General features: G+C 45.7%; 2 protein-coding genes across 2 annotated transcripts; both read left to right on the plus strand.

Annotated features, from left to right (window-relative positions):
* Nucleotides 1-5,265: 5,265 nt before the first annotated feature.
* PEDS1 (plasmanylethanolamine desaturase 1) lies at nucleotides 5,266-30,631 on the plus strand. The gene is made up of 6 exons (XM_006267422.4): nucleotides 5,266-5,418; nucleotides 11,984-12,103; nucleotides 25,852-25,943; nucleotides 27,181-27,325; nucleotides 28,403-28,615; nucleotides 29,378-30,631. Exons 1-6 carry the CDS (start codon nucleotides 5,295-5,297, stop codon nucleotides 29,497-29,499), a joined length of 816 nt encoding a protein of 271 aa, XP_006267484.1. The 5' UTR covers nucleotides 5,266-5,294; the 3' UTR covers nucleotides 29,500-30,631.
* A 10,158-nt stretch (nucleotides 30,632-40,789) lies between these two features.
* UBE2V1 (ubiquitin conjugating enzyme E2 V1) lies at nucleotides 40,790-62,542 on the plus strand. Its single transcript, XM_014609654.3, has 4 exons — nucleotides 40,790-40,893; nucleotides 55,135-55,283; nucleotides 59,987-60,112; nucleotides 60,732-62,542. Exons 1-4 carry the CDS (start codon nucleotides 40,872-40,874, stop codon nucleotides 60,876-60,878), a joined length of 444 nt encoding a protein of 147 aa, XP_014465140.1. The 5' UTR covers nucleotides 40,790-40,871; the 3' UTR covers nucleotides 60,879-62,542.
* Nucleotides 62,543-143,660: the final 81,118 nt, after the last annotated feature.

Genomic DNA, 143,660 nt, shown 5'->3' on the forward strand with positions numbered 1-143,660 from the left:
GGGGCAAGAGTGCTCAAAAGCCCCTTCGGCTCACCAAAGGCATTCAGGAATGTCTGAAAGCCAAAAAGCAGGCATACATCCAGTGGAAGAGGGGGGGTATCATCAAAGAGGAGTATACCTCCATAGCAAGAGTATGTAGGGAGGCTGTTAGGAAGTCTGAGGCAAAGACGAAACTAGGGCTAGTAATAAGGATCAAGGACAACAAAAAGTCCTTTTTTAAATACATAGGGAGCAAAAAGGCAATGTGGGGCCCATGCAGGATACTCTCAGCAATCTGGTAGTTGCACCAGAAATAAAAGCAGACCTTTTTAACAAATTCTTTGCCTCCATTTTTCTGAGCAGGGACCAGGACTTCTCCCCCACCGGGATACAGGACGGATTCAGGAATGACTCCACCAGGCCTAGGGTCAGGGAGAACTTCTGGAGGGGTTGGACGTGTTCAAACCAGCAGGTCCAGACGCTCTCCACTCCAGGGTGCTGAGGGAATTGGCAGGGGTCATCACGGGGCCCCTGCCACGGCTTTACGAGCACTGACAGTGCTCTGGTCAGGTGCCAGATAACTGGAGGAAGGCCAATGTGGTCCCCATTTTCAAAAAAGGGAGGAGGGAGGACCCAGGCAACTATAGATCCGTTAGTCTTACTTCGGTCCTGGGGAACCTCTTTGAGAAAATTATCCAGGAGCACATCTGGGAGGGACCAGCAGGGGGGAGGATGCTCAAGGGCAATCAGCATGAGTTCATTAAGGGCAGGTCCTGTCAGACCAACCTGACTGCCTTCTATGATCAGGTCACAAAATCATTGGACGCAGGTGTTGCAGTGGATGTAGTCTTTCTGGACTTCAGGAAAGCCTTCAACACTGTCTCCCACCCCATTCTCATTAAAAAGCTAGGCAACTGTGGCATTGATGCCTACAGTCAGATGGGTTGCAAATTGTCTAGGAGGCCATACCCAGAGAGTGGTGGTAGATGGGTCACATTCAACCTGGAGGGAGATGGGCAGTGGAGTCCCCCAGGGCTTGGTTCTTAGGTCTGTACTGTTCGATTTTTTTATCAGCGACTTAGACAAGGGAGTGAAAAGCACCCTGTCCAAATTTACTGACAACACCAAGATTTGGGGCGAGGTGGGCACGCTAGAAGGGAGGGACAGGTTACAACTGGACCTGGACAGGTTACAGGGGTGGGTGAATGAGAATAGGATGGGATTCAATACTGACAAATGCAGGGTACTGCACTTGGGAAGAGCCAGCAATATCCCTATAGGCTGGGGAACTCCCTTCTTGAAAGCACAGTGGCAGAAAGAGATCTTGGAGTCATTATTAATTCGAAGATGAACATGGGCCACCAGTGTAAGGACGCGGTCAGCAAGGCTAACTGCACCTTGTCATGCATCCACAGATGCATCACGAGCAGGTCCAAGGAGGTGATCCTCCCCCGCTATGTGACACTGGTTAGGCCAGTTGGAGTACTGCATCCAGTTCTGGGTGCTGCACTTCAGGAGGGATGTGGCCAGCATCGAGGGTGTCTAGAGGAGGGCCACTTGCATGATCAGTGGGCAGCAACGCAGGCCCTGTGAGGAGAGGCTATAGGACCTGAACCTCTTCAGACTTCACAAGAGAAGGCTGAGAGGGGATCTAGTGGCCGTCTATAAACTTACCAGGGGGAGACCAGAGGGGATTGGGTGAGACCCTGTTCCCCCGAGAACCTCCTGGAGTAACAAGGAACAACGGCCATAAGTTGATTGAGAATAAGTTCAGGATAGACATCAGGAGGCACTACTTCACAGTCGGGGTGGCCAGGGTCTGGAACCAGCTTCCAAGGGAAGTGGTGCTGGCTCCTACCTTAGGGGTCTTTAAAAGAAGGCTTGATAACTACCTAGATAGGGTCATATGAGCTTGAACTTAGTAGGGGTCATAGCCCTGTATTCATTCCTGCCCTGGGCAGGGGGTCAGACTAGATGATCTGCTCAGGTCCCCTCCGACCCTACTTCTATGAAACTATGAAACAGTTATGTGCCTCACAGGAGGTGTAGATATACAAAAAACTAGAACTCTTGGTTTGAAAATAATACATTTTATTAGACCAACTGGAAAATTGCAAAAAAACTGTCCTTTTCTGCAGGAGGTATAGTTCATTGAGATATAGTGATCATTATGGATCACCTAGCCTACCCCTGCTCACATTTGTCAGAGTCCTCTGCAACACAAGCTTTGCATTGCAAGGGAAGTGAGGGAGGCTTCTCAATGGCTTGTCTATTGTGCCTTCATAGGGACACATGAGGCAGCAGAGGGTGCATGCATGGCCACAACATATATGACTATACAAAAGAATCCACTATCGTGATCGCTCCTACAGGGGCATTTGCACTGACTTCTGTATCTCAAAGAAACAGGATTACTGTGAGGTTAGTAACTGATCTTTATGTGCATCCCATCCAGGAACAGAAACAGTATCAGTTGACTAGGTTGTCCAATCAGTTTTCACCAAAGCAGCTTGAAATGCCAATGTAGAAAACTGGCCACAGCTGCTGACAAAGAGCAGCAGACTAAGAACTGCTCAGATTTGAGGAAATTCTACTCTTCTCACAGGACATTTTTAAACACTAAGGGCATTTGTACATGACACAGGGGTTTAATTCTCCCTAAATTGAAATGGTGTTTTTTTTAAAAACACCGCTTCAGTTTAGGGCAAAGTAAACCCTCATGTTGTGTACACCTGTGTCAGAGCCCAATCCTTACCTGCCTCTCCAGTGGCGGAGAGGGGAGAGCGAGCTGCTGGTGGGCAGAGCGATGCCTGAGTTGCAGGGGGCTGGTGCTTCCCTCCATGGCAGCAGTGTCCCCCCTCCCCCCAGGCGGCACCTGCCTGGAGGCACCCAGCTCGAGCAGTCCCGGAGGGCACTGCAGCTGCAGAGGGAAGCACCGGGCCCCCACACAACTCAGGCAGGAAGGCAGGCTCCAGGGGAAAAAAAAAGATCAGGCTCACTGCTCCCCCCCCCCTTTCAGTGGAGCCTGCCTTCCCAGGCTGCTGCCATGATGCCTGCACGGTCTGCCTGCATAGACCCTGAGCCGCACGAATCCCACCAGTTATCGCGGTCTCTTCACACGAACAGAAGATCCTCACATTGTCCCGTCATCTGAGGTACATATATCCCCTTCGCTTTGGCTGCTGGGCTGTCTCCCAGTCCTTCTACCAGTTAATTCAGTTAATCTGTCCTGCCTCCACGGGGCTTACATGAGCTTCTGCTCTTCAGTGTCCCCTCTCTGGAGTGACTAAACCTCTGGCTCAACTTGGGTTTTAACTTCCAGATTTCCTCCTGGAACCAATAAGAACCAGTACCGCTCCCACGTTTCCCCGCCACCACCGGTACAGGAGGCAATCAGTGACAGACACCTGGAATCTGGGCAGCGTGTGCAGCCCTGTTCTTTTAATTTGCCTTTCACATACAGGTTTTTCTCCTTCCGACAGGTGTCAAGTGAAGCTCTCCTAATCGGAACAGGCACTGAGGTGTACGTTACAATACGCAACCAAGTGTACGTTTACATAGGCAAATCCAATGCTCCATTGAGATACCCAACCAAGCTCTGACTGAGCAAGTTAGCAGTACAGTCACATTAGCATGGTTTCCAACACATGCTATTATAGCCTGCTTCTCCACAGATTCAAGAGAAGCACCATCCTAATGCAGCTGTACTGCTTCTTGTTCCCGAGCTAGCTATCAGTGAGCGCTATACAGCATTGCACTGGCGGATGTCAACAAAGCCTGAGTCTAGTTGGATTTGTTGGACCTGAGAATGACATGGTTTAATAAATAAACTAAAAAATATGTTCTTGGTGTTGTAGATTAAACATAGGGACTTTTAGAATTATAATGCTGAGTGTCCCAAGGGGATGAAGGAAAAGGGGTGGGAGACCCCTCCCATGGCGTGGGTTGAGGCAGGGACAGCCCGCCATAACAAGAAGAAAAGCCCCGAGAACAGGGCAAACTTACCTTTCATAGATGCAGCCGGGCCGGACGAGCCGCAGGGGCGGAACGCGTGAGTGGGGTGGGCTGAGGCCCCTCCCTGGAATTTCAGTTAATTGTTTTACTTTTGATTCGTTCTAAGCCCCAGAGTGAGGGAAAAGGCCACAAGCAACGCTCAGAAGGCAGAGTGAGCCAGGACTGGTTCGGGGACCCCAGCACTCAAAGGGACCCAACACACCACCAAGATGCACCCAAACATAGTAGAAAACTGGGTCCGGAGCAACAGAGAGGGGATGGGAAGCAATGCAAGAGGGTGACCGAGCTGACCATCAATTGGCTGTCCCAAGAAGCTGGCACATGGCTGCTGTGTAGGGGAAGTGGAGCCCCAGGAGCATCTGCTAGTGACAATACCTGGCACGTGCACCGCTACAAGAGGGAGCCCCACTACTGAATGAAAGATCCAAGATGTGGCAGGCGAGTATCGGGGTATCTCTTGGTGAGAGCACGACCCAGCATCGCGGCAGCAGGAGCAGCCTCTGCGGCAGACCCTGGGTGCCCGCTCCAGGGCCGTCAGAGAGAGACTCTGCGAAGCCAGGCGGGTACACTGAGATTCAAGATAACCATTACCATAGACTCTGTAAATGAAATTCATTTTGCTGCAACTTTGTTCATCTCCCAGCAGCTGAACACATCACAGAAACCAGCCGCACGCTTGTGCAGCACTGAGCAAAGAGGCCTCAGGCCCAGTGTTGAAATGATCGTGGAGCCTGAACTTGGCTTGCAGCAAGAGGCTTTCTTCTCTTGCATCAGGTGTATTGTAGGAGCAGCGGATGGGAGAGGTGACAGTTACACGGCTGGTAGACCTGTTGTGTGGGTAAGTGCAGGAGTTTAATTATACAGGCCGCCAATCCTTTTTGTCACTAGGGGAGTTCCTTTCGCTAAAGCAAGTCAAAAAACCTAATCGGAAAGGCCCGAGTCTGCACGGATGCTGGACACGGAGCGCCCCCTGCAGAACCGAGCCCGCGGGACCTGCGCGGGAGGCGGGGCAGGTCGCCCCGCCCGGGTCACGGCGGCCGCGGGCCCTAGCGGCGCCCCAGATGTGTGCCCCCCAGCAGAGCCGGCGCTCCAGATGTGACACCCCTCCCCATTGGCCAAGGGGAGGGGGCCGCTGATTGGCCCGGGGGGGGGGGGGGGCGCCGGGGCGTGGCCTCCCCCGCCCCCTCGCGGGGCATAGGCTGCAGCCGGCCCAAGCACTCGCGCGTCATCGCCGGCGCCCAGTCGATCCTATCTGGAGCGTGAGGCGCCGCCGCAGCGGGCGGGCGGGAGGCAGGCGGGGCATGGCGCGCTGCGGAGCCGAGGCTGAGGCCGAGGTCGCCGCGCAGGAGGAGCCCGAGGGCGGCGGGCGGCGCTGGGGCGCGCAGCACGCCGGGGCGCGGGAGCTGGCCGAGCTCTACTCCCCCGGTGAGCGGGGGGACGGGGACGGGCCAGGCGGGGGGATGACGCCGGCGGCTCCTGCGCCTTCTGCCCCTGCCCGGGGCCGGGCTGGGCCTTCCCCCAGCAGGGCGCGGCCCTGCTCCTTCCGCGCCAGGCCCCGCGGCGCTGAGAGCCGGGCCCGGGGGCGGGGCGGGGCGGTGGCAGGAGCTCGGTCGGGCCCGGGGGTCCTCAGCTGGGGAGGCTGGGAGCCGCGGAAGTGTTTCTGTCCCTGCAGGGGCGGCGAATCCCGGTGGTTTTCAGACTTCTTTCTCCCCTCCAGCAAAACCAAGCCTTGCCAGCCCCAGCACCAAGTCCAGGCGGGCAGGGGGTGCCTGGCGCCTGCTCCCTCCAGGCCTGGCGCGCGGACGCGGTTGTAGAGACTCTGACAGGATGGTCTCGTCACTCCTGTGGGGTTTAGGGCTCATCCTGAAGGGACAGGCTGCGGGTCCCTTGGTGCCCGTGGCGGGAGGAAGGGTGCCCTGCAGGCAGCGTGGTCCAAAGCGGTGCTTCAGTGGCAAACAGTTAATGAAGAGCTGCTGTTAATAATATTAATGTCAAAGAGCTGAAGCTGAGTAGCCGTGCTTGGTCCTTGCAGAGGTTTTGGTGCTTAAAGGCGTATATATTTTCTAGATGGAGGTGATGGAAGAAGGGGTTGGGTGAGTTGTCAGTAATGAAGCCAGTGCCCGAGTCAGCGCTTCACCCAATAGAGCGGGAAGAGAAGAGGCTGCCCTAACTGTTATACCCTCTCTTATTTCTAATTCCCAACGCTTTCCATTCAGGTGCTGTTGCTAGACAAGACAGTGCCAGCAAAAATATATACGTGGCCTATTCTAGTGTGATGTACTGCTTTGTGACAGCAGCCTTCTGGAAGGGGAAGGTTTACATTAATTTTATACATGTTTCCCCAATTTTGCCACTTTTCACAAATGGAAGTGTGTATGTATAGCTTTTATTTTCTTCCAGAATGAAAGGTAAAGAAGTAATCTTTATTGCTGGCAGGTCCAGCCGATGCTCCCTTAGTAGACAACTTAAACCTTTGGAAGAGAAATGTGTATGGTATCACTTGTGCTGCGTTTTCCATTGCAGTTTCCAGCACAAAGGCCACAAATGGCAGTTCAGCTAAAACAGTTTAGCTGACAGGCCCAAGGGGGGAAGAGTGAGAGCATGAAGACAATTTTAAATACATTTATTACTTCTTTAGTTCCTTGGACCAAGGGTTGGCAACATGTGACCCACGGAGCCAAAGATCCAGCCTGTAGCACTGGGGGACCTTCAGCTGCATGTTAGGGTCAAGCAGTGGGGAGCTGTTTCCACCCCCCAGTCTGGAGGGTTGGGAGGAGTGTGGTGGCAGCACTAGGCTGGAACACCAAGTTGCCTCTGACCTGAGCTGGGCTCCTGCTTGTGGCTCTGGAAGTTTGCCAGCTGCTGTCCGAGACTATTCAGTGCAAGTCACGTGCTTGTTTCAGTTCCCACCTCTGTTGTTGTTGTTGGGTTTGTTTTTTTTAATTTGCTGGGGGGGGGGGGGTGTTTATTGTTTATTTACCAGAGCTGAAAAATCAAGTACCTGATGTTCTGATTGCGACCCAAATCTGAGTGAAGATGAAGAACCTGGGTGAATCTTGGTGTTTCTAGGTTGCTTGTACAAAGGAACTTAATTAAGTTTCTGTGATTTCAAAGAGGCATCCCATTTTCTAGTTTGTAGCTTTGGATTATTTCCATAGTCCATACTTCTAAAACCTCTCCCTGTGTTTTTGTTCTTTACATCATCTTGTTCTTTACTTTCTTCTTGACATCCCTGTTTGGCACTTTTAAAGGTCCGGGATTGCATAAATGCAGGCCATTAGTGCTAATTTCCACATCCTTAGTGATAGTTTTTCTGATCCAACTGGACAGGATTAGAGCCATGTTTTTGGCCTTGGAGGTCTAGATGAAGGTTTTACTGCACATTCTTGATATGCAAAGTCCTGGAGCTGTCTGTGTTCGCACACACAGGTCTCTTGGGATGTGCCAGCAAGTACCTTGGTGTTTCCCGCAGACAGCTGCTAATTGTTCCTTGTGGACCTATCCATTTAGCTCTTCTAATCAGGGTGCTCTGTTTCCTAAAATGAATGTGGGGTTAATTAACTCTTGATACGGATGCCTTGGAGGCCCTTTTAGAGCAGCTCCCACATTGTGACCTTATGCTTCTTTGAAACCCTGTTCTGATGGTACTTTTAATCTGTTGTGCTCTATTTGCATGGTCCTATCTCTCATGGGAAGTATCTGTGAAGCTCAGATGCATCTGCCCTTAACTATGCCCTGTGTCGGATTGGGACATTTTTACCTCTTAAGAACCATTTCTTTAAAACTCTAACTTGTGAAAGGAGTACGTCCTCGGTGTGCTGTGTTGCCCTCTGTGCTGGAGGATAATAAAATGCCTTGGTTGTCTTGGAGACCCTGGAGCACCCTGTTTCTTTCCTGCTGCAGCTCTGTATACAGTTCAGAAAGGCTTTCCCTGATACTTCAGGAATCCAACTGGGCAATCAGTTGCAGAAATTGTCACTAATTGCCTTTGTCTTCAGTTCTACAAAGAGTGTCCTTTACTGATGCCGAATGTCTGCCACAGATGCACTCGACTTGGCACTGAATGCCCTTTTAATAGGATAGGTAGCCAAGGTGAGGTGCCAGCTGAACAGGAGTGGTATATGTTTGGAGCTTTTTGGGTCCCTAAATCCCCTTGTGGATCTGGTCCACAATAGCTTTGTCTTGAATTCAGCATCTCTCAGGTAACTTGCTGTGGGTGAGTTCTAGTCAGGTGATGATCTGAATCTCCTTGGGGTATAATTCTATCCTGAGAGATGTGCTTCTTCTCTGTACATGTCCTGAGTGAGCTTTTGTTTTAGTGTGAAATTCTGTAGTCAGTTGTAGTTGTGAAACACACAATCTTGGCACTCGCTCTTTGCCTGCAGTTGCAGCATAATTCCTAGAGAGCTTTCATAGGATGAAATGCTCTTCATGGGTCTGGGAACCAAGACTCCTGGATATGACTGTTACACACTTTTTGGACAGAAGTAAACCATCCTGTTCACCTATAAGGTGAGGATTATAATGCCTCATGAGTTCACTGGGGCAGGGTAGAGAGCGGGAGACTAACTCAAATGAAAATCCTAGTGAAATCTACAAAGGTCCTAGCATTAACACAAGCTAGCAAATTGACTTGAAGACTGCCATGCTCCGTAATTGTTTAGCAGGTTGAATTGATTAAATGATGGGTGAGGAGGAGCAGGTTTTTTTTGTTTTTGTTTTTGTTTTTTTTTTTTAAGTTCAATTTGTGTGAGAACCGCAAGCTGCCGTGTTGTGGCTAACTTGTGCCCCCCTAACAATACACCTATTTCTCTTTCTTGTGGAAGGAAAAATCTCAAAGGTGTGAGGACTGATTGATTTTATTCTTAAAGAGATCTGAGTTGCCTCTGAAAGCAGCTCTGATGTGGACACAGGAATACCAGGGGACTTGCTTTGATGCACACTTCTATTTTTTTTTGACATGTTGAATGGAACCTGCATATAATAAATCTAATGTAACATGATGCTACAGAGTGTTTCTAGGAAAAATTTTGGGTGATGGAAGTCATTTGATCTTTGTTTTTTTGTGTACCTGCATTTGGCATTTAATGAACCAGTAATGCATAGTTCATAGATGTTAAGGTTGGAAGGGACCTCAATAGATCATCAAGTCCGACCCCCTGCATAGGCAGGAAAGAGTGCTGGGTCTAGATGACCCCAGCTAGATGCATATCCAACCTCCTCTTGAAGACCCCCAGGGTAGGGGAGAGCACCACCTCCCTTGGGAGCCCGTTCCAGACCTTGGCCACTCGAACTGTGAAGAAGTTCTTCCTAATGTCCAATCTAAATCTGCTCTCTGCTAGCTTGTGGCCATTGTTTCTTGTAACCCCCGGGGGCGCCTTGGTGAATAAAACCTCACCAATTCCCTTCTGTGCCCCCATGATGAACTTATAGGCAGCCACAAGGTCACGCCTCCTCCTTCTCTTGCGGAGGCTGAAAAGGTCCAGGTTCTCTAGTCTCTCCTCATAGGGCTTGGTCTGCAGGCCCTTAACCATACGAGTGGCCCTTCTCTGGACCCTCTCCAGGTTATCCACATCCCTCTTGAAGTGCGGCGCCCAGAATTGCACGCACTACTCCAACTGCGGTCTGACTAGCGCCCAATAGAGGGGAAGTATCACCTCCTTGGATCTATTCATTGTGCATCTGCTGATGCACAATGAAGTGCCATTGGCTTTTCTGATGGCTTCGTCACACTGCCGACTCATGTTCATCTTGGAATCCACTAGGACTCCGATATCCCTTTCCGCTTCCGTGCCCCCCAGCAGGTCACTTCCTAGGCTGTAGGTGTGCTGGACATTTTTCCTCCCTAGGTGCAGCACTTTGCATTTCTCCTTGTTGAACTGCATTCTGTTGTTTTCTGCCCACTTGTCCAACCTGTCCAGGTCTGCCTGCAGCTGTTCCCTGCCCTCCGGCATGTCCACTTCTCCCCATAGCTTTGTGTCATCTGCAGACTTGGACAGAGTACTCCCTCGTCCAAGTCGCTGATGAAGACATTAAAGAGTATCGGTCCAAGGACCAAGTCCTGCGGGACCCCGCTGCCCACACCCTTCCAGGTCGAGACCGACCCATCCACCACGACTCTCTGGGTGCGACTCTCCAGCCAATTCGCCACCCACCGGACTGTGTAGTCATCCACGTCACAGCCTCTTAACTTGTTCACCAGTATGGGGTGGGATACCGTATCGAAGGCCTTCCTGAAATCTAAGTATATGACATCCACCCCTCCTCCTGTGTCTAGGCGTTTCATAACCTGGTCATAGAAAGAGACTAGCTTGGTCAGGCATGATCTGCCTGCTACGAACCCGTACTGGTTTCCCCTCAGCATAATTTGTCCTGCCGGGCTCTCGCAAATTTGAGCCTTGATAATTTTTTCAAAGATTTTGCCAAGGATGGAGGTGAGACTGACTGGCCTATAGTTGCCCGGGTCCTCCTTCCTCCCCTTCTTGAAAATGGAGACCACATTGGCCCTTTTCCAGTCCTCTGGGACTTGGCCTGTGCACCACGAGTGTTCAAATATTCCCGCCAGTGGCTGTGCAATGACGTCAGCCAGTGCCTTCAGTACCCTCGGATGGAGCTCATCCGGGCCTGCCGACTTAAAGGCATCCAGTTCTTCCAAGTGACTCTGCACCATCTCAGAGTCTACGCATGGTAGTCCGGTGCCTTGCTGCTGCCTCTCTACAACCCCAGTGAGAGACTTGTCGTGCCCCTTGCTTAGGAACACTGAGGCAAAGAACTCATTGAGGAGTTCAGCTTTGTCCCCCCTGTCCATCACCAGTTGTTTCTGCCCATTTAGCAGGGGTCCTATTCCTCCCTGGGCCTTCCTTTTACTCCCTATATATCTAAAACAATTTCTAGTTGTCCTTTACTTGGGATGCCATTCTCAGCTCCATGGTAGCTTTGGCCTGTCTAACTGTCTCCCTTCAAGCGCGAGCAGAGAAGGTATATTCGTCTTTGGTGATCTCTCCCTGTTTCCACTTTTTATGTGCTCCCCTTTTGGCCCGTAGGCTGCCCTGGATTTCTCTGGTCAGCCAAGGAAGCCTCCTGGCCCCTTTCCCCCTTTTTCCTCGCATCGGGATCGTCTCGCTTTGTGCCCGAAGGATCACTTCCTTAAGGCACAGCCACCCTTCTTGGGTTCCCATCACTTCAAAACTCCTACTCTGCAGTGCTACTTTGCCATCTGTGTCTCCCAGCAGATGTCTGGGTAGTTTAGGTCCCCCATGACTACTGCCTCTTTAGCTTTTATGGTCTCCGAGAGCTGCCTCAGGAGCCCCGAATCTATTTCTTCCCCTTGGTGTGGGGGTCTGTAGCAGACCTCTACCACCAGATCCCTCTCTCCTTGCTCCCCATGTAGCCTAAAGTACATTTAGTAGTAGTTGGCTACTAAATGGGCAGCTTGAGTAGAAAGACATTTAACTTACAAGATCTAATGTTATAGACAGATTCATGATCATTCTTAAAGTTGTATGTGAGGGAGAAAAGGGTCTTTGATCCCTTTCAGTTAAAGGAATCTTGGAATGATTCATCTGTTGAAGGCGCAAGTTTGAAGTTCTGACAATGGTGGAAATGTGCACTAGACATCAGTGTGGAGGCTGCTGCTTTTGCCCATGGGGAGAAGGTGTGGTAACTGTAAAAGAGTGGTCAGGTTTGCTTAAACAAACAAGCTAGGACACTTGTTAATGAAACTGCAGTAAACGCTGTAACTTGCCTTACAGTAAGTTGTTTGTGTAGTCATAATATTAATTCCAGTAATGGTGTAGAGAAGTAGAATGTCACAGTTATTTCACAGCATATTCATTCCTTGCCATTCCACTAAATAAGGTCCTGCAACATAATTTCTGAAGAAGCGGTAAAGGAAACTGAATTATTCAGGGAATAGAAAACCAACCGTACTGTATCTTCTTGGGTTGTAATAAATGTTACAGTGATTTACAACATTTCCTCTTGTCGACAGGTAAAAGACTGCAGGAATGGATCTGCGTCATTTTATGCTTCTCTCTTATTTCTTTCAACTTCTACAATCTCCTCTTCTACTTGAGACTGGAGCATATGACCTCTGTTATTGTTGGGATATGTAAGTAGAAACTCTTCATGTTAAGTAATTGAACATAGTAGCAAATGCATTTTGGTGAACCAGGGGAAGCATTATGGAGCTGGAGTCAAATATGATTACAAGTGTTTGTCTCCTAGTCTTGAAAATATGTTTGACCATCTGCAAATAAATATTCAGCATAGGGTATAGCTTGATACTTAAAATCATCATAGCCCTGTGACTTTCATTTCTAGCTCCTTCCCCAAGTTAAGTGGTTTGGGGCTGTATACAAGAATAACTATTTTTATTGTCCCGCCCCAGTGTCTTATTTACTATAATTGCAGATATTAGAATGTATTCAAAAGATAAATAGCTGGATTACAGAACTGCCAGTTACTTTATTTTCTTGAATGCCTAGTGGGTAAAGTGTATGGGATAGAGTTCTAAAGAAGGCTACAAAAATGTATCTTAGGGGGTTTTTTTTCTTTTAAATTTTATTGGATGGCTGTGTAACTTGGAATTTTGGTCATATATAACTGTAGAGCGTGAAGGCAGGTCTTTTGTTGAAAAAACTGCATGTTACAGTTGTAGAAATAAGGAAATTTCTAAAGTATTAAAATGTGAAACCTGCCCTTCAACCTCAAAATGTTGGCTGCATTTTTATCATGTACCCAAGATAGCAGGAAAGATTTGATTTACAACAAAGGAATTGCAAATAAAGGAATATGACTTCTGATCTCTTATTAGACTGTGGCTGGAAACAGCACCTAGATTTGGAAACTGAGAAAGCAAATTTGAATCTAAGTCAACAAGCCAGACTCTCTTGCAGTCTGGTTCTTTTGTGCCACTCCGGGGGTGCAAATGGGCCTGAAGCTGGCTAGATCTTTCTTGTTGAGATGAGGAGCCCTGCTTGGGCAAGTCCCTGATGCAACCTTGCTATTCCTCCTATTATGGGGAAGGGAAAAGAGAATTAAGGTGTGGGGAGAAGGATTGTTAATAGACTGTTTCTGTACTCTGATTCCTGGCTGGTCAGCTGCCCTTCCATTATAGTTCAAAGAACTTGAACTACTGAAGAGCCAACCTGAGAACTGAGGACCCATAATGGGCTGCTTCAGTGCTTAGCTGCTCCCATGAATTCCTATGCTGCTTTATACACCTTTTTAAATGCACTGAGCTCTATTGGTGCAGTATGAAGTTGGCTTAGCAGACCCTGCTTCACAGAATGGAAGTGAAACCATGGTAGAGAACTTCCTTGGCCCCTTGCCCCAAGAGATTCTTCAGCTGTTGTTCCTTTTAACATGCTTGGGTCCTTGGATAACACAGACCTGAGGGGAGGTGTGTGTTCTGCCTTAGCCTATTAAAACCTTGTGTAAAGAGGATGGGAATCCCAGTAACTATTTAATATGGTCAAGGTTGGTCATTTTAGATATCCAATTTGCTGGCTTTGTGCTATCACTTCCTATGGCTTGCTCCTAACCTGAGCAGTGAGACTGGCTAGGCCTTGGTGGCTTGTAAGCAAGCATGCATACGTTTTTTGGCTGGGGTGTGTGGATTGTTCTCGCTGTCTCTTATGAACTTTTCCACTCAAGTTCCTTGACTGTTAGAACATTCTTTTCTTCTCTTCTCCACTCCTCACTTGAGAGAGAGAGAGTGTCAGTTGAAGGATTTTTCATATAAGAATTGCCTCATGATGATAAAGAACAGATGTGGGGGAGGGACTTATTGATGACATTTAGCCCATGTTATCTGTTTGCAGCTGGCTTTCCTAGTAGTTAACAGTTATGTAAGCCTGAGCCCTGTTTTCCTGGTTACCAGCTTAACTGATAAGGTAGCCAATTCACTGATAAAGCTATTTAAATAGCAGTGGATGATTAAAGTAGCAGAACTTGGATTCTGTGCAAACAAAGTAGTGTGGAAAATTGGCTGACCACTTATTGCAGCTGGTCTTTTGAATAAAAATGTCATATACCACCTTTTGTTTGCTGTTTCATCACATTGTTCCTCTGTATATTGGGGAAATGATGGCAACACTTTATCCAGATGTCTGATTTTTTCCAGATGAACTTTGGAAAGATGGAGAGCTTGTGACCACCTTTTTTTCTCAAGCCTGTTCTCACAGAGCCCACCTAATACTGGATGGGAAGCTGATCTTTTGGATGCTGGTTATAAGATGAATTTGATTAAAAGATGGATGGCTAATTTTTATAATGTGCTTCTTTCTTGGGATAAAGCAAGTTTCAGTTAATTACCTCTGAAGTGTTTGCTCTGAAGTGTAATCTTCTATGTGATTGTGTAGAATAGCAGTAATGTTGCAGGGCAAAAGATCTGCTGGTCCTAGAGTCGAACTGCATGTTTCCTGATACTTTGTCTGGCCTTTGAAGTATTCCACCTCCCCTTACCTGTAGCATGCACAGTGCTGTGTACACTGTTGCCAGTACAGCAAGTCTTTCATTTGGCCCAAGCCTCATTCCCTTTGTAAGCGGCCTAATTTCTGAGTCTCTCGTGTTCTCCAGCCTCATCTGCCTTCCATTCAGCCTCCACTGTGCATCTGTTTGCCAGAGGTGCTGAATGGCCAGTTGCTATCCTTTCCTTTCAGAGCTTTAAAGGACAGGCAAAATCCATCTATTTTTTTTTTACCCTTGAACTCGTTTAAAATGTATATCAGTGCTCACTTATTCGAGAGACAAAGTTCCCTGGGTGAATTTGATATATCTTTTGTTAGACCAACCCAAATAGTTGGAGAATAGTTATTAAGCAAGCTTTCGGGTTCAAAAACCCTTCATCAGGCTCTTATTCGAGATGCACTTCAGACTCTAGGAGTCTGGATCTTGTATGTTCTGGCTATGATGCAGGCAGTTGCTTCTTATCTGATGTAGGCCTACTCTTTGCTTCAGAAGCCACCTCACATGGCACACTGTAATGCTGGATTACCTCTTCCTGCATGTGTTAAGATCTAGAGCTGTGCCTTTCTTTCCTGTTTCTAATGTAGTGATTCACCATGAGTTGAGAGAGAATCATTGCTGAGGGGGACTGAGCACAATGGGCACCATGTATTATTCAGATGTGCTGCACTAACCTAACCTTGTGGTAGATTTCCATCAGCAATTGCTCAATGTGGGCAAGGTGTTTCAGTGTTGGCCTCATTCAGTCAACTTCATAGTTGGTTTCCATTATTGAACCATTATTCAGATGCTGCTTCTGGGAGTAGTTTAATGATAGGCAGTGTGTTTTAATGAGGCTTTATTGTATTTGAATGCAAGATGAGGTGCTTCCCTATGTTGATTGGGGGGTGGGGGAAAACACTGTGTCTTATTTGTCTATTTGCTGTAGTGGCCCACACTTACAGCTCTGAATATAAGTTGTGTGGGCACAGCCCACACAACACTTCCTGTGTAGCCATTTAACAGGATGTCATGTGGGTTGCAGCAGTGTGCTGATTGGCCTGCATGCAGCTGGTGGGTTGAGAACCATTAAAATACACTGGTATAAACTTAGTTTTTGAAATTTAAGTACTACTTAATTCATAAGCTTATGGAGGGGAGTTTTTTGAGTCCAGAGATTTGATTTTTTTTTTTTTTTTTTTTTTTTTTTTTTTGAGAACTGCTGCTGTAATATGCAAAAACCTGACTTCTATTTAAATATCCAGTGTTCTCCTTCAGTGTGTTCTTAGAGGTTTGTGGACTAGCCCCCTTCCCCCTGCACACACACATGCAGAGGAATAATGTTTTTTAAATGGGCATTTGTCTTGGCTTGGGAGAAAATTCCCTGGTCCAAGCTGATGTGCTGCTCTGCAGTCCTAACTACTAGTCACCTGCATTATGGAGGGTGGGTGGGTATGTCTGAGCATGTTGCAGTTCTGGTGAAAGGCATTCTGTATAGAAGTGACTTTAAAATCGAAAGTCCTGTGCACACCAAAGCTGGCACTGGTTTTAATTCTGTCCTCATTGTCACACCCTCAGACCACACCCTCCTTGTGTATCTACAAAGACTTGACTAAGACTGTTCTCTAAACCACAGACTTTGCTGTACCTGACCATGTACCTCCAAGACCCTGCCCTGCTTCATGCATGCTCCCTCTTCCTTCTCTCCCACTAGAAACATTGTAGCCCTGCCACCAAGTTCAGAGGACCAGCTAGTTAGCACTTGGTCCCTGCCCCTTGTACCATGAGGCATGCTGGAGCATGCACAGTGTTGTGTACACTCCTTCCACATGCTGTATACTTTGTACAGTACATATATCAAACCTCAGATGAACACCATGCCAGTGTTGTGCACATGCAGCTAAGTTTCATTTCATCCCTTTTGTCTGAAAAGGCTGTGACATACATTCGCTTGCCTCAATACCTAAGACAACCCATCTGAGTAAGTCATGCTCCCCTTAGCCCTAAATCTTATTGCCTGACTCTGACTGTTCTGCAAAATTAAAGTCATAATTCCAGTTGCAACCCCTGTATCGCAACCTATGGTCTCTATTACACCCTGAAGGTGTTCAGTTAAACCTTGTTAACAGTTAAGCTCTAACAGGCAACAGATGGCTGTTAACCCATTTAATATAGTCTAAGAGAATCTAGGTCTTGAAGTCAGTCATGTGGTCTGCTTCATATTAGAATGACTACCCTGATTGCTAGTCCCTTGTTTGAACTGATAGAAAAGAGGGTAAGCTTTTTTTTTTTTTTTTTTCTTCCCATGAGGCTGCTGTTGGATCCATTCTCTTTTTTCCTCCAAGTGGCCAGAGGGTTATGCTGTCATGTGAGAGCTGTCTCCTTCCCTGCCTCTGGCTCCTAGTGTCAGGACAGACCAGAGAGCTATGCAGTGAATATATTAAAAATGTTGACTGCCAGAATACACACCTTGAATATGATGTCCCTGAGGCTCACCTGAGCCAGTATTTCTCCTTCCATTAGGTATAACAACTAGACTAATCTCTTGAATATTCCTGCTGGAGAACATGAGCTGAGTCTTATGGGGGGAGGGATAGAGTTTAGGGAGCTGGGGGCTGGAGGAGATGTCTGGCTAAAAGAAGCAAACTCTCAAGGAACATTGTGGCTCTTAGGCCCTGAAAGGTGCAGGCTCTGGCCCAGGCTCTTTAGATGTGGAGCAATTCTTCACTCTGGTGCTTAGCTCTCTTCTGTTGGCACTAGATAATTGAGCTTAATTTTGCTCATGAACTGGAAGTGCACCCCCAATGCTGTTCTTGCATCTAGTTGTTTGTGCACAGAAGGAACTTGCTGTGACTGTGAAGGCAGGGATAACAAAGAGAGGTCTGTTTGATTGTAATGTCATTTAGTAGCCTTCTTAAAGGGACAGCATGAATTCCTGGGGGAAATCTGGTGTCCCCATTTAGTAAGAAGCATACATATTAATATTCTATTTCTAACGTCTGCACATGCAGCACCACTGAAGTACTGCTGCCCTTGGGCAGAGGGTGATACTTAAGGCTGCAGGAGGGAAGGAGTGCTGGACAAATACTGACCATGTGCAGAAAGCCATGAGCTCTTGAGGATTTTATGCGTGTGCAAAAGATTTGCTTGGTAAACTGTTAGGACCTGAAAGAACAAAGCTAACACTGCTTGATTTAGAACCAGAGATCCCATGGAATCTAAAACTTGGAGGTGGGAGGATTAGCTCACCAAGCCACACTCAGTGAAGTGCTTAGACTTTAACAAAGGAAGGCATCTCCTGTATTTCTCTTGCAATGGCTCTGGTTTATTATACTCTGCTCTAGGGTCCCTCTGCTGTGAACACTCCACTACCATCAAGCACTATCGGACATAATTTCACATGCAGTGGCATGTCTGATGTATTATAGTAGAAGAGTGCTCATAGCAGCACCCTCCATATGGCAGCTAGTTCCTAGTTCTACACACAACTTCTATCTTGCTGTGCACATTAGCACGATGGGAACATGTCTCAAATGCTTCTGGCCCACCTGCTTCTCCAGCTGATGGGCTTATTCAAAGCAAGTCACATTTCAGTGGCTTTTTGGGTGGTTTTGACTTCGTGTGTTTTGTTTTGTCCTTGCTGCTTCCCTATCCTTCCCCTCCCCTCCCCCTGAAGGTTGATGGGATAGTGGCTGTTCAGACCTTTTCTCTAACAGTTGAAGACTTCAGAGCCAACTCCTGTGGCTTCTTTTTGGAATCTGTCTGGCTTCCCTGCTAACCTTCCTAAGCTACAGGATCTTCCCCCAGCCCTTTCTGAGTAGTCCTTCCCTTCTTTGGTTCTTTTTTTAGTCTACAGTCTTATTTTGACAGACAAGCTTGTGTCTCTAGATGTCGTGGTGGCTCCTTTTTGAAAGGAAGCAGCATCCCCAAAGGTGGTTCCACTTCTTGCTTTGTGAGTCTTTGTACTGAAATGAATGAAACTCCCCCATGCAAGGCTGCTTAGCATGGGCTTCCAAGAACTCGGAGGCCTGCTGAGTCATCCCTTTCCTTAGGCCCCCAGTACTAAAAGCTGGTCAGGTTCCCTGTTGTTTGCATCTGATCTTCCTCCCCCACACTTTTGGAGGCGGGGAGAGTGTTCTCTCTCAAATATCCCCTTGCAGGTGTAAACTACAGAAGGTGCATTCTCTGGCTTTTTTTCTAGCAGGCCCTGTGGTTTTGTCTCTTTGTAGGCTTTGTGTTTAGTCCAAGTGGAACAATGATTGATTGTATAGAATAGGGGAGAGGAGGGGGGCTAGGTCCTAGCCAAGCATGTCTGGGAAGGAGTATCAACTAGGTAGTGCATTTAATTCTGGGAAACCAGGAGATCTGAGTTCTAACTCTGCTGGAGTGACTTGTTGCATGTCCTTGGGTGGGGGCTAACTACTCACTTCCCTCTGTGTAACTCTTGTCTTTTAAAGAATGTTGATCCTTGGATGGAAGGTGCTATAGAATGGAGGAGGAAATCGTAGAAATTGGAAGTACTGTTGACGGGTTTTTCATTCAGTGCCTTTATTCAAAGGCTGTGGCAAACATCTGTTTAAGTTTTCAAGCAGGGCTGGATGGGCATAGATATTTATTTATTTATTTATTTATTTATTTATTTATTATTATTATTATTATTATTATTATTCATTGCTGAATAAACTTTGTGTGCAGTTACGATGAGGCAATGCAGCTATTGCTTCTATTCAGCAGGTTATAGCTTTATATTTATTTGATGTGGAAACAGGCTGTTCTGCCCCAGGACCTGTCAAACTTTTTTTAAGACTTTTTAAAACTTTTTTGTGAACTTGCCTGTGGCTTAGTTCAGTGTTTTGTCAGTCTGCAAGTCCCAGCCCTGGGGCACAAGCAGGGTAAGCATAGCACATCCCTAGCCAGAGGATGTTTTGATTCAACTGGCTCCTGGCCTGAGGGGTGCCTCCTGCTCCAGTCATGACTGAGCTTGAGATGCTTACGCTGCGTACCCTGACATGGCCAGCAAGGATGACTGTTGAGCTTCCTTGGAAGATTCCTCCCCCCTTTCCTCATCTCTCCATCCTTTCCTCAAAACTTTAGTGAAAAATACGGTGCTCTTAACTAATCAATCTCCTTAACTCTGCTGTCTCTTGTACAAGAGGTCTGTAAACTGGATTAAAACATTGCAGCATTGAATGCCACCAATACAGTAGTAGGCTATGTGCAGATTTTAACCACCTAAAAAGAGGCTTGTGCATTGCAGGAGCCAGGAGCAACCTGGCTTGCTGCAAATTGTGATTTTCTTGTTTGAGGTGGCCAGCTCTCACTTAGGCTCCCTCCCATGGGCTTGGAAGCTTGTATAATCAGGCTCTGGGACATGTTTCTGTGATGGTATCACAGGTTTGTGTGCAATCTCTCGCTTGACATATTAATGACACCACCCACAGACATTGGGAGGTGCCTTTTCTTGGGCTCCTGCTTTCTAGCAACAACCTAGCTTGTATGGATGGATTATTAAAGCACTGGGAGCTTTTATACTTGTTGTGAACCTTGGTCGGTCATATTCGTGGCTAGATCTCATTTGGGCACCTAAGGTCTTGCTGCTAGGGGGTACATTGGCATCCATCTGCAGCAATACTCCTATTGGGACTGTGACCACCAGTTCAAAATTTTGCTCTCCTAGCCATAAATCTTTCTCCTGTCTGCTGGCCTCCTGTGCCTGAGAAAAGGACCTGCATGCATCAGCAAGCTAGGTCTAGCCAATGTCCTGGCAGAAAGCAGTCCCATGGCATCCAAAGCCGTTCGAAAGTAGCTTTTAGTTCAGTAAATCTTTCCTACATGCTAGCAATAGGATTCTCCTCCTGTTCATGCTTCAGCTGTTGAGCGAGCTGTAGGAGGCTTCAACCTAAACTGCCTGATTAATAGGGGTGTAGGAAACGGCCCATATTCAATTCAGATTCAGCTTGAATCGGGGACCGTGATTCAATTCAGATCACGGTCCCCAATTCTAATTTGGCCAAATCCAAATCTGAAGACTAGATGCTGATTCACAGATCAGCAATTTGGCCATAGACACAGCTTTTAAATGTTTTTTTTCTACATACCTCAAGGTACCAGGTGCAGTTCATGAATGCTGCGATGTTGGGGCAGATAGAGCATCCCACACGGGGGGGGGTGGCCCGCGTGCTCAGCAGCGAACCCAGAAATGGACCAGAAGTAATTCCAGTCTGCTTTCAGGTCTGCTGCTGAGTGTGCAGGGGGCTCCCCTGCGTGCCACCACGCCCCTTCCACCCCCCCCCCCCCCCCCAAACGCAGGAAGCAGCAGTTGCTGAGCTGGGGAGAGGGGCCTCCCACACGCTCCCTGACGGACCCAGAAGTACTTCTGGGTCTGCTGCTGAGCATGTTGGGGAGCCCCTCGCACTCCTTTGGGACACTCCATCCACCCCAGCATCGCAGTATTCATGAGCCACCTGGTACCTTGAGGTATATAGAAAAAAACACTTAAAGCTGTGTCTATATATCCAATCGCCGATTAAAGCGTCTCCTGATTGGATTTGGAGATTCGGCCACCGAATTGGGCCAATCAAATTGAATCTGGGACCAAAACTTTGCACAGCCCTACTGATTAATTGACTAAATTTTGCCAGTAAACTTTCACTTTCTGTTGGAGTTATTGGGTGTGGTGTATTTATGCTCATTCATGGCTGACAGGCTACAGGCCTGACACAAGAACTTCAGCTAGTGGGTTCCACACCTCTACTGATGCTTCCTTTTTCCATCTGAAACTGCTATGCTTCTGTGCTCCTTCCCCACATGCTTGCTAACTTGCCAGATCTGAACATCAGCAAGACTTCCTGCCCTGCAGTCATGCAGGTTTGGAGGCAGCCTGTTTTGAATAAGAATAGGTTCAGCAAACATGGTTCCTTTTGCTGTAGTTCTTCAGTGGCCTTGCCCTTCCTCCACAAGTGAGTCAAAGTATGTGTTTGAATTGCCAGCTACAGGCTTATCTCCTAACCTTACTAGCCCTTGCACCTGATTTCTGAAATATTTCTGTCTGTTTTGCACCACCCTACAGAGACTTACTATTGTTTTTAAGCTAACTAGAATAACAAACTCTCAAGCTCACAGGGAAGATTTCCAGGCAAGATCTGGTGAGCATTGGTCACCTGACAGTTGTAGCTTCAATCTTGGGAGCATTACAGACGTTTTTGTGGGGGGGTTTAAAGAAAGAGAGAGAGGAACAACAACTCCTGCTTTATGGTTCTGTCTTCAAGTGAAAGCTGTGTCCTTGGCATAGATTCCAAGGACTACTAGTGTACAAACAGGTCCTGGATGGGACAACCTGTAGTGCACATCTCTTTTTAGAATCAGGCAAGTATAGAACCACCTTGATTTAAAATACATGACTTGTATTGCCAAGAGAGCTGACCAACATCAGAGCCTTGTTGCTGTGTTTGGTGTTCTTTCCTTAAAGAGCTTTCAGTTTAAATAGATAAGACATGCAGTAGGGGGGGGGGGGGGGAGAGAGAGAGAGATCACAGTAAAAGCAAAGTGACTGTATGGCAGTAAAATCTATGCTTGTTCCGATCTCTTGGGGAAAGGGAGAGCTGGAGGATTTTCTAAGTCAGTGGTTCTCTCAACCCCTTTAGACTTGAAGCACCCTTTAGAAAATGCCAGATCTTAGTTTTCACTCTTTGCCTACAGAAAAATAATGAAGAAGTTTGTTGGCTAGAACTCAAGGATTACACCTATGGGTTTCTGTTTAAAAAAAGACCAAAAAAAAAAAACCTCCAAGCTTAGCTTGTGAATCATGCTTATAAACCTAAAAAGTGCTAACTTTGTGCAGCACCCTTGAAAAGATCTCAAGGCACCTCAGGGTGCCATGGAACCTTGGGGAAAACTGCTGCTCGAAATGGCAAGAAAGCACGAGGGATGAAACGAGGAAGAGTTCCCTGAAATACTGTGCATAAGAGCCTGGCTGTACTGTACTCATTTAAAGTAATTACAGCTGCACAAATGGGCTGGAGAGTTCATGTGGTATTAGGAAAAGAATAGATTGTTTTGATGTCTTAAAAAAAAAAAAATCTGCTTTTAAGGAAATCCTGCTGGTGCTGAACACAATCCTATTAACAAGGCTGCCAAGAGGGTCGATGTAAGCATTGCGATTGGAGCAGGGAGCTAGCCACTTAAACCCTAGAGTCATGAGATTGCATGTCAGTGTCAGTTTGTGACCAAGGTAAACTCGACCTCTGATTTCTGGACTAGGAGGCACAATTGCTGTTACAGATCAAATGGATGCATCCCAGAGGGGGCCACGTCAGGATTCTGATTGCTCATGGCACTTGAGCACCTCGCTTGCTCCCCTGCGTCCCTTGATATCCTGCCTTGGATCACTGGTGAGATGGTCTGTTTGTCTGCCTCCACCTCTTGAAGGTAGGTGGCAGGCACCAGAAAAGAGCTACCTCTTGGTTAGAAGTGGGATGCTGTGGTGGAAGGAAGTCTTCAGATGTTTGATAGGGCAGTTGCTTGCTACTCCCTGCTAAGTAGGAAGTCAGAAACCTTTGCTTTGCTTCAAAGGGGGTGACCTGGGTCTTGGAGTCAGTTGGAAATTGGGAGAAAGGGAATCTGTCCAGCAAGCCTGTTTTGTAAAAGGGCAGAGTCGTGTCTCTTGTAAGCAGGTGTTATATACAACATGCCAACTGTGAACCTAAAAACATGCAGCTAGAACTGGACCATCGCAGCTACATCTGAGCTCAAGCTGCCTGCCTCTCGCTCAGTGTGAGCCCAAAAGCTTGTCAGTCTTCTCTCCTAACAAAAGATAGTGCCCAAAAATGAAGAAACTCTTTTGCCTTGTTTAAAGTTGCAGCAGCTCCGACCTTGGCTACGTGACTGTTCGCCTGTTTAATTGCCTGTTAGAAGCCATGTCATGTGCCCCACACACCTTTGGTACACAACTCTGTGTGAAGTGCTTACACCAAGGGTTAGGCCTGAGAAACATGCTGCTAGCTAACTCCGCCTGTTCAGAAGCATGTGGCATGCCCACACCTCACTTACTTCCTTTGCTCCGACCTACGGATGTCCTTTTGACAATAGATTGCAAGATTAGTCACAGGGCTTAGTCTGACAGGAGATGTGTGTAAAGCCATGCGACTCCCCAGGATAAAACTTCAGCAGCTTCCAGGTGTATCTTATTTGCATGTTACACTACAGGCAGCATGGAATTCAGATTCTGCTGAATGGTTTTAAGCAGAGCTGTAGAAGGAGTTGGGACATGTATTGCTTGACAGCTTAAACTCAGCTCTGCCTTGAGAAACAAGTGCACTTCTTTATCCAATACTGCTCTCTCCTCTATGTATTTAAACTTACTTGCTGAATTTGGCAACATAATTTTCTACTCTACTTGCAAGGCTGACATAACACCCCCTCCTGCAGTTGTATTCTGTTCATTCATCAGCAAAATTGTAACCTAATCCTGCTGCGGCTAACACCTGTGAGAGCTCACTCAGAGCAATATGGGCAAAAGTTGATCTGCAGAATGCATAGCTAATGATTACTGTACCTCTGTGGGAAGGAGCTGGCATTTAAAGTGTGGTTCAACCTTTTTAAAGCTCTAATTGCCTTTGGACATATCTATTTAAGACGCTCTGTCCTTGTGTCGTACTGCCACTGCTGGGATTAGCAGAGGCCCTTAAATTTGATCCCCTTCATTATAGGGAGAGGTGATTCCTGGCAGAGCTGTCAAAAGGTAAAAGGTCTTTGCTGGGCTGAACTTCTGGACACTTGCGCAGCCCTTTAGAAGTATAATGAGGTGCAGGGCTCCATGGCTGGAACCCAGCTGGAGAGGGTTAAGGGGATAATAGCCTCCCTGATTTAAGAATTGGCCCAGCTGACAAAAGGTTCGGCTCAGAGGAAGTTTAAAAGGGGGGACTGCATTGCTCCTCCAGGTTTGAAGGAAGTTTGAGTTGTGGTTTGTTTTTGCTGGGGTGGTTTTTTTTTTTTTGGTTTTTTTTTGGTTTTTTTGTACCTGTGCTTGTTGGGCTGCTGTGTGGAGGAGACCTACTCATTTGCTGGAATGGAAAGACTTGTGGTGTTTCTCTAGTAATCTGGATGTATAATCAAGGGAATGGTTTTTATAAAGAAACCGGCTCCAGAGTCTGCCTAAGGGAGTGTCAACCCACAACACAAAGTAACTGCTCAATCTTGCAAGCAGTTGGGGATAGGATTGCTTCCAAGTGACAATGTGATTAGGTGTCACTAACACAACTTAAGGCTGCAGGAGCGAGTAAGACTTCTGGCCGAGGGCAAGCAAAACCCGGGGGCATCTGAACCCCAGGCCTCTGGGCTTGGGCCTGCAAGTGGGATGTTCACCAAAGGCTTTGGAAACATCTGAAGCCCCAGATGGGGGTGGAGGATGTTTGCCAGTAGTAGGGCTCTTATGGTTCTGGACTGACTCTCAGATTTGGAATTTGTTTTGGTTAATTGAGCTTGGAATATGGAAAACTTTAAAAAAACAAAACAAACAAACAAAAAACCTTACACTGGATTTAAAGCGGGGGGGGGGGGGGGGGGGGTCAGCAGCACACCTTGCTGTAGCTCCTGCATTATTTATTGCCCAAAGCTTGGATAGCTGCTTCTGGTGCATAGCTTGTAGACCAAAATACAAATCTGTATGCAAGAAGGGATGAGCTCTACTTAACTGCAGGTTGCTGGTGAAGCTTGCATGGCCGACAGCTAAACAAGTAAAAATCTTTTGTAAACAGTTTTCCATAAAGTTAGACATGCATGTGCCTCAAAACTGCACATCAGTGAGGAACACAGCCTGCAGAGAAATCTCAGAATGGGTTCTGGGGTTTCTTAGCCTTGCTTTCTGGAAATGCCCTTCTCTTCTCCCCTGCCCCCGGCCTCCCCCAGATATTAGTTTGTACCTGTAGTTGATAGTACTTAATTGAATCAGTAAACTCTCTAAACTTACATGCTTGTGGAACTGGTGGGGGAGGGTGATAGAAGGACCTGATGGTAGGGGGGTTTTTTTTGGTTTGTTTTTTTTTTTTGGATTATTTTTGTACCCAGCCAAAAGTAAAGCATAGTAACTACAGGTAGTATGTAAGCCTGTTGCACACAGCTTTGAAAGAGTGGTGGGAGAGAAGGGGCAGAAAACACTGAATAGTTCAGTAATTTAATCTTGGGGAATTAATAACCTGTTGGTATAGAAATTATTCCATGTCCTGATGCAAGATCGTGGTATCAGGTGATGGAAAATTTTAATAGCTCGTCTTAGTCATTTTCATACAAGGCTTTTGTGAATTTGGAATGTCAGGGCCTGCCATGTCTCCCTGGAGAATAATTAAGGTCTCTCTCAAGTGGGGAGAAAAGGGCATGCCTAACATTGTATGTGTTGTTTTTTTTTCTTTCAAGTTGCAGGTGTTATTACTGCTGACTTTCTATCAGGCTTGGTGCACTGGGGAGCAGATACCTGGGGATCTGTGGAGCTGCCTATAGTTGGAAAGGTTTGAGACTATATTTTTCCTTTAAATTAGAAACTTTAAAATGCATTTAAGAAAAACAAAATCAAAACCTGGAAGTTAATGTTTAGATCAGGCTAGCATCCCAAATTCCCATCTTTTGTAAAACACTTGGAGTTCTAGGGAGGACAAATGCAAAATACGTGTTTTATAATGGCAGTCTGTTGATTTGTAATAATGCTAAAGTTTGGCGACGGTGAAGGGATAAGTGGACAGAACATTTGGAATGCTGCTACTGAGAGCTTGCCCCTAATTCTTAAGTAGACAGTATCATAGAAAATTAGGGTTGGAAGGAACAGTCATCTAGTCCAACCCCCTTGCTCAAAGCAGGACTATCCCCAACTAGATCATTCTAGCCAGGGCTTTGGGCCAGGCTGTAAAAAAACCTCCCAAGGGTTGGGGATTCCACCACCTCTCTAGGTAGCCTGTTCCAGTACTTCATCACCCTCTTAGTGAGGTTTGCTAATACCCAACCTAAATGGCCCTTGCTGCAACTGGAGACCATTGCTCTTTGTCACTTGCCACCACTGAAAACAGTCCAGCTCCATCTTCTTTGAAACTCCCCTTCAGGTAGTTTAAAGGCTGCTATCAAATCCGCTTTCAGTCTTCCTTTCTGCAGACTAAATAAACCCGGTTCCCTCAGCCTCGCCTCATTAATCATGTGCCCCAACCCCCGAACCATTTTCATTGTCCTCCAGCGGACTCTCTCTCTCCCCCCAATTTGTCCGCATCCTTTTTGTAGTGGGGGGCCCAAAACTAGACGCAGTACTCCAGATGTGGCTTCACCAGTGCTGAATAGAGGGGAATGATCACTTTCCCTTGATCTGCTGGCAGCATTCCTACCAGTACAGCCCAGTATGCTGTTAGCCTTCTTGGCAACAAGGGCACACTGACTTATATTCAGCTTGTCCACTGTAACCCCCAGGCCCTTTCTGCAGAGCTTCTGCTTAGCCAGCTGGTCCCCTGCCTGTAGCAGTGGATGGGAGTCTTTCATTCTAAGTGCAGAACTTTGCATATGTCCTTGTTGAACCTCATGAGATTTCTTTTGGCCCAATCCTCCAATCCGTCTAGGTCACTTTGAATCCTAGCCCAATCCTCCAGCATATCCTATTGCTTTCTGTATGTACGTATGTAAGTTAGGTAGTATGTAAGGTCCTGTAATATAGATATTATTTTGCTTCATTCTTTTTTGTGGGTGATGACATTTGCTTTGTTCTTTCAGGCTTTCATCAGACCCTTTAGAGAACATCACATTGACCCCACAGCAATTACCAGGCATGATTTCATAGAGACTAATGGAGACAACTGCATGATGACACTAGTCCCCTTGGCGAACATGGCCTACAAATTTGTTTCTCTTCCCCCAGGTAAGTCTTTTTTTTTGCTGGTGCAAGTCTCTAACTGGCTTAGAATTTTTACTAGCTAATAAAGTTTGTCCTTGAGAGAAGCATTTAACATGCAATAAAGCTGATAAAAAGTAAAAACTAAAAAAAAAAAAAAAACTTTTGAGAGAAGAAGGGAAAGTCTTCATGGTCTGAAGTAGGCAAATACCGTTTTTCCCCTTGCCCAGAGGACTCTGTTAGATCATTCCAGTAAAGCTTATTAAAGAAACTCCAGAATGCAAATTCTACAGCAAAGCTGGCATAAGTTGCCTGCATCTCATGCTTTGCCAAAAGAATAGAGATGGGTATTTGACCCGTCAAAATATGGTTAATTGACTAGTCACATGTCAGTCAAAAATTGTACAAAGAATTGTCAACAGGTCCAAATAATGGAAAAAAATTACACTGTGTATTAAGAAATGTGTGTGTAAAAAAAAAAAAAAAAAAAAAAAAAAAAAACTACAGAAAAAGTAGGGTCTCTTTTTACCAAAAAAAAAAAAAAATTGCTATAATCTGCAACCAGTCAAAAAAAATAAGCAGCCATTTGACTAGTCAGCTGACAATATTTGACTGGTCAGCTGGCTGGTTTGCCAACCCTACAAAAGAATGTTTAAATCTAGGGCAATTAATGAAGACCTTTTTTAATATAGTTTAGAATCGATTAATTTTACTCGTACAGAGATGTTTAAATTGCAAAGACTATGAATACCGCCTCAAATTCTTGTTGTGCAATAGCTAGTAAATAAAGAGCTTAAGTTACTGTTATGCATTGAGTTCAATTTTGGATGATTGTGGCACACACCAGCTCTTTTCCTTGCCCTGTCACCTTGAGAGTGCCTTACAGAATGAACTGTTCATGGCTCAGTAACTCTAGTGTCTGTATCTTACTGCTGAAGCGACGTGGCCATGGATTTTGTTAATATCCAAGGTGTCAGCCAGTGCTAAGATGTCAGAATTGATAGGCATAAGGGCATTACTCGTCCCTATTGGGATTTGTGGGGGACAGGGCAGGGGGTCTAAATTCCCAATTCAATTAAAGCATATTTCAATTCTGTTTTGCAGAAGCACTGTACCAGTCCTGCCCTTGGGAGTGTTATATCTTTGCCCTGGTCATCTTTATAACCTTAACTAACCAGATTCACAAATGGTCTCACACCTACTTTGGTCTGCCTTGCTGGGTCATCTTTCTGCAAGACTGGCATATCATACTGCCACGGAAACACCACCGAATCCACCATGTGTCTCCCCATGAGACTTATTTCTGTATTACCACTGGTAAGTTGAACTTTGTTTCTTTGAGCAAGCTTCTTGCAATAAACCATAAAAGTGACAGTTTTTATAAGTGGTTCCTACATGTAGAGCAATACGTATAGGAACCACCTAGGTTCATTGCAAGAAGCTTGCTCAAATTTAGAGGCATCTAGGTATTTAGATATCTAGATCAGCCTCTTTTTAGCTTGCACAGGTATTTTGGGCATGGCTTTACTGTTTGAGCCTTCGCCTTTTTCAGTTGCATTGAAACTGGATGCTGCCTAACATCCAGCGCACACCGCTTCATAAGGAAAGCACTAAATGAGGAGCAAGTATGAAGAAGAATAAATATCGCCCTCTTCTTTCAGCACATGCTCTTATTCCACAGAGAGCATCACACTTCATTCACTAAATGCGGTGTGGCATACGGAGGCTTTGGGATGCCCAATCACTTCATAGCCAGTTCCTGCATTAGACTAGTCTGTTCTTCATGAAGGCTTGGGAGAGATGGGAGCTGTGAACTTTGGAATTCTTAAATCCAAGGTGGTAATGGCACATGTGACCTGCTTTATAAACAAGCCTGCTTTTTAGCTTTGTGGGTCTTTAATAGCCTTCTGTAATGACTGTTAGTCAGTATTTGACTACTTGAAGGTTCAGTGATGTTTGTTTCGCAGTTAAAGTGAATAACATCCACGGGGGGGGGGGGGAAGGTGCAAAAAAATTGCAATACTTAGTTAAATTGTATCAGTAGACACTAACTTTTCTTTTTTCCTTTGCAATCATTAGGCTGGCTGAACTATCCGTTGGAAAAGATTGGCTTTTGGAGGTGCTTGGAGAACATTATCCAAGGAGTCACTGGAGAGAAGCCTAGAGCAGATGACATGCACTGGGCTCAGAAAATGAAATGACACTCTTGCCAGCCTTCTGCAGTCCTCATCTTTGTTGCCAACTTTTTTAGAAAAAAAGCCATCAGCCAAATTCAAGACTTGCAAAGAAATAACAGACTCTAAAGCACAAACTAAAAAGTGCTAACAAAGACTGCAATTAAAAAAAAAAAAAAAAGACACACAAACTCATCTTTAAAATAATACTTGAAAAGCAAATGATTATTTGTACTGAGCACCTTTTTTTTTTTTTATTTTAGCCATGTCTGCTGATCATCTTAGAAAATATTTCGTCATTGAGTCTCATAAAAGCCATCAGGCAAGCCAGAGAGGAAGACGATGCACTGCCACTTGCATTTTAATATCGGTGGCACAATAAACGTGTTGTATCAACATTGTTTAACATGTCAGAAGTAGCTTGTTGCCTAAGACCTATCCGGGGAATAGTTAAGGTACCTTGTCGCTGTGTTCTAGGTGGTTCCATCCAATATGCTGCATGAAAACAGTGTGTTGGAGTAATGGAAGTCTATAAAAAAAAAAAAAACAAACAAAACTGTTTTGATGCATTTAGTGGTTGGTAAATCTAGCATTTCCATCTTCACAATCACGTTCAATTGTATTGATGTGGTGTGGCACAGACTCTTTGAGAAGCTCGTTTTGCCAGTGGGCAAAGGATCCTTAAGTGTCTTCAGTGTCCTTTAAAAATAAAACTGTTCTAACTTTTTATGTGGAATTGAGCAAACCATTCTGTATAAGCCTTCAACTTTACCTTAATAGATCTCTGAGGAGAGGGAGGGCGTGCTATTTGTATAAAAACACAAGCTTGCATTAGTTCATTTGATAGCCCTTCCACCAAGTGTTTCCTGCCCAGTAATCAATGGTTAAAATAGATCTAGCAATGGGTACATCTGCAAGTAGCTGTATTCAGGAGCTAAAGATATCAAATTTATCTCTAGAAGGGAAATGTTAATGGGTGGGGGGTATGGGTTTCTTGTTTTCTTTTTTTTTTCCTAGGTGCTTGCTTGTTTGTGTAAATAATATAAAGCCTTAATCTCTTTTGGTGTAATATGGAATAATATTTTAATGTGATGTTCTGAATGTGTATATATATATATTTATAACAAAGGAATCGGATAATACTAATCATGTTTGTTAAGTCTTGTTGCCATTCTTTATTCATAGTATCCTCAACTTATTTAGCGTGAAGAATGTTGGCTTCTGAAAGGTTAGTGATTTGACCACCTATCCAGTAATCTGAAATGGCAAAGTCTCTTGCACTTCATTATTTTTGTTTAGTGTATATAGTCATGAAATACATGAACATAAGGGTAGGATGTCTTGCAAAAAGACCATTCATTTCTGCCACTATCTAGAAATGCCTTCAGTATTGATCTTGTAATAGGCTTCCTGAGAGTGAATCCCTGTGCCCCTGCTGAAATCACAAGTGAAACATACCCTTACTCATGGAACAACAATTTACTGACACCAAGCAGCTGCATCGCTCAGTCAGCCTGTATTTAATTACACTCTGGTATACTTTCAAGTGCATTGGAAGGAAAAAACCACTTGCTTCTAAATGAGAAGGTATCTTTTCTTAGGTCAAGCATAAAAGTCACATTTGTGTCTTTTGAGCTAAGGATTCTAGTCACCACTGAGTCTCTTTGAGAGGTTAATTTAAAACACAGGCAAAAAAAAAAAAAAGTTTGATGCATGGTTTGTTTGTTTGTTTGTTTGTTTTCCAAAATGTTCTTGTGTTGACAAGTTCCACTAGCACTGTTCCTTTACATAAGGAAGTTGAGGGCCTGTATTCTAACCCGCATGAAAATTTCTGCTTCTCTAAAATGATTTGCCTCCTTCAAATGGTACTTAGCCACTGTAACAGTATCTGCCTTCCCTACAAGTCTGGCATAGATGGGCAGAGATGAGGACAGGATGGCTTATTGTAGCATAGCTTTGTCACACAGCACTTCAGAGATGCTGAGCAGTTCTGTAGTCACTAATACACCAAACAACACTGCTTATAACTTGGGCTGTCTTAAGACTCACCACCAGAGCTGAGGACCTCTAGTTCTGTCGAGAACCATGATGGTTTAAAGAGACAAAGCTATGGAACTGTTTTCACTTAAACTCAGAACACGGTCTTGTTCTTTTTTTGTCTTTAGTTTGCTGTGCAGTTGAAGCTTGACTTTGTGTAAATGCTACTCATTTAAAGCCCTATTAGGAAATTATACAAGCCAATAGCCTTCTTAGGTGCCCCTCAATTACTGTAGTAAAGATGTCTTAATGAAACAAAGTCTGTTTTGAAATGCTTATATTGCAAACTTTGGATATAAATTGCCCAAGACAGGTGTGACTTCTCTACAGCAGCTTACACACTTTATGGCGTTGTTGTTCAGACTGCTGGCTTCAACTTTTATTGATGCATTTCGTTCTGAGAACTGGTGGCACTGCCTTTCAGGAAATCTGTGTTCAGTTTGAAAATTACTGAAACTGGAATGACTTCTGGAACAGAAGCTGTTGTGTTATAGGTAAAACATACCCCTGCTTCCACCCTTAGCCTTGCTGGCTAGAATTTAGGAGGCTTTTGCTGCCTGCATAGTACTTCACCTCCATGCCCTCACCATGCTTAAGGTGCTATCTTTCCTGGAGAGGTCAGCACTTGATGCCTCTGTATCTTCTCCCTCTACTCACTGCTCAAGGTGCCAGGGCATTTCTAAAAACTCCCATCCTGCAAGGCAAGCATGTTTATTTTGGATGTGAATACAGGGTGAGAGAAATCAATAGCGAGAAGAATGCTTGTTCCCTTAACTGCAAAGAGCCAAGCATCAACACTGGCAGAAAAGTGATCTTGGAGTCATTGTTGACTCCAAGATGATCATGCTTCGCCAATGCAAGGAAGCGATCAGTAAGGCTAGTTGCACCTAGTCGTGCATCTACAGATGCCTCTCGAGCAGGTCTAGGGAGGTGATGCTCCCCCTCTGCGATGCTAGTCAGGCTGCAGTTGGAGTACTGTGTCCAGTTCTGGGTGCTGCACTTCAAGAGGGATGGGGCTAGCATGGAGAAGGTCCAGAGGAGGACCACACGCATGGTCAAGGGGGCAGTGGGGCAGGCCCTACAAAGAGAGGCTAAAGGGCCTGAATCTATTCGGCCTCCACAAGAGAAGGCTGGGGGGGGGGGATCTGGTGGCTGTTTGCAAACTCACCAAGGGGACCAGCAGGAATTGGGTGAGGCTCTGTTCTCCCCAGGCACCATGTGGGGTTACTAGGAATAATGGCCATAAATGGTTAGAGAAAAGGTTCAGGCTGGACAGGAGGAGACATTACTTTATAGTTGGGGCTGCCAGGCTCTGAAATGGGCTCCCAAGGGAGGTGGTGCTCTCTCTTACCTTGGGGGTCTTCAAGAGGAGGCTGGACAGATATTTGGCTAGGGTGATACGACCCTGGCAGCCGTTCCTGCCTGGGGCAGGGGGTTGGACCTGACGATCTGTTTAGGTCCCTTCTGACCCTAAGCACTATGATACTATGAAGCCCAGAATGATGCTTCGTAGAATAAAGCTGCTCCAGCCAAATGTTCTGCAGAACTAACTTGTCAATTTTTCTTCTCTGATACTAGCTGTGGCCTCAATAAGGATAAACTGTGTCTTGTGGCCTCAATAAGGATACTGATATGTTGGAAAAAATCCAGTGGAGTAGCAAAAATGATCAGGGGCCTGGGTGATGAGACTTATGAGGAAAGGCTGAAAGAACTAGGGTTATTTAGTCTGGAGAAAAGAAGAATGGAGGACATTTGATAATAGTCTTCAAATATTTCAAGGGTGATTATGGAGGCTGGAGAGAGGCTTTTTTTCTGGCTGTAGCAGACAAGGCCAGGAACAATGAACTCAATATGCATCAGGGGAAATTTAAGAGGAACTTCAGGAGGAGATTTGGACAAACTTTCTGACTATGAGGGTGGTCAGGCAGGGGAGCAAGCTACTACCTGTTGCCCAGGGATAGAGTGGAATCTGTATCCCCCAGACGTTTTCAAGAGCAGGTTGGGCAGATGCTTGGCTTGGCTGACCTGGTTTAGTCAGGGATGTTCCTGTCTTGAGCAGGGGGCTGGACTGGGCTGCATGAGGTCCCTTTCAGCCCTGCTTGCCTGTGATCCTAAAGCATATGAAACTTCAGATCATCCTCTTCATTTTATTGATGTCAGTATGTTAAATCCAGCACTATCTGTCTAGAATATCAAGTGTGGTTTGAGCAAGGTCAGAGCTGGGTGGATGCAGTAATTAACCAAGACAGTACCTTATGACATTATAATAAAATGGTGTGGGTGCATTTGGATTTGCTATAGCTAGATTACAGCACTTAGAGCAAACCAGTGTGATGAAATACAGCCTTGGAGACAGAGCATTGACTGAAGCTGCAAGATTCCAGTAATGCTGCTTTAGCTTTAGGGCAGAAATACTTTGTGGTTATGACAGATGAAAATCTTGCAGCCAGTCAGATTGTCAGTCATTGTTTTTTGTTTGTTTTCCCTTCTTCACTGATACATTTGAATGTTCGGTCAGTTAAAGATTAATTCTTCCATGAAACCTAATGCCTATGGGTCATGCAATTTCTGGGCTACTACAGGACTGAAGCAGACCCTTTCTTCTCTCTCAACTGGGTTGGCTAATAGCTTAGGAGACCTGGTTGCTCATTCTAATGATTAAATGATGGTCAAACCCACTCATGTTGTTCAGTCCAAGTGGGAAGAAAGCCTTTGACACCTATTTTCCTAGGCTCTGTGCTGGCCTTGGTTGCCTGCTCCAGAGTTAGATGGCCCAAAACTTGGTTGATGAAAGACACTGGACTGAGCATTATTGTTATGAACAAGTCTTGGTGTTATCACAATCAATTTTGCATCAATGCACTGGTTTTGCTGCTTCCTAATTGGTAAGTCCTTTATTACTAGAAGGGGCTGAGGAAAATATTTGGAACTGGATCCATATGAAGTTTGGCTAAAGAGGGAGCAATTTTCTTCTCTCATGAGATCAGTTTATAAGTGGCAATGTGAGCCATCTTAGCTAGAAATCTACCTGGATGTGACTTGCAGATTGTGTTTAGGTTCAGTCATTATGAAGTAAACAAGCAAACAAATACACAAAAAACCTCCCCTTTTTGGATTTGACATGGATTTGGGACCCTGGGAGACTTGGTACTGGGCTGAGGCTCTGATACAAGGTTGAATATCTCAGGATTCATTCTGCATTTTGACCAGTCTTTTTTGCTATTTGAAATTCTCATTCAGAAGCAGTTTTTGCCTCTCTAACATCAAGTTTACTACTAGCATTTGAGACAGCAACAGCAGCAAAAGCCTAATGCTGATTTTATTGAACTGCTGAAATATAGGGGCATCTCCCCTGGGAATTATCAGAGCTCCATTATGGCAGCTTTATCCTTGATAAAGATGTACCAACAGGCATATTTGAAGGACTGAAGTGCTCCAGTAATTTTAACTGGATTTTTTTTAAATAAAGCAATAGTAACTTGGCCTTCAGCTGGAAGAGAAATTTCATCTTATCAAATGAGTTGGTGTTCATAGAGCCAATGCAGCATCGTGTACTGAAGGAAATGATCCAACTTGCTACATCAGGTTTGACAGGCCAGGAATTAATTCTTTGTCTTTCCACCTAAGTTGCAGTACACTTGCAGAGCAGCAAGCATTCGATCAATAAGCAACGACTGGAGTGGCCTTAGAACACTTTCAAGCTGGATGGGGTATAATCTTGACCCAAGCGTCCTACTGATGTGTTGTTTTTCCTCCTTTCTTTATTACACCTGCTACCATGCCTTGAAATGGAAGCTTTCTGGGGCAGGATCTGCTTATCTGTGTCTTTGTGCACCATTGGGATTAAAATAATTTTAAATGTGATCTGTTAGTATCACTTGGAATAAAAATAGAGGCAAAAATTGATAGGGCGGTGGATTGAATTGTTCTATGTTGTATAAAGCAGGAAGTTCCAATGAATCCTGAGCTGCAAATATAATGGAAAGTGATTTTAGAAGTAAATATATAAAGAGTATTACAAAGTACAGGGTGCATGTCTATGAATATTTAACAAGCCTTACAAGAGCTAATGCTGTCCTTGTTCTGAACTTAAGTCACTGGAGTTTGCCAATTATTTTTATTAATTGCATTTGAGTGTTATAGGATGCTAGAAAGCATCTTGGAGATTCAGAATTCCCTGGGGTTAGATATTTCAGAGGAAATTATCTGATCCAAAACAGCTGCCTGAAATGCAATGTAAATGGGAAGGGAGAGCTTCCTGATATAAATAGAACTGAAAAAGCAAAGATGGCATCTCTGATTTAATACAAAGGAAATAGGTGGCAGAGACGGTAATATCTTCAGCAGTTTGAATTTGATTGGCCTAAAAGGAGTTTAGTTAAAACAATGTTTTTAGCTTGCCAAGTCAACAGTGAACGCACATATCCGCACCCCTCCTGGCCTTTAAGTTAGTGTGGAATATCAGTTGTTTTATTTTTGTAAGGAACTGGCTACAGTGTGTAAAACACTGCCCTCTCCTGCCTGAAATCAGAAGTGCTTAATTATGGTTTTACATGCTAGAGAGAGGTAGTTAGTTATCCATGTTAGTCTCAAATTGGGCAGAAGGCAGGGTAGACTTGTACCTTATAAGCTAACTATATGAGAGATATAGCATGAGCTTTTGTGAGCCTGGCCCCACAGCATCAGATACTGTAAACTCAGGGTCATGAAAGCTTATACTGTTACATCTCTGATTTAGTCTATGCAGTGCAAATAGATCCTGACTCTTAAATGCTGGGCCTTTGTTGCAGCTTGGTTGTACCCCTGCGGATGCCGTGAAGTTCTAAGTGGGTGATGATGTGCAGTGCAGTGGCAGCAACAAAACCTGAGGCAGCTGGATATATTTATTTCCATGGTACTGATAATTAAGCTTCACACCACTGCTATGAGAAGGTGGGGGCATGCATTCACAAACGGACCTGCAGAGCCTCGGATGTTAAGAGACTTACAGAAAGTGATTCACTGAGTGTGTCTACACGTGCCCCTGTGGCACTATTGTTACTGTGCCGTCATTTAGTACTTCCTAAAGTACTAAGTGACGGCTCAGTAACAGCCATTACTGCGCTGTGCTGGTGGCACACAGTTATTTTTAGCCGCTATGTTGCTGTAGCAACGCATTATAGCGAGGGAGCACATCACTATGGCAACATAGCTGCAGCATCGCAGTTTGTGCCTGCCGATGCTACGTCACTGTAGTGCATTGCTACGGGACGTAGCATCTCGTGTAGACGCGCTCACTGAGACTAGGAGGGCCAGGAACAAACCCAGGAGTGCAGTAACTTGCATTTGTCTCTAAATTGCATTGATGACGTGGGCCTTTTTTGTACAAGAAAATACATAGACTCAACACAACTTATTTTAAGAAATTAGACCATGGTGAAGCAATTTAAGAATTTAAGCCTGTTTTAGTTTTTGCTTATACTGTAGTGTTTTAGCTTGCATATCACTGTCCTCCACTGCCTAACATTTACTATGTTCACAGGTGGTAATGGCACTTTGGGGAGGGGGGAAAGTTCAAAGTATGATGCAGAACAGTGAATCCAGGCTACATGTTAAATGGAATTCAGTTGTGGCAATTCTGATTTTGATTAAAATCCTGGATTCATGCAACTAACTCTTACATTCACATATGCCAGTATGTATAGAATCTGTGACTAGAATAGAGTGAATTGGATATTAAAATAATTCAGATGATCAGTCATGTGAGTAAGGGGGAGAGATTGTTCCAGGGGCTATATAGGCTGTTCTTAACACTTTTTACTGACTCTTACTTACAATTGTGGTGTTAGCGATGGGATGATTGCACTATGCATTTTCTTGGATGTGGGGAGAAAGGAAAGGTTTACTTCCATCTAACCTTGGATGACTGGAAAAGTCTCCTTGTAAGTTAGAGACAGTTTTTTGCATTCAAATCTCCTGGTAACTAAAAGCAACATCCTCCATTGTATTAGGCTTCCTTGTGCTAAAGTGTGTGTAGTCAAGGTGCAAAAATGGCTGAACTTGCCTAGAGAAGATGATTCTTGTTGTTTGGCAATCGCTTATCTGGCTGATCTGTACCACTGTTCTTAAGTGTGTGGTTTTTACCAGCACTCTTACTTTTACCAAAGGAAAGTATTTCAGGTCCTTCCTACCTTTGTACCAGAGGTGCAGTATCCATGTTTAGGGGCTTCTAATGAAATGCTAGACTACTGAAGCATTTGAAGAAATAAATGGTCATCCTGTCACACTGCAAGTAAAAGGGATAAGCTGGGGCCCAGGCCAATGCAGGGTGGTGGTCGGTGGAAGCTTGCAGCTTTAAAGAAGCTCCATTCAGGCCTCCTTCCCTCCCAACTTACCTTTTCAGCCTCCTGGGGAACATCTGTCCCCATCAGCTCCATTTCCCACCTTGAATCTTTCAAGACTTTGTTCCCCCCTCAGTCTGGCCTATCCAGCCCAGCCCGGCTTATTAGTCTCTCCTGGCATCTTCCCTCCTCATTTCATTGCCAGCAAGATACTGGGACAGGAAGATAAGTTGGACCCAGCAGCTCTACACAGGATAAGGAAGGCCGTTAAAGAGTGAAGAGGAGAGGCAGGGCTCTGAGGTCATCCAAGTCCTCTGCTGTGGTGTTGGGGGAGGTGAGAAGGAGATCCCAAGTGCACTTTTATGCTTAATACTGGAAGTAAGAAGATGGAGAACAGTTCTTCAGGCCCTGTCCAACCACTGCCACAGGCTGAAAGCAGCTGCTCTAGAAGTGACAAGTGCTGCCTCAGCATGAGTCTCAAGTGCAGCAAGGACTCCCATACCCCCTGCTGACCCTTGGCTGGTTTCAGGTTGCTGGGACTCTTGCAACTAAGTATAAGTTGAAGTAGCCTTCAAGCTGTTCTCCACAGTGCAAGGCAAAGGACCATAAAGGGGGTGTCTACATGTTCATTAATGTACAACCAAGTACTAATTTAATGCGCAGTAGCACCGGCACATGCATTTTTAATGACCCTACTGTGCAGTAGTCTAATAGTACTGAGCATAGTACTCAGTCTAGTAGTACAGCATATTAACACTGTTTTTGCTGTGACACACGACTGCACAGTATTATTAGGCTACTGTGCATTTAACATTTTGTGTAGATGTGCCCAAAGAGCAGTAACAGGCCCAGACCAGTTCAGGGAAAGGCTTCAGACCCAGTTTACAGGACTTCCTGGCTTACAGCCTGTACATTTTTACATCTGGCCCTTGCTGCTGAAGTGACCTTGGGCCCATGAAAGTTCACACTGTACATGTCTGATTAAGTCAATCTATACAGTGCAACTCTATCCTGCCTTCTGTCTGACTTCAGATTAACTCCACTAACTACCTTTCCAAATCCTTCAGACATACTAGATCTGTGTGCTTCCTTCAGTGTGTGTGGGTCCCTCCTGGGAGATGCATCTCTGTACAGCAGAGCAGAGCTCCCTTGGGGTGCATTTGTGTGCACAACACATTTTACCAAAACCATCTTCTGGGCATGGAGAAATATCAGCTGGAGAAGGTCAAGTACTGCAGGAGTGCATAAGGAAGCAGAGTCTGTAATGGAAACTGCAACCTTAAGTAGGAGCTTCATGCTGTTATACAGACATGGTGCATTCACTAGTGATGTTATTAGCTGTTCCCTCTCCATTCTCCTATGGATCAGCAATTACTGCCCTCCAGGACCGCTGTGCTTCCTCTCCCATGTTTCCCACAGGTACTGGCAGGGGGCAAAGGTCTGTCCATCCTGCAGAGAACTCTTTATCTGTGAGCACTCATAGCAGCCCTGCTCCTGCAAGAAGCATCGGAGCCCAGTGTGAATACTGAAACCGTTGTGTCCATCCATCTTGCTCCCTGTCAGCAGCTAGTCTGCCCATGTCTTCAGACGGAGTTTCACAGGTTGGCACCCACAGGCTCCCTCGACTCCTTCAGGGGGAGAGTGGGCACTGGCTGGTGTGCTCTGTTCGGTGTCCACTTCCAATGCCCTAGTGATTAATGACCTCGCTCCTGTTCCTGTTTTCGTTTTTATTGTCCCAAGAACTTAGTTGATGTGTTCCCAGTGGCCTCCTTCTCAAGGGAGACTTATAGTGTCCTGTGATGGGCCCAGTCCCATGATCATGGCATGGAAACAGCTCCTGCAGCACGGCTCTGACCCCCCATTCAGGTTGATTTGCCCCCCCTGTAGCTGGAGCACGTCCCCCATGGAGCACTTTGCCACTGCCTCTGTTCAGCCCCTGCCTGCAGGAGTCGCTGCTGCTGCTTGGGTGTCCTCTGCCAACAGCCACTGGCCAAACGTGAAGGATGCCCAGCATGGCCAGGTCCTTAAATATGAAATTATCCTATTGGAAGCTCAAAATTATAGCGTTTGCTAGAAAACTATTGTACACTGAAAAACTATGCAAACGAGTCTTCTTTACCTTGTATTGCTCACTGTAAGTCACCACCGAGCGAGAACTGGGCCCAAGTTGAAGCCTTTCTTTATTTCGAAGCAAGCGGTCATGAGAAAGCACTGACAGCAAACCCAGGAGCTGGATAAGACTCCCTGAGAGTGACTCAGGTTTTGCATACACTGCATTGATTGGCAGCCCCAAAAACTATCCACACTTTGAATACTTCTACTGTTAGTGGTCATCAGGGATCCTGGTTAAAAAACAAACACCCAGTTTTCAAATTTAAAAAACATAACCCAAAATCCACATTTTTCCATGACTAAAATGAAATGCCTATCTATCTATCTAGGTGTTTCATTTTATATAAAGGAAAAAAAAGAAAAAGAGCGAGTAAAAAAGGAAAAGGAAAAAGAGTAGAAAAGGAAAAAGTTAAAAAGAAAAAGTAAAAAAGAAAAAGGAAAGTAAAAAATGAAAAAGGGAGTAAAAAAGGAAAAGAGTAAAAAAGTAAAGGACAAAGTCAAAAAAAGGAAAATGAAAAAATAAAAAAATACAAAGGAAAGTTTTTTTTTTAAAAAGTAGTGTTTCATTTTAATCACGGAAAAATTTGGATTTTGGGTTCGTTTTTAAATCCGAAAATTGGGGATCCTTTCTATCAGAAAAGCAGGCTCCCTGTTGCTCGCACGTCGCACAAGGGTTGCAATAATCGCGCACCTGACAACCCCGAGGACGCTGCTCTCCGGCCCGCCCGCACGGCTTATTCCCCCTCCCACGCTCCGTGCAACGCAAAAACGCCCTTCCCGAGGCCTGCCGGCCAGCCCCGCCCAGCTTCCGGACTGCGACTTTCTGCGCCCGCCCGCCCGCGGCTCCTCCCGTCTCGTCCCATCAAGCCGCAGTTCGCGCGTGGCGGTGACGCGGCGGAAGGGGCGGGCTCGGAGCGGCAGCGGCGCAAGATGGCGGCCACCACGGGCTCGGGTGAGCGGGGCCGGGCAGCCGGCCGGGACCGGGGCGGGGGGCGCCGCGCGGGGCGGGGGTTCAGGCCGCGCTCCCTACTCCTACTCCTGCCCCTGCCCGCGGGGTTGTGGCGGGGCAGCGCAGCCCGGGCCCGCGTCCGTGTCTTGCCGGTGCGGGGCCTCAACACCCGCCGGCTGGGCCCGCCCGCTGCCGCGTCCCCCGGACCCGGACCCGGCCCCGGGCCCACTCGCTGCCCTGGGCCGACACCGCTGCGCCTGGAGCCGGCCCACCCGAGGGCCCCGAGCTGGGGTTTGCCGCCTGAGGGTTTGTCCCCCCACCCCACTCCTGGCCTGGCTGGGCCCTGCCGGCGCCCGGGTCCTGATGCCGCCGAAACCCCGGCGCAGCGTCGGCCGGCGATGCCCACAGGAGAGATTCGCCGCCTTGCCCAGCGCCGCCCGCTTCGCTTTTAAGCAGAGTAACGGATAGAAGTGAAACAGAGTCAAATGAGTTTCACTTTTGGGTACTAATTTCTGCTGTGCCTGGGTTGCAGTTTTGGCCTCCAGGATTTGTTTCAAGTGGTTCCCACCAAATTTTAAAACGAAGCAGGTCCTTCAAGGGGAATCCCTCGTCTTGACCGAGGAAACGAAGAGGATCTTCATTTTTCTCTTGAGGCCGTAGCTATTTCCGTAGATGGTCTTCTAACAAGAGCGATCACTCAAAAGAGAAGGATTTTAAAAATGTGCGAGCAGTGCAGTAGCAGTTGTTACGAGGCCTGTATTTTGCAGATCTGTGTTTAAAAGTCCTCGTAATCCCAATACCGCTGGTTTTTCTGCGCTTGTGCGGTTTGTATTCTAGGAGACCCGTGTTGAAACGCCCAGCACAGGATGTGAAATTGAGACAGGGCCTTATCGGCTTCTTGTGTCACTCCAGCAGGCCGCCGTATTTCTCCAATAATCTTTTGCAGCTTCTGACTTTTCTTCCATTTACATTTGGCTGGAAGAACAAGGCATGTGTCTTTCTTTTTAAGTCAGTGCAGCTCCATGAATTCGTTGTTTGGGTGCGGATGGAGAGGTCATGTAAGATTATTGAGACATTTTTAAACTCGCCTCGATACAGGGCTTCCATAGGGTATTTCAGCCGCACCCCTGGTAGATCTGACTCGATCTATCTCAACTCCCCGTTGAGAGATGCTGTGAGTGTGTAGTTAAGTGCAGAAAATCGGCCGGGCGGCCCCTTTTGTGTCACGTCCCGTCGTTTTTCATGTGATTCTAAAAGTGCTGCTGCTTTATCGGCTCTGCAGAATTGGAAGTGGGAAGTTTGTACTTCAGGTAACGTACAGCTAGGGAAGAACAAATAGGTGTGGCAACATACATACTTATTCAGGCATCTGGTGACAGACATATTTAACCTGCTGCTGGTAGGGTTTTGTTTGTACCTTTCCTTTTGGCAAAAGCTTTGAAAATCAGTGTATAACTTTTCAACACAGTTACGTGAACGCTGAGCCTTTGTAGACAGCTCTGAATTTGGATTTGAAAAATCCAAGTGAGCAACTCCATTTAAATGCAACTGTGAGCTGGTCCAGCTGGTAACTGATGCGGCTCTTTATTCTTGGTGATAAAGCCCACCCTGTGACTACTGATTAGGTTATTAGACTGTCCTTTTCTGCTAAAAGGAACAGTTATGTCCCGTCCCTTTCAGTAATATTACAGTGGCACTGCAGTGCAGTTTGTATTGTACTTTTTTTGATGCTAAAAGTTTTGGATGTGGTGTTGTCTATTGGGTACAGGGACAAGGGAAAGATCAATCCCTTGATATTTATTTATAGTCACCAATTCATGGTGGGCTTTGGGCAAGGAGTGTAATGATCTTTCTTATTTATAAACAAGTTTTACAAATACTTGTTTTACAAAAACCTTTAAATGTGTGCCTATTTGTTTGTAAAACATGTGGATCTGTTTGCTTCTCTTGGAAGTAGCTGAATTCCAAAGGTATATGTCCAATCTCATTAAAAATTTCTAGTTGTAGAACAAATGAAAAGGCAGCATACGTTAGCCCTGTATTTCTATAGAAGGCTGCAAGGGTGATTTTGGAAATGAACAAGAAAGCCATACACCATCTAACAAATGGGTTGAAATGCTTAAAAATTAGAATAATAAAACACCTGGAAAGAAATTATAGGAGAGTCTAGCAGCATGACTTCTGGAAAGGAAAACCGCACTACTCTGAGAATTCATTGAACATACAAATAAAGGGGAACCAGGTGACTTGAAGACTCTCAAAAGGCCATGACTGGGTTTCTTGAGGGGTGAAAGCTATGTCTGTGCTATAGACAGCGCGGTATAGGGATTCTTGAGCTAGCTAGTGTATTGGAAGTAGTATGGTTGTGGCAACAGGGAGCTCTGCGTGGGTTAATATTCCTGTTAAACAGCAAGGTACAGTAGCCTGGCAGAGCTTCATGCTGCCATGTCAGCTAATGTACTTTGTTGCTCAGTGAGAAAATTAGCCTGTGCAGAGCTCCAGGCTGCCCCAGCTATAGTTTGATGGATTCTTAGATTCATAGATTGTTAGGGGCTGGAAGGGATCATTGGGTCCAGTTCCCCTGCACTAAGCAGGAAATGACAACTGGGGACAAGTGACCCCAGCAAGGTGACTGTCCAGTCTCCTTTTGAAGATTTCCAGGGTAGGTAGCTGGCTCTGGTATTGTCTTCAGTGCAGACAACCCTAAGACAGGTGTCAGCAACCTTATAGGGTTAATGGTCCAAGTTAGTGCAGCTCTCTGCGAGTGAGGTGCTGCCCCACTTGCCAGTGCTGTGCTCCCAAACTATCAGCTGTGCTCCGAGCCCTCCAGCTGCTCCCTCTACCACTGAATTGCCACCAGGGTTCCCTGTCACAGTATTGCCATCAAAGGCCATAAGTCAGTGGTCAGCAACCAGTGAATCTTGATCCACCGGTAGATCTCTGAGCCTCTTGAAGTCAATCTGAGCCTGAGATTGGGGGCTGAGTGCCTGCATGCATGCACATGCGTTCCCCAGCCCAGCAGGTCAGTTTGTGGGGGAGGTAAGTGACAGGTGCTTGATCAAGCTCCCCACAGTGAGGGACAGTGCTGCAGAGGCAGGAGCAGGGGTAAGTTGAGTGGGGCCCCAGCCAGATGGGACTTACCTGTTGGGGAGGCTTGCCACCAAATAATTTTTTCTCCTTCTGCCTCAATCTGTACCCCCCCACCCCTTTCCCTCCCCACAGACTTACCTGCAGGGCGGAAGGGGGGAACGGGGTGGTGGTGGCAGACTGTAGATCTTGGGTTGGTTTTAAATGCCAGAGGTGATCTCCTACTTTAAAAAGTTGGAGACTGCTGCCCTAAGTCATGTGCAGAGGGGCCTGATGATATTCTGGTTTCAAAACTGTCTGAGAGAGAGAGAAAGATAGAGCAAAGTAGAATTAAATAGTAAATTTCTGCAATAAAAGTCAAGCAGCTTGGTACCCATGAGATCCAACGCTGTATACTACATTTCTTAATGTTTATACAGTTTCTGATCTGAAAAGTGGGGTGAGCAGTAAGATAATTGCTGATGACAGAACATTGCTTTAGTCAGCTGAACAGGAAGGGGACTGTGAAGAATTTCCAAGAGACTTAACCGGGTTGGGTAAAGTGGCACCATGATAACATATAGAGCTTTGTGTTGCTTAATGCAAAGTAATGCTCATTGGAGAGACACGTTTTAGAACCTTTTAAGGTATAAGTTAAAGTTTTAAAATTATTTTTCTGATAATGAAAGAATTGGGCGTCGTTATAGACAACTTGGTTGAAACCTCTCTTAATATACAACTGTGATCAAGAAGAGCAAACAAGACGTTAGAATGTATAGGGACTGGGTCAGAGAATAATGCTGAAAATATGTTGCCATTGCACAAATCAGTGATGCAGTTTCATTTGCAATGTTATGGGTAGTCTTGGGATTCCCATCTCAGAAGAGATGTTGTACAAGTGGGGGTTGGAAAAGAGTGACATAATTCAGGATATAACAAGGAGAGATCAAGCAGGTTGGCCTGTTTTACCTTAAAACAGGAGAGGATGTAAGAGCACATAAAATAATGAATGCTGTGGAGAAGGTAGATAGGAAGCTTCTTTCTGTCTCAACACAAGAAGAAGGGATACATTGAATTAAATTAAAATGAAAAGCACAACTGATACAGAACTGATAGAGACCAGGTGGGGGGGGTTTCTTACAACAAAAACCTGGACTTGCTGGCACAGGGTGTTACTTTTAGCAAGATCTGAAAAAAGATTAACTGTAACCATGTATATGTGTAGCAAAGAGTAGTTACAGTTAATAGTGACAAGTTGTAGGTTTATTAAATGTTACATTCCAGGGATGTAGCCAGTCTCTAATCTCCAGGGTTCAAGATGAAACCTTATGAATGGGTAGATTATCCCACAGCTGCCAACTGAGGTTTCTACACCTTCTTCTGAAACTCCCTATGTTGGGTGCTGAAAGAGACAGTTGTCTCTGCTCAGTATTGTGATTCTTGTGTACTTTAAAATACCTGGTATTAAACTGATAGGAAACTTGATTTGCAGCTAAAATCTTGTGTCGTTAAAGCAAAGTGATTCATATTTCATGTGAATTTGCAGTTGTTTTAACATAATCATAATATCCAAACAACATGTGACTTGAATATAGATGTGTTAGCTAATTAAGTGCACTTGATCAAGAAGACTAATTTCAGAAAATCTAATACTGCTTAAATCAACAATAACCAGGTTTGGGGCGTGGTTGGGAGAGGCAGTGTAAAGAGGAATGAGATGCTTTTCACATCAAAAATGGAAGTTTAATCTTTTTTTGCCCCCCAAATATTAGCTTGAGATGCTGCCCTTAGTAAAATAAATTCTAGTTGATGTTGTAGTTTCTGGTTTGTCTTGCACCTGAAAGATAAGTAGCAAAAATGATTCCACCCCCCACCCTCCTCAAATTTCGACTTCATAGATGTATAGTTTCATAGATTTCGTAGACATTAGGGCTGGAAGGGACCTTGGAAGATCATCGAGTCCAGCCCCCTGCCCCAGGGGCAGGAAATCGGCAGGGATCCTAGGATCCCAGCAAGATACACATCCAAATGTCTCTTGAAGATGTTCAAAGTAGGTGCTTAAAACACCTCCGCCAGCAATCTATTCCAAACCTTGGGGGCTCAGACAGTAAAGAAGTTCTTCCTTATGTCCAGCCTGAAATGGTCATGGAGGAGTTTGACCATTTGACCTTGTCATCCTTTGGGGCGCTCTGGTGAACAGACGTCCCCCCAGATCCTGGTGGGCACCCCTGATAAACTTATAGGTTGCCACCAGATCACCACTGAGCCTGCGCTTTTCCAGGCTGAAGAGTCCCATGGCTTTCAGCCTCTCATCATAAGGTCTGTTTTCCTGACCTTCGATCATGCGCGTGGCTCTCCTCTGCACTCTCTCAAGCTTCTTCACATCCATTTTGAATTGTAGAGCCCAAAACTGGATGCAGTACTCCAGCTGCGGCCTCACCAAGGCCGAGTACAAGGGGAGAATGACGTCCTGGGATTTGCTTGAGAAGCTTCTATGGATGCAAGCCAGCGTTTTGCTCGCTTTACTAGCTGCAGCATCACACTGAAGGCTCACGTTCATCTTGTGGTCAATCATGACCCCCAAGTTCCTTTCACCCGTAGCACTAGCCAGCATGGCACTGCTGAGCATATAAGGATGCTGCAGGTTTTTCTTCCCAAGGTGGAGAACCTTGCATTTTTTGGTGTTAAATACCATCAGGTTCTCATCTGCCCATAGCCAAGGGGGCTGCTGTGCCCTTTTGCTGCCTTTCCTCCGAGATGGAATAGTCTTGGCTTGTGCATCCAGGATCGCTCCTTTGAAGAGCAACCACTTGTCCTGAACTCCCCTCGCCTTTGGGCTGTGGCCCTTTAGGGCCTCACTGAGAAGCCTCCTGAGTTGTTAGGGGCTGGAAGGGACCTTACAGGTCATCGGGTCCAGCCCCACTGCACTTAGGCAGGAAAGACTGCTGGAATCAGATGATCCCAGCAAGATGGAGGTTGGCAACACTTTGTTTGAGCTGAGACCCCTTTATGATAATGTAGGTTTGCCTTGGCCATTTTACCACGGTTTCTTTATCAAGATTGTATTTTAATATCAAAACATGAATTAAGAGTGGAAATCTTTGAATTCAGGGGCATAATTACGGGGTCAGCATATGAACCATTAAATTCTTATCTGCTGACAGTTTGTCATAACCCAAAGCCTCTTATTCAACATTTAATGTTGGGTCACTTTAAAGATTTGACAGAGTTTTGACAAAGAATGAAAATGTTAATGTATTTTGAGGTCAGACTTCAACACTTAAATTTAGCACTTTCAGTTGTAGTGTTGTAGACAAACTGTCCGGTTAAATAAGGTTCAAACCCACTACTTCCTGCTAGAGGTGCACTGATACAACGGTCCAATATCACATTGGCACCGATATAAAGAAAATTGACTGTATCGGAAATCAGCCTGATGTGGCTGATATATGCCCCATGCATGTGTGCAGCCACAGTGCAACATGTACAGGGTGAGGAGCACAGCCCAGCAGCTTGGAGAGCTGCGTGCACCTGACAAGTCTGTTGCAGTGGAAGGGGAGGGAATGGGTGTGGGGGGGGTCACAGATCAAGGCCCCCACGGTGAGGGGAGGGCATGGGGCTGGGGCAGGCACTGTCCAGCCAGAGCAGGGTGCAGGATGGAGCTGCGGTTTGTCCAGGGGGCGCAGGGGAAGGGGGGTGTCCCCTGTCACTGTGCACATCCTGGGAGGGCACGGGGGGGGGCATGCCCCCCAGATCTGTGTGGGGCAAGGCAGGTTGCAGGGGGGGGGCTGCATCGGGCTCTTCCTGGCTGGGGCTGGGCCAGGCTGTGCTCGGGGCGGGGCAGGCAGTGACAGCACTGGGAGGGAGGGCTGGTGGGGCTACAGTGAATTTTGGGGGGGCTGCAGCCCCCCGGTAGCCCCCCTCCCAGCACTGCCACCACCAGCCCTGAGTATAGCCCAACCCAGCCCACTCCAGGAAGAGCCTGGTACCACCCCAGTCTGCAGCCTGCCCTGCCCTGCACACCCCCTCCCCCCCAGTGCCCTCCTGTGGTGCACACAGTGGCCGGAACTGCTCCCCCCCCCCCCCCCCCCCCCCCAATGTCCCCATGACGAGCTGTGGCTCCATCCCTGTCCTGCCCCAGCTGGGCAGACCCACTCCCTCCCTCCCTCACCACAGGGGCCTCAATCTGCCCCCCCACATACACATCCCTTCCCATTCCCCTCCCTTTCCACCACAACAGACTTACCAGCTGGACACGGCTCTTCAAGCTGCCAGTCTGCATATTGGAAATCAGATCAGTATTGGCTGATATGCCTCCTTAAAAATCAGCTATTGGTATCAGCCCCAAAAATCTCTACCAGTGCACCCCTACTTTCTGCAAAAGTATTTGGAATAGATAGTAGAGGTGCACTGATATATTGGTTGCCTATCAGATCGACACTGATAAAAGGGAAATTTACATTGGCTTTTTTTGTACCTTGTAGCTGATAACTTCTCTGATAATTATGCCTTCTTGCTGGGGCCTCTAGATACTTGGGTTTCCTCTTGCCTGTGGGGCCGGGGTCTCCAGATGCCTGGGTTCCCTTTCACGAGCAGGGACAACCCAGGATACACCCCCATCCCCTCACCGGCTGGCTGGGCTAGTCTGGAGTGGAGCAGCCGTCCGGGTGAACCAGGTGCTGGTGTGGCGCAGACTGAGTGGTGGGGCCGGGGTGGGCACCATGAAAGGTGCAGAATGCTGCAGACGTGGGTAGGTGGAGCTGAGCTACCTGGCCCGGCCCGGCCCAGCGTGACTCAGCTCGCAGCATGATTCTGTCCATAGTTAATATCAGTTATTGATCAGTATTGGCCAATATGGCTGGTTAATAATCAGCTTTTGGTATTGGCCAAGAACATCTTTATCAGTACACCCCTAACAGATACAATTCAGGCTGTGTTATCAAGCATAATAGGGAACTCATGTTTGAAAACACTTTTCTGTTGATTGTTTGTGTATGTGCGCACAGTTGAGGTTAGTGTTGAGACCTGATTTCATTTAAATGAGGAATAATTGCCAAAGTTGAAATTGGCTTTGGTTCAGGTCAGAATCTGAAATTCTCTACATTATCGTGCAGAGAATAACATTACATAAAAGAGTCTTTTTTTTCTAAAGTTCCTAATTGCTGAAATATGTTATCCATAAGCTCTTCTGGATATTCTGCATCATTTCTACCTTATGCCTTACAGTTTGAGATAAATGTATCAAAATATAAATGCTTGTGACTTGATTCTTACCTGGAAAGAAAAGTTACAAATGTAACCTTTCAGAATTATGAAATTACAACACCTTGCACACTTACCGCTTGATCCTGTGCATATTGCCATCAGTGGCAAAACTTAGCTTGACTCAGCTGGTACAGGTTCTGCCCCCGAAAGTATGTTTGTCCTCTTTGTTGCAGTGGGGTCTATTAGTGCTGTTGAGGCAGGTGGCTCTTTCAGAATGGATCTATTTTTGAGAAGTTTATACTTCTGTAGACTTGCTTGAAGTGTTCATTAACTTGATGCACAAATTCTAATTTCTGATTTTGACTGAATGTGGTTGGTTATTTGTTTTATTTTTTGATTTATGACAATTTCATCTTCATCCTTTATTTTAACATTTTGTGCCAGGGTCTTGCAGATTGTTTTATGTTAAGTGTTAAAGTGGTTTGATAACAAACACTGACTAGCAGTATTCAATTTCAGTCTGCATCAGAACCAGACTTAGCTCTGTTTAATGCAGCATCACTGTCAGTTAGCAATTGGAATGCTATCTTCACATTATAAAGTCTACCACCTCTCCGCCAGGAACCTTAAATTCTTCCCCACTTGTCAGGGGGATAAGGATTTCTTAGTGATATTTTTTTATTGGACCAACTGCACAGTTGGGATAGAGTTAGATAAGCTTTTGAATGCAAGACATTCTTCTTCAGATCATATCTTGCATTTGAAAGCTTGTCTAACTTGATCCCAGTTATGCAGTTGGTCCAATAAAAGTTATCACCCTAAGAAATCTTTGCGCCTCAAATAATTCCTGAACCATCATGGCTACAATATCAGTCTGTCACTATCACTTGTCAGGGAAGCTTGTGGTTGCCACTTGGTTTTGTTTTCCAGGCCTATGGTAAAAATTAAATGTTTCATGGGGTTTGTCTGAGCTAGTCATGGTAAGTACTAAGTCCATTTTTTTTGCTTTGTTTTTGTTCTTTAATTCACATGTATTTTCTCTCTCTTTGGAAGATTTCCATGAGGTCTGCCAACTGTTTGGATTTTTCTTGCATCTTTTGTATCAGAAGTGAAATTAAATGTGAAGATGATTTTAATAGTGTTCTGGAATCATTATTAGTGGAGTAGAGTGCCTAGGGAAGTTGTGGACTCTACATCGCTGAAGGTGTTCAAGAAGAGATTGGACAGCCACTTGTTGAAAACCACTGACCTAGATCATCTACATCTTTTGTACCAGGACCCATTTGTAAACATTGATGGCCAGTACTGACCCCTACCCCTCACTCCTGACCTGCTGCTCTCTGCCCCCAGCCCCTGCCACAGGGGCAGGGAGTGGATGTGTGGAGCAGGGGGGCTCCAGTAGTTTCTTGCAAGCTGGAACTCTGCCAGCCTGCAAGGGGAAAGCCACGGTTTCCCACATTTTTCTCCTTTAAAGGAGAATCCATTTTTAAACTTTGATCCATTTTCAAAGTTTGTTCATGACCCTTTCATATATTCTTAAAACTCACTTTTGGGTCACAACCCACGGGTTGAGAAACACTGATCTAGGTGTAGCTATGCCTGTGTTCCACTATGTGTATTTCCCAAGCTTGTGGGCTTTGCTGGTTGCCCTACCTCTCATGCTACATGTCAGGGTGTTTTTAAGCCTTTTTTAGAGGCATTGAGTGTTGGCTATAGCCAAGGCTAGGGATTTTGGCTGGAGTGTGCCAGTGTTCCTGCTGGGACCAAAAGCAGAGGTTCCTGGCTAGAGGGTCTTGCCTCTCTTTCCCAGGGTCAGACATATTGCCATATTTGGGGTCAGGAAGGAATTTATATCCCATGGTCAGACTGGTATGGACTGTGGGGGTTTGCCTTCTTCTGTAGTGGGAGTTGTGGACCTCTTCCTGGGATCTCATAGAAGCAGGATGTTGTCTGTTGTAGTCTTCCCTCTTGACCTGTGGCAGGTTAGGGTGTGGTCTGTGTGGTCATGGTTGATGGTAGTCTTACGTAGAGTTTAGATTATGGTTTTATATGGGATGGTTTGGATAGGGATGATCCTGCTTCAGGCAGGGGGTTGGGCTAGATGACCTCTGGAGGTCCCTCCCAGCCCTACTTTTCTGTGATTCTATGATTCACTAAAATAAAACATAATCTAAAGCCTGTTTTGGCAGTTTAATTACTTATCTCTTCTTTTTGTGTGTGTGTGTGTGTGTGTGTATTCAAGGACTCATGAAGCTAACAAGCTTGTTTGCTTACTGACTTGGCAGTCTCCATAACTACACTGAAAGGGTTATGCAGAGTATTTGCCATGTGTGGAAAATGCAGTTGACTCACGCCTGAGTCGGCTGTTCTAGAAATGTGTTGCGTCTCAGAACTTGCTTTGGTCCTGGGTTCCAGAAGTAATTTAGCAAATATTGAATGAGCACAGGACATCCTTTCTGTAGTCTCTGAACTTGACTCTTGTAGCATGATGAGGTAGCGAGGTGTCATATGATGCCCTAAGCCAGCGGTTCCCTCTCTGTGGTATGGGTACCACCAGTGGTACGCAGACAACCTATCAGTGGTACATGTCAGCAGGTTTATTATAATTACTTTATATGACACAAAATTTCTGGTGGTACTTAAGGTTTAACTGAGAAATTTGCTGGTTGTACTTATGGTTTTATTGTTTTAAATTGGTGGTGTGCAATCTGTCAATTTGGGAATCACTGCCCTAAGCCAGTGGGGACCAATGCATCTGGTCCCCAGGTGAGAGGCATGGGGCCAGTCTGCAGACCTGCATCTGGTGCATGGGGCAGGTCTTCCCGCTTGGAAATTTCACAGTGGGGCAAACAGCTCCCACAGCTGCAGCAATTGATGCCGTCACTGCTCCTTTGCTGCCAAATTTCCAGGGCTGTGTTGAGTCCCGTGGGCCAGGTGATGTGGCCTTATGTGCCAGATCTTGGCTCTGGGCTTTCCAATTCAGCTAAAAGATGCATTCTTGGAGAGTGCTGAGGCCATTGTATAGGCAGACGTAGGATCATACAGCAACCGTTCACTTCTCACAGTAACGAGGGTTTGCAGGTTTTCCCATTTAGCCTGAAATCCAAATGTTAAGTGTCTCACGGATCCCCCACTCCTGTCACTTGCCTGAAGTCCCCTTAATGCTTGTAAGCTAACAATTTGTGTCAAAGTACTATGTGTCTGTTTTCTCTCTATAATACAACATGTGATCTCAGACTGTTTTGAGAGCTACTGCTCTATAATCCTTAATTATTTTATGGTTCTAACTCGTATCTGATCAGTGATTATATTTTGGAATAGACCTGAAACAATGTTGCCTTTTCTTCCCCCTGAGATCAGATTTATCCCTCCTTCCCCCCTACCTCTTTAGGGTGTAATGTTAAGGTTGCAAAGTTTAACGTTTGCAACATTTATATTAAGAAATACTGAAGTTGAGAGTTTCAGCTTGAATTGGGCTCCTGGTACATTTATTTTATAGTGTGGTGTTGAATTGTGCAATTATTTTCGTCATACAAGATCATTACCTCACTGAGCGCACAGAAAGGATGTTACTCATTGAATGAATGGCTAGTATTTCCTTTTACCTTCATCACATGGCCCCATGTCTTCCCACAGACTGCCCAATCCTTGCTCTGAATGTCCAAAAAATGATTTCCTGGCGTATAAATCTTATCTTCACAGCACCTACAGACACGAGCTGATATTATCTCCATGTTACAAATGAGGAGTTGAAGCAAAAGAAAACTAAGATCAAACTAACTGTCATCATTTCCAGCCTCTAATTTAAGAGGCCTGATTTTAGTGTTCAGATTACTGAGCATTCTCAGAGCCTTGCTTATTCAAACACAGGTTCTTTGGCTTCAGTTAGTTACTCAGCACTTCTGTAAATCAGATTTGAGGGTCTCCGGTTTTGCATTCCTAAGTAGTAGTGACCTGTGTAAAAAGTGTGGATCAGATGACTGGCTGGTATTGTGTAGGATTTAAATGATGGAGGCAAGATTAGAATTTTTGGGATGGCATTCAGATGTGTTAATCATAAGCTGTGTGAGTCTTTTTGTATAGTCCCCTCTCTCATTCACCATACAACCATCAGCTTCTGCAGAAAATAAGACTGGAGTTCTGTAGACAACAGCTTCATTTACTGTATAGTCTTGAATCACTTGCTGAGCACCAACTGAAAAAAGTGGCATACGATCGTGAAATTATTCAAAATCCTATCCCGGGCCTCTCTACTTCTATCATTTCCTGCTTGTGCCAGTTCCCTTGTTTCCTCTCTACTCTTCACTCCACTGTGCTGAAGTGCTAAGATTTGAAAGACTTCTTCCGTCACACTGCCTGGACTCTACCATGGGATGCTTTGAGAATGTAGGGTATGTACTCTTGTTGCTCTCAATTCTGGTACTTTTTAGCTCATCTTCTCTGGTTCTGAAAAATTCTGTTAGTATTGCATTTGTTCAGAACTGCATTACTGGAGCTGACATGTATTTATGATCTTGTATTTTCAGATCTCTTTTGAATACGATATATAATATTTTTCTCTCAAAATTGACCAGCAAGCTAATTTCACTAGTTAAGATGCTTTTGATTTGTATGTGTGGTTGTGATTTTTTTTTTTTAAGGATTTTTTTTGTCTCTCTCTCTCTCTCTCTGAGGCTTTAGCAGAATTTCTTTTCACAGTAAAATCAGAATTAATGTTTTAGTCTCTCTCATGTCTCTCAAGACATTTGAGGGAGTCTTTAAAGCTACTAAAGTTGTCACAATCTAAGGACTGTCACATTGTGTACATCCACAGATCTTTTATATTTCCATATCTTCAAGCAATCAAAGGGATCATCTTCAAGGCTTTCTCCTTGCTTCTTTCTGGTGCCATTGACTTGAGGATATTTTTTGAAGAACTGGAAGAGCTTTTCACTGAAAATATTTTGTCCCATAAAGAATAATTTTCCAGCCTGTTTACATCTGCAGCATAGCATAGAAAAAACAGAGAAAGGAACCAGCTATTCTTTTCAGCTGTACTGTACTAAGGACTGTGCAACTATTGAATAATTAAGCTTGTGGTGCACTTTAAAAAGTTTTGTTTTGGTTTTTTGAAATGGAAAATAACTGTTAACTTCTACATCATATCAATAGTTTTGTTTCCTTAGTTAGGCCCATTCATAAACATGTACTGTAAATTCTGGAATTCAGTGGTCGACTAATTCAGGGTCTGTAATGGCTGCAGCTTAAGCATCTTGAAACAAATGATGTTCCAGTGGCCAAGTCCTAGGAAACTTAGGTTCAAGTCCTCCACCCACCACAGACATTCAGGATGACTTTGGGCAAGTCACTTAGCGCCTCTGTGCCTCAGTTCCCTGTCTGGAAAATGCAAATAAAAACTTGCGTCTCTCCTGCAGCTTTTGTGTGGCTATGCATACTAAAGTTTGAGGTGTTCAGATGTTGCAGTGATGGGAGGTGTAAGTGCTTTTCATCTTACACTGATGAAGGCAACGTGAATTGACTTCAGATTCACCTGCTTTTATTACAAAACTGGTCGTCTTGTTTTGAAATGTTCAGAGGAGGTTCAGTGATGTTAAGCTTCTTACAAAATGCTAATGTAGGATCTTCTGCATCATGTGGACAGGAAGTAAGACTATTATGATGTTTATTCCTCTGAAGAGATGAGAGGTCCCCCTTTTTCTCACTGCATACACTGTCTTGACACAGTGCTGTCTTGGCCCAGTAGCATGATTTCTAAAGTGTAAGACCAGCTCTTTTCCCACACAAAAGACCAGAACTTAAACATGAAAGCATCTTCACACTGGTAACGTACCCTCACGCAGATGTTGCTCTTTCTTGATGTTTTGATTTAACTGTTTTACATGTAGGATTACTAAAAGCACCACTCTAGTGACTCAGTTTAATCTCACTGTCAGATGTTCTCAGCTCTCAAAGTTTCTTTCTGATTGTTTTTAGGAGTAAAAGTTCCTCGTAATTTTCGTCTGTTGGAAGAACTTGAAGAAGGTCAGAAAGGAGTAGGAGATGGGACAGTTAGCTGGGGTCTTGAAGATGATGAAGATATGACACTTACAAGATGGACAGGAATGATTATTGGGCCTCCAAGAGTAAGCAATGTCACTAATCTCTACTTTTTTTCCATTCTCACTGCCCCAACCTAAACACTGGTGTGTATCTGACCAGGTATGCACTTGCAACCTGGTTTGCTTAGCATGTAAAACTGGATTTTATATGCCAGTGTATCTTTCTGCATAGAAGTTTGAATAATGCTGGGTAGCCATTCTCTAGTTAATTCTGTGCCAAAACTATCTTTTGTCCTTACACATTCACTCTAGGTTGTGTATGTGCAGAGAATACCCCAAGCTAAATTAGCTTTTGCATACCAGCATGGATTAATCTGTGTGACCTAGACTGGATGCATCAGAGGGCTAATACAGCTATACTGCTTCTACTTCTGGAGGCAGCATATGCAAGGCTAACTTCAGCATTGCTGTTTAACAGTGTTTTGTGCTGTATACACGTACTCTTAGAATGTCACTTCTGATTCCCAGGGTACTGCTGAATACAGCAAGGCTTAAAAACTTTGAAAGTATATTTAGAGAAAATGCAGGTAAAATTCTCACTAACTGTTCTATTTTCAGTATATTCTGTGCGAGTTCACTTCAGCTTCATTCATCATTTTTGGGAAATTCTTGAGGACTTTTGGGAGGTTATTTCTGTTACAGCGAAACTTGCTTAGTCAAAAGTTTTAGATAACTCAGAAAATGCTAATGTTTAGAAGCTCAAACTTTAACTTGGCAGCACTTCTGCCTTTTGTCATACCTCCCCTGTATTTTTATTTATAATTGTTTTGAGTCTGGGTGATGTCTGTGTTCTCCTGTTTAGAAAAGTCATGAAAAAAGCCTGCAATGCACCCATATTATCACAGTGAGTGGAACAGAAATTATCGTGCTTAGTGTTTCCACTTTATCTTTGTCTCTCTACTTATTGACTTATTGTATTACAGTCTTAACAATGAAGATAGCGACAAGCTTGCCATTGCATAGCTGAGAAGCAGCTTAGGTCTGTTGGCTGTTTAGTTCACTCTACTTTCTGTTTTCAGATAGGGAAGGAAGCAAAAAACCATTTTACTGAAAAAAATGTTTCAAATAGGAACTTTATTGCTGATTGCTGGTAGGCTGGGTACATCACAATAAAAATAACCCCTTTGAAGTATGTCTGTAAGAGACCCCGTACTAATCAGTGATTTAGCCTTTGAGGATTTATTCTATGTATTAAAAATACGATAGATGGGATAGTGAAACTATGTTTTCGTGACTTAGAGATGCATAGCTTATTGATAGCTATGAGTCTCTACTTCACAGTAGTGAATTCCAAAGACTGATTATGTACTCTTCATTTGTGCTGGATAGGAGAGGCCAGGGTTGGGGTGTGCCATTCCAGCTTCATTGACTCTTACTCCGAAAGGATAAATGGAAGTACCCAAGTTACCTTTGCTGTGCCATTGTATTATGTATGTCTCTGTGTCCAGTCTGCCTCAGTTTTTTCAGCCTGTTAGATGGAGCCCTTTAAACACAGGCAGTTATAGTCTCTGCACCCCTTTTTCTAGTCTTCTATAAGAGAGGTTGACCAGGACAGAAGAGAGGTCGGGTTGACCATGGCAGCTGAGGCTGTACCATTAATACCATGTTTTCTGTATCACCATTTATTCATCCAAACATTTTCTTTGACGGATGCTGTAAACGTATCCCTTGATCCAGTGGTATCTGACCTTTGTCGGCTTGCAGGCAAAAATTCGGAGCAAGTCAAACTGAATAGACCTGTGTATGTGGGGAGCAAGGATGTGTGTGTCAGCTGGCAGCAAGAGGCATTAGTGGGCAGCATGTTGCTTGCAAGCCCCGGGTTGGAGACCACTACCCTCATCCACTCATTCATATATCCATAGTTAGCCCTAGGTTGTTTTCCTGAGAGTCTTTGTTTCATTTTAGAAAGTAAGTTGTGGAAAGGAGTTTGCTTTAATGAGGAGTATACTACGCAGAGATGTTAAAAATTATCAGCATATATACACCTTGCATAACATTCAGGCAGAATGAAAGTTTTAATCTAATTTGTAGATTAACTGGAAACTTGCACATACTAAAAGGTATTTATTTGCTGGCCCATAACCAGTAGTATAGCTCATACTATAGAACAAGCTCATGAAGTAACATAGGCAGATTTTTCTAGTGTGCTGCTTTTCTTTCTCTTTCATTTTTCTGACCCATTTATATTTATAGATGAAGTTTTTTCCTGGTATTGGGTTTTTTCAAACTGATTTTTTGCTTGAAAGCAGCATACTATATTGAAGTATGGGCTCTTGTTTACCATGTATGGCTTCATACTCAGTTTTGTTTCCTTTGTTTCAATGAGATGTACAAAACATGAACTCCAAAAAGCTGCTTGTCTCCTCCTGTAGGTAGGGGTATTGACAGGGGAGTCTGTATTTTGGTGATGGCAGAAGAAAAATTAATCTCCTCTAGAACTAGATACACGCTGCTGCTTCCGATAGTCCCTACTTCCATACATGGAAGCAGGCTTTTCCTCCTGTATATCTTGGTGCAGATAGCTTTGCTGTATATTTACTCTGTCTGCCAGGCCTCAGCCTTGACTGTAAATGTTTCATATTGTCTGTAGGCGCTAAGTAATCCAGCTTGTAATGTCTGTCACTTGCAGCACTTGTATTAAACAGTTATTTCAAAGAAGCCTGAAAGTTTGCATGTGCTTCTGTGTTGTCATGCTGGCAAAATGCACCTGAGTGGTTTTGACGTTTGAATTGTGGATGATTGCCTAATCTATCTAGAGGTGACAGACAAAGTTTGCTCAAGTTCTCGTAACAACCTTCTGTTTGTTCACCTTTCCCGTCTGTCGCCTTCTGACGATCTCCAGCCGAAGGAATTGGAAAATTGTTCTGAATAACTGACCACTGGATGTCACTGTTGCACAGGAAAACTGCTGCCTGTGCATATTTTTTCCTAGTAAACCAGAGCCTGCTACTGTGGAGCTCTGCATAAGACTTGCTGTGTGTTATAGGCAGGTACACAAATGCATGTTCAGCTGCACTTGGCCCCTGACTCCTGTGTTTTATAATGGTTCGTATCAGGAAAGATATTAAAAAGATGGTCAAGCTGGGTATTCACTGGGGAAAACTATTGTGTTTGTTGAGAGAACTCTTGCTATATAAAATCCTGGCAGTCCTGGCTTGGGGTAAGAATTACCCATGCTTTATTTTTGCTGGGAGTGTACATAGATTTTGTAGAGAAGTAAGGCTGAAGGGGACCTCAAAAAATCATCTGGTTCAATGGAAAATCAAACCAGCGACTTCGGTTAGAGCATGGTGCCAGTAACACCAGATGAGCTATGGGAATATAAAATACGTTACACTAACAAAAGACTCTTCTCTTTAGGCCCCTGCAACCCTGCATACTAGAATGGCAAGAGCGAACTCTTAATTTGATTGATTTCCCCCCTCTCCTGTTTGGCTTTTTTTTTAAAGCTTGCAGTGCAGTTTTGACTGTACAGGAAAATGTGTCCAAACTGCCAAATGCTGAAAGTCACACTCCTCTTATGCATATCTGTCATTCTGCCTCCATTATTACTATTATAGCTGGGACACTCTTCTTCACCCAGAATGCCAGAACTCCATGCTCAAAAATTCTGTGGTTTTTGTTTAGTGCTGCATACTGTAAGTTGACCTCCACTTTCTTCCCGTTTCCTTATGCTATTTTAAAAAATTGCAGAATCAATGCACTCACTACTGCAGGCACTTCCTTTGCCTAAAGAAGGGTTTTTGTACCTGAAAGCTTGCAAGGAAGAGTTTTTCCAACTATTTTAGTTGGTCTAATAAAAGATATCAGATTTACCCTTTCTCTGCCTACATCAGGGGCAGGCAAAATGCAGCCCGGGGGCCAGGTGTGGCCCGCCAGGCCATTCTATCCGGCCTACGGGGCCCCTAAAAAATGTAGAAAAGTAATATTAATCTGCCCTGGGCTGCCTATCATGCGGCCCTCGATGGCTTTCCAAAACTCAGGAAGTGGCTCTCTGCCCAAAATAATTGCCCACCCCGGCCTACATCCTTAGACCAACACAGCTACAACCAACACCCCTTGCTACTTTTTGCTTCCTTCCCCTATACCTCCGTGTTGTTTCGTGTCTCTTAGGTCTGTAAAGCACCAACCAATGTTGTTGCTATATAAGAAATAACCCTGATGGCAAGTAAACTATTAAATGTATTGTATTTGGAGCATTCCACTTTCCATCCTACTTCCTGCACGTTGAGTTACGAAAACAAGAAAAACCTCAAGGTTTATTTATGTCTCAAACTCGGAGGAATTAAAAATTGTAGACTTCTCTGGTAAGTTGAGCTTAAATTGCTGGTTACTCTAAAGTCGTGGTTTCCATTCCAAGATAGTTATCTGTAAGGTGAACAGTGCAAAACTCTACTTGCCTTTATATTTCTTTGTATGTAGCTGAACTATTTGGTGAAAAAGCTAGACCGCTTTATTCTAATTAGTACCCCAGAAGTGATGTCAGTTTTGTTCTTTAACCTTAAGCACAGATAATATTTTAAATATAAGATTGCAGTGTCATAAATGTCTGTTGGAGGTGTTCAGTGCATTAGCAAATTTCTCAAAGGTGAGAGTGCAGTGTGTAGCCTTTGTAGCAATGATTGCCCTTTGAGAAACGGCATGCAAAATTCAAACTTCACGAATATCAGTGACCATCTTTGCCAAGTGATTCATGTACCACCTGACGCAATGTTCTTTTTTTCCAGACAATTTATGAAAACAGAATATACAGCCTTAAAATAGAATGTGGGCCTAAATATCCAGAAGCACCTCCATTTGTAAGATTTGTAACAAAAATTAATATGAATGGAGTAAATAGTTCTAATGGAGTGGTAAGTTTTTCTGTTTATATTAACCTAGTTTAAACATACACATTTTAAATCGGTGTGTTCTCTGAACTCCCATGTTACTTAACTGAACGCCCTCAGATTTTGCTTTGAGAATTGGAAGAGGGCGGGAGGGGGAAAATGGCATTTACACTATATATAAACTTGCCATACCAGTTAGTAGTGCTCTCAAACACACCGTGCCACTCAGCCCAGGCTGCTTTCTGAATTGGAGCAGTGTAGCTGCGTGCTGATTCTTTGTCTTAATCTGCTTGCAGCACCACACAAATGCAGTTTGCTGCTTATGGTTAGGAGGTAGCCTACATGGAGCAGTGTGGCATGCTTGAGGGTGCCCTTGCCTGGCATGGTAAATTTACAGTGGAGACATAACTATAATGCATCAGATACTTTCCCACACTTGAACTGTGTAGTTGATTTCATCCCTGTCCTTTGCTCTGACAGCATGAATGTTAAACAACAGGAATACTTACTAAACTTGAAAGGAAACTACATTTCTGTTTAAGTCTGAAAAACACTTTTCTTTGTTTTAAAAACGGCATCTAGTAAGGAGCTATATGTTAACAGTCTGAGGACTGACGGGTTTGGTGTTTTTTGTCTATTTTAGGTGGATCCCAGAGCCATATCAGTCCTAGCAAAATGGCAGAATTCTTATAGTATCAAAGTTGTTCTGCAAGAACTTCGGCGTCTAATGATGTCTAAAGAAAATATGAAACTTCCTCAGCCACCTGAAGGACAATGTTACAGCAATTAATTAAAAAAAAATAATCATGCCCCCCTATTCAATTTAAGCTGTCTTCATTTTCCACAGTAGTAAATTTTCTAGATGCATCTTGTAGACCTCAAAATACTGGAAAGGAAGTTCCCATTCAAAGGAAGTTTATCTTGAATACTGTAAATGATACTAATTTTCCATTTGAAATATAAGTTGTGCTATAACAAATAATCCTGTCATGTGTAACCACTGTCCACATAGTTGAACTTCTGGTATCAAGAAAAGTCTATTTAAATTTATTACTGTCAAGACCAGTGTGGCACATCTAACTCAACTGTGAAAGCATACATCACACAATCACCTTGCTGTGTGTTTGGCCTGGGTTATTCCCCTTCCCCCGCCTTTTTCTGTCTTTTGCAATAGAGTCGAAGCTCAGGGCTATTTATTAGAGGAGACACAAAGGTTTTAGCTTCCAGTACAACACTGGGCTTTATGGACTACTAATGGGGATGTGTGCTAACCTCAGTCATCCCTCCCTTTGTGCTATCTCTAGTAAAGGCTGAATGTGACTGTGGTTGTTCTTTTTGGGTTTTCTTTCTTTTCTTTTTCTTTTCCTTTTATTGCCCTGATCATCTGGGGTAGGCTTTTCTTCTTCCCTTTGGCCAAGGCATAGATTGTATTTCTCCTCCCGGTCCCCCTTCCCAGTTATGTGGGCCTTGGGTGAGGGATTCAGGGTTCTTTGATCTCTCTCCTCTCCCCCATTGTCCTCGTGGGGGTGCTGCTTTATTTTTTGTCCCCTTCTATGACTCTTCTTCGTGCCAGTGGCCAGCAATGGGGTAAGTGTTGGGGCAGTCATCTGATGTGTCCCCTCGTGCTTGTCATTTTGTTTTTGCAAAGAATTTAGTCTTCACCAGCCTGGGAAACAAGAGTATCTATTCTGCTCGCAAACTTGGATCTCCCCTGCCCCCTTGGCACTGCTGCCACACCGCCAAGCTGGCCACGGCTGATATTAGATAGGCTTTTGACATGGTGAAAAGAGCAGTAATTTACCAGGATTGCTTGGATCTGCTAGCTGCCAAACCTTAATAGGGAAACTCCGCATATAGAAATTCTAAACACACACTCCAGTTAAACCAACTTGAATTTTGTGCTTTACAATTGACCTGAGAATGTTAACTAATAAACAATGCACTTACCTTTTGGCCCTTCTAAAGACCTGACAACTAGAGACAAATCAGCATACTGTAGACTTTGTTCTGACACTTCAAGTCTCAGGAGGAAAAACTCTGCCATGAAGAATTGGAGGGGAATGGTGTGCACAGCAGATAAAGGACCTTCTTTATTGGCGTTGCGTCCTGGCAAATCACTGTCTTTTCTGATTACTATTTTGGACCACTAACTGCTGAAATGTGGATGCAAGCTTAAATACAAACAACCTAGTGTGTCCTAAGTTTTATGAAAAAATCAGTGTTTGTGTAAAAAATAAAAAAATAAAAAAAAATAAACACATTTTAAAGCAGCAGCTATCAAGTCAATGAACAATTGATGTTACCATTAACTCTTTTGAGGAAAATATTAGTTGTAAGGATTTAACATCCTCTGTAATTAAAGTTTAACATAACAGTATTCCATAAGCAGCCTTTTTATTGTATCAGACCATTGCCTGATTTTAATATAATAAAAAGTGTGCATTAATATTAGAAGGCTTTAATTGTATTTATGTTTAGAATGTTGATCCCTTAAATCACTGAATTGTTTGGCAGTATCTTGCTACAAGTGATAGATAATATGGTTATCTAATTTATTTTTAACAGTAAAATGTGAGAATTTCTGGACATAGATTAATATATGGTGAAGGAAGAAAGACAGTGGTGAAATAAGTGTCCTTATACACGTTCTACTGCTGTGCCTCTTTCAGCATACTCTAAAGAGTTTTTTTCTTTCCCTTTACGTGTCTGTCACTGATGTTTAAGCTTAGAATAATAATTGGAAATGTTTTCAGTGATCTTAAATTGCTAGAACAAAATCTATAGAGATGTTTGTCTTGGGGAGCTGCTCTACTGTAGTGTCTAGTACAGTGGTCTTACAGGAGTCCCTCCGAAAGAACCTAATTCAGTGCTGCAATGTCTTCTATATACTGTCTGACCGGTCAAGAGAAACGCATTCCCAACATGAGTGTTGTCTGGTTCTCAGGTAGCACAGTGTGTAAACTTGAAGGCCGTTAAAGCTGGACGAAAACGGGGGATGAGAAGTTTGTCTTTTTGCTATTGAGCGTCTCTGAATAGAGGAAGTATTAGAAGATGCTGCTTCTGGCTTTTCCCTTCAATGTATTGGTGATCTGGAGTTCCCTCAAGCAATCAACTTATTCAAGCTTATCTGATAGTAGGTAAGATTAAATGGTTTGGGAAATCCATTTCCACAATACTGGTCTATATACCACTCTTGGAAATGGGCTAGCAACAGCCATGGTTTAACACAAATATCATTTTCATCCTGGAGATGGGCGTTGCCTAGAAAGGTTTTGGTGCATACTTGAAAATATGTAATATCTATGCATAATAATGAGTTGACATTTTTCGGACATGTTAGCACGACACTCTACCATTACAGTAATCTAAGCCAAATAAAATTGGGATGTAAAAATAATAAATGTGAGCAAAGTTTCTGATTTTCAGCACTGTTGATGTTTTACAAATCCCAGTGGCTTGTTGCCTGCTTTGTGACATCAGCTTCTTCCTGAGGCTTCTGAAGACAGGAAAGAACCCCATATTTCATGTAGCTTGCTGTTTAATAAAGTGCCATTGGAGGGAGAAAGCACAGTTTCTGCTTGAACCCTGCTGGCAATCTGCTTATATTCCAAGATGCTTCTGAATGGACCAATGAAGAGTGAAGAGGTGGAGTAAGAATACTGTCCAAAGATCAAGTCGGTCTCAAATGTGCACCAAGTTTGACTGAAGTCAGTGGGAGCAGCTGGCAAAAATGAGTTGCATTTTTTTTTTTTTTTTACTCATTCTTCAATTGGCTGGCTTATAATTTCTAGTCCTTGGAACTATTTGTCATGTCTACGGTCAGACATGTGGCTCTCTGATGGGCCTCTTCAGTCATGCAGACTCACCAGTGACTTTGCTCTTTTCTGGAAGACTGTCATCTTTGTGTTGAGGCACTGCTGCTGCTCCTGAGTTTTTTGTCGCACTTGAGCAGCTATCAAACCTTGTATATATTTAGTATATCAATTTAGCAGGACATACCTAAGAAATCTCAGCTTACTACCTCTTGAGTAGAAAGTAGCAGGTGACATTACTACACTCATTAAACAGTAGAGGGAGCTAACAAGCTTTACAGCCTGAGTTAAGTTCAAATGCTGTTAAAATCAAATGCTGAGTCCTTTTGTGAGAGTCATTTCTCATGTCATATCAATTTCAAACTTTAAAGGGCTGTTTAACATGATTTCCACGTTATTCAGACATGGGTTGGGGTGTATGCATTCATAATGCGAGTCACTTCCTGGGGGTAGGGGGATTAGCGGTGCAATAAGATTTGTTGTTATTAAGTAAAACTAATAATCTTTTGCTTCCTGTCAGTATACAATTAAAGATTTTAGGGGATAGGGGGAGTTTAATAGTTCTCTTGCTGCTAGTGTAGTCTTTTAGTTCTTAAACTAGTGTTGTTTCAATCACTATTGAAACAAATAGTTTTTAAACTAGGCATTGGTAGTCAGCTCTGCAATGAGAAGTCAGAATCACACCCATTTTATATAGGTGAGCAAGCTAAGATACAAGAAGTGCTCAAGTAACTTGGGGATATACAGGGATATACAGTGAGGCAGTGGCAGAGTAACCCATTAATCCATGCCTTTTTAATAGTGTGTTTTCCTGTAATATTGAGGAGACGCTTGGAAACGCATGATCGGCTTTATTGCATGGTTCACTGAGCAGTGTTATTATGTGCCACTGTAACAGAAATAAAGGCTCTCATGCTCTGGCCCTGTTGTGGTGGATCTAGGTAGGATAGAAGGAAGGGGATATCATTTATCCCCAAGTAATATGGAGAGAGGAGGCACCAAGGACGGCATTTTTAAGAGTGCCTGTGTGCTATAGGAATTGAGACTTGTGCTCTTAAACTGTCAAGGCCTTCTGAAAATGCCAATCCAAATGACCTGTCCACAGTCCCAGAAATCTCTCTCTCTGGCTAGGAGCTGAGCTTTGCTCACTGAAGTTCAGCGTTTTGCTATAGAACCATGTTTTTTATGTTTGAGAAGGACTGGTGTGCATGCTGCACGTGTAAATGCAGTGCTTGCTGAAATGAGAGTGCTATAGACATGCTGGCTTCTGCTCCAAAGCCCAAACCTCATTTAATAAATGAATACAGCTTTTCTGGCAACTAAGAGTTTTCTCTTTAGTGGAGCTTGTCATAATCAATCTTTGGTCAAAATGGTTTCCAACGGGATATCACCTTTGCACAACCTGAGGTACAGGTCACTTCAATGCTCCCCTTTTGTGGGCTCTCTGGCTTGGCTCCAGGAAACCACTGAAGCATGTGCTTAACTTTAAGCCTGTGAAGAGTCCCACTAAAGTCAAATTGAAGATAGGTGCGTGCTTAAGTGCTTTGTTGGATAAGGGCCAGAGTTGTGGAGCTTGTAGCAGAGAGCCTGTATTCCCTATGCTCTTCCTAATCCTCCTCTTGCTGCTCTCTTTCATCATCTCCTGTTCTTGCCCTGCATTTTCCCACTGCCCTCTATGTGCGGAACAAGAAAACACAGTAAAAAGAGATGAAAAGGCAAGAGAATGGAAGCACACGGAAATTCAGTCCCTTGTCTGACTTCTGCTTTGTTCCCAATCCTCTATGCTTTTCACATGTGTCCTTCAAAGGAATACTCTCTCTCCCTCCAGTCCCCCCCAAAGCAGAGAATTGTCCGAATTTCCTAGCCTCCAAGTCTGGCTCTTCTGGCTTTGCTCTGCAGCTTATCCCAATGACCTTCACATTAACTGCATTTTTAAATTTCAATAAAATTTTCTCCCGGATGATGCTAGGCATTGAAGTAGAATAGGTGACAACTAAAGGGGAAAATAAGATTAGACGGACCATTTGAAACTTCTCTTCCCCTCTACCTTGCTCAACATCTGCTCTCTTGTGATGTATTTTGCTAATGTGGCTGTCGCCAAAATGTGCTTCAGGGTTAGTGAAACCTGAATTTCTCCTGCAAAAAACCAAGCAAGAGTTTTTGAGGTGAGAAGACAAACCACCTATTGGACAAAAGACTTTACTGTAAAAAGCAAACACTTTTTCCTTCCTTCTCTCTGTTTTGCAGGTCTCTCTTACCAAACTCTGCGCCGGTCTTTACTACCATAGAGTGCTGTTGCCTTGGGTGCATGGTGGTGCCCTAGGGTAGCTTTCTGGCATAGAAGTGCTCTTCATTTTGCAGTGCAAAGTGCTAGTAGGTTTATGATGCTGCATATGTTGGGAAGAGGGTAGAAAGAAAGTGACAATGGTGCTGGGTCTATGTATGTGAACTGGAATAGTTTAACTGGGCGCCAAGTGTAGCTGTCTGCCTTTCCTGGGAGACAGAGCTTCCCCCCACCCTGCTCCCGTGCCTAGCGGTCTCCTGCAGTGCGTGCGTGTCTGCTGCTCGTGTTTTTATAAGCTGGGCAGACAGAAGTGCGCTTCAGAAACATTCCTGAAAAATGGAGGTTGTCGTGTAGAATTAATTAAAGCCTTGCGTAATTGCTAATGAAGGATGGCTGCTAAGATAAACAGGGCTTTAGTTACATCTCTGATACCAAAGGGCTGAACGTGTAATACTGAAGCAGTTACTGGAGCTTGAGAAACAACTGTGGTAGAGCAAAGATCTCAGTATGACATTTGCCAAACTTCATTCCCTCCAAAGAGACTTCTTAAATCCCTGGGCTACCAGATTAGATGTTGTCCAAGGTTAGCAGCCAGATGTTTCTCAGCTGTTGGACTGATTTCCAGCTGAGACCAAATGAGCGGCTATCCAACATGTAAGTATTAATATAAACATTGTAGAGGCCTAGCCTTGAGCAAGCCATTAAAAACTTCCCACGATCCTATGAGTGATGCTGGCTTCCTTGGAGAGCATCAGTATTTTGTATATCGCACTTGAATATCCTGCGTGGGTCAGACTTGGGCTGCCACCTGCTAATGCGGTGTTTGGGCCCGGCCTCCCCCTTGTTCTCGTGGCGCCAGAGCCGTGCGGTCCCTGGAATTTGATTATTTGTGTTAGCAGATAATTTAGGCCAGAAGGCTTAGAGTGCTCCCTTCATTCTCTGGATGTCGTCATGCTTCCCAGCAAAAAACAATCCCAGGTCCTGTGTCGCTTCCTCCCCCCACCAGATACACGCTTCCTCCCCCCACCAGATACAACAAAACTGCTTTCAACTTTGCTCCTTGAAAGAGTCACTGTCAACTAGTTTTCAGCCTGTTGTTCAGGTTTTGTGGAAACACTGCCTGAAGGGAAGGATTTGACCAAATCTAACGTGAAAAAAACTTAATGATTTTTTTACAAAATCCAGGAAAATGAAAAATAAAAGCAAATACTTCCCTGAAGTGTTATGAGCCTGCACACCTTTGTGCACAGCAGCTAGGGCACAAGGAGCAGTTCACCCATTGCCCCCTGTTCTGTTGGAATGAAATGAAAGTCAAAACCTTTAAATAACTTTGTAATAACTGTGAGCGTTATAAACTCTTTCAGCAAGATTTTAATGTTTTGTGTTACTCTTGCGCTGAATAGTACCTTATACCACAAATAGTCCCATTAAAGTTGATGGGAGTCTAACCTGTAGCATAAAGTACTAGTCGAGGAGGGGTAAATGCATTCTAGGATGGACTTAAGAAAGGAGCTTGTGCCTCTGAAGTATTGGTGTGTGGTGTACGATAGAGGATGCAATGTTGGTCTCCTTATTTTAAGCTGCCCCATCGCACTAAGCAGTTGTACGTTTACTTAATGTTATTTCTCCATGTAAGCAATGGCTAGTGATCATAGGGGTGTTACATGATCAGAAGTATGCAGGGAGGTACCCCCAAGAGGGTTTCTCTGAGCCTGATTCTGGTACCTTCGCTTGCACTAAGTAGCTGCCATGCTTGGTAGATTAAGCTGCTTGTCAAAGGGTTAGAGATTGGGTCCTCAATTAAAATGTGTTCCTCCCCTGGAGTATTTGAAAGCTACTGTGCTAGGTCACCAGTACAAAGATCAACATGGCCAAATGAAAAATAATTTGGAATTGGAAGCGTCCGTTTGAGACATCTTCGTTCTGCATGTTTGGCATCTGCCACCCTCACTGCTGAATTGAGTTTTCTTTCTGTGTTGCCTGTCGCCTCTGTTTCTGGTGCTACAAAAATCTAAAATACTGGTACTAAAGTTTGTCTCGCTGCACGTCAAACAGGAGCTACTCCAATTTAAATCCATCATTTAATTTACTAAAAACCAAACAACCCTCCCCCCCTGAGCATGCAAGCCTTAGCTTTGACTCAAGATCCTCATTCAAATGTTACTGTTGCTACAGAGCGCTGTGTGAGGGAAGAGGGTTTTAATGAATGAACCGTGTTTCCTTTAGGAAGGCGTCCCTTCAATTAGTTTTTTCTATTAAGTGGCCTCTGTTTTTATTATTCCCTTCTTTGGGAAAGGGTATAATTTTGCATGTTGCTATGAGATTTTCGGTTGTTTACATAGTGCGCGCTTGATCCACAGATTGAATCCATCATGTTGATAGCCTTGTGACATTTTTACATGGGTGAACATTTCCTGTTAAACCATAATTACCTTAATAAAGAAAGCAAGCTCAAGAAGTAAGGATTTTTAAACTGACTTTTCAAAGTGGGACTGTAGTCCAATCCCTTTAAATGCTGTTGTTTGAATCAATCGGATCCAATTACAAATGCAGGATTTATTTACCTTCAGCTCAGAAATGTGCCTAATAACCTTTCTGAAGCTTTCAGCTATTGAGAGGGAGTAAATATCATGAGAAATTGTGTCTTTATTTTTTTTATATTATATAATCCACAGTTGACAATTGTCCCTCTGGCAGGTTACAACTTAAAGTCTAAAGATACAGGGTGTTTTCCATAGCCCTCTGTTTTCCATAGCTCTTACTCAGCTTTCCCTTTGATTCATAATTTATCCTACCAGCCAATTCATTTTATAGCATGTTAAAATTAGAAAGCTGGAATAAAAGACAAGTCAGCATCAGCCATTCCCTGCAGCCGGGGGGGGGGGGGGCGTATTGCAGGGGCTTCTATGCACGCACCAACCTGACACCACCTTGAAAGATGATTGCACCCCCTTTGTCCTGCCTGGGATTCGGGGGGGTGAGTGTATTTGCTGTGGGTTCTCTCCTCTGCTTTTTAACACATCTGAGCTGGGTATATCACTGTTTTCCTTTTCTCCTCTAGCAGAACATCTCAATCAGAGATCACTGGAGTCAATAGAAAGGCTGCCATTGACTGCAGTGGGCTTTGGATCAGGCCCAGAGATTTTATCTCTCTTAAAATATGTGAGTGAACATAGCGTTCGTGACGATGAAGGATTTATAGTATAGGTCTGAGGCATTGTGGTGCAGGGAGGTGGTGTGTGTAAGCTTCCCTGCACAACGGCTCCCAGTGTTTCATGATCCTGACCTATGCTCCCTCCTGTAATTCTAACCGTTGGTCCTCACCAACTTCTGGCAACGTACCGCAATGCATCCTGAATTGCCCGCTGCTTTTCTAATCCTCATCCGCTGGCACATCTTTTTGACCCCCGGCGCCTCCTGTGAGCAGATCTGGCCAGTCATTTCGGCCAGGAACAGACGTTACACTTTTACCGGTATCGGTGCTTGGAAACCATCTAAATCCATAACAGAGCAGAAGTTTGGTGCGCACGGGATGATTTGAAAATGGCAAAGGCTGGTCTACCATTTGCCCCCTACCACCAACAAAGGATGAATGTATGTTCTGCTCTCTACCGATCTAAACTACACCGCTTACAGAAAACCACGTAACTTAGATGGATTCTGCCTCAGGCTTTTTGAATGTCTGTATCTAGCCTTCCTGTATTGCACACAAGGCTCTTTTTTTGGCATTAATTATCCTTCCTGTTTAATTCAGTCTTTTTTGCTTGTGGGGGGAGATGGGTTTCCAAACAGGCTATGAAACTGTTCCATGTTAAGATTGCTGTGGTAGCTGATGCTTTCTGAATGGAAAGATCTGTATGCTCCTAAGCAGTACCCTTACCACTTGTGGGCTAAGGGAAGTTATGCTGTTATACGTCATTGAAGTACGGGGTTTATTTTATAATTCTCTTTCATCCAGAAAGAGAAATACAAATCCTTGGAGGAGTGAGAAGAGCATCACTTGACCTTGGATCTAACTCGCAAAATAGTTGTGAAGCAACAGTTTTGGTGATACGAATTCTCATGAAGCAACAACTCCATTTATGGCCTAGGTTGGAAGGTCAGCAGATTCAGAGGCCTTCTCTTCCTGAAAAGCCTCAGTGTTTGAATGGTTTTAGATCTTGACCTGGAATCTGGGCTCAATGGAAGTCTCGGTGTTTGTCTATCCTCATGACTTAGATGATCTCTGGAGAGAAGTTGAGACACCGGTCTGAAAAGCAGACGGTCCAGGCAAGAAGGATGGCTTTTCATTAAAATTTATTTGGGCAGCTGATATCAGTGATAGTCGACAGAGCATGGATCACTCTTGCAGTAGGTTCTCTGCACTGTCTTGTGCTGCAGGTTAAGTGCTCATATATATATATAATTTTTCTTCAAGCCAATTAAAAAATGGACTCAGATCTCACTGGGTAAATCTACACATGTTATTAGTATGGAGCATATTGCACTGCGTAGATGCGGTGACTTTATTGTGGAGCTAATTTGGCAATTCCAGAGTAAATGTCTCATGTAGACCCACCATCTGTGTCATAGTGGGGATAGGCCACCAGTTAAGCAGTTTCCCACTGAATCCACAACTGAAGCTTGCATGTTGCATAGCAAGATTAGGTTTGGTTCAGGACTTTGCAGCTGATACATGACTTGATTAATCAAGAAAAGAAGGGAATTAATCATTATATTTATTTTATATTATTATAATTGATGCTTCTCGATGCAGATTACATAAAATTAATCTTGTTGACCTAATCTAGTATTGCTTTAAGGATATTATAAAGCTGGTTGATAGAAGGTGTTAGTGGTGATACTTAGATTTCTGGAAGGTTTTTGACTAGTTCCTGCCCAACATTTTGATTAGGAAGTCAGAATGACACTAAATCAACAGATTAAAAACTGGCTAACTGATAAGGCTTAAATGTGTCCCAGTCAGCTGTGTATGTATCTTCCTCAAGCCAAAATGCTTCTCATGACACGCTGTAAGGATCAGTTCTGAAGCTCACACTGTTTCAGGAAATGTTAAGTTGTCACTGATGATAACACTTGTGGATGACACAAAGATAGTAGAGGAAGTAATTAATAAAGAATACATGACACGAATCCAGAGCGAATGGATGGCTTGGTGAGCCAAGTACAAGCAAACAATGCTCAGGAACAAAGAGTATAGGAGATACTTACTGTATGGGGGGTGTACTTGGTACACCTGACGAAGGGACTTTGATGCCAAAAGCTTGCAGAAAAGGACATTTTTCTTGCCATTTCCCAGTTGGTTTAATAAAAAGTATCATTTTGGAAACAAGAGTTCTAATTTTTTGTATGTCTTATTGTATTGGGTGCTGTTCTGGGATGCCATCACTCCAAAAAGCACTAGGGGAAGCCTGATGGATGATTAGCTGAACATGAGCTTCCAGCATAAGATGGCTAAAAGGCTAGTGCACACTCTGGGGAGCATCCAGCAGTGCTAGAAAGGATATCTCATCACAGCCCTTGGCTCTGGTTTCAGTGTTGCTAGAATATTGGTTCTTTTGGTGTCCTGAGTTCAAGACAAGTGTTCAAAAACTTGGGATGGTTTGGAGAAAATCCAAGAGTAGGCAGAGACAACTGAAGAATAAGCTCCTTCCATTTTTCACTTGTCTGTTTATCTGAGCAAAGAGAAGGGGACAGGCAGATTTGATCACAGTTTGTGAATGTGTAGAAGGAATAGCCATTTGATAGTAGAGGGCTCCATTGACAAGCTGGCCAAAGTCTAAGGCTGTGCAATGGTTGGAAATTGAAGCTGGATGAATTCAGACTAGAAGCAAGTTGCAAATTCTTAAGAGTGTGCAGAAATGAACATGAAAGCAACTTAGCAATGGCTGCAGTGGAGGCTTTAGTCCTGGACTGTATAAATCAAGACTGGATGTTTTTCTGAAAGCATTGCTGTAGGTGAAACAGGACTTAATCCTAGGATGGGCTCTGACCTGTGTTCTGCAAGGCATCAGAGTAGTTTTATACTCTGTGAAAGTCACCTTCACCTTTTCTGTCCCAAAGCACACACCACCGCTGGAGGAAAGGGGGTTCTGTGGCTGGACATCAGGTCCTTGCAGTGTTTTTCAGGGCTACCAAATACCTGGCACTGTAAATGCTGCATTTAGCATTGTACAAATCTCACTGTGATGAACAGCAAAGATTCAGAGAAAAACCTCTCATCACAGTAAGACCCCCTTCCAGGTGCCTTGCTGAGGTCTTCACTAAGGCATCATCCAAAAATATCATGAGTCTTGCTCCCTTTGCTCCCCTGAGGCAGGGTGAACCAAATTCATACATGCTGTGACTCCTTTACTTTCAGTAAGGTTGCACCAGGGATGAATTATTGCTGCTGGTTTCAGTAGAAAAGTAACACAGTCTAGTACAGTGGTCCTCAACCCTTTTAAACTAAGGCTCCCCCTTGCAACTAGCTTTCACTCATTTTCTGACAACAAAAAAATAATAGAGCAATTTCTCTGTTTTAGAGAAGACCGTGGCAGGTCAGAATGGCTTTGACAGTTCAGATTCCCATCCAAAATCTCTGGGTTTATCTTGTGACTCATGTGTAGGTGTTCCCTTACCTAACAGGTGTTTGCCATGTCACCCTGGTGGAAAATCACTGGTCTAATAGATTGGACACAAAGCAGGGAGTTGGTCCCATTCCTGGCTCCACCATCACCTGCTGTGTGATGTTGGATATGTCTCTTCGCTACTCTGTGTTCCAGTTTCCCCTCCTGCCCTGCGTGTCTCGTACCGATTCACATTGTGAGCTCTTTGGGGCAGAGGCTGTCTGTGCACCGTGGCCACCATGATGGGGCTCTGTTTAAAGAAGGGCTACAAAGGCTTCTGTAATACAAACAGACCCTTCCTTATTTCTTACAGGTTTGAGTAACGCAAGAGGAACTGATTCCTTATTTTAGTTCTGAGAAGCCTGGGTGTCATTGTCACGTCTCAACAATAACGGTGCAAGCAGAACTCATTACTTTTTAATGGTGGGATCTTGTGTGAAAAGTATATAAAAACATGCCTAGAGATGTAGACTCACGTGCATATGGTTTATGAGTGCACTCAGCCATTGTTGATGTTCTTGCTTACTGCCTTTTTAAATGTCAGATCCTCAACTGTCTTGGGTTTTAGGAACTACTCCAATTTTACATGGCAAATTTGTGAGCTAGATTCTGCTCACAGCATTCAGCTGGAGTAACTTTGTTACCATCACTGCATGTAAATGAGACCAGGAGAGAACGGTGGCTTTTATACAGTACATGCCTGTATATACTGTATACTTGTATAGAACTTTAAAAAAAAGAGAGGGAGAAACAAACCATTGAGACTTTATTAACTGCGAGTGATCTAATAACGTGGCGCGCTCCCAACCATTTTCATCCTGGGGTCTGCATGCTGCTGGCTAAGCAGAGCCATGTTGGTTTCTGCAGCTCCCTTGGTTACATTCTCCATAATTGATTACAGCCCCGTACAGGAATTTCTGGACCCTTGTTCTTTACAATCATTCCCCAAACATTCTCAGTAATCCCGCATCCCCCTGTGCTGATTAGCCTTTGTGCATCTTGGAGCTGCCTCCTGCCGGGAGGGAAAGAGAAAACAGAGCCTTGGAACTTGTTCCTGGGGTTCCTTTTAATCCCATTGATTACTTGAGAGCTGTGGAGATGCTGTGTCAATAACCCTGTTAAATATGACAGCTGATTTTTCACAATGGTGTTTTTACATGTTGTTTGTCACTAAGCCAACTCTCCACCGCAGAGCTCCTCGACTGCTGTCACTCAGCGTATTAAACCACCACTTGCTGCTTTTTTATTTCGAGAGGGAGAGGGAAATCAGTGATGTGAAGTGCCTGCGAGAGAGGCTGCGCTGTTCGACCTCTGGTTCATGTGACTTGCTGGATTGATGCCCTTGGAAACTGAAAAAAGCTGCTTCCCCTTAGAACAGGTACAGCGCTGAGAGTGAAAGTGCAAGGTTGTTCCTCTCTTCCCTCCTGCCTGCACCCTGTGCTGGAGGACTGAAGTTGCCGATACAGGGGTGGGCTTTTCCTGGCGTGCCAGGTGGAGACCCCCAAACTCACTTCACACCAGCCACCAAAGGCTTGGAGGAGGTTAATGGCTTCTGGTTATGGCCAGCCTAGGTGGGTTGGCAGCAGGTGGAGGGCTCCATAGCTTCCCCCTCCAACCTGAACCAGTATCTTTGTTCTTAGCAATGAGGTTACATTGCAAAATTATGATTGGCAATTCCAGGGGGTTGCTCAGATGACACTTGGCCACCTTTCAAAGTCATGGTGGCATCCAGGCTTTTAATACTTTGAGAAATTCTTGGTGGGAAAAGGATGCTGTTTAACTGAAAAGAAAAAATCAATGTCTTTTTCTCTGCATACCATAGCAAAGGCATTACTCCTCAATGGAAAATTTTGAGCTAGAAGCTGGGCTGTATGTTTCCAATCATCCAGTTTCCTTGCACCTCTTGTTCACTTTTTAGCCCTTCCAATTTATTTTTAATGGCCCTGACACCCTTGTTTATAATAATAAACAGCAAGCACGTGGACACAATGAAAGTGTTTCAGGTTCAAGTGTTTTTAATAGCCTTGCAGCAAAAAATAGAACAAATCCTTCTAAATCTGGTGAAACACGATGAAGACTATCTCCTGCTGCACTGAAATATGATTTCAGAATTGCTGCTGTGAAAATACAGCCTGAGATAGCTAGCATTTCATTGCTTTGACTCCCGGCCAACCTTTTCAGACAAGACCCCCCTTTGTATCACACACAACTCTGATTTCCATGTTACAGTGCTTTTGTCTTCCAGTTGTAACCTGATTTAACCAAACAAAGGACAAGGTGATAGATGAAGACATAATATTATTGGTTTAAATAGGCAAAACGCTTAAAATGGTGTGGAAAATAGCAAGTGTTAAAGGGTGGGTCATATGCAGAGTTGTTTAGGCATGTGCTGGTATTGAGTTGGAACCTATATATGGCTATGCTGGTGATGTTATATGGAAAACCTCCGACTGGTACAGCTAGCAATGGTGGGAGTCCTAGTGGAAAAAAGGCACGTGCGTTTCCACCACCTTGCCAGCCACTCCTGTACAGAGCAGATGGCATGGTGGGCTGCCGGGTGTGGAGTTAGGAGAGCCTTAATTTGCAAGCTCTGTTGCATTTCCTCCTCTGTAACAAGGGGATGCTGCCAATATAATACATTGATTTCCTGTGAAACGAGAAGGAGGCTCCTGGACTTGCAACTGCTAATGTTAACTCTGAATTTGGCCCTAAGATCACACCGGGGGGGGGTTCACAACTGTTTTGGTTCTAGTGAAATGCCTGCAGAGCAGCAGAATCCAAGCAAGAGGTGGGTTAATCTCTAGCTGGGATCCTGCAGTTTGGGACAGCAGAGTTCAGAAAGCCTCTCTGGACTCATCCGGCCTACTGTACTCAGTTATGTAAATCATTATTGTCTATTTTCAAGAGTTTAACAAATCTGAGAGATTCATTGTTTGCTAAAGAAAGGAGTCAGGCAGGCCTCTGAGCACCCTAAGCAAGCTTGTGGCTTTGATTCAAGAGAGGTTCCCTAAAAACATTACCCAGGAAAGCAGCTAGTGTTACAATGACAGTGGAAGTTAGCAATGGGTATCCACAGACCAGATAAACCTGCCATGGCCAAACTCGGCAGCCAGGTACTCTGATACTGTTGTCTTGTGAGTCCAGTGTAAAAAATGCAGTGAAGTAAATCTTGGGCCTGCTTGAGCCTGGGCGGTGGCATTGTGGATGAGGCCCTGAGATCAGTGGCAGGTGGCAAGGCAGCGTAGGTATCAAGGATCTGTCAGGTCATGGATGCAACATATGCTACGGACCAGAGTGAGGCAGATGTTGCTGGCTTCAAGATTGAATTTGGACCGCAGGGTGTTGGCAACAGTGCACATGTCAGATTAAATAACATGTTTGTGTCTCTGGAGGCTGCTTAGCTCCCCTGGACGGACGGACGGACGGACAGACGGACGGACACACACACACACGGCCTCACCCTGCCATTTCTGCACTTGCTTTCCTCACCTGTGAATAGCAGGCATTTGGCCTTTTCCACTTACACCAGCCTCTCACAAGCACTCATGGAAAACCTGTTACTCCCATGTGCATGAGAGCAGGGTGGTACCCACAGACCAGGTTTCCTCCTCTCCATTAAAACCAAAATGAGACACTGGGGAATGAATCTCCGGTTCCTCCCACCATGTCACTTCAAAGAGGCTGAGGCAGGACTTGCTTCCCTGCAGTAAAGCCCAATAGACTGACACGTATGCCCGTGGCTCTGTAACAGCAGTGGGCCACCGTTTTACCTCCTAGGCCAGTGATTCTCAACCAGGGTGTCCAAGGCGCCCTGGGGTGCCTTGAGATCTTTTCAAGAGTGCCATGGGGTGCCAGGCAATGTTAGCACTGTTAGGTATGCAAGCATAATTCATAAAATGAACCCAGAGATTTCCAACAGGAAACCAGAGTGTTAAAATATTCTGATCTGCACTTAGCTTTCACTCATCTCTTGACTACAGAAAAAGAAAAAGGCAGGTTTTCTGTTGCAGAGATCTCGGAGAATTCTGACCTGCTGTGATCTTTCTGATTTTTTTTGCAATAGAAGAGTTGCAAACTTTTCTGTTATTTTTCTGTAATCACAAAAGGAGTGCCAACGGAGAGCTGGCATTGTCCGTGGGCTCCACTCAGGTGCAGCGTGGCTGGAAGTCTACCAGTCCTCTCTGAGTGCCCAGGTCTAGTCTCTGCCGGGCAGAGTTAAGATTGCAGTTGTCATTTAAGTTGGCACCTGCACCCCATCTGAGCTGTCCTCACTTGTTGGCATCCTCAAGCTTTGGCTGTTGCTAGCGCTATTGTAACTCGCTCATTCTTGGAAGCTCCCATGCACTGAATTCCCAGAGAGGGACTTGCAGCCTCAGCTCCCACTTGACAGAGGTCTGCATCTGGGTTACAAAATATTGAAATGGAACCATCATTTTTAAGAAATGTCGATGGGGGCCGGGGGAGGAGCGAGCCAGCAGCTGAGCCGATTCCTGTGCCCTCCAGCCCTGCGCATTCCCTCCCCAATACTGAATGGATTAGCTCCCCGCTGTGTGACCGATTTCACAAGCTGAGTTAAACAGTGTGAAAGGTCTGGTCAGCAGGAGCCGGGCTCCTGCTTTCCCACTGTGCTGGTGTAAGGGTCACAGACCTTCCAATGAATTAAAGGACAAAATGCCTTTTATCGAGACCCCCAGACTAGTAGCAGCTCTTTGAAAAGGGCCCAAAGAGAATAATTTTTGAGTTCCGTCAGGAATGTAGCCTGTAAAAAAAAAAAGAAAAAGAGAATGTCCCATTCCAACCTGCAAACGTCCTGTAGCCGCTTAGTCTGTGTAAAACGATCTCTCTATTAGTTCTGGCATTCCATAAATATTCCACACGGCAGCTTGCGCCCTTATTTACTGAGGCAGAGTCGGTGGTCAAGTGTCCAGATAGGCACTGCCCAGCAAAACAGCTATCCGACACATGTGTGGAGAGTAGCTACTAGACCCTGTCGTCTTGTGCTCCGGACAGCCGACAGCTGTGGGGTCCGCTGGAAATGTAACATCCAAGCAAATGTTTCTTTCCAAGCAATCTTTTGTGATGTATTTCCAGCTGCTTCTGATTAGGGTGAAGACTGATTTGGGTAGCGGATAAGAGCACCCAAAGCGGCATTGCTACTGAATGCAAGGAAAGGGCCTGGTATTGTGAGGTGCAGAGAGGTCCTTGTATGATGCTGAAAGACCGCAATGGGGACAGAAGCAGGCTGAGGTGCAGCTGAGGGGGATCTGTGGCTTTCAGCAGTTTGTGGGCAGGCGTGACATCTCTATGACACCCCCCTTTCTAGATACCTTAATATACCAGAATGTCCACCAGTCCAAAGCAAGGAGGAAACTTCGTGGTACCAGCAGAGACTAGTTCTCTAGAAGGATGCTGGGAAAGCAGATCAAGGCTATTATAAAAATCTGAATAGAGAGCAACTTAAATAATACAGCTGGAATGAAGTAGGATTCATACCAGTGCAGCTGGGGGAGGCATCTAGTGCAGGATATTTCTGTGGACTCTGCTGGGAATCAAAATGCAGAGCCCCCACCCCTCTCATCATGGCAATGGACCTGGTGCATCAAGGGGCAGCTTCAGTTGACTCATGGTGAGCGAGCTTAGCTTACGTCACTGCAAAATCCTTAAACTCTGTTTATTTGCAGCCAGGAAATAAGCAGCAGTAACACTCAAATAAATCAGAGTTGACATGGCATCTGGAAGGACGTGCTGGCCAAGTACCAGCTCTGGTGGCATCAGCTACATGTGGCCTATCTTCCTAGGACTAACAATGTCAGCGAAGTTACACCAGGGATAGACTGCACCCAGGAGGCTGATGTGATCGTGTGGGTTATTTGATATTCGTGCTGGTAGTGATTCAGCAGTTTATGAAATGAATTCCTGTGGAGTTGGCAGCCTTGTGCTTTTGTGATAAGAATAGTTTGAACACAGGTTTGTGAAATCGTTGCAGCAGAATCCAAGGAGGTCAGGGTAGAAAAAGTTTCATTATTTCGGTTATAAGCTCGTTGGGGCAGAAATGGACTTTTGATTTTCTGCGTATACTGTATCTAGAGCAATGAGCTTCTGCTTTGCTTGGCCCTTTAGGAGAGACCACCATGAGAGTCTCAGAATAATTAGCAAGCATATTCCTTTAATGTTTCCTTCCCTTTCAACCTGAGTGAAAGCAAATGCTAAATGCCGAATTTTAACTATTGAAAATGAAGAGGGTTTTATTTGAAAATAGGCTGTTTTCACTCAGCAGTACGTTGAGGAAAAAACAGTGAAACATCTTCAGCATCTTGAATGTCAGTGTTTTGTTCTCCTGAAGATATTATGCTGCGCTGAAGTGTAACGTTCTTGATTTCATGTTTCTGTGTAAAAACAGCCCCTTGGGGAAAGGTTCACAACAGACTCTCTCCTTTGAATTGCATCATGGCCTAAGTTGAAAGTATGAATTTGGTTTTGCTGTACGTAAATGCTGGGATTTTTGAGCTGTCTGAACAGCAGGAATTCTGTTTCGGGCAGCGTTTACGGATCTTGGCTAACTATATCAACCTGAAGGGTCTGGCCTCGTGTTAAACTGAAGTAAAACACAAATGTCAAAGTTCTCCATGGGGAAAAATAGTTTGGGGGTCCTCAAAATGTTGAAAATTGCTTCAACATTGACTTAATAAGAACTTAAAAGCCTAAGAATTGCCATTTGCCGATCAGCCCATAGGTCCATCCTGCCCAGTCTCCGTGTCACACAGCGGCAGAGGGCAGATGCTGGAGAGGAGGGTGAACTGGGTATGACCAGGGGTTTTTCCCACTGTTTCTCTGTCTTGCCGCCTCCAGCATTTAAGCTAGAGGGCTGGACTTCTCATTTTGTATTTCCTTGTAACAAACTAGAGGACAGAAGTTTGAAAAAAAGAAAAAAGAAAGAGGCCTTTGGAAACAACAACATCTAAATACTTCAATATTCTTAAGTTTTGTTCCTCATTTGCCTTCCTACGTAAAATTCCCTTTAAATTGATCTGATTTCACAAAGCACTTTGATCCTGATGGAATATGGTTCCATTGTAATTTTCTCTGATTAGTCTTACTAGTTTTCTATAACCATACTTCGAATAACACCCCCTCCCCTTTTCCCCAAGGCGTTATAGCGTGGGAAGGTACTTGATTAACCAAATGAGGGCTAGCATTTTCAGACATGATTATGGTTTCTTGGTTCTGTTTTGGGGTGCTCAAACTGAGAAACCTTAAAGGCATGGGATTGAGGGGGAAGTCTGCAGTAGCCCAGCACTCGGGGTGGGCTGCCCGGAGAAGGTGGCAACCAGGTGGTTAAGTCCTCACTGAGCTCCTTGCTGCTTTGGTTGCATTGCTAGTGTGTCTGCAGCAGGGGTGGGCAAAATGAGGCCCGGGGGCTGAATGCAGCCTGCCAGGCCATTCAATCCGGCCTGCGGGGCCCTTAAAAAATTTAGAAAATTAATATTTATCTGCCCTGGGCTGCCTGTCATGCGGCCCTCGATGGCTTGCCAAAACTCAGTAAGCAGCCCTCTGCCCAAAATAATTGCCCGTCCCTGATTTACAGTGACAGCAGTCCCTTGTGTGCTCCGAGGGCCATATGGCTGAGGGCAAGCAAAACTTGGGGGCATCTGAACCTCAGCCCGAAGCTTGGGCCTGCAAGTAGGACGCCCGCCAAAGGTTTTGGGAACATCTGAAGCCGCAGGTGCAGGTGGAGGGTGTTTCCCAGTAGTAGGGCCACTTATGGTTCTGGGCACTTGGATTTGGAGTTAGTTTTGGCTAGTTTGGCTGTGGATACAAATTAATTAAAAAAAAAAATCTACAGTGACAGCCATGCAGATGTACCTGAAGCAGGTGGGGAAGGCTGAGGATCACGAGGGGTCTCACGCAAATCTCCTCTCTGTAGTCTGTGTGCCGGGTGCCAGGGCAAGAGGGAGTTCAGTCTTCCTCAGCGACTCTGTGTGCAGTGGGAAAGGCTAAGCAATGTCTTCTGCAGCACCTGTTGCAGTCCTGTTCAGGATCGAGGCTGAAGGAACGTCGGAGCCAGCGCCTCTCTGCTCATCTCACAGGGGTGTGAGCGCTGGAGGTCGCTCTCAAACCTCCATTTCTATTCTCCAAGTGGAGTGGGGACTATCTTATCTTAGAGAGCCCAAAGCATCCTTAGCCTTAGGACTTAGTGCATCACGAACAGGCAGGGAGTGTGGCCTAGGGACTGAACCATGCTAGTGGAACATAGGCCTGGGCTGACCCTGGAGCTGAGAGTCTGGTCAGGATTAGACAGAGCTCCTTTAATCATGCATAGAACATTTTCTTTAAACAAAAACAAAAGAGCAAAGCAAGCAGAGCCCGCTGTGTCCTGTGACAGGGCCTAAGGTCAGAACCAAACAGGATGTGGCCAGAGCCAAACACACAGAGCTCCCACAGTCCCTCCCTCCTGTGGGCAGGCACAAACCTCCACGCCGCTTCCTTTGTCAGGAGCCAGCTTTGATGCTAGCCTTCTGCCGAGCGTGCGTGGTAACGGCAGCAGTTCCTGTGCAACTGGGGGAGATTCGTGTGCTGGAACCTCAGCCCCAAACCAGGCCAGTTTCCACTGAATACAGCCCCACGGGGCAGGTTGCTTCCCCAGCCCCCGGCAAAGGACTTTCCTCGCAGCTTCCTGCCTCTGGTAAATGGGTGCCTCACTGAGTTGGGGAGGCTTCCCAGCTGCAAAGACCCTCCCTTTGACTGTGAAAGGAAGGAAATGGTGGGAATGAGCTTCTGGATCCCTGTGGTGCCAGGGTTGGACGCAAATTGCAACCAGAAGATTGGCTGTAAATCATCATCATCATCATTATTAATAGAGATGGACCCAATCCAGACGCCTCCGGGCTGGGAAGTATTCCCAGTCTGAGCACCGATCCAAGCACCATGGCTCCAGTCCACCTCTTATTGCTAATACAAGTTCACGCACGGATTTTGCAGTGGCCTAAGCCAAACTGCACAAGAGGCACAGCAGGGAACAGCCTTGCACCTGCTTCTGCGGGATGGAGCTGATATGCAATCTGCACCGGATCCCTGCTATCTCCTTCCCTGCCCGCTCTCAGAAATCTGCACGTGGCCTCAGGTGCAGGGTTTTGATGCCATCGATCCTGCTGCTCTCGCATGCTCCCAGGGGACCTCACGCAAATGTTCTCCATGAACAGAGAGAGGCTGTTAACTGTGCTGGTCTGAAGTCACACACAGATGCACCTTATTGACTAACATCTGATGAAGGGAGCTCTGGGCTCACAGGAGCTTATAAATCTCTGACTTACTTAGTCTATAAGGTGCATCTCTACCTCCCCTTCTTTCTAGTCTGTGTTACTATACAAATAGAAACATGAATTACAAACCAGAGAGTATGGGAGGGTAATATGGCCTGAATACAGGGTTCAGAAGCAGCAATCCCAAAGGACATTGAACCACACCCCTCTATGACCTGTGGCTGAGTCACGCCACCTTGTGCCTCACTTTCCCCACTCTGTGCCATAAGGATCATGCTTCTGACCTGTGCACCTCCCAGAGGGGCCCGGGAGGATTACCCTGGGGCTTGGGTTGAGCTTTGCAGATGGGAAGTGCTAAGTATTGTTAAGCTGCGTTCCTATTCCCCTGATTCTTGGGGCTTTGCTAACCTGGACTGTCTTGTGAGTGGGCAGGTTGTATACAGGCAGGGGATGTATTGGGCACGTGCATGTGTCTCTAGGAATAATGTGGGTGTAAGTGAGGCATATATTAAACCCATACACACATGCACACACGTGTACAGACACAAGCCTTTGGGGGGGGGGGGGGTCTTATGACTTTTTTAACCCGCAGGTTGAAGTGAAAATCACCTTGCAAAATCTTCCCAGAAATAATAAACTGTAGCAGACTCTGTAAACAGAAGTCTTTCTCCAAAGCCATTGGAAATGTAGACAGGCTCAAGTGAATTAGTTCAGCAAGTACTTAATTGCTGTCCTGTCTGTCAACGTGTAGCACTGAGGGTTAACAGGCTAAGACTGTGGCACTGGAGATGGATGAGGTCCTGTGATGGGATGGCAACTAGAGGTCACTGCTCTAGCAGCCAAGTCCCTGCGTGACCCTTGGTAAGATAAGTGTTTTCTGGTCAGGCCACATCGCTGTCTCTTTTTAGTGCTCTGACCTTCTGTTACACTCTCTGACCTCCCCCATGTCCAGCAGGAGCTGGGCATTGAGCTGGGAATGAAATGGGTCGGGTGGAGGGAGAAGGAGCGGGGTTGTTTCCCTCTTTGCGAAAACAACTGGTGAAATCTTTCACTCCCCAAAGCCCAGGCTAGACTATGGCAGTTCCACAAGTGCCACAGCCAGGAGGGTGTTTGTCACTGCTGCCCATGGATGTATTTAGTGGTTAAGTAAAATCAAGTGGTCATGGCCAAAAGCTGTGTAGAGTACAGCCCAGTCTCTTGTACCGGTTGAATTGGAAGCCGGCGGTGTTTGCATGAGGTTGGTGTCCTCGATGTCTTGAGTGCTGACCCTCTCTCCATTGTTAGTGGCCTGATCCTGAATTATGGGCCTTGAGGACACTCAGCCCCTGTCAGGCAGGATCAGCCCCTCTTCTGCTGAAGTTAGCAGGAAAATTCCCATTTACTCAGCGCAGACTAATGAGGTCAATGAGTTTAGCATTGGTTGGACTCAGGGTAACACTACCAATGGTTGAGCAGAGGCACTGTCTTTTAATCCAGCAGGAGACAAATGCCAAACAGGCTAGAATATAAAAGAGTGGCTGTGTCAGTACATCCAAGCCACAGGTCCCTCTGCAGATCAGTGCCCCATATCAGGTTTTGACAGCAGTCAGTACTGAATGAGAAATGCCCCAATCATGTGTTCAACCAGGCATACTGTGCTGGGACCTCAGGTAAGGATGGGGGTGTCCATTCAACCAGTTAATGCACTGGCTGCCCAGGTTTGAGTGGTGTAGTTGGGGTCCTATTGCAAGGTGCTGAGATTCAATTTCAAGTGAGCTCCATGAGAGGCAAAATCCCTCGCAGAACTGGGTTTATTCCATCTGTCATGGTGTTCGTCACTAGTATCTGTACTACAACCGTCATGAAACCATCTAACCCATCCCTGTGGCTAGTGCCTCTGGCAAGTCACTCCTTGTAAAAGGTGAGAAACTGCTACCAGGTCCTGTCCCACAGCAGGCCCTTTGCACAAACATTGGCCACATCCAGATTTGAGCACTTGGCCTCCAATTTCTGCTGAACATAATCAGCCCTTTCCAGCTCAGTAAGCAGTCCTTGTGCCCAGGAGCTGCATTTAGCTCATGCTCGAGAGCAAGGAAAAGAAACATCTCCCTTTAAAATAAAAACAGGGCTATATATTTAGTGTATTATAGAATAATCCCATAAAGCCCAGGTAATCCTGGGCAAATGAATAGCTCTAAAAAAAATGGAGTGATTGCTTTGAATGCTGGTAAATTCAGTACGTTAGGAGCCAGGATGTGGGATTAGATTATGAAACCAAGACAAATTAAAGCCCTGCTTAATACTGTCTCATTGCTTCAGTGTGTTAGAAACAATAGACTGCATCCTGCCCCCATCCAAGTCAAGTGAGGAGGTTCAGGGTAGGCTCCCTGTATTGGAAACTTCTGAGGGGCAAAGCTGCTGCAGGCAAAGCTTGTGTGGGGAGAGTTCCCTTTGTGGGCCCAGTAGCTAAGGATAGGAGTGAGCTACAGAAGGGGATTGGGAGGATCTGTCTCTGCAGATTCATTTAGTCAGGTCAACCTCCAGCTTGGAGCAAGACCTTAGCTGGAGTATCTGGCTGCCCTCACCCTACCCCATTCCTTTTAATTAAATGGCAAAGTCACTTACGCATGTGGAAAAGGAAAAAAAAATCAAGCCTGGAGATTATTGTTTACCCCTGCGAGGAGCACAGAAGTATATTGTCCATTTAATAGAAGCCTATAAATCAGTGAAAAACATTTATAAAATAATTGAAGGTAATGGGAACCATTTGTTTAAATAACATCATGCTCCTGCCCCAGAGGGGCAATAAAAGTTAGATTAATTGATAGGGTTTTATATCTCGCTGAAAAACCAAGGCACATTCTCGACACCCACAGTTTGGGAAAGTTGCAAATTCATCAGGCACCCAGCTACTATCAAAATAGTCCTGTCCATGCGAAGAGGCACATTTACGTGACCCTGAAGGCTTTGGGGATGAGAACTATTTATTTAAACTGTGAAGTGAACTAGCCAGCATGAGATCCTGACCCAGATAGGAGTTTTCTTCCTCTTGTATCTGCTATTTAACTTTTTTCCATTGTGATAAAAGGCAAATATATATGTATATGTGATATATGGCACAGAAGGCTCTTTTCTAATCCTGGCTTAAAGATTTCTGCTTCCATTCTCACCCCAGAGAATAGCACATGAAAGTCCTAATGAAAATAATCTCAGGAAGGCAAATGCTGAATATGGCTGTATAGCAGAGCTAATCGGCTCCGAGGAGGAGGCACAGGTTCAGATTCCAATCGCAGAGGCACCGCAAGTCCAATGGCTCCAGTGGAATTACTCTGGATTTGCACCAGTGTAACTTGAAGGTTTGTCTACACTGTAAACACTGCTATGACTGAAGCTTTGTGTAGATGTACCCAAGCTAGCTACAGGGCTGGCAGCATGAAAAGCCCTCCACCATACTCGAATAACTGGAGTCATAGTGCAGTGGTGACTGGACTGTGGCATAGGGAGGAATCAGGCCATTAGCTCAACCAGTCCCTGGTGACAAGATTTCCTAGAGTTTTCCCAACAGAATGTGATCTTTCTTTCAGTCTTTTTGGCCCATCTGTTGACTCTGGTAGCTCTGAACTCCACTTGAGTATCTGGTGGGGACAGCTTAGAAATCAGACTCCACTTCCACCTGTCTCAGGTGGGCAGGCTAAAATGGGAATTTACCAGCACTGATACTGAGAAGATAAGATAGAAAACCCTCATTGTAAGCTGTCCCCCCTGCTCTTGCTCCAGTCTTTTTTGCAAAAGACAATCCCATTGGTCTTCACCTCAGCCACCAGCGCTCAGGATGAGCAGGTGTTGGCTACTCTGAGGCTTCCCCCTATATTTTTGGTTTGCAAAACTAGTTTGAGCTTTCCAACCATTTTCCCTGCTATTTCACTTTTATTTTTAAGGACAGTTTAATCAAAACCATACCCTGTTGTAGCTAAGGAGCACCCTGGGCCAGGCTGTGAGCAGAGAACCTGGCAGCGATCTCTTAGGGACCGAGACTTAACTTCCCTTTCTACCCTCTGTGTTCCCCTTTCAGTCTCTCTCCCTTCCCAGTGGCTTTTCACTCTGTCCCACTTTCAATTACCCATTTTTTTCCAAGTAAATACTTTATTCTTCCCACTCCTTTTACCAAATCTCTCCTGTCAACGAAATGGGCCCAGTAATGCTTGACTTGGCCGTTGGTGCCCAGGACATCTGAGGCGGGAGTTTGCTGGCTGTGATCTCGGCTCCCAGCTGGTGCTGTGGTGTATGGGCCCAGTGTGATAACCCTTTGTTATCATCAGGCTTCATGCTTATAACTGTGATTCAGTGGGAAAGCTCAGGAGAACAAGCACTAGGGCTGGGTTTTCAAATGATCCCTGCTCCTGTACCTGGAGAGAATGAAATATGTGCTTGCTCTCCTCACTACACTGGAGCCTAGAAGTGCAAAGCATCCTTAGGCTGTGTTATCTCCCAATATCCATTGTAAGGTATTATTAATAATACTTATTATTTTTGTAGTGCCTTCACAAGTGTAATACGCCCTGTACCCAGGAACCATGGCAATGCAGCCACCGCTGGGAGTGGTGCCTAACTCCTTGAGACCTGCCAGATACAAGGTCTGGCAGCAGCCACACAAAGAAGGGCTTAGAGAAAGTGCAGCTCTTAGGAAAGAACCTGTTCAAACCTCTCTCTAGCAGACAGCACAGTGCAAGCTGTACGACAGAGGGGGCGTTCAGTGCAGCCAGCTTCTCTTGCTGGAAAGCCCTTTGCATGAGCTTTTGATAAAGGAACTCTGTCAAACAAGGGCTGAATAAATCATGATGTGTTACCAAGAAGCCTTACAGCTTTTAAAACAACCACCATGGCATTCTACCCCACGGACTGATGAGCCTGGGGATGCCAGATCCCCGACGCTCAGCAGCCATGCTGGAGCCAGCACACATCTGGAGTGCAGTAAACGTACCCAGAAGCAAGAAAGCAGCTCTGTAAGGGTCAGGAGTACAGAGAGCGGCTGCTGACACCCGGCGCCACCCCAAAACCCACATGCATTTCCTTATGTAAACACATGTGGCCAAAAGGCATCCATGGTCACCTTTCTGCAAAGCAAGCCCTATAAAACCGCCAGCAAAGTGAGGAACAATGTCACTATTATTGTTTTAGAGGAATTCCTCTAAAGCAAAAAAGCATAGCCAGGGCTGCCTACAAGAGTGTCTTTAAAAACAGGCCTGACAATTGACTCCAGAGCTGAAGAAAAAATCAACCAGGATTTGATCAAGTGTAGTCGTCCCACACTCGTTTTACCCAGCCGATTAACCTGTTGTGTTCTGAGAGCTGCGTGTGCGTGTGTGCATGGGCTCAGAGAGAAGATAGGTGCCCAGAAGGCTCCCTCCTAAGCTCCTGATACGGCTGTTGGCGTAGTGAGTATGATGGAAGTATGAGCTGGCGATTAAAGGGTAGGGCTAGGTTTTGGCTCTCGCTCTTCCGGAGGTTTGCTGGGTAACCGTAGGCAAATCCTGTGTTCATGCTGAGTGACATCAGAAAGTACCAGTAAATGGACTCCATCAAATATTAGCTATGGCATGGACAGGGGTGATGTACACTTGTGCAAGTATTTTTAACTGCTAAGTTCACCCGGTGCAGGGGCTCCAGGCCACTGGATTCAAGCATTCCCCTTCCCAATGTTTCCATTTACATAGCACAGGCCTGGAGTCACCTTGGAGTTGCGCAGAGGATTCAGCGGCTGTTGTGTTTATGCCCTTATGTGTGATGTGTTACCCCTACTTCCCCCACCGCCTGGGCTGCAGAGAAGGGCCTTGTGCTCATGTGTCACTGCAGCAGTCCCCCCTCTGTATCTCATCAAAAATGGAGAAAACAACCTTGTCCTCTGCACAAGGCTCTGAGGGTAACGCTGCAGGCCCAATGATGCCAGGGCATGGAAAGATTAAATGAGCTGTCCAAGGTCACATGAACGATCCATGGCAGAGCAGAGAACTGGACTAATGGCAGCCCATGATACTGCCTTGAGGACAAGACCTTCTTCCCTAAAAAATATCAAGATGGCAGCTTCCTCCTATGCTTTTCTCTTTTTTTGGAGCAATCTCCTCTCCTCTTACACTCCCCGCTGGGGTTAAGGTCTCTCCTACATGGCTGTGCCACTTTCTCTTAGGATTTTGTGAAGGCATCTTTTAGACTGTAGGGAAACAACAAATCCTTTTTGGCATAAGTTAATGGCGTAAATTCATGGCATGTTGAGCATTGTTACCACCTACAGAGCCTGATGCTGTGTGGCCAGAAATAAATTACGCAGATAAACAGATCTCTTGTCGAAGCTGACTTCATCCCCTTTGCAGCTTAAAGATTCAGATGTTCTTGGGAGGCTGAGACTTTTGCAGTCATCTCCTACCTATTCCTGTCTCAACTTAAGTAAGGAGAGGGAGGCATCGAGGGCTGATCAAGGCAGCAGGTCTAGGTGAGAGCTATGTGCTGATAACAGCTGCTTTGAGCTTGAAATTTGTTTACTGCCAGTGGAACAAAATTTTCCCCAGTCCCTGATGCCAGCCACAAATGAAAGTCTGTTGATACAGGCTGTGAGTGCGCTCACATCCTGAATCAGTCAGGGGAGACTTTAATAGGATGTCTGGAAAAGAAAAACACAAATTTGAGGGTTAGGTGGTTCATTTTCACACCATCAAAACAAGCCAAGCCCCAGGGGCCTGGTTCAGCTCCTCTGGAGTCAATAGTCCCTTGGTGATGAAGCCAGATCAGGGAACTGGATTTGCTTTCTCATAGGTGAATTTGGGGTGACTTCACTGAAGCAAAGGGAGTTAGCTGGGCCCAGTGGAAGTTTCAGGAGAATTAGCCTCTTGTAGTTTGGGCTACATTTTGACTGTGAAATCCTATGAAATGCGAATTTTCATTTCTACCCAGGAGAACTTTTACAGTCTTTTCTCCAATGCCTGATGACGGGTGTTTGTGCCTGAAAGCTTGCAATTAAAGAATTTTTTTTTGCAAAAATCTTGTTGGTCTAATAAAAGATATCATCTCTATACGAGTCCTGATTGCCTTTTCCTCTAGACCAATATGGCTACAACCTGGATACTGTTACCTCTAACACAAGTAGAGATCAGGGGTGCTTCCCCGGGCTTCACTGGAATTCACACCAGTGTCACTGGGGCAGAACTGGTCTCTTAGACCCAGGCCTCAGAAGTGTTTTGGCGCCTAGTTCCCTCGGAAAGCGATGGGCTTCAGGGCCTGGATAATTTGAGGACCTAGGCACTAGTTCTTTCTTGAGCAAAATTGTCTTGGTGTCAGCAAGAGCCCTGAGCTGCACAGGCCTGACCCTGGATGTTACTTCTGTCACTGGTCTGCTCCTCTCTGTAGCTGCTTTGTGCAGGGCTGTGACTGCAGCAGCAGGTACCACAATGATTGATCCTACCTGTCTTACCCAGGGGAGAAGGCGACCCCCGCCTTCCCTTCCTGGCTCTAATCCTTTCCTTATTGCTGCACCTCACACACAGCAAGGCGAGGAGGAAGGGGTCTCACCGGCTGCCCACCTGCATGCATTTAACACTCCATTCAGACCCCGAGCTGAACAGGATATTCCAGCATCAGCCATACTGGGAAAGTGAGTCTAACAGGAAACATACGGGAGAGGGAGAAATGACATTCTAACAAACAGGAAGCTTTTCTGATCACATCTCTGGAGCAGGAGATTGAGGGGTGCTGCAGCCTTGACCTGAGTGACAGGCCTGGGAGAATCAAGTGCTCAGCCTGCGCCCTTGGAGCACAAGCCCTCTTAGGGCTAGGAGGCTTCTCAGGGTGTGTCGACATAGAGCAGCTATTGCCGCATAGACTAGGGAGCGAATATAAAGTGCAGTACCTATTCCACCCTAGCTCTGTCAGACCCTCCAAGCCTTATCCCACAAGTGGCTCCATGCTGGTCAGTGTGAGGCAGTGCATTTCCTTGGATGAAGCACTGGAGAAGACTCCAGGGTTGCTACAGACCTCCAGCGTGGTCCTGGCACATGTCCTTTTTCCCAGGGGTAAAAGGACACCCCAAGAGGGGTGGTGATGATCATCATCTTTTGCTTCACAGACAGAGTCAGAGGAAAACCCTTCATGAGCTAGATGCTGCTCTTGCTTGCAGTCATCCAAATCTGGAATTAATTGCATGAACATATCAGCAGTGCACCACCACCAAACCTGTAGCCAGGGATCCGCAGTGGTGTCCAAATGCTTTCTTCTGTTTTCTGCTTATTAAAGGGAAAAATAGAAAGGGAATGAGATGGGCTCAGCCTGATGATCTCTGTAGCTTTGTTGACTTTGTAGTACGTGCTAGGAGATAACAGAGTTCGGCATCTGGCCTAGTTTGTGGTTCGGTCCTAGGGCCGTTAGAGTAGTTTTGAATGAGTTGTCTGCCCCGAGGTGGCTGCAGGAGGTAGTGGGGCTTCCTTTCATGGAAGGGTTGGAGGGGTTTTTCTTCCATTCTGAAGCAGTTATTTGCTAGGGAGGGTAGGGCAGTTAGTACGGGAGCTGGCTATACCGGCTTTGTGTCAGTAGAGTGTCCCCTTCCATGAAAGGCCCAGAGCACAGCAGATAAGCTGGTGCAGTATTGACCTGCTGGGGAAAAGGAGTTTGGGGCACAGTCATTCTTTTCAGTGGTGTCTTCATGCCATGCCCTCTAAGCTAAATGGCAAGGTCCTGGAAATCAATAGGAGTTCCATGTACCAACTGGCTGGAGAAATGGGCTCTCTACCAGATGCTCAGAAGATGAGATTACCACAAAGTAAAGAAAAAAATGCAGTCATGCCTTATAGTTAATAGTCACCTAGATGACAGCAGAAAGAGCTGCACAACAGATTGAGAAGGAGCAGGTTAGCAGAAGAGCCAGTCTTGGTTGGCATATCACTACCATCCTCTGGTCCTATATGAAAACCTGTTAAATGAGAAATTGTTATGGCCAGAGAGTAAGAAATCTCACTGACCCAGGCTAGACAACTGCCAGGATGGGAGTGGGGGACCATTGTGCATATGTAATGAAGGCAAAAGATTGCTAGATGCTAAGGCACCTGATTGGGATGACCTTGCTTCCAGATAAGAGTGTCCCTTGTAGAGGAAAAGATGGGCATTTGAATTTCATTGTTAACCCCACCAAATAGTTAAGCGTACCATTGGCCTCCATAACTGAGACATAGGAAAAGCTTCTATAGTGAGTCAGGGACTCTGAAATCCTTTTTTTCTAGGGAGCTTATCTTATCTACCAAAGAATACAACATTTGGCTAGGAAAAGCAGTCAGTTTGCTCAGCCCAAGTAATGGCTTGAACAAAAACATTGCAAAACTAAAGCTATCATGAAGAGCCTTTGAAATCAATGAAATGGGAAAGGGTAAAGAAACCCCTTAGCTGCTGTAACAAACCACCTCTGAAATACAGGGTTATTCCCTAGTTAGTCTGAGTTCCCCAGTGTGGTGGGTGGGTCAGTTCTACATTACCCTTTCCCATTTCCCTTGGGAAGCTATCCCATAGTCAAATGGGCTTGAGGATTTGTTTCCAGAAGAACTGGCTGTTCTTACATGATCAGCCATTAGATATTAGGACAGGAGAAGGGGTGGAAGTGGTAGGATAAGGAGACAGGTCAATACTTCTAAGGCCAAGGAAGAGTGGATTTCTCCAGGCTGGTCTAGAAGTTGTCTTGGCAAAAGTAAAACTACAGCAATACAAGCCAAGTGCAAATTGGTCTAAGAGTATCCATTCATGGACTTGTACCACAATATTTACATCCACTTCATTTTAACTGTTAAATGGAAGTGCTAAGAAGACTTCCTGAGCTGAGCAAAGCAGCATGTGACCAAGGAAAATGAATAATACCACATGAAATAGGGGACTTCCAGGTCAAAGAACAAAGAATGGACAGAGGGCAAGGTAGGGCACTAGGGCACTGGGTGAGATACAAACTCTTGCGGGCTGTTGGAAAGGAGTGGGGACCAGCATCAATTTATTTTGGGGGGCAGGTGTTGACCAACATTTTCTCTTGTGGATACCTTGAGTTACCCATAAGCCAAATCTTGCCCAGATGAGGTCCCCTTCCTCTGACACATAAGCAGGCCATAATTCAGGGACAGTTTCAGTCTGACTGGGGATTGAGTTAACAAGTACTGTTAAGATAAAGAGTGAGTTAATTCTCTAGAGAAAACAAGTCCACAGTTTCTGAAGTCTTTCTTAGTAGGGCTCTCATGTAGTTTCTGGGCCTGATTCAAAGCCCACTGATGTCAGTGGAAACTTCTTTCTATTGATTTCTGGGGGCATGGGATGAAGCCTTCTGTTGGGAGGCTGAATAAAACTTTGAGGCCTCACCCCCCAAGCAGTGAAGATAAAACTTTGCATTCCATCATGAAGGAGTTTAGAGTCTTGTTATCAGTGATGAACGGGGTAGGATGGCATCTAAGAAGTTACTGTCAATAAAATAAAAACTCTAGCTAAATTTTTCAAAAGGCTAAAACTCCTCTTCCATAAAAAAGGCAACAATTGTGAAGGAAATAGCCAAGAAATATCAACAAAACAAGCAATAGTAGATGGACGGTTGGTGGGTTCATCTTTACTGCTGATTTGCCCCAAACTGATTAAGATCACTATTTTCAAACTAGCATGGAAATTCTTCCCAGGCTAATCACCAGTATTAAATCAAAACCTCCTTGGAGCCTTTTTAAAAGCAAGCATAACTCAGCAGACATCTGAAAGTGCCTATGCGTGGAGGAAAATGTTCAGGAATGTGTTGCGTATGGTCCTTATAAAGGAAGAGGGAAAAGAATTCCTCAGGATGGATGGGATGGGAAGCATCTAATCTGTGAAAATGCTTTGGTTTCTGCCTAGTGTTCACATATACCCAAGGACGCTCCTCTGCTCAGTGGGTTTCTCACACTGTTGTATTCTAGGTGAAATGAGGAGAAAACTGGTTATCTGATACACTCAGATGGCATGAAATAAAACCGGACACAGGAACTGATCTGTGATTTGCAGACACCCTGTCAATTCTTTTATCTCAGCATGGTTAAGCAGGATGAACTAGCCCTCCTGACGTATCGAGGGTCCCAAGTGACTAGCTCATTTGGAGGAGTTGAAGTACCCTCCAATAATCAATAGGTGAGTGGAAGTCAGAGCTTTTGGCTAAGTACAAACAGTTAAAATGCCCGAGGCTGAATTGATTCAGTCATTTCAGGTTAGTCTAAGCTGTGGAGATTAAACTGAGAAACAACTGGACAGACATTCACTTTTGATTCAGGAAATGCAGCCATATGGTCTGATGTGCTTGGACTAGAAGCCAGGGGGCACTAGAGCACAGCTCTCTGGCATGTAGGCAGCATGGGCTGTGTATTCACTTTCTCGTCCTGCTGCCTCTGATGTCTCTGGGATTTGCAGTCCAGAATCACAACAGCAGGACTCTGCAGGGTTGCTCATCTCTTCCTTTTCCTGCTTCCAGGTACTTCTGGGATTTTAGTCCACAGTAGCAGCCAGCAATAAGTTTTTAGCAAGGTAGGTAAGCTCTGTACTTGGGGGAAGGGAAGTTTAAACCCCCACCCTGGCCCTGACCCCAGCTGGAGTTTGCCTGGCGGGGAGGGTCAGTCCCTACCTACCCCCGCCACCCTTCTCTGCTGAAGCAGACAGCACAGCCCAGCCCAGGGCTAGAAAGCATTCTGGGATACTGTGATTTAACTTGAACCAGGAGGGGGCTGAGACAGAAGTTTCATAAACTGTTTTGACCCAAATCAGTTAAGTCTGATACTACATTCAAACAGGTTTACCTTAAACCATTTCAGCCAGTTTGAAACTGGTTTATGTGGACTGAGCTTCTGTTCTGCTACAGGTTTAAACCAGTTTCTGATGACTTAAACCGGTTTATGTGTAACTCCTGTCCCTACCCTTTGTGTTCTTACCTCAGTTTTGTCACTGCCTGGATGGCTGGCCTTGGACAGTCACGTCATATCTCTGTACTATGGTCTCCCAGTCTGGAAATGAGACCAATACTACTTACTTTCCATACAGAGGGGAAGAGGGGCAACATTCAGAAAAGGGTGCTCTCTGCCTCAAATCACTTACAAGCCAAGCAAATCTGTGAAGACAGTGTAGTTTTTCTTATGTATCCAGCGGTGCAGTGGCAGAGGGCTTATGGTGCCTTGCAGTTGCTCTGGAGAACAGTCTGCAGTTACTGCTGTTTAGGCTCAGGTGGGCACCTTACTTTCCTATGGACATAGTCTGTCTGCTTGGTCTTACTCGCTACAGTCTTCTAAACCTGTTACCATCTATGACATCCACAGTCTGCCATTTTGAACTGTGGTCTCAGCTTTGTGCTGAACCTGGTTTGGGCTGTGCTACAATACCCCCAGCCAGGGCTGACCCTAGGGGGGGTGCAGGGCCTGGGGTAAATCAGCCTGTGCGGGGCCCCCTTAACATTTCTATATAATTAAAAAGAAGTTCAGGAGAGCTGGGCTAGGCAAGCTGCAATGCGGGATGGAGGTGGCAGCCCTAGTCCTGGTGCTAAGGACGCTCCTGCTGGTGCAGCCTGCCCCAGGGGGCCGCCTGCAGAGTGGGGCAGTCAAGGTAAGGGCTGCACCGGGCAGGCTGGGCTGGGTCAGGGACACCCTTGTGGCAGGGGTCCGAGCCGAGCCGTGATGCCCAGCAGCCGGACCAGGCTGTGCTGCGGGGCAGGCTCTAGGCAGCACCTCTGCCACGGCCCTCACAGCTGGGAACAGGACTCACCTGCTACCAACCTGTCTTGTAGGGCACTGCCAGCCCCTGTCGAAATGTGGCACCTGGGACGGTTGCCCCAATTTGCCGTACCCTAGGGATGGCCCTGCCCTGAATCATATGCCCTGCTGATAGATATTTTGGGGGCCAAAAAAAAGAATAATCATATTATTTTTTATGCTAGCGCTTTGTGAAAGGGTATTGCTGAGGTAGTAGGCCCTTGTCATTCAAATTATGTACCTCTGGAGTAGTGTTATGCTGAGATTTGCTGTGCACAGTGAGGCCCCAGTACCATTCCAATATGAAAGATAAGAAAATAATAAATGGGGGTAAAGTGGGGGCAGAAGGACAGGATGCCATGCAGAAGGGGCCGTAAGCTTATAGCAGACCTTCCAACAGACCCACAAATCTTGAGAAATCTATGGGTTTTCAGCCTGTGGCCATGGACCCCTGGGGGTCCACAGATTATGTCTAGGGGGTCTGCAATGATCAATCAAAAGTATATGAATACCCACACTTACATTTCAATGAGGTCCACACCTCCATTCAAAGTTGTTTAGAGGTCTACAAATGAAAAAGGTCGAAAACCATTGGTTTAGGCTGGATTGAACCTCCTTTGCAATTTTTCCATGACTGGGAAGAACCTCTGGTAGGATGAAGTGAAAGCACCTTGAGGGGAGGTTTGGGGACTGGCCTGTACTTTGTACAGGGGTTTCTTGCATCTGGGATGAGGTAATGCTTAATTATGGTTAAGCCTAAAAGCTTCAACACTGATGATAAGCACCTAAAGAATTGGGTACTTTCTTTTAGCTCTCTGACCCTTCCATGGCTACCCTGGAGACTGAGATCGCATTCTCATTCTCAGTCATCACTCCCAGAACCAGAACCGCTAAAACTCAAGAAAATGAAAAATAATGAAGTGGCGGGTGGGAGGGGAGGAAATAACACAACTTTTTAGATGTTCAGTTGAAGATTGGCTTGAGATTTGGGTGAAGGCTCCAGCCAGGGTGGTTCTGATGCATCGCTGGAGTCAGCCTGACTGTTCCCATCAACTCTCCTGATCTTTTCAGTGGACAGCAAGGAGTCCCCGTGGCTACTGTCACTTTTCATGAAGCTGAAGGAAATTTATACAACCAGTTACTCATCTCAGCCTGTTTTCGGAATGGGTCTGATTTCTGGAGCAGAACGCAATTTGGCTCGGGTTTACAACGGTCAGAGTTGGCTTTAAAAAACCCCCAAAACCTCCAAAGCAAAACAAAATAATAAAACTGAGGGGAGTTTGTTGTGTGAAAAAAGTTCCTCTGAATTAGTTATATCTGGCATGTGATCCCTTTTTGATTGAATACTTAATAGCCGCCAGGTGCAACCAATAAGGGATGCTAGCTGGTCCTCTGGAAACAGCATGGGAACACAGCTTGGTAAGATATTCCAATAGGGGAGCTTACTGTGTGGGCTGCCTGGGTCCTTCCTTTATTATTTTTGTGTGTGTGTGTCTGCAAGAATTCCAGCTTCCCTGTCCTTGTCTGTGTTATAGCAAGAGAAATTGGCAGTGTGTATATACACACGCACGCACACACACACACACAGGCACATGCATATCTCTGTATGGAGAGGTGCATGTATGCATTTTCAAGTGTATTGGTTTTGTAGACAGTAGTAAAAAGGTACTGTAATGACCACGCTGTTCAAGTTAACAATCCCCAAATACTGTCTATTTATAGGTATTGCACCTTTGGAGTGGAATGTAAGAGCTCTTTAAGGCATCAGTTCAAGAAAGTACTGAAGCGCATGCTTAAATACCACTGGTGCTAATAGTGAGATTTAAGTACATGCTTACTGTGAAGGATGTGGTTAGTGCTTTCCTGAATCAGGACCTAGGAGTGTGTGGTGTGGGGAGGGTTGGGATCTCAGCTTTACCAAAGTGTTCCTCACCGTGCTGGGGCCTGGGCTGTATTCCAGCTGAGAAGGAAAATGCTGAAACTGAGCACATCTGGCTTCATTCCCACCCCTCCTACAGCTGTTTCTAGGGTTGGACCCTCCGCTTCAGTAGCAATGTCCATCCTATATACCCCAATACTGTCCATCCTATATACCCCAAGTGTTAATACAGCTGTTAAATCCCATCACTGTGCAGGTGCCATGGAAAGTACCTAGTTACCTTCATCTCCCAGGCTGGTGGATCCTGGTGACCAAGATTTTCAAAGGTTATTAGACATTTGGAGTGATTTGGTTTGTCTGTACTCAGCTGGAGACACTTTAGAAAGGCCTAATTTTCAGAGAGGCATAAGTTACTGCAGCCATTTACACCTGGCTGGCTTAGTGTAAGGTTTCCACAGGACCTTCCTGACAGTTCCTAATTTAGAAAGAGGTGACTGTTGCTTTTCTGGAGAACTGGGATGAAATACTGTACTGGGTGAAATCAAGGGTAGTTTTGACATGAATTTCATGTTCTGGGTTTTGCTGTACTAACGGCTGTGGGGGTGGCTCAGAGCAGATGTGCGTCTGACTACTCAGTGGACTCTGAAAACCGTTTTCACTGAAGCATATTTATTTTGGGTGAAATTGGTTCTTTTTAATTCAGCATCTCCATAAAAATAAGAGCCCCCTTTCCTATCTTGTCTGCACAAGTGATGCGATTCCCCCCAGTGTTGCTTGGGAGAAAGATCTATAGCACATCACTTCCCATAACAGCTCCTTGTGGTGCTGGCTGTGGGCAGCTTGCGTGTTTGATTTATAGAACTTCTGAACCTTCAAACCAAACTCCTTGCTTTTATTTGAACAATTCCTTTATGCCTGCACTCAGCATTTCCCAGTTTTCACGGGGTATTAAGGCCCAGAGAGCTATTACTGCCAATAACAAAAGAAATCATCACAGGTTTCTATTGTGGAATTTGGGGTAAGTGCTCTTTACACTTCAGAGGTGTTGACTACATGGACACATACGTTATAGCTCAGTCTGTCTGCAGTTGCAGAAAGACCAGGGAACAGCATTTATTCTCACTAGTCACAGAGCCAAGTCCTACTTCTCTTTAAGTTCAGGGACAAATTTGCCATTGGATTTAGTCAGACCAGACTTTGGCCCTATGGAAGGAACAAGGGTGTTAGCTGCAGTAGGGAACACAGCGGTGACATCTTCAGTAACAATATGTAACTCCACAGTAAAGTCTGGACAATGGAACAAGCTGCCTGAGGAGATGGTGGGATTGTCACTGCTGGAGAGAGGCCAAGGGTTCATCTCTATTGATCAGGGATAAGTGGAGGTCAGAAAAGTGACCCACACAGGGACCCTTTAGCTCCAATTATCCACTGATCCTATTGATTGATCCTCTTAACTCTTTAGAGGATGGAGGTGGGACAAAGAAAGGCTTGGCACTCTTCCTGACTGTCACTGAATTATTGAGTGATCTGTGCTCAGTTTCCCCACCTGTAAAATGGGCTGATATTACTGCCAAACTGGTAATGCACACTAAGTTCTGAGAAGAAGATGATCACTGTGAGGGAAAAATGTATTATTTGTAGGATTTGCTTGTGTGCATAGTGCTATGTAGAAAAGAGAAGACCTGCTCCCTGCTCTGGTGAGCTAGCAGCCTAAGCCAGCAAGCACTTATATGCAGGCACTGATTTAAATGAGTGCTTATGTGAGCACAATAAGGCATGTGAGTTAGTGGTTGCAGGACCAAGGTCTATTTATGTGGGGCATACTGGGAGATCCTAAACCAACACTGACACTAGAAAAGCAGAGAGATGAACCCAGTGTGGCTACCATAGCTCCCCAGCATTGAGAAAGTTTCTGGATTTGCTCTTCTGCAGTCCTCCAAAAGTAAAGCTCTTCAGTCCCAGAAGCACAGAAATTCACAATAGTAAAAAACATAAGTTCTGGGGTTCTGCACCTTCTGGAGTCCTTAACGGATCAAGCAAGATAGATCTGCTGAAGTCCACTGGTCGTCCTTGTGGTGGGGCATTTGGCTTGTTTGGGGTTTTATTTTTCTGCATGCATTGATGCAGCTGCAGTGGAAGCACATCTCCTTAATCTCCTTTGTGTAGTTTCATTCTTGCTTGTACACATGTGCGTGTGTATGCTCCATGTACAAACCCACCCAAATACTTGCTTTTCATGTGCACGGTGCTAGTTACGTATGCGAGTGAGAGGTGTCTTCACTTACCTGCCATGTATACGAGTTACGTGTCAATAGATGCCCCTGTCCCATTGCACCCAGGGAGGTTTCCATCTGATAACAAGCAAGGAAATATTTCTTTCACACAAACCACTGATTAAATTGTCTGTCCCCTGGGGATAGCTGGCAGCCCCTTGAAGGAAGTGCTTGTGGTATTGTGTACAGCTTGACAGAGCAGAGCCCCCGCGCAGGCTCCTTATATGGGGCTCTTTGCTTGCCAGGGCTTTTTATTGGTCACAGGAGGAAGCCTCTTTTCCATTAATCAACACAAAATAAATTGGACTTAAATGCTCAATTGTGACGTTGTGAGCAATTTATACAAATTATGGGGAAGGGACAGAGATATATTTACACGGGGTTGTGTAATTAGGTGTGGGGGATGTGCTCCTTAGGGAGCGTGTGTGCAGTTGAGGCCTAAGTGGAAGGATTCTCGGTGGTCTGCAGAAGGATGCTAGGGTTCAGCTGAGAATGAAGCTTTGGCCTGCTCTGGGAAACGAAAGGCTGTACAGCCCAATGAGATGTGGCATTTTCAGAAGCACTGAAGGATACACAGTGCTTGCGTGGCCCCTGCAGCCATCCCCTCTTGTGTTTTAAAAATCTCAGTCTCTGAGCCCTGGCAAGTGCTACTTAGGTGTGGCAGGCACCAAAGAGCGTGCCCAGGATACTGAGCATGGAGTGTCCTATCGTACCCAGGTGTCTTCTTGGTTGGCATCGCACCTGATGACACTCGTGGCCCTGGAAGATATGGCTGGCTACTTACACACCATCGCGAGCGAGCACATGCCCACAGGTGGGAAACCAGCTTGGCGTCGAAGGAACAAGAGCAAGGCTGAGGGGTTGCTAGTTTTGAAATCTAGCCACATACATGTGTACAGGGAAGTTTGCTTGAGTGACTCTCTGCACTTCAGTGGCTGTCTTGAGCCTCACCGGCACAGACCAGTGCCTTGCATGCAGTTTCTTATTGATGCCCGCCGGCATTTTAGAATCTGTGGCCAAAAATTTCATCTGCTGCATCTGACTGAGGCTTTGTCCCCTGGAGAGACTAAGGCAAACGTGAAATTGCCCTGTCTACAAAGTGGAATTCTGCTTGAGTGGAGAACAGGGATTTTTTTTCCACCTCCTCTCCTCCCTCCATGTCTGTCAAAAGGTTCCTCAGCTCCTGCAAGGAACTGCCGTCAAGTCAGAGTGTGAAAGGCCAGTCTGCAGCTGATGCACATCGATTTAACTCCATTGACTTCAGCGGAGCCGTGCTGCCCCACACCATGGAGGGGCCGGCCTGTTATATGCATAGCTGCATGCTTTGTTCCTGTGAGATCGATGGGATTTCTGCAGCAGATCAAGGACAGTACAACATAACCTCGACTAGCCAACCTTTCTGCTCACTCAAGACTGGGTTGTGCTATCTCATAACTTACAGGGGAAGTTCCCAAGGCTTTACAAGTGACCCAGTTTTTTAATATATTCCCTAGGCCCCGTGATTGCAATCCTTGAGGCTTCACACTATAGGGCCCCTCGTTACCTGCTAGGGCATCTGGTTGCAGGGATCAGGGCTACAGCCATCAAGTAGTAGAGCCAAGTCCCAGTTTAAAGGCAGTACTTACACTGCCTAAAGCCTGCCCGCCCTGGGATGGCACTCACCACCGGCATTAAGGGGCGAGTTTGAACTGATGACAGCGCCCTCCCAGCCAGCACCTGACCGATGCAGGTTTTATCTTTCATGGGCCCCTGAGCTGTCAGCTGTAAGTCCAGGGTGGAAAACAGAAGACAAAAGGATCAACATCCAGAGAAGACACTGCAAATGCAGCGTCTGCAAGATCTAAAGGGTTTACAGCCAGCATGGTCCCACTGAGGAACCATGCAAAAGCCCTGCTCTCTGCTGGCTCATGGGCACAATTTTGAGCCAATGAGTCTCTGGGCAGCTCCTCGTAACCTAGTGCTCTCCTCACAAGACCTCCCAGGACTGTGGCACAAATGGAGCACCCATATAAGCTTGGGAGCCGGGGGCTGGATGTGCCACACAGGCTGTGTTCCCACCCCCAGTCTGGGAAACGTGTGTCGCAGACCTCCCGCTCCAGGGCTGCCAGCTTGGCACGACATCCTCTCAGCACTAATGAAAAAGATGAAAAATTAACGTCCCCATCATGAGCATGAGAACGCAGACAGCGAGCCAGGCCTGGACCGAAGCCCAGCAGCTTCAATCTCTGCAATCAGTCTGCTGAGTCAGCTCCCATTCCAGGAAGACACCAGAAAATCCTTCAGATAAGGAGGGGAGGGCAGGTCTTCTGCCTCCCCAGACGCAGGCCCCAGTGCCACGTGTCTAATTGGAACTGCTCTGCGTTAACACCAGTAAAGCCAAAAGAAACTGGTGAGTGGCTTTCCAGAGCCATTGGGCCAGGCTGTGCTCAGGGACGCAGCAGCACAGTGCGCTGGAGTTAGTCCGGGTTCCCTGATTGCTTCTGCAAATGTGGGAGCAGGGCAGATGCCAGTGGGCAGATGACAGTGGGTGCATGTACACAAGACATTTACTGCAGAGCTGCCTAATTAGCTCTACAGTAAAGTCTCAGTGTCTACACATGTGGCCCTATTAGGCCACAGGAAACTAATTAACTCCACTACAGGTTAGTACTTGTAAATACCAGTATTATCCTGGGGCAGTGTTATTTAGTGCATTGCAACACGTGTAGACTTTGACGGGACTAGCCGGGGCACGAGGGTGCTTCAGTGTGGGGTCTGCCTGCCAGCTAGCCCCGTGCTGGAGCACCCTCACGCCTCAGTCTGGCTCTCCACTGCACATCGAGCCAGGTCCTCCAGGGCTGCTTCAACCCAGTGGTCCTGGGCATACATTCAAACACGGCTCCTGGGAGCAATAAACTCCGATGAGATACACACTGGATTTTATTGCTCTGTGCTAATAGCACATGTAGATGCACCCAGTTTGTCTCATCTGACAGTGCCCAACTCCTGAACAAGCAGCACAGCCCTGGGGAGGTGAGGGCTCTGTTCTGACCCAGCCTCGAGGAAGTTGGTAACTTGCCTCTGGTGAGACTCAAGAGCCAGATTACCGTTCAGGCAGGCAAATGTGAGTTCAGACTCAGCTGCAGCACCCATCTGTGCACGTGCAGTTGCTGGGATGGCAGACACTGATTTGGGCAACTGCACATCCAGATGCATAACCACCCAACTGGGTGAAGCTAATGCCATCCCCTTCCAACTTGCATATGCAACTGTAGTCTTTGTGCATGCTAATTATGCACCCAATTAGATATGGTTTGTTCACACAATGACATTGCCATTGCAAAACCCCCACCCCTTGCTCTTGTTAGCCTTGTGCCTCAGTTTCCCCCATTGCTGTGCATAACATCCGTTCCCTCCCAAGCCATGTTGTAAGCATCTGTGTAGTCTGAGGGCTCATGCTGGGTAACATGAAACACCAAGTGAAGAAAGAAAGGCAAAGGCAATGGAGCACGTGACATCAGGAGCACAGTTGGAATCCAAATCACGCCCGGTTCTGGCCTGGACCTGGCACATGGAGCTGCCCTTGCAGGTGGTGCAAAGGTGTGGGCCCCTGCACCAGCCACCCCAATGCGCTGCCCCAGCAAGAAGTTAATTGTTTTCTGCAAAGGAAAAAAAAATCATTTGGGGAATAGATGGAAAACGGAGATAGCGTCAGGCAGTCCTGGCCTGTTCTCCACCTGTTGTTATTTTGGTCTGGCCCAATCAACCTGCTAGCCAGGCTGGAGCCAGAGACCATCTGGAAAAACTGCAGTGTTTATAAAACTGACATGGAGCGGCACCCCAGGGCCCTGACCTCCCACACAAATCTGGAAATGATTAAAATGGCCCTGGCTGTCTTCACTGCTGAGAGCTCCATGCTGAGAGCAGCCCACCGAGGACATTTGGAGTTCTCATTAGCAAAGCTGGAAATGTAACCAGCTCTCCTGAAAGACCCCCACCACCCCCGATTGTCTGTTTGCCTTAGTCCTCATGCAAAATGCAGCTTTTTAGAAGCAATACCAAAAAGGAAAAAGAATTCCAAGGCGAAAACCTTCCCATTGGAAATGTAAAAACGGCAGCCCTGCACAAGCACTTTCCGAAAGGGGACAGCGGTGGCAGCAGCACGCTAATGGGAAATATAGTCGGCTTCAACGTGGGAGCAGCTTTCTCAGCACACAGAAATTTTGGCCGGTTCTGAATAACTGTTCACAGAAGCGAGAGCCTGTGCATGAGACAAACAGAGAAAGAGCTGGAGAGCGATGTACCGTGTGTGTGTGTGTGAGTGTGTGTGCGTGTGTGTGTGATGGAGAGAGAGAATGAACAATGTACTCTGTGTGTGCATATGTGAGAGAGAGAGAGAGAATGATGTATCGTGTATATTTATGACAGAGATGGAGAGCGAGAATGATGTATGTGTGTCTGTGAGAGAGAGCGAGAAAGAGAATGAGTGATGTACTTTGTGTGTGAGAGAGTGTGTGATGTGCCATATGCACGTGAATGATGTATTAGATCATTAACGTGCGTGTGTGAGAGAGAGAGAACAGCGCTCCGAACATGTGTGACTGCTGATGTATTGAAGTGCATGTGTGTGAATGTGCACGCAGCACTGTGTGATGAGCATGCACGTTGGTGGGTTTGTGGTGTATTTATATATACTTCTGCATGTCAGTTTGTATACTTGTACGTGTGTGTGATCACGGTGGTGTGCACACAGCAGAGTGAAGTAGTACACGTGTGCCCATGCATGTAGGTGGAGATGGGCGTTTTTTCAATTATGTTATTTCCTAAACAAACATAAAACTACTTTGTATTTCAGTTGGCCACAAAAATGCCAGGCTCTGGTGGGCTCAGTGAACCCAAGACTCTGCTTTAAGTGGGGGTGAGGGCCAGATCTGACACACCCACATGTGCAAAACATATGCTCAATTGTGTGCCTAATCTGTGTGCACAGAAATGGCAACTGCATGATCAAAGCCTCAAATTAGTTTTTGAGATTTCTGTCCTGAGCATTTTCCAGAGGGGCCTTTCGCAGAACAACCTCTCCAGTATCCCTCCCCTGCTCAGTGCCCTGGTCAGTGTTTATTTTTGGGAGCCTGAATTCGAGGCCTCTCTGGCTAATTTTGTTAAACTGTAATCCTCTGTCTGCTCAGAAAGCTATGCAGTATCTCCATGCACCTCCATGCTCTATTTGGCTGGTGTCTCTCTGCCCCAGCTTCAATGGTCACATGGGTTAATCACCCCAGTTATAGAGACCCGCTATTTCTGTAGCAAGCCTAGATAAAAAGGAAAATAGCAGACAGTTGTCAGGGGGAGTCAGGTATCTAAATAAGTGAGGATCTGGGGCCACACGCTTAAAACAGAAAGAGCTACTGTAGCACTGGTGCCCTGAAACCTGGCTCCAGTCCTCTCTTTCTGCATACTTGTATTTAGATAAATATATTGCAGGAAGCCAAGTCACTTGGAGCAGCGTTTAGTGTCTGCTCCCCTGGATGTGGAAAAGCTTCTATTGATTGGGCTGCACTTTGGGTTGGGCTCTTAATTTGTAGGATTCCTTTGTGAATGACCGCACTCCACCTCTGTTCTGGGTTTTAAGACCGGCCGTGTCCTGACAGGTCTCCCTGACCACTGCCCTGTGCCCTGACTGTGGCAAGGGTAAGTGAAGCAGAGTCCAAAATTCAAGCCACGTTGGACCTTCCTGACCCAACCTGGCCAGAGGGGAGACATGTGGCTATTTTTTGCCCTAGTGAGCTGGCTGGCAGCATTTTAATTAAAGGGGTGTGACTAATGAATTAGCCATGACTCGGAGCCATCCATGGAAAATTCAAATCAACCTTCTTTTCCTTTGCAAGTGGCTAAATATCTGCCAAAATTAAAGGGGGTGAGGGGAGCGGAAGAAAGGCAGGTCTCAGCACAGGGCAAAAATGGGACTCTAGTGCTGCACCATGCGGCCTTTGATCGGGGCTGGTCCTGTGCGGTGTTGGGTGGTTAATGCAATGGGAACAGAGGGAGCAAAGCACCTTGAGGGACAGGGTCCGCAGCTTACAGCCGAGTTCTCCGCTCGCCAGGCAGTGATCTAATATACAGCCCCAGAGCCAGGAGAGAATTGGCAGCCACTCGGAGAGGGACTTTTGGATCTGATTTGCACACTGTCGTCTCTGCCTGCTGCATGTGCTCCCCAGTGCCAAGAGGCAGAGGCTAGGTGAGGCCGGGGGAGGTGGTAAAGCAGCCAGGGCTGGGAGCTGGCAGGGACCACGGCTCACAATGAGCAACCAATTGATTTTCAAACCGTTCTTGGCCTGGGCTTTGCTCGTGAATTAGCTCCAGATCCCCAGAAGGAATTGCAGTGCAGATGAAGCACCTGTAAAGGCCTCTGGGGAAGCACTCCTTCCCTGGAAGCTAAAAGAGCAGTTGAAATCATGTTTTCAGAAAAACTCTTCAGTGCAAGAAGGGGAAATCAATTACTGCCACGGTCTGGCTTTTGCCCAGGGACCTCTTGGAAGAACATCACCTTAGAAAGCTGTGGGATTTGGTCCTGTTCACTGCTGCTGTGAGTGAGTGATCGAATATCATCCTGGGGCTGGGGCACTAGCTTGCAATATGAAAGATAGACTGGAGCTCCGACTCTGCCACTGACTTCCTGGGTGATCCTGGGAAGGTCACCTAGCCTCTGTTTGTGCCTTTATTCCCAGCTGTAAGATGAGGATAATAGCTCTCCTTCCATCACAGGGGACTATGAGGATAAATAGGCTCTGAGGAGCCGCAGTGCTAGGGAAATGGGGCCATCCTAAATGAATGGTAGCATACTACAGATCATCATCCAAATGCAGCAGGTCTACTGGAAGCTCTGGTAATAGTTATGTAGGAATATGGGATATGTCATATGAATTAAAGCAGTGTCCATCTACTTTAGTATCTTATCTCAGTCCAAGGCTGCTGCCAAATGCTTCACAATCAAGGTACAAGAAACCCCATCATGGACAATAAACACTAACCAGGTTGTAGGGAACTTTCTCTCTACACATCATGCCTGGCTGGTGTCTTTGCAGCCTCAGGATTCAGGTCCTTAATAATAGCTGCTTAATCCTGCTAACGAAACAGCCATGACATTGGTTAATCCTTTGAATCCTGTGAAGCTCTGGGCCTCAGTGACACTTTGCGGGAGTGAGTGCTTTGGGTGCTTGCCTGGGAAGTCACTGCCCTGTGTCCACTGGAGTCCAGAGTCACTGGAACACATCCAAACAGAGCCCATGACACTTGTGCCTGGTCCCGTGTGATGCTGAGTGCCCCCAGCTTGACGGCTCTTGTCCTCTCCATTTTCCACTTCGCTAGTATTCATCCTATGACGCTAGCAATTTTCTGGCTCATCCCAAAGACTGTGCTCAGCTTTCATCATGTTTCACAGGCACTGGCTGTCCCTAGCTCGGTTTCGTAACTACCCAAGAGGTTGCCAACACCGTGGCTTTGCAGATCTCAGTGGATAGCTGCTGTGATTTGGGGGGCGGGAATCCTTGCGCTATTCACAGCTGTGTGGTGACGTCAAGTGCGGTTTGTTTTGCAACCAGCGGCCTTTGGTCCTGGGTTGCAACATGGACTGGCATATCTGCAGCGTTTGCAAGTTCCTCACGTGGCATGCGAGCCCCGGGGCTCTGTATTTTCTCTTTGCAGAGCAGTGAGTGGGAGTGTCTGGGTAAGGCAGAAGTGGCTTGGTAAAACACAGGCTGTTCTGACTGCTCTGTGGATTCAGGTTGTTGGTTCCCTTCTCCTGCACTGCATAGGAAAGCCTGCGGAGTCCGTGTGCGTCTAACTCCAGTAAAGGAGCCAGCACTTGGCCCCTCCCTGTCAACTTTGCCCCACTCTGGTGGCTGTCGGGGATTCCTCCCGATAGAGGGGAATCCTCTGGAGATGAAAAGTCAGCAGCAGAGCTGGCTTTATGCCACTTACCTACCCCCCATGCAGCAGAGAGGCTAGAGGACTCTGCTTGCTCCTACTCAGAGCCATCTTCCCTTGCCAGCCAACCCTTGCACAAAGCCATGCCCGGATTCAGGAGTCAGGCCCCTTGTGTCCAGCTTTCTTCCAGCTCTTCCCTCTTTCCCACCCATCTATCTGCATAAGTATTCCTTTTTCAGTTCATTAATAACTGCACCTGCCTTGTTAAGTATATGCAAAAAATGCGTGCCTTGGTGTACTGTTTTAGTGACAGCACACACAAACCAGGCAGCCGTCCATGAAGCTGATGGGTTCCTGGGCTGGGGCTAAGCAGCCAGCTTACAGGGGCAACCACCCTGTTTGTTCATGCAGTTGGAGTTAGCATGACAGCAAATCGGACGTGCACATTCCTGCAGGGGGGATTACTGTCGGGATCTGATTCTCAAAGGGAGACCCGTGCAATGTGCTATAGCTAGTTTCCCAATAAGGCACTCCTAACCAACAGTGATTTCTAAGCCAAGCCCAGGGATAGGGTCAAATTAAACAGTGTGGCCATGAAGCTGGATTCACTGAGCTGTATACATTTGGAGAGCTGGCTCTCCCAGCTAGGCTGGGCTGGTCCAGCTCTCCCTCTCCCTTCTCTCTGGGAAAGGAGCCCGTGCACAGTGCACTGGTGATGGGCATCCAGCCTCAAGACAATGTGCAGGCAGGTTGTGGTTTTAACACACACCAGTGACTGATTTTCACTTCTCCCATTCCAGGCAGCGCATGGTTTCAACACTTCCTGCCACTCAGCATAGTCACAGAGACCATGCGGGAAGGGACACGCAGGAACTCTACGATCACCCAGGCTGGGGTTCGAGGCCGAGCTCAGGTTCCCAAGTGGGAGTGTGGTATGCCCTCTTGCACCATCCTTTTCCACAAGGAGCTGCTCCATTCTGGCTGGTTTATGTCTCTGCTAGACCGATGAGCTTCTCTGCAATGAGCCTGGCTAGATCTCTAATGAGAGCTAGGTAAATACGTGACTCACGCAAGCTCCAGTGGACCTAATCCCTGAAAGCACTCTGGCCTTGGGCCTGTCAGGGCCTATTTTGAAACTATTGATCTCTCTTAGCCCCCTGCTTTAATTTCCCAGTCGCACCATGCCCTGCCCTGGCTTTTCTTTCTCCCTATTGTTTCCTACCATTGTGGGCATGACAGGGCTCTAACCAGATAAATGCTCTGGCCTCCCTCCCTCCCCAGGCAGCTGGAGCAGGGGTACAAGGGCAAGCAGAGTGGGGTGTGGTGCAGAGCCTTGAAGATGACAGCAAGGCTGTTGTAGGCACTGTGGAAGGAGAGCTGGGGAGTCGGGACTGCTTTGCCTCAATACTGCCCTGTCTACCTTGATCAAGGTCCTGCTGGGGCCCTTCTCCCCACGGTGCCTGAGTACTTCAGCTCTGCCACGGATTTATTGTCCCAATACCCCCATGAGGTAGAGATACCGTATGATATCCAATATACAAGTGAGGAGAATGGAGGCCAAGGACCCAGATCCAAAAGGTATTCACATACCTTACTGTTGTTTAGACCAGCGGGAACTAGATGCTTAAGCCCCTTGGAGGATATGGACCGATGTGACTAACCCATGGTCACATAAGGCACATCCCAGACCTGCATCCAGGTCTGCCAACGCCCTGCTCATGCCGTGACCCTGGACCTGCCTCCCTCTCTCTTTGTAAGGGAAGCATCCTCTGTCCTTGCTGCTGGCTCCTAGCCTGTCCTGTGCAGGAGGGCCTGGGCTCTGCAGAGCAATGTGTGTGTTTATCCCCTTCTGTACTGAAAGAAGCTTCCCCCTCGCCCCCCTGCTGCTCCTGTTTCCTGTTCCTGGCAGCCAGGTTGGGGTCAGACCCAATTATAACCTGTGGCAAGTGGGTCTGAGCCCCGAGGCCCTCTACACATTCCCCCGCAGTAGGCTCTTGAGCAGCAGCTCAGTATCTGCCTTCCCGTTCTGTGTCTATTCATAGCCGGAACAATACAAATGCCTCCAGACGTTAGCCCTGCTCAAGAGTCTAGTCAATGCAGCCATTCACCTCGGGTTATAATTCGGATCCCGTTGGTGGGATTGACATAAATCTTCCTGACATGTTCTGGTTAGCCACCGTGCTGAACCGGTCAGAGCACACAAACCAAGCGGAGGTGTCTCAGGACACAATTGCTAGGGGAGCTGAGCATCTCTCATGTTTGCTTAACTTAATGCACACATGCTTGTGACAAGCAGAGCTTGGTTTCAGTCCATTAGAAGGAAAGTTTCCTTTGTTAACTGTAGGGCGTATGGATGCATGCATTGAGGCAGCATATATGGAGAATGAGAGAGAGAGAAAAGCCCACCTCCTGGCCAAGGACATGGGGCACAGAACACCCCAGTGGCTTGTTGGGAAGTGTCTGGACAGTGATCCTGTGCTCAGGGGCCAGTGGGCACCACGGGGCTGGGGAGATGTGTAAGGTGGGGGGAGCTAGAGGAATGCAACTCCTCCGTGCTTCCCATTAGAAAGACCATTCTCTGCTGAACATGTTTTGCAATGCAGAGATGAAGGGCCACATTTCTGTTATGGATACATTTTTGTTCAGTGGTTTGGGTATGGGGGTCATAGAGCCATCCAGACAGCTCCCTATGGATCCAGAGGTGGGAACTGAGTCCTTGTGGACTTGTGCCAAAGGTGCCCTTGGCTGACTCAGGTATAAATGGGTATCTGGTCACTTCCTGGCTGGCCTGGACTAGGGGGTTGGACTAGCCGACCTCTTGAGGTTCCTTCCAGCTTTTCTTTTATATGACTATAATTTATTGAGTCCAGGGAAATGAATGGCAGTGAATGGATGTGATGCTGGTCAGACACTCCCTTGTCTGCCTTTGGCTGTAGACGGGTGTTCCTTAATCCTGCTGGGCTACCTCCACTTTGGAAGGCTGCTTCCACTCGGCTGCCTCCACTCTGGATAACTGTTTAGCCTTCATGTTGCAGTGGTTTGCAGTGATCTTAAGGCATTGTACCAACAGGAATGAATTTAAGTACCCCAGGGTCTCTCTCCTCTTCCCTTGTTGCTACAGCCTCCAAAGTGGCACACAGAGCAGAGGGAACTGATATCACAGTAAAACGCATGTGCCCTGCAGTGCTGGACCTCATGGCACTGCCCTCCCCAATGACTTTGTGACCCCTTGACTTTGCAGGGCCCCATGTCTGCATGTAGCATGAGTGTATGCTGTTATGGAGGAGGCAGGCATACGCTGAGGTGAAAAAAGTGGCTGCCTGGCATGCCCAAAAGCCCAGTCCAAACCAACTCCCTTCCCCTAGGAAATGAGGCATCTTTTGGCAGACACCAGAGGAGAGGCACAGGCACAGGTCCTTGCATTGACCAAAAAGATGGTGAATGGGATGCCCCCAAATCATGACTAAATCACCAAGCACATGGCATCTAGGCTGGCTTGCGCAAGCACAGACAGTGGATCTGTTTACAACGTGGGGCGTGTGTGTGTGTGTGTGTGTGTGTGTTTCCACATACCAGCATGACACTGAAACAAAGCGCTGCCCACAGCAAATCCATTGTGGTGCTAAAGGCTTTTGGTGGGGGGGTACAGTTTATTATAAAAATACATGTCTGTATATAGCTACACTCCTAGTCCCACACCAGGGACATCTCTAGTGAGCATATTGCTCCGGACTTGAGATTTGGTCTGGCTGGGAAATGGTGACAGTCATGTTCTTGGAGAGCCCAGTGATGATGGAGGGTATTGGCTTGAAAATGGATAAGAGGAACTGCCAAGTAAAAAGCATTTGGATACCATGCCGTGATGCTGAGCCAGGTGCGAAGGCGCAGGCAGACAGATTAGATAGATGCAGGCAAAGCACCTCTCACTTCCCAGCAGCCCATGGTCCTCAAGTCAGATGCCTGCAGCCCCAGGTTAGTGAGTGACCTTCTCCTTCCTCACTTGTGCCACTCGATTGTGCTCACAGCCCTGAGCAGAGGGTGTTGCCAAAGCTGCCCTCACTCAAGCAGCATGGTGCCTCCAGCAGGCCTCTGAGGCACATTTCCTGCCTTGCCTCTGTTTTGCTTCAGGGGGGAGGGATGTAAGGGCAGCAAATCACAGCAGCCCTGAGCAAGTGCTGCTCTGCAGAGGGCTGGGAACAGCTGGATCCAAGGTCTGACCGTTCCCTGCCACCTACTTGGCAGCGCACACCTCCCAGACCCAATGCCCAAGTAGCACACAGGGCTGCAGCTCAAATTCCCTTCTCTTCCCAGCATGGGCATATTCTCCAAGTCACAGTCTGTCCCCAGAACTTAACCTCTGTTCTCCCTGGCCAGCAGTGACTCCCTGGCTTTCAGAGACAATCGACGCTTCATCCTCCATCTCTCTCTGCATGCACATTGCCACACAGCCACGTCCATGAGTGCTCCAGTGCCTGAGGAAAAGGACTAATGCAGAGAAACGCACAGCTCCAAGCTGCTTGGAACCAGCCCATCGGTATGAGAACATTTCAAAGCCTTCTCCTGAGACCATAACTTCTCATAACTAATCCATTTGGCCTTTCCCACTGCTCCAGGTCTCTCTGCTACTTGCTTTTCTCTTTCCGAACCTCGTGATAACAGTGGCTGTTCTGGCAACCTCTCCAGCAGTCATTCTTTTCAACAGTCCCTCTCAATTTGACCTGCTGGAGTGAAGAGCATAAATACTGGCCAGGATTGGCCTGGTTCTAGCCCAAGGGACACCCCTACTAGACAAGGCTGAAACTGTCCCCTCAACATGAAGCAATTTGGGTTGAAGGGCCTGCTAACATTTTCAGCACTCGTTTAAGAGAGACGTTGATCAGCTGGCGGTAAGCAGACATGAATCCCCAGCCTGCCACCAGGGTTAGAGGCCCTGCAGTGGATAGGTATCCAGGTTGTAGCTGTATTGGTCTAGAGGAAAAGGCAATCAGGACTCGTAGTAGAGATGGTATCTTTTAAAAGATATTATCTCTACTACGAGTCCTGATTGCAATGGATAGAAAATAGACCTGACCTTTGTCTCTTCCCCATGTGACTGGCTCTGCTCATTGATCTCGGTACTGGATTTGTATTCACTAAGAACCAATGCAACCCTGTTTCTGAGCATTTCTGAAGTTCAGATAACTACAGGTTCCCGTAACAGAGAAAAAGAGTTAAGGCACAGGGCTGGGAGCCAAACAATTTGAGTTTTGTTTCTGGCTCAGGCACAGGCATCCTCTCTGACCTTGTGTGAATCATTTTAAACTCCCTGTGCCCCTGATTCTCCATCTGTGATAAGGAGAGAATATTCCCTGTAGCTACAGCCTTGAAATAGCATGAGTAGGGGCAATCTACCCATTTGCTTGTGGTAGCAGGAGAACGACTTCAATGATCTGAGAGGTTCTGTGTTGTTATGGATGTGATGGGACTCCTGGGAGTTGTATAAAAGATGCAGTATAAATAGCAAGTAGTAGTATTAGTTTTCATTTGTCCCCCCTTTCATTCCTTGAGTGTGTCCAGGGCTGACAGGGAAGTGCTAACACCCACCAGAGAGACTGTTCAAGGGAGTTTTTCCTCTCCAGTGTTGGAACCTGCAATTCCCCAGCAGCTGCTAAACATTGGGATTAGTTTTCATACATTCATAGGTTTTTAGATCCTTCTCAATACCTAGGCTGACCTAATGCCTAAAACAGGGCATAGGACTTCCTGAGCTAATCCCTATCTGAGCTAGAGCAGAAAAGCTTCCGGGCTTGATTAAAAAATTCCAAGTGATGGAGAATCCACCCCAATCCTTGGTAATGGCTCCAGTGATGAATCCCCCTCATTGTGAAAAAGTTTGCCCCCTATTTCTAGTCCAAACTTGTCTGGTTTCAACTTCCTGCCGTTGGATTTTGTTGTTTCTCTCCACTGGATTAAAGAGCCCTCTGTGTTCAGACTTCTAGTCCCTATGTAGGTATTGTATCCAACTACCTGGAGCAGCTGCTTCTGCTACTGCAAATGGTTGGTTGAATCCAAGCTGCTTTACACCAGCTAAGGGGTTGGCCCATGACCTTATCCAGACTCTACAGACCCCACTCAAGTTTGCTCATCACCAGTTGATAGATCAGACTATGTTGACTTTTTTCATTTGCAGCCTGTAATGAGTCTTAGACTCGAGACCAGACACTAAGGGCACACCTACACCCCTTCTGGGCAGCACTAAGGAGTGTCGCAGTGAAGTGATGACACCCGGAAATGGGTGTGATGTAGTCATCTTAGGCCCGGACTTGTTAATATCAAGAAGCACATGAGAGAGGGTGAATTGAAGGGCATGTGCTCACTGTCACATGAAAGCCACTACATTACAATTGTTCTGGGGGGGTTGTGTGGAGCAGAGGTGCCAGGCTGCACTGCAGTGCTCTCTAGCATGGACTGGTGGCAGTGTAGGCTTGCCCTCAATGCAAGATGTACATTAGCACTGATACCCGTAGATAAACCATTGTTGATCTCTTTAGAGCAATGGCAGAGAATTGCAGTCCTGCTCTTAAAAAAAGATAGAAAAGAAAAGAGCATTCTGTAAAAATATGCCCAGCCTTATTTGTCTCTCAATGAATCCTGATCAGATGCGATCAGCTTATGTGGACTAATACTGGCACCACCATTGCCCTGCTGAGTGGTGGGAGACTTCTGAGGCTTGGCAAGTCAGTTCCCACCGGAGAAGGAAAAGAGATACGGAGGCTGGAGATATATGTTTGATCTAGGCAACTATACACATGTTATAGGAACCACAAACAGCTGAAGGAAATCCCCTTTTAGGGAAACCCTCCACCAGTTCCCACAATGCTACAGTGCCCCAAGAATTGTCTCTAATGTAGAAATAAAGCGGACCACAAACTCCCTTCTGTTTGCCACAGCTCCTCTCCGTGGTGGACTGCATCACACAGCTGGCAGCAGTCTAAGGTTCCTTCAAAGACTAAAATCATGTTAGCACATTAAAAGAGGAAGGTGTGGGCCCACGGGTGATAGAGCTGCCTGGTGATTCCTGTCACAGCGTTATTATTACAATAACTGCCAGCCCTGCAAATTAAACCTGGGTTCTTTCTTTCTCGTGCATTATAACTAGTCCTAAACCTGCAGCCCTGCTGTGTTTGAATGCTTCTTTCGATGATACCTGGACAGTCCTGTGGCCTTCAATAGGTTTTCTTGGGGGTGAATGCAAGACAGCAGGCACTTCTGTTGATGAGGCATGAATCAGAATAGACCCCCAGCTCCTGCTCCCAAAGTCGGGTGCTCTCTGCAGGGCTAAAAGGAGTTAACACAGGGAACACTTATTTCTGTGGCTCAGGTCAGCAGCCCTGATTATGATATATGGCAAGCAAGCAGCTCTGCTCCTTCTCAGAGCAGACCCATGCTGTGCTGAGCTCAGCTACATTCGCTTTTGCCCTCTTTGCAGCCTGTGTGCCTAGTTTAACAGGTACAATAAAAAGCAGGACTCTGGTCCTGAAAACGAGTCACCAGGCTAAGGAAATTCTTCAGGCTAATTCCTTTATGGTGCGCCTGGCATTTGACACCCCCCATAGTTAGGGCTCAAATCCTGCAATTCCCTAACAGCTGATAAACAGCGCAATGTCCTTCTTGCCTTGTCTATGCTCCACACCGCCTGCCACATGCTGAAGTGCTACACCCCTCTAGAGAGGAGTCTGTCAGGCTGTTAGGGAATCTGGCATTTGTCTTAAATCTGACAACGCTCAGGATTTCTAATGCTGGCCCATAAGAAACATCAACCTCAGTCATTCCAGTCAGTCATCCTCTTGAAGGGTGTAAATCCTACAGCCCTTGCATGTCCTGGGGCACGCAAGGCAGCACCCCAGCTTAGGCAATGTAGAGTTTGCATATTTACCTAACCTCCTGTCCTTGTCCAGGGGAAACTAATTCTCCTTCACCCTGCTCCCCTGACTGGCATCAGAGAGGCACTAGGTGTGTCTACATGTTCATTAATGTGCAGTAGTTACTGTGCATTTAGTTTAGTTGCTTAGTGAAGTACTAACTAAATGCACAGTGACTACAGTTACTGGGTGTGTCTGCATGTGTACTTACTGTGCAGTAACTACAGTTTTTAGGCTGGCGTCTACACATGCAGCCATTAAAGCACAGTAACACTGTGTGCAGACTGATTTAGGACTAAAGTTAATCCCCAGTCAGTCCGCACATACAGGATTACTGTGAAGTAAGACATCTACTTACTGTGCAGTAACTAATCGGGCATAAATTTGATACCTGCATGATGCAAGTATCAGATTTACACCCAAGTTGGCATAAGTCACCATATTTACTGCACGGTATGGGCATGCATGTTTAGATGCATGCCCATACTATGCAGCAATTTTTTATTACTGCTCAGTAATTTCAGTTACTGTGCAGTAAATGTGCACATGTAGATGCACCCACTGTGCAGTAGTGCCACTGCACAGTTTTTTTGTGATGCTTACTGCTCAGTAGCCTAATACTACTGAGCAGTACCTAATACTACTGAGCAGTAGTGTGTTAGCACAGGTTTTCACCCGGCATGCTACTGTGCAGTGTTATTAGGCTATTGTGCATTAAGCATCTCATGTAGACACGCCCAGTGTGTATAAATAGATGTTTCCTCTCTAACCCTAAATCCATGTGCAGTCCTGACTGGCAGCCAGGGGACTGAAGGCAAGGCAAGAGGATGCATGAGAGAAAAATCTAACCTAAAAACTTAAAACATCATATATATATATATATATATATATATATATATATATATATATATATATATATATATAAAAATCTGGTGATTTGCTTTAATAAATCCAGGTGCAGGAACTGCAGATACAATAGGTTATAAAATCCCTTGGCAGAGTATAAATACAGTGCATTATAAACTCCCTCAACAGATTATAAACACCCACAACAGGTTATAAACACTGCTGTAGCATCCACCCACAATAGAAGTGAAATACGGTACTTGCAGATATTGTAAATACCAGCAGCCAAGTGTAATGCTTTTCTGTGGACAACGCATTCTTTGGGGAACACAGAAATCAGTGGCTTTCTTTTCTAGGTTTTTTGGGTTTTTTTGTTTTTTTTATTGAATGAACATTCCTGAGACTTTTGATGAGATTATCAGTGATTCGGGAGTGTGCAAGGTATTGATTTTAAGTGGGACATGAGTGCCTAGCTCACTTTTTGATAACCTGACCCTTTGAGCCCTATGGAAGGTATCTAGGCTGTGTATACTTTTTCTGTACTATGCTTTATCCTATGTGTTCAACTATCACAGACCCAGATACACCTGCATTGCTCAGGGAAAGGGTGCCTTAGCAGCAGCCAGACAAGTCTCGGGGATTGTTTCATAACGCTCCCTGGAACTTTCCCTTCCACCTCTGCAGACCTAAGTTCTGCATGAACTTCCCCAGGGTTTGTTACACTCATGCTGGATTCCACCCTACTGACTTCCCTCTCCATTGCAGCAGTAGTTGCATTTTCTGTGCCTGGTACCAAGGCCAGCGGGGAAGTCCTGGTCTCTCCCTAGAGTTTACACATCACTCTCTGCTGTCAGTACAGTTTGTGGTGAAGACTTTCTCCTCTTCCCGCAGTCATGTGGCCTTTCAGGGAATCTGATGCCTTCAGGAGGGGGGTGGTGAATGTGCACAAAGGCCTTTATGTAGCAGAGAAGAACAAAAGGCAATGTTAGCCACTCCCCCAGGATTATCAGTGCAGCAGGCTCCCACCACTGCACATCTCTCCACCATCCCTGTCAAGTCTGGTGACCCACGTGCCTGGGGAGGTAATTACAGAATAAATTGTCTGGGCTTGATCAGCATGTGGTTAATCTTGAGCTATGCTTGTCCATCAGTGTGAGCAGCAAACAGAGCACAGCAGAGCCTTTCCATGCAGCAATTACACAGCTGGAATGCCTTGAGGTGACCAGTTAGCCAGTGCCTTCCTGCACTGCAGTGTGGTTCGTTCAAGAATGGGATCCTTTTAGATTATTTGCTGTGTGCATAATGTCACTGTCTCTTGGAATGGTTGCTAGTTACTTATTCAGAGATTACTGTATCTACTTGTCACATAGTACGGTCTACATGACCCCTGTGTGTTTCACAAATGTGGGAAACTCGACTGCATTTTGTGGTAATAGGGGACTGCATTTGCACATTTTGGCTAGGAGCAAGCGTGACTAGGGGACATCTGAACTCCAACACCTTTGAGTTTGGGGCTTGCCAAGGATTTGAGGAGTATCCAAAGTCCCAGACTGATGGGTCTGGGAGACAGGAGACTGGCTTGGTGGTAAAACCACACAGACTTGAACAACTGAGCTCGAGCTTGGCTCATTCAATTGGGAGTTCAGAACTAATTCAGGTTTAAGCCAAAAAAAACCCCCCAAAATAAAAAAACCCAACAGAAAACCCAAAGCAGTTAATCTTCCTGGCACTCACTGTTAGTAAGGGACAGAGCTCTGCAGTTTCCTGGCTTGCAGAAAGGTTACTGTGTGGCCAATAAGCATTGTTAAAACATGCAGTCTTGTCCTAACAAGCAGTGCAGAAAGATTGGGGTGTGTTGAATACATTGATAAACCTAAGTGGATTGTATCCAATAGAAGTGAATTGTGGGCATTCATAGTAAAACTTCACTCTGCTACAGTGCTTCCCATTTGAATCACTGAACAATATTAAATGGGTAATCACAGCACTCCCGTGGATTAGTTAAATGCCATTAAACCATGTTACAGCAGTGCAGGTTAAGTAACTTGACCAAGGCCACATACAGCTATGAAAATCAGCATGTTTGGAATAAGGGTTTCACTCCTGTGCCTAGGCAAAAGAGAGGAGAGAGATTTAGGATGGTTTAGAAGGCCACTGCAGCTAGAGCTGGTTGGGATGTTCTTTGACAGAACAGTTTTCCATCAGAAATGCAGCTTTGTCAAACACAAAGTATTCTATGGGGACAGGTGGGGTTTAATGACATTTTCTTGGGGGGAAAAGTGTAAGTGAATCATTTTAGCCTTTTCTTGTTTTGTTTGGATCATGGCAAAGATTTCAATTGAACTGAGTTACAAATGTTCCTTTGACTTTTGATTAATTTCTTTTTTTACTTGCATAGTATATTAGCTATAATATTAAGAATTATATTATTTAATACACAATATATTAATTGGGTACAGTGGGTGATCCATATTATAGTTAACACCAGAGTATAACATTTTTGTTAATCAACGTGATCAAATTAAAACAAAATGTTTCTTATTTTTGGTTTGGGGGGTTTTTTATTTATTGAAATGAAGATTTGATGGTTCCAAACCATGCTACTTCTGAATTTGTATTTTGCAGGACAGTTCAAAATGTTGCTTTGTGCTCTAATTCAGAACTAAGACCACAGCTTGAAATAGGCACAATTTCCCATGCCATGAAACTTTGAGTCTCCATCTCTGTGTCTCGTGAGCATCATTTGCATCAACAAGTACAGGGATCACATGGGAAATTTGGTAGCTGGCAAGTGTGCCCAATTAGCCATATTTGCATGTGCAGTTGACAGATTTGCCTGTATTAATTGTGCTAATTGTGCAGGCAAATTAGTGAGTGTACCTAGATGAAATATCTCTCTGCTCTGTGTGTCAGTGCAAGGCAGGGGTGACTGGTGCCTCCTGAGTCTGGGGGGGGCACAATTTGAATTTGTGGGCAGACCTGGGGGTGGACCAAAAGCCCCATATCCACTCCTATACTTCTGTGCCCCCCTACCAACACACCTGCACAGCAAAAAAACTGCCCAGTCTCGAGGGGGGGCACATGCCCCCCCCCCACCTGTCACCTGTGATGCAAGGCCTATTTACCACTGAAGCCCTCCCATTAAAGGGACTTAAGTGGTGTCTAAACATCCCATTTCACTCAATTGTCTCTCTGGACCAGTGAACCTCATAGTAAAAAACCTCATTCAACTCCCACCAAAGTCAAAGTCTTTCTGCTGATTCCAATGAATTGAGATTGGGCCTGCTTGGCCCACTGATTAGCATAAAGCCTATAAAGTCTGTGTCATGCAAATTAAGCTTAGATGCACAAACCCTGACAGCTCTGAGTCAGCAATGAGACATCCCTTGCCTTTGCTTACAGATTTCTATTGTAGGAGTGCTTGTGGTTCATAGGCGCTTGTGGTGCAGCGCTTGTGGTTCACAGGCACTTGTGGTGCAGCCATGCAGCTCTTATTCTTTGCTGTACAGCATTAATCTCTGACTACTGTAGGCCAACCAAGCCTCTGGATTTGACTCAGGGCAGACAGTGGACAGATCTGAGTAAGAGGCTGATATTTTTATAGTCGCTTCCCAAAGAGGAAATTGCATGTGAAACCCCTGCTGCCTTACAGGGCTCTTCTTCAGGCATCGTTATGAATAGGCCCCTTCTACAAGACTGCACTGCGTAGGCTGAGAGCCCTGCACAGATTCCCCTGTTAGAAAAGCAAATAGTTAAATAAAGAAGGCCAAACCGATTCATTAATGACAAGGAAGGGGGAGGGCAAGGAAAGTGACTCCATTTATATCAACACTGGACTTTATTTTACAAAGGAAGTCGGGAAGCCATTCACATCCTGGCCCAGCAAGAGGCCGGGCGATGCCCCTCTCCCTCTATCCCCACTGCTCCCACTTCCTGCAGGAATTATCTCTGCTCTCCTGTCGCCAGGAATTGAATTCTGACTGGTACGAAGCCTCAGGACAGGATATAAACAGGAAACGTCATCTGGATGACGCCACAGGTCTCCAGGCACCCGATGTTCCTGTAATTTCAGAGCTACGGATACGCTTGCCCTCCAAACCGGCAGGATAGGATAGCTAGGGAACAAATGCCATCCTGAGTTCCTGTCTCCTGAACCTATTTCGAGAGAGCTGTGGTGTCCTGCTTCAGAAACAAAACATGCTAACAAGAGAGAACCATGCCTGGGTATTTCTTTCTCACAGGTTTTTTAGAAAGCAAGGTTTTGAGGTGGGGGTGAAAGGACCAGTAATACAATAGCATCCTGTGCTTTCACAGTGCCTCCATGGGCATGCTGAGAAAGCCTTCCCATCTTCTGGGAGGTTAGAAAGCGCTAGATCCATTTTACAGATGAGTAAACAGAGGCAATACTAGGTTCGGCAGCTTGTCCAAACCACAGTTAGTCTGTGGAAGATCCAGGAAAGGACCCAGTGAGTCCCCACTCCTTGGCTTATTCAAACTACTAGAATCAGCTAACTTGTACTCACAGGTAAAAGTTTCCAGTGAGCAGGGACACAGGGGCTGGATGCCTTAGAGCCCCTATTACAAAATCAAACACCCAGTATAAAGCAGGAAAAGTGAGAGGAGAAAAGAGAAGAGTGAATGTGCAAGAGGACACAAGGGGGAGTTTGTGAAGTTGCCTTCAAAACATAAATCACACAGCTCTGGGATTTAACAGATGGTCAATACCTTCCCATGGGTGGTGTGTGTGTGTATCTGCACACATGCACCCATCCACCTGCCTTGTCCACCCACACCCATCACCCACACACATATGTATAGGTCTGTGCTTGTGTTTCAAAGACACAGATTGGAACCGAGTGATACAAATGAAATAAAAGTACTGGCTATGAAATGCATGAAACATCTCTCCCAAAGGAGACCGGGTGAGGTGCAGAAACGGGTCAGGCATCAGACTCTAGGTTGCAGTTTACACCTTGCTAGCTCTGAACAGGAACAGAAGGCAGACATGGCAGCTGATAAAAATGTCAATGAAAGCAAGGAGAGGAAGTGGCAGGCAAACCAGCTAGCCTCTGGGATGTGATCGAATGTGCTGTTTCAGCAGGAAATGTTTTGTGCATTTCAGGCTGGAGCAGTTGAAAGAGGTTTGATTTTTTTTGTAACATCTGTTTTCTTGGTGAATTAGATTGCCATGGAATTGGGGAATGGGGAAGAAAACTTGGTCAGCTTCATTCTCCCTAAAACATTAGAAACTTGAAGGCCAAATTTACTCTTGGTGTAACACCACTATCACAGCTTTCCATCAGGGATTCATTTAGTCCTTATTGTGTGATGGAGTTACTATGAGAACTGACTGAATAAAACCTACTTTTTTCCCTCCCATGAAAAGTATCTAATGAAAAAAAATGTCATTGAACATTTTTCAGTGCATATATGTGAAATTTCAAAACCTACATTCTCTTTTATATTTTTATGATTACAGTTTCTCTTGTGTTTAAAACCAAAGTGTTGTGGCTCAATTCAAATTGAAATTTGAAGTTTGCTTTGGTTTTCAAAAACTCAGAGCACAGGAACCATTCAATTTTTCCTTGTTGTCATTTTAGAAAGTTCTCATGCAAAAATGGGACAATTTCTGAGTAAAAATATCATTCCCTCTCCAAGAAGAAAAATTATGTTTGCTGATTCCCTATTGTCATGGTAGGAAATAATGGCATTCCAAGAATTTCAGTGAGCTCTGCTTTGCGTGTTTGATGGCCTATAAAAATGTAGTGTCTACCTGATATTTTAAAAAAGCACTGTGTTGTCCAGGACAAAGAAACAGATTCAGTGCAATGAACCGTTGGTATTGAAGCCAGTAGAAATTTTGCCACTTTAGCAGCACAAGCTCAGCTTTTTCAACTTCAAACACACCATGCTTTTTCTTTTCATTTTATGCATATAAAAACTTTTTTCCTTGTTAGTCCCTGGTATGGGGTCCCTGATGAGGCTTTTGATTTGGGGTGTGTTGAGTTGAGATGCCAAGTATACCGCTATATCCCAGCACTTCATGAAATGTGGTCAGCCACTTGCAGATCTGACCCTTGGACAGCCAGAAAGAAAGAAAGCATGGAGTTAAATCAAGTGAGACAAACCAGTCATAAAATGGAGAGGAGGAGATAATTCTTGGCCAAGATAATTGGCCAAGATAATTCTTCAGCTCTCTTCCTGATCCAGCTACAGAACCTTTGCAGAGACATACGGTACCTGCACACAACGGTAAGTGGATTTAGCACGTTTGATGGTATTTATTTTCAACCCTTATCTCTGTGAAGGCAAGCGAGAGGTCTGGTTTACCAAGGAAAATTTTTAGCAGCTCTTGTGAGGCATACAGTCTGAGCCTGTTTTATAATCCCTGCTAGTGTCTGCTGTTTATCTAAACTGGAGGGTTTTTTGTAATCTGTAATGCATCCATGTTCTCCTTCAACAAAGTAATTAAGCAGGTCATTGCTGACATAATTGCTTCGAGGAATAGGGAAAAATAAACATCTCATTGGTGGGACCCAATTAATGAGCTTGTAATTAACATTAGCACACAGTTCAAGAAACATGGTAAAAACCCCAAGCACAGCACATTGCCTAAACCCAAGTGAGCTAGCAGTATTCAGGGGAATAAATGTGCTCTCAGGGCAATGGTCTGCTGCTGTTTAGACTGTGTCCAGTAGGTGTGTGACATATTAATGTCCCGCCATCCCTTTGGGGCATCCTCAGTTGTTACAGCAAACGTGAGCCATTTAATTAACATTTTCCATATGGAACAAAGAAAAAGGCTTCTGCAGGCTTTACCTCGCCCCTAGAGTGATGGTTCAGCTGGCTCCCAAATCACAGCAAGGCTCCATCTCCTTCTGGCTTCCAGGTCATGCTAACTATTTTTGAAATGGCAAACAAACAGGTGACTTGAAAACAGGGCCAGAGGGAAGGAAATGTATGATGGTTTCTAGCTCAGGCCTCCCTTCTGCCTACGGGCTGTTGTGCTTGCACTGGGAAGATGTCAACACCTGAACACAGGCTGTCCAATTTCCAGCCTCTGCGCCCACCATCAAAGAGCTGCTTCTGGTGCGTGGGCAAAGACAGACCATGGCAAATCCCACCGGGAGCCATCTGATGCAAATTCTAGCACTCCCAAGGCCTAGCCCTTTGGAGTTCCTCGCACTTGCCAGCGCTCCAAAGGCCGGCACCGCCGCCGAATGTTTGCTCGCAAGTAGCTTGTCCGCAACTTCACAGTTAACAAATGGCAGAATTGGGGCTGGAACCTAGAAGTCCTCGTGGCCCAGTCCCATCCCCTAGCCCCTGTTTAGCTTATACATGGCACTTTCAACGGAGCTTACAAATCCCATGTAGCCAAGCAATGCCAAGCTACAATCTGGAGAAGGTCATTAGGGGACAACAGGTAGATTCATAGATGGTTAGGGGCTGGCAGGGACCTTGCAGATCATCGGGTAGAGCAGTATAGCTCAGTGCTGTGCCTCTGGGAAGGTGAGACTGAACAGGCTCAGCCTAAACCCCAGTAACCTGGGTCTGCTGAGGTGCTCCAGAGCTGGAAGTTTACCTGGAGGGTAAACTTGATCCCCAGCTCCCAGTCCTGAGTGCTCAGTCCCCACTGGGTCTGAAAGCAGGCACTTGGGATGAGTCCAGAACAGCCTCAGGGGTGAATTTCTTGCTCTGGAGTGAGTCAGGGGACTCCAGAGCAGGGGAGGGGGAGGATGAGCCGTGCCCAGTCCTGTCCTCCACAACACCTGCTGCTCACTCTGTACAGAAAGGCCCACGCAGTAGCCCATAGGCTCTGTTTAGAAAGGTCTGTGGTAGCTGCTGGGTGTCAGAGGCTGACGCCCACTTGTGTTTTGCTTTGAGTTTTGGGGTTGGAACAAACTCAAAATGAAGCTCAGCCCAGACCACCAAGAACTGCCTCAGTTTGCCTGGAAACTAAGAGGTTTAAAAATATCCCCTCAAAAACTGCACAGAAAACCAGGCTTGCTTAATAAGTCTCTCCCCCACGCTCACTTGAAACAGGCCAGGTGAATTCATAATGTGATCCAGGGTTTCCCCAGCGGTGGCCAAGAGCTGCCAGAAGTCCATACCAGCTTGTGTTTCAGATTTGCAATGAACCTTCAAAGGCTCAAGCTTTCCTGCTTTGGGAGGCTGGCATGAACCCAGTGCAAGGGCTCCCACAATAGCCTCACCTCAATATGAATATTAAAGCATTCTGACCCACATCCTGCATCCATTGAAACCAACAGGAAGTTGGCAAGCAGTTGAGGCAGCCAGGAGCAGGTTCAGACCCTTTCTGGGAGATGTTTCCATTAACAGTAAACTGTGGGCCACAAAAGTGACACTTAATAGGAGGCAGGAACACAGCCCCAGTGAGGAAGTGGTGGGAATTCTATTTATTTGCTGAGTTTTGTTTTCATGAACTTCTCCATGAGTCAAGCCCTTCCTGTGAATGTTTCGCTCAGAGCTGCAGCTCTCGCTGGCATGCTGTTAATTTGAAAATGGTTATTTTATTGGTGCATTTTACTGCACAATGGAGGCTGTTCAGGAAAGAAGAACAATGCTTCTCACAGACAGGCCCCATAGTGTCTCTGAGAGCCTGAGCTAGCAGAAGGTAATGCAGGTGTTCACTATTACCTAAACACAGTTTGCCATTCTTAATTGTGCTGCATATGCAGATGTGTCCATGAACTGTATGTCCCTTGGGGTTTTATAAAGAGGGTCTGATGAGCTGTACTTATGAATCACAAAGTGTGCAGTTGAGAAGGAGAGGAGATTAAGAGGTTGGGAAAAACATTGTGGAGACAGTCCAGGAATGTACGCTTCCAGCACGCTAAATCCCAAGTGGAGGGAGGTGGACGGGATGTGAAAAGAACCCAGACGCACGCCAGTCTGCGAAACAGCAGGACTAGTCCAGCAAACAAGGACTGCTCCCCTGAGGGAGGCCTTGCCAGTCTCCTGGAAGGCACGTGGACTAGAAATCAAAGGTGGCATCAGTCTTTGTAAGCCGTTTGGTTGTAACGTCTCTGCTGAGAACGCCAGTGAGTTCAGAGCTAGTTTTCGCAGTGGGCTTGCGAAGTGGGAATTGGATCCTCTAATTTATTCCACAAAAGTCTTTGGAGAGAACAAATGTTAGTCGCTTACAGATTTCAGTTGGATTCAAATTGATGAGTTTAACCTGATCCGCAGCCCACTGAAATCAATGGGACTAGTTTCCCAGCGGCGTCTGGATTCTGGCATAAGAGGGGGAGGCTTGAGTGCTTTTTTCTTGATATCATTATATGGTTAGGGATTGATCCTGGAAGCATGTGTTAACAGGTGCAGTGTTTAGTAGGGGCACAGTTCTGGGGGACTGGGTTTTGTGCCAAATGCTGCACCTGTTAGTGAGTGACTGAAGGATTAGGACCTTGATTTTTGATAAAGAGTCTGATGTAATGCAAGCAGGAGTTAGACAAACTGGAGGGAGAGTAGAGAAGAGAAACAAGATGGACTGTGAGGCTGAACCATTTGGATCCTGGGCAAAGGTCTTGCACCATATCTTGGTTAAGTGAAAGGGGAACTCGAACAGTCAACACGTACTTGGAGCGTACAGATGCCAGCAGTTTGGTGGGGTGGTTTAAGAGCTCATAGCTTGGAGGAAGACAAGCAAATTTAGGCTGGGTCTCCTAGGAAACATCCCAGCCATAAGATCTTTCCATCCAGATCCAAAGGCAAAACTTATTTCTCCAACTGGTTGAACCTGAATCAGAATCCCAGGTGCAAACACACACCTTTGCTCTGCCCTACAAATAAGGGAGTCCAGACCAGATTTTACAATATGGCCCAATCTCTAGTGCAAAGCACTGAACATCGATATTAGTCCCCTGGAAGCAACTCAGTGATAAAGACGAAAGCACTTTGTGTTGAAAAGATTTTGGTTCCTCTGCTGCTTCCTCTGCATGGCTGCCCGGGACACAGCAGGGTCCTCTAGGGCTGAGAGTCATTCCAGGCAGGAAACAGGTGGGCTAAATATTTTTTAAATAATAGAGTCAAATCTCTCTTGAAGAACGCACAGCGTGTTTCCCTCACACCAGCTAGTAACTGGGATGGTGATAGCCAGAACAGCAGCAGGTGCTTTAGGGAGGATATGGGAGGGAGGTTTTGTTTTCTCCTTCTCCAGAGAAAATGCTTTTATTAAAGGTAAAAAATGGAAATGGTTTTCTCGAGGGAAAACGATCGTGGTAGGCACCCTGGGGAAGGTCCATGGCCCTTCGGAGCCCAATCATGCCAGTAAGGCTAAGGGTCAGGCATTCAGCTGGCAGAGACCTAACTACCAAGTGTTTCATCCTGAGCAAAACTCCCCTGCGCCCTGGGAGGGGGCAGTCCTGAGCACTGGAGGGCAAAGGAGGGTGGTCAGTTTTACCTGGCTTATGGCCTCCAAGACTCCCACTGGCGCCGCTGTGTCCCTGTATCCAGCTGGGCAGTGCCCGGCTGTTCCTGCCATGGCAAAGACCCTGTGGGAAGCAGGGGGGTTGGTGATTCTGATGCTCCATCTAAGTTGGCACCCAGAGCTGATACCCCTCTCACCCCCTCCTGGTTACACTACTGTAAACCGGCCATCCACTCTGAGCCCCGGGGTAAAGCACGCTGATGTGATGGATGCCCAGTTCCTCTGGGGCAACTCCATTGCCATCCGGGGAGGAAATCTACATCTATGGGTTATCAGATCTATGGGTTATCCTTAATAGACACAAGCCCTTGTCAATCCCATTTCTAAATCCACTTTCATTAGTTTTAAAGTTGATTAAGAAAATACCTTCTGCTCTCCTTCCCACTGTGAGGCGCCTTCAGTACTGTCAGCAGATTCAACCAGTGCAAGTGAGAGCTTTCACCGCTACTTCTGCTCGCTGGAAATGTGTGTGCAATTTAATACGCCCTGTGTATGTCAAGGGCAGGCTGCACACATCTTGCTTCAAACGTGAATGGAGGTCGTCAGTGGATGTTCAAACAAGAACGTATTGTTAAGGGACAAATGTTTGTTTCTCTCCATTGACTAAACCAGCCACGCTGCGGGCTGCATTGAGCAGCATTACACAGCACAATATCTGTTCCTATAGGGGGAACTGGTTAGCAGCACACGTTGTGTGAGGAAGCAGGTGCTGCGAATTCCGGGACAGATGTTACCTATTTCCTGCCTCAGGACATTTCCATACGAATGTTTAACACTGACACTTCTGTGTGCCCATGTCAGGGAGGAGGCAGCTGCCTGGGACAGGGGTGCAGGGCTGTGGCCCATGTGACGTGGAGGGAAGGACAGTGAGCTCATACCGAATTACATAATTCGGGTCCTTTCTACAATGGAGCAGAAAGGATGCATTGTTGAGGCCAGGCACTTTTTTTTGGGTACCAGCCAAATCAAGAAGTCCTTACTCCTGCGAGTTTTGCCTGAGGAAAGAGAGTAATAAGGTCTTTGGGATTTGACCCAGTGACCCAAGCATAGTAAATATCTGAGAGAGATGTACCAACACATTGCAAAGCGATCATCTCAGAAAGGTAAAAAGAATAGCAGAGGGAGAGCTTCCAGTCTCTATATGCTGTGGTGATGGCTCTCGAAATTGCACATGCTGATTGGTACATTTTGTAAGCCAGAATGAGCCTTGAGTCAGATGTTAGCAGGAGGTGGCTTCCTGTTTGCTAAGTAACAAAATATACTGACTTAAATTATTCTTAAATCAAAATGTGGTAGGGGAATGAGGATGGTTAAGTAAAATAATAGCAGTCTAGAGCCCTGAAAAGCCAAGTATACATTTATCTGACTCACCATGACGAATCTGTTACAACACCGAAATATGCTGTCTGACCTCTTGTGATCTGATTTGCTCTTCCATGTCAGTCCTTTTGGATGTCCCCAGTCACATGCTCATAACAAACATGATCACTGGGAAAAAAATGCAGACTGAGATTTTTCAAAGGGACCTAGTGTTATTAGGTGCTCAACTTCCTTTAAACATTGGTGGGAATGGGATGTTGCTGCCTCTGTTTTAGGCCTATTTGGAAATTCCAATAGTTATTCCCATGTGTATGTTGTGATTCAGTTCTCGCAGTGTGAATGCTTTCTGTGCCGAAGCCTGTCTGTATGGTGGAAGCATATTCTTTCTAAAATCAGCCCCAGGTTTCCCAATAGTTTGCTTAAGGACTTCTGTTTTACAAGCTAACGCTCATGTGCTTTTTGTGCCAGGGGCACTGTCATGAGCAAGAAGTAGACCTGTCCTGTTGCTTCCACTCTCATTCTAAAGACCCTCTGGGTGTGTCTACATGTTCATTAATGCACAGTAGTTATTTCGCATTTAGATTAGTACTTGCTTAATGAAGTACTAACTAAATGCACAGTAACTACAGTTTCTGCGTAGTAGCACCGGCACACGGTTTTTTTGTCATGCTTGCTGCACAGTAGCCTAATACTACTGCACGGTAGCATGTTAGCACAATTTTGGTTTGGCATGCTACTGCACAGTGTTATTAGGCTACTGTGCATTAAGCGTCTCATGCAGACGCACCCTCTGAGAGTCAAACTTCCAGTCCCTGAGCATAGTTAGGACAGCTAATAAACTGGGTGGCAACGCTCCATCCAGTTCAGGGCATGAGGGGCATTTCCAGGAACAAAGGACATTATACCAAACTTCATATTTGTAGTGGAAAATAGCTGGGGAAGAACCAATGAGTTACATCACCTTGGCTTGGCAGCTAGAACACCAAGACCTTAAAATATTTGATCATGGTGAAATCCTGTCCTGCAGACTGGTAGCTATTTCAAGCGCAATTCCAAGCACCTCTTGTCCAATGCACAGAAATTAAAGCATCAGAACCAATTCTTCTGACTCCTTCAGGTTCGCCTCCCCTCCTCTCACCCACTAAAAAGCTCTTTGTCTCTCAGCTCCGTCAAGGAAACAGACATTGAAAATAAACTCTTTCCGCTTTGATCTTTTTATGAGTGCATACTGTTTATAGTTCCGAGCGTACGACTTGACACCTTCCCACCTGTGGACCTGGGAACTGCTTCTTATCACAGCCACTTTGGATATTAACAAGCTGGTGGAGAGGGTGATACAGAGGTCCTGAAGGCTTCCTATCACCCCACTACCTTCTCAGGCTGGTGTCACTTCTCCAGGGACCCTGAAATGGCACATCAGGTGTGAGGGAGACAGGCTCAAGTCTCCCGCCTGAAAATGTGTTAATTGCATCAGCTTCTAGTTATTGAAATACTTGTTTGGATGAGGGGTGACAGGCTTCACCTTAAGTTCCAGATAGCTCTGTCCCCCAACAGGAATTAGCTAATGACTGCAAACTCTTTTTTAAGGCTTGATTCCTATGTCTGTCTCTCCTGACTCTCCCTGGGTTTTGGAAAACAAAATACACAGTATTTTATTTTTTAAAAGTTATATTTAAGACTCATGCCGGTGTGTCGAAGCACAGGCAGCCTCAAGATTGAGAAGGGAATAGGCTGGGTCTGGAGATACGGGCATTGGGCATTTGCTGGAGTTTTGGGAGAGGGACTCGATTCTAAGCCACTGGTTTGGTCACTGGGTGAACCTGGGAACAACCCTCATGTACCAGTAGTGAGTCAGGCCCAAAGTATTTGTAAATCAACCGATCAAAGAACACAGGCAGAAGAACCTGCCTCCAGGGTTTTTCTTTCACCAGCATGTGTCGAGGTATCAGTGACATCGAGGCCTAGGCTTTAAATGGTTATTTGAAAAACAGCATGTTTGGCAGCACCCCTTGGAGCACTGGGCATTGGGCCCAGTACAAACAGAGGACCATGCTGAGTAGGAAATGAACCTTCCCAGAGCACTGCTGTGACACTGGGGTCAGTACTGACTCCATAGCAAGATGCCTTCGAGGATCATATGGAGTCGCTGGAGCCAGGGCTGACTGAGTAAGAAACACACGCACCCAGAGCCCTGGTGAGCCATTGAGGCCAGTCGTGACTCCACGGGGAGGATGCCCCCAGAACCAGATTAAGACACTGGGCTCAGTGTTGACTAAGTGCCTCATGCTGATTCACCCCCCTTGCTCCCTGTAACACAGCACACTAACACTAGGGCATCAAGGTCAAAATACTGAGTCAGTAGGACTCTGTGCTCCTGGCTCTTTCAGCACACAGAGCCTCTTAGGATCATCCCGAGGGCAGAGAGAAGAGAGCTTTGGTAGATCCTGACTGCAAAATATTCCGCTCTTCTGCTGCGTGTGGAGGTCCCACTGTGAGGGTGCAAACGCTTAGAGAGGAAAAAAGTGAGGGATTTATTTTGTCCCAAAATCACTGGCTAGAGGCACAAGCTCTTTAAAGGAAAACTGAAGTGCAGGTTTCCTTCAGCCTGCTGCAAAAGAAATGGTTTGGAAAGTGCTTTTGTCATCCGATGCCAATTCTGATTTCACTGCAACAGCAGGTATAGTGTTGGGTGGACAGAGAGGAACATCTGTGGTGCTGCAGGCTGGGGAACAGGAGGGCTTCTGCAGGTTTCTAACTCTTACACTCCATATTTCTTCTCTGCTGAGTACCTGCCATTCATTCCCACATTCCAAGGGGAAGCCAACAAGAAGTCTCTTTTAAAAGACGGGATGTTTAGTTTTCTTTCAGTTTCACAGATGTGTTAGGGTGGTGAAACTGGGGATTAATTATATTAATATTGAGTAGCTTGGGTCTGATTTGGGAAACCTTTACTCACTCAAGTAGTCGCTGGTCGTGCCAGTGGTCCCACTGGCCTCTATCCAACTAAGTCCTTGAGTGAGCAAAATTAGCATCCTGTATTTCAAAATGCTTTTCATACAACCACTTAATTTATAGTCTTAGCCCCCCCCCACGAGCAGGGTAATATGAATCTGGGGAAAGGGAGGCAGATTATGCAAGAAAGCAGGATTGGAGCTCAGGAATCAGAACTCATGGAAGAGGGGATATCATTTATTAGACCAACTCGATATTTGGAACCAAATTATTTGATTTACAAGCATTCCTAGCTTTCGTGCTTCATTTTAGAGCAAAACCAACCCAGAAGCAGAAGTCTCTTTGAGCTCAAGGAGTGTCTGGCTCCTCTCATCTGTTCCAGCCCATCTTTGCTAATGACTAGAGCCATGGAGAGGAAAGCTGCTCCATTTTTGGGAAAGATTTTGAAATTTGGCTTCGTTCCCAATTGAAACAGAAATCCCAAATTTATGAAATCTGCTCAAAGAACAATTGGGGGGTGGGGGGGGGAGTCAAACCTTTTGAGGTATCCAAGACAGGACCTTTCATTGCTGACCAGTTTAACATTTCAAAATGCTATATAATAGTGGTAAAAATTAAGAAAAGTCAAAATGAAAAGGCATTTCAAACTGAAAAACCAAAATATTTTGGTCCAAAATACTGAACCAGGATGTTTAGACAGTGCTGGAACCTTTTCTCTCATTTATCTAAATGAAGTTCCAGCGAGGGGAATTGACCCAATTTTGTGAAACGCTTTGATTTTGACAGAACTGCGTATTCCAAAGGATTATTGGGTTCCATCAAAGTTTCTCTGGCCAGCTCTGCTAATATGCATCTCATGGTCCTGCTGGAGCACAGACAGGCAGTATGAAACTCCTCACTCAGCTCCTGCCAGGGCACCTCCGAGAACAAACTGCAATTTGTGCTCAAGTGTGTGGGGAGTTTGACATGTGGACAAATATCCCCTGGTGGCTAGCGTGAAACTGCTAAACTCATTTCTGTTGACCTAAGTCACATTTGAACTCAGGTCAGCAGAAATGAAAGGCTTTTTCATTTCTTGCCCGTGTTGCCCATGATGTGAAGTACATGCACAGGCTACCCAGACGGTTACTCCCCTCCGGCAGGGGTCCCGGCAGGATGAGCACTAATGTGGTGGACACAGTGAGGGAGGCTGAGCAACTGAAGAACCTGCCTGTTGCCTTGGGGACAAATAAATGAACCCTGGAAGGCCATGGTGCATGAGACTGAGGCCCATCTGCTTTTAAACCTTTCTTGGTCTTGTTCCACTTCCTTGACCTATGTCCTTCCTTGGCCTACTTTGCGCTCTCTCTCCTCCCTCCAGTCAAGGTGCCAGAGCCCTCTCCTCTGCAGCTGCGGCCTCTCTGTCACTTCACATTGAACTGGTTCTTATCTTAGTCCAAATCCCAGATGGAAATCTCTCTGCCCCCCTCCTTTTCTCTCTCTCTCTCTCTCCCTCTTTCAGGGCTGCTCTTTATTTAACTCTGTTAAATACAGCTTGCATGAACAGTGCCATACCAATGAAGTTTGGTGCCCGGGGCAAAGCCCGCAGCAGCAGCCTGCCCTTGCCCCGTGCACAGATCCAGGGGGCACACGCCCCTCCATGCGTGCCCAGGACTGCACGCAGTGGTGGGAGCCGCCCTCCCCCGATCCCCGCGGCTCCGTCCTGTGCCCCACCCCGGCTGGGCAGCACTTGTTGGCGCCACTTCACTTCGGCACCTGGGGCAGTCGCCACACCCACTCCCTTGCTACGGTGCTGTGTATGAAAGTGTCTGTGCCAAAAGTAGCTGAAGTGTTTGTAGTTGCATATTAACCCACTGCTTTTGCTTGAATCCTCAGTGAGTTGTTGGAGATCAGCTCAAAATAATACTGAGCACCTACGGCCTACCTATTGTCCACCCTTGACCTTACAGCATGCTGCAGAGGAAGGGGAGTGTCACTCACCCCATTTTACAAACAGGGAAACTGAGGCAGGGAGAGAGGCCAAAGCTAGAGAGGGGAACTGGTGGCAGTGCTGAGAGTAACATTGCTCCTGCTTTTCAAGCCACCTCTCCACTGCTCAGTGAGGCTTTAGTTGGAACCTCTTCACCATTTCCCCGGTTGGGGTGGTCTCATTTCAATCTGAGCAGTGGAAACAGAACTTGGTCAATGCTGTCTGGCCCAGCCCATGAACCAGTAACAGTTTCTGCTATGCCTTGGAAGAAAGGGCCTACCTTGCTGTCAGGACTGGTGGAGCTACATGAAGTATGAAAGAAATGATCTGTCTGTCAATGGCTGCTGTCTTTGTAACATTGACGCACCAGCTGAAGATGAAAACTTACTCTATTGTTTGCTGTGCACCCTACAGGCCCTACCTGGGCCATAGAGATACACAGCACTTGGCTTTTAAAAGCGAAAGGGTGTTAGTGCTGGTCAAATTTCAACTTAAGCCTCATCTTCTGAGTCCCTAAATCCCTCCATCCACTTGCTGTTTTAAGTGGGTGGGTCCAGTATTCTCCATTTCCTATCCAGTCCCAAACTGTTGTATTTCTGTGACTTTTTTTACCAACTGTCATTCTCCCACTTCCCTTAGAGCAATTTGCTGCTCCTTGGATCGCTCAGGCTGGGTCCGGAGTGGCGTCGATGACCTGCTGAGTGTCCTTAGCTTCTTCTGGCGTCACCACTCAGGATTGGGCTCCCTTGGTTCTTCATCCTTTGGGGGTCCTACAGCATGACAGGACACGGTGGCCAGGTCACTGCAGTATCCTCCCCTGTTCCTAGCTTGTATAGGAAAGTTTTGTTGAATTCATTTGATAATGGCTGTGCTTCTTGCATCAGACTCCTACAGGTTGCTTCTAAACACACAGATTCAAGTGGTATGAAACTTTCCAGGCTTTTTATGCAATTTCTATTGAATCCTTTGGATTTTATCCCTTTTGCATTCTTCTAAACTCTGTTATAGGATGACTCGACCAGGCTCACCTGCCCCCACATGTTCCCTGTTTCCTTTCTTTCCTGCTTAAGAAGAGCTGGGAAGCAACATCACCTTCTTGTCTTCCCCGTCCTGGATTATTGCCAAGTGTGTGCTCACATTCAGCTCACTGAGGCTGGATGGACTCAGTATCAAAGATGTTTTGCATTGAGGTCTCTTTTACAACACTCCTGTGTCAGCTGCAATAATAAAGCTGTCTTGTTCTGGAGGCTTCTTAATTACCCACTATTATCTGTGGGCTTCAATGCAAGTTGCTGATGGTCCTCACATTTTTGTGCCTCAGCTTTGGGGGTGTAACTCATTCCTGACATGAGGCAGCAGGCTCACTCTCATTTGCATGTAGTCAGGGCAGGTGCAAGCAACTGGCAGGACAAGTTGCCGGGTTTGTTTTTTTCCCTTCTTTCCCTGAGCAGAGATGAGTGATTAGCAAACCTGCACAGGACTGGTGAAACACCTGCTACCAGCCCTGCCCTGAATACTCAGACATGCTGCTGACATGCTTGCTGCCTGAGTTTTTCAGACCCTGAGATTCAGGTAGTTGCTGACCTGGACACAAGAGTTTAAACCGTTCTGGAGAAACAGAGCTATGCGCAGCGGGTTTCAAGTGCAGCTTGTGCTCGTGCAATTATTCCCCTAACTTGATAATGAAAGGAAGCCACAAATTGTATTCAGTCATTTCCTTGGCACTAAGTTCGGAGCAGCCTTATCACAAGTATCCTGAAACAGGGCTGAGCTGTTGCAGTGGGGAGCAGTACTTAGGTGCCAACAGCACATTTGAGCTACATTCACAATACTTTTTTTCCAGCAGTGCCCTCAAACGATGCAGCAAAGAGGGCCCCTGAACTGCCAGGGCCATGCAGTACAGCAAAGATAGGAGAAGCATCCATTACAAAGGCTGGCTCTGATTCATTGCGCTTCTTTGTCTGCTCACAGATTGTCCCGGGAGAAGCACAGGAGAATTCTCACTCTTTCTTTATTGGAAATTGGTAGCTGAATAATTTCTGTGACTATTTGTCACTCAATAGCTCCCTCAAGAATGTTTGATTAAAAGCATTTGGCATCTGAACAGGGCAGGTTGGGTGTGGGAGGGTACATAGTAAGTTCCCTGTAACTCCTGGCTGCAGGTTTCTTTTGTGGATATTGAGTTTGCCACTTAGAAACGTCAGGTACAACTTGCCCATCCTGTTCACTCTTGCATGCCCACTCTTGACTCTTTTTCTCTGTAACCTCTCAAACTTTTCCAGCTCCTTCGATTGACAAACAAGCAAGCTTTAGTCTCTTTCCCTTGCTAAACTCTGTTAACCCCATTTGCCTCTTTAACCACCACTCATCTTACTTCTTCTCTGCAATACTACACTCCTGGGTCATGCTGTGTATAGTTGCTGTCTGGAGCTTGTTCCTCCAGTGCCTCAATCTGGCCTCCAGCTGTTAGGTTCTGCTGAAATTGCTGTCTCCAAACATGTCTTCCTAACCAAATCTCAGAGCCAGTACTCCATCCTCATCCTCATCGACTTGTCAGTCAATTTAAACATAGTCACTCATGCCCCTCCTCTAAATCTCATACTAAAATTGCAGTTTGGCAATTTGCACGTCAGAGCAGACTAGCCTGCTATGAGTCTGCTGGACCGTGCTTATTAGCACACTCCAGCAGCATCTGCGTCACTTGTATCAGCATCCCAGTGTTTCAAAATGGCAGCGGGGTGCTTTTAAAGTTCATCGAACAAGTTTTAGTTAAAGCACCCCTGCCACCGTTTTGAAGTGCAGGATGCTGAATATACATGATGCTGCGAGTGCTTTAATTAGAGCAGCTCTCAGAGCCACTCTAATGAAAGCACGCTCCCTTCCACCCCGGAGCACATGTATAGACACCCTCAGTTAGGCTACTAGTGTGCTAGGACCCAGATCGTCCCTCTGACTGCTGTCACCTTGTGTCCCTCCATCCATCTGTTGTCTCTTAGGGCCTGGCCATGGAGAACTGACGGGACTATGTCACATACAGCATCCACTTGCTTACGCTGTGCACATGCCAATGCCTGAAAATGAGGCAATGTGCTGTGGCTGCCTGGGACCAGCCCCAAGCTCACACTCAGAGCTGCTGTTGGGTTCCCTTCTCGGGTGTACTTAACTTAGCAGCATGTACTTAGTGCCCCTCTAAGGCAGCCACATCACCTCATTTCTGGTATTTGGTCCCCTTGGAGTAGAGACAAGTGGGCAGTACTGCCTCTTCGCAGTTTGCCAGGGTCTGGGGCAGAGGCAGTGCACGCAGGCCCCCAGTAATAAGTTCTTTGGAGCAGGGATAGTCATTCAGTTCTGTGTTCAAGTAGTTCCTAGCACAGTCTCCAAACCAGAGACAGGTAAAGGTGCAAGAGGCTGGGGAGGGTCCCTGCTTGCAGCAATCACACATCCAAAGCCACTTGCTTGGGCAGGGCAGATCTGATGCCTGTGGGGCACAGCTCATTTGTAACCTCTCCTCCTCCTGGCTGAGTGTTTTATTGTCTCCTTGACAATCAAATTGTATTCCAATCCCCCATTTCCCACCCACTCTGCCTTCTCCCTAGTGTGGTGACTTTATCCTGCTTCACTGATGCCAGCCCTGTAAAAACTAACTGGGTCATCCCAGAACATTGCCTGCTAATGATCCTGAAACCCCAGCAGCCCTCGCCTGCCCTATAAAAGCAGCAGGGCTACTTTTGCCCAGCCAGCCATGGAGTGGGCAAGCAGAGAAGGCCAATCAGAAAGGAACAATAGGCTCAGGAGCAAGGGGCATTGTGGTTGCACACTGACAGCCCCTCAGAGACAGAACGTACCTGTAGCCTCCTGGAGCTGGCTGGACTGTTTCACTGCAAATCAAAGCCTTTAACTTTAACCGGAGCCAATTAGGGAGAGTGTATCTCTCAGCAGAGCCTCTGGAGCACAGAACTGGCAGGTGCACTCTGTGCAGCCCCGGGCTGGCCCAGCCTGCATAGCTTGGAAATCAGCTTAAAGCACACGACTGGCCTGCTGCCTGCTATTAGGAGAATCGCATTCCTCCTTTCAGATCGGGCTTTAATGTAGCCTGGAGATACGGAATTTACAATGCACTCCAGCTCTGCGCATGCCCGCATCATGCCCTTACCTGTCCCTGGGCTGGCAGTCACCACCAGCGTGCAGGCCTGGGCTTGAGCACAATTAAGTGTCATCCCAAACACACTGCAGGGCAATAGCTTTCAGTCACTGATAGGCAGGTGAGCATTCCACATCCTGGCCCTCCTTCCCTTCTCTGTGCAACCCAGGCGGTGAACAAATACATTGCAGAAATAGTTTGCCGATTGCATTCCCATTGTAAACATCGGCTCCAGTGACCAGGTTACCGAGTCTTTTTTCTTTAATCTTTACTCAGTATTCAAAATTATCATATAACATAACACACACATGTCTATAAAAATGTATGCCAAATAACAACCTAATCATTGATAAGGGAACAGACAGAACTGGGCAAGAAATGGGGGGTTTTTTTAGTCCTGAGAAAAATGTCCAGAATCTCAGATATATTTTCCATCCTAAATGGGGCTAAAACTTTCAATAACTTTTGCTAATTGAAAACCTGGAAACAAAACAAAACTCCATTCAGTTCCAAACAACTGAAAAAAAATTATTTGGTTCATGTTGAAACTTTCATTTTGATTGTGACCATTTTTAAATTGTTTTTTTTTTTAATTGTGCTATGATTGGCTAAATATAGTGGAACAAGTTATTTCAAATTGGAAAAGCATTTTTTTTTCCTTTAGAAATGTGGAAGTGAGATGTTTTGACAATTCTGAAAACCTGCAATAAGTTTTCAAGTTGCAAAACTCATCAAAATTGACCCTTATGCGTAAAACTTTTGATCTAACAAATCAACGTTTTAATGGATAAATATTTCCTCCAAAAAAAAGACTAAGAAGAAGAAAACTGTACCTAGTTAGTATCTCATCAGATATAAACAGGGGACACTTAGTAAAACTGAAGGACAACTAACTAGAAACTGATGAAAGGAAAACTTTTACACCCACATGCATTTAACCTGAAGAGCGTCCTACCACAAGCTATTGCCGAGGCCTAGAATTTAGCAGCATTTGGGGGGAAGAAAAGGACCAGACATTTCTCTAAATAAGAATGAACACGGTGACATTAGATAGGATTTAAAACTGTAGTCATCTTTGAAGTTGGGAGCATCAGCTAATCATTCTGTGACTGGAGGTTGGAAGAAGTTTCCCACTTGATTAGGTTCTGGAGTAGTAAGGTCATCTGTGCTAATCCAGCTTGATAATTCTGATGCTGTAAGAGAAAGAAATGGAGTAATGTTTGCATGTGCACTTATATGACTTTCATGCACAAAACTGTGTCTGCATCTTTGGGTCTTTGAGTCTGGACGCGCTGGTGTTTTGCATATCTGGGCCCTTGTTTCGCAAGTGCTTGCCTGTAAGTGGGTGAGTAGTCCCAGAGAACTCATGAGTAATTTTCATTGAAGTCATTAGGATTGCTCACATGCCTAAGCAAACTGCATGCTCAAATCCCTTGCAGAATTAGTGTTTGGCTTGCTCCTTTTCTAGGCTAGAGATCAGCTGCAATTTTTTAAAATCTGGATCTGAAGATGTCCGGAGTCCACTGGGTTCTGAGCTACGATCCTTGTTTGTAGCCATCTCAATCAAGTTGCTTCTGGACAGATGCCCAATGAACAAAACCTGCCCCTGCTGTTGTACTGTCCCTTTGTTGGCCTGATTTCGGTGGTTCTGGAGATGCAACTCCTTTGGTAGTTCTGAAGGTTGCTGGCAGGAGACCTGTGCTGCTAGTTCTGTCCCGGGGATAACTAGAAACTGTTAGTCACCAGACCAGACGATGGGGCATCTTTCACTAACACAAAGGTTACGTTTTAAAGGGGATTTTTCTTCCTCAAAAGTATCCTGCGCTACTTAAGAATCTCAAGTTATATGTAAAGGTTTGGGAAAAAACAGTGAAACATCCCGTCTTGAAATGCAATCCTCCAGGTGGGGACAAAACAGGGTGAGTAACAGAGGACACCGGGTGGGTTCAGAAGGTGACGCATTTGTGAATTTACCAGGAGATTGTGTGACTGTGAGTAGCTCAGGTTTGAGAAGCCTGGAGCAGAGTGAGGGGATTGCAGATGAGAGCAGATTGGAGCTGACAGTTGGTGAAAAGGCCTGTTATATTGCCTTATTACTAGGAGATTTCTCCTCAAGTGAAACACAGTGCCAGAGATTGGAGCCATGCCTGTTTGCTCACCTTGTCATGTACTGCAAAAGCTTGCTTGGCTTTTCTTAAGCCAATGCTTTAATATAGCAAAGATGCTCCAAAGAGTTCAGAACCAGCCTCGCAGGTTCAGAAGCAAGCTCTTGGAAGCTGTTCTGCTGTACATGGTGCTGTGTCCAGGGCAATTAACTCAACAGAAGTGCTATCCATAACACTAGCCATGACAATTTGTCACCGTGCCCTATTCTCAGCTATGTCTAACCGGTAGCTTTACATCCATTCAGCCTCACTCCCAGTTCAGAGGCATAAACTGTGAGACAAATACACCCTTTGTTTTCAGGACTGGCATGTTACAAAAACTACATAGCTAAGCCACGTGGAAAAAATGGCAAGAGGCTGGATGAGTCTCAGTGAATTCACAGTGAATGACACTTAATTGTTACACATGATTATGGTCTTCCCTGGGGTATTTCCAAATTTCAGGTTCTGGATCCAACTAGAAAAGAAACCATCCCCATCCAAACACTGCTGAATCTTTTAGCAGGACCATTGTTTAGGAGAAGCAATGTTTTCAAGGGGTGTGGAAAGGAAATGGCTCTTGTCCTGTCCTTGTGAATCCCCCATCCTGTAGGGAAACTTGTAAGTGTTTAGGAATAGCTGGGTAGGGCCCTACCATGCCGTGATTGTGTTCAGGGGAAAGGGACTCATGGCTGTAACCTTTGGGCCTATTGAACTCTCTGGACACAGAGTGGAGCCCAAGCCCTGCCTGCAGGGCGAGGTCTGTACCTGAACACCTGCCTGACATGCTCTGGGAGATAGGAGAGGTGGAGGGGTTAGGGTTACTTAATCACAAGGCAGGCTAATGCAAGCAGCATCTTGCACAAGTGGCTGTTATTGACATATTTTGGAGCTTAGTGGTAGCTCAATGGGGAATTATGATGAATGCTTTTGGGCCTCAAATACCTCCAGCTGCAGAAAGCACAGCAGAGTCCTAGGCCTGTGCAGAGAACTAGACAGCCTGGGTTTCAGTCAGATCTCTTGGCTTTTTCAGATGGCATTGTGAGGCCATAAAATCCTGAAGTCTGTAGAGCCCATGTAGTATGACTTGTCTTTTTTCAGGTTCAGCTTCCAGTTTTACACTGAACCTGAATTCTTGCAGGGTTTTTTTCTATAAGTTTGTTCCTGGTATTTATGGTTTCTAGGCAAATCAGCTTGATGAAGGCACAGATGTCAATAAAGACTCTTCCTCCCTTCTTATAGCTCAGGCTTCAAAGACAGATGCTGTAGTGAGAGCATTCCTAAGTGACAAGGAAACTGGACGGGGTCTGCTTTGTAGAATACAGGACTATCCTTCATCAAAGCAGGGGGGGGCACTGCTCCTGGCTGATATGGAAAACACTCTCTTTCCCCCTCTAACATGGCAGGAGCAATATTTCTCCCCGAAGATTAGACTGCAGCCTCCTGTTAAACAAGCACTGGCATAGAAATAACAGTACATAAAATATCCAGGGGAAGCTTTGAGCCTTTCCTAAGGATATTTCAACATGCGTTTCCTGCCCTTTGCTTTCCGCTTTGCTTGGATGAGACATACAATCAAGTGCCTGAGCAACTGAGCTTCATCACCATCTGCTGGCACTGTTCCCTGACCAGTGTTAACCACAAATTCTATCTCTTGCCTTTATGAGTAAATGAGGTCATGCTTGAACATGACCTTGAGATATCTTATTAATTAACCGAACACTTGGGACGATGTTGCAGTCAGTCTAGACGGGGCCTGGGTATGCTGTTTGGGGGTAAATTGTTCTAACCAGCTGAAACAAAGGAGCACTGCTGGCTCTCCACTGCAAAATTACATTTAATCATGTTAGTCAATGCACCTACTCAAGGACTTGTTCTAACATGATCTAATCTGCCATTGAAGATAAAGATGGCTACAGCGATTGAGATGAAAAAGGAGGTTTTGCCTCATTGTGGCATTAACGTTATCTTGATACTGACTTTATCATGATAAATTGAAAGCTTTTTCTGTGCTTGGTATTTAATATTGTGGTGAGATATTTCTGCCTTTCTAAGATAAGTTTGTATCAGCCAGTCTTTCTAGCCTCGCAGCCCTCTTCCAAATGCAGCGCCAATGCTCATCTGGAGAGTCCTCGCTCACAGTTGCAATGGGATCCAGTTTGTTTCACTTTTTTCCTTTAAAAGCATATTTGTGTAGTTGTGTTGCTGATGCTCTATAAGGTGACCTCCCCAGAGGTGGCTGCTTTTCTTTGGTGAGACTTCTAATCCCTGTGCTGTATGTAAAATATTTGGGGCTTTCTCTAGGACAGCATAAACCTAAAAGGCATTCTTTATTAGTGTTGGCTAAGATCATAATGAAAAGAATATCCAGAATATAGCTTTAATAAAAGCATTTTTAAATGCTTGGAATGTGGACAATTCAAGCCGTGTTTAGGGAATGGTAACCAGGTTTCCCAAAAGCAGGAGATGTCAAGGGCAAGCAATCCTGTGTGACTGTGCAGACTGCTGAAGCCTGATCCTGCACATACATACCAATAGCACTGCCTCACACTGATGGAGTTACTTGCACAGGTCAGACTCTGGGCCTAATTCTAATGTTATTTCCACCAGTGTGAGAGATCAACTCCACTCACTTCAGTGGGTTTATTCCTGATTGCCACTAGGTCAGTTTAGTATCAAGCCCCTGTCTAACACCTGCAGTAGGAAAAGGAGAAAAGATACCTTTTGTTACAGTGCATTGCTTTAAGGAAACAGCTTTAAAGTTAATGGGAAGTAACTATTATGATAAGATGCTTTGGCTGTGTTAGGATCTTTAGGCTGTGTTTTTTAATGTAACGTATGAGAGTAGTGTTTATATGAACTGCTGAGTCTTGTGCACAGACAAGCCAAGGACTGTTTCTTTAATGCATTTATGGTTCATTCTTGAGGAACAAATAGACATTTCTGAATTCACCTTTTGCTTAAATGACCAACAGTCTGAAAACTGAATTCCTTATTTGTTGTCTGTGTGGGTGTTAAGAGCCTAGTGGAACATTTATACCGTTTCACCTGCCCTGTCTAGGAATGCTGCTGGCATATTGTAATATCCAGCATCTGCTGTATATCAGAGAAGTTGTAGCAACATAACAGGCTTCCACCCTTCTAGGCTCCTGCACATTATGGAAATGCTGGGGCAAAGGACTTCACAGTAGGGGAAAAGCCAAAAAGGAAAGAGAAGGCTAAGCTGTGATTATCAATCAAAGCAGGGCCATGTGACGCCTTCTCACACAGAGGGCTTCTTGAAAGCAACTCCTTATTTTCAACACCTACTTAATACTCTTTAGGTTGTGTCTTTCCTAGCAGACATTAGCTCATGCTGACTCTCACACTGGCATGTGTTGCTGTGTTCCAAGGCTTACACCCATTCAGCGTCCCTTGAAGTTTTGTCTGCAGAATAAGCAAGTGCCAACCAAGGAAGCATCATCTGAATAGGGACCATTGACAAACCTCACTGACACTCCCTGGAAAACACAAGGCAGCCTCACATTCTTTAAACAGGGGAGGTTTAATTGGAGGGTCCCCTTGTTGACCTTGAAGGGGTTAATACTTGGCTTACATGCCTAAGGATGGTTTAAAGGTCCAGGTTTGGGGTTGGCTATCCTGGTAGTCTGGAAACCCTGCCTTGACCCTCATTGCTTGAATTTCATTCTGTTCTTCAATGCCTTGTGCTGGTCTTAAGTTTCTGATTAACCCTGAAGAAGATAACGAGGATGGCTAGGCCCAGCAGAACCTCCCTGAGTCCGCACCATGAGTGGATGGCCCCAAGGTAGGGGTAAGACCCTTGTAAAATTTCAGCCACGTGAAAGGTTGGTATAAAAGAACTCCACTACAACCTCTCACCTCCCTGCCTGCACCTGACATGCCCTCTGTCTTCCCTGATATGTCCTATGCTTCATGGTGGGGACTAGATGACACAACAGCCAGCTCTCCTGGATTTAGCCCGGCTGCCCAAACAGAGGCAGGAAATTATGGGCAAAAGGAACAGAGAGGCTGGGTTCGGCTATTTCCTTCTTGTTCCGTTCATCAAGACAGGACCTGTGACGTCACTGGGAGGAAACAAGATAGACCCCCCGCTTCCATACTAATGAAAAGCTTTGGCCAGAAAATAAATGAAATACTTGGATTAATAGGCACAAGCTCAGAATGCCACGCAGAAATCTCCCTGGTGCTTCACAGAGATCAGTGATTGCCCTGGAGGTTCCCAGAAGGGTAATAATTTACAGTGCGATGGGTCTTTCCAAATTGCCTCCATTCCGCATCTCCAAGTCAAGGTAACCACCCTTCCCACCTTTCCTCCTCTTTCTCACTTTTTGTTGACCAAGTTAACGTCCTGTCTAAAACAAAACACTTCAGTAGCAGATGAGGATTATCATTTAGCAGCTTCTGGCTTCTTGTTTCATGCTCCGATGGTTGTATTGCAGCCTCAGCATACAGGACAGTATGAATTCTTTAGGTCAGTATTAAATAAAAATATTATTTGAGTTAGTTACATTATTATGATGTCTATTTAGCCAATGGGAAAAAGGCACCCATGCAATTTAGGCCTCTTCTACAGAGGAAAGTTGGACTAGTTTGGTTTAAATTAGTCAGACTGATGGAACTCTGTGTGTGGTCTGAGTTTAGAAGTGGGGATTTTGAATTCGCTTGCACCTGTACATTTACAAACACAAACAAAGCTGACATAAGCCAAGTTTGCGCCAGTATAACAGATTCCAAGCATGGCTTTGCAGTGGTTTCATAGAGTAGTATAAAATCATACTTTCCATTAAACGGTACCACTTTGTACACAGATCAGGCCTCAGGCACAGGTGGCTCTCAAGAGTGGAATTTAATATATTAAAAACACTGGGAACATCAGGCTTTGGTTAAATTACAGAGACCCAAATCATACATCATCTGGTATCTGGTTCCTGTTGGCTGATGAATCCTGGAGCAGTGTGTCCCAAGAGGGAGTTTCTTGAAGCAGTCTCCTATTCTGACAGCGGCTTGATTCAGTGCATGTCAAACATGCTGGGCACATCTACACAAGACACTTCACTGTGCAGCAGACTA

This window comes from Alligator mississippiensis, chromosome 9 (assembly GCF_030867095.1).
Source record: "Alligator mississippiensis isolate rAllMis1 chromosome 9, rAllMis1, whole genome shotgun sequence".
Classification (NCBI taxonomy): domain Eukaryota; kingdom Metazoa; phylum Chordata; order Crocodylia; family Alligatoridae; genus Alligator; species Alligator mississippiensis.

What these genes read in the sequence shown, in the direction of transcription:
- PEDS1 (XM_006267422.4), top strand. Translation starts at nt 5,295, where the DNA reads ATGGCGCGCTGCGGAGCCGAGGCTGAGGCCGAGGTCGCCGCGCAGGAG. An exon ending in CTCTGTTATTGTTGGGATAT is followed by an intron (nt 12,104 to 25,851) that starts GTAAGTAGAAAC and finishes TTTTCTTTCAAG; the next exon opens with TTGCAGGTGTTATTACTGCT. An exon ending in AGCTGCCTATAGTTGGAAAG is followed by an intron (nt 25,944 to 27,180) that starts GTTTGAGACTAT and finishes TTGTTCTTTCAG; the next exon opens with GCTTTCATCAGACCCTTTAG.
- UBE2V1 (XM_014609654.3), top strand. Translation starts at nt 40,872, where the DNA reads ATGGCGGCCACCACGGGCTCGG. An exon ending in GGCGGCCACCACGGGCTCGG is followed by an intron (nt 40,894 to 55,134) that starts GTGAGCGGGGCC and finishes GATTGTTTTTAG; the next exon opens with GAGTAAAAGTTCCTCGTAAT. An exon ending in TGATTATTGGGCCTCCAAGA is followed by an intron (nt 55,284 to 59,986) that starts GTAAGCAATGTC and finishes CTTTTTTTCCAG; the next exon opens with ACAATTTATGAAAACAGAAT.